This window comes from Aegilops tauschii, chromosome 7 (genome assembly GCF_002575655.3).
Source record: "Aegilops tauschii subsp. strangulata cultivar AL8/78 chromosome 7, Aet v6.0, whole genome shotgun sequence".
NCBI classification, from domain to species: Eukaryota; Viridiplantae; Streptophyta; class Magnoliopsida; order Poales; family Poaceae; genus Aegilops; species Aegilops tauschii.
The window spans coordinates 272029076-272173254 of NC_053041.3; the positions used below are offsets into that span (position 1 = coordinate 272029076).

Below are 144179 nucleotides of genomic sequence, written 5' to 3' on the forward strand. Positions count from 1 at the left end.
CAAGTGGGTTGTCCGCCGGCAACTCTTTGCCTAGTGCTCCAGGATCCATCAATGAACTGACAAACAAAAAGCAATCGAAAGGAAACCACAATCGCAATGAAAACGGGAAAAGAATAGGATGTGAGAATCGGTCGGTGCTTCGCAAAAAGAAGATTCTTGGAATGAAAATGTAGCAGCATAACTGATTCGCCCACCTTTCCTTCGTCGGTACAGAAGAAAAATGGCAGAAGTGAGTAGCCTGGAGTGAGGTTTTCTTCAAGAAAGAAGAAGAAAGGGCTTGAACGAGCGTTCCAGTGAAATGATGGTTGCTTCGTCCAGTCCAACTTGGAGGTCACCTTACCACTGCTGGTAAAGGTGTGGGTTTTGTGATATGACGGTGCATGACGGCCACACCGGGGTGACAGGTGAGTCTCGACTGTAGCACCTCGCTGTGATTTGGTGGATGGCACGCGGGCCCGGATGCTTTGAAATGTCCCGCATGTAGATAGAGCGGCTAGTCATATAGGAGTGCTCAATATTGTGCACCGCGACCAAGGCGGAGAGGAAAACGAGAGAACTACGTAATTAATGCATGAGTTTAATTAGGGTAGTTTTGTAAAGTACGAGATACATTCCCCCAATCGCAAAATGCCTTGGTTCATGAGATTTGAGATTTGAGCCCTATAAACCGGAAGGGAGGGAGTACTGCACACGGTGTAGTCTAGTCACTTGTTGAAATCTCTAGAAAGGCTAATACTCCTTTCCGGTTTACAGGGCTATACTACTCCCTCCGTCTAGGTGTGTAAGTCATCTTACGAAAACCAAATAGTCCCAAAACACTTAGGCGCGGTGCATTAACTTCTACCTTGTTTCTTGTTTCTTGACATATCAACCAATAAGAGATGAGAGGTGTGCATGCTTTTAATGACTTGCAATGGCTAGTTGATTGCATGCAATGCTATTAATTAGCAAATAAACATTGGTGACCCCAGGAGGAAACGGTGCTAAGTGCGTGGACCTATGCAGAATGAGTATCAACCAATGGATAATGGAGTTTAATTGTTAAACAATAGCAATTTTGTCTCATGCAAGAGCCTAGCTAGTACTCCAAGGAACCGCACCACGCGAGCGTTCGCAACTACCACATTCGGGTTGCGCTTGGCTCTTCGCCTCTTCGAGAAGACAAACAATGATGTTACTCCTACTTCTACAGTATCGAATCCACTGCTGCATGTCCCTCCACCTCGTGCGGGAGGGATAGCGTGTAGCGAAAGCTTCTACTTACTGCTCCTGCCTTTGCGTCTATGACAGGTGGGCCCAACAGGTGGTTGGCCCTCCTGTCATGCAGCCAAAGGCAGGTGCAGTTAAGGCACCGGAGCTCAGTCCGAGAGGGAGAGGGCGTTGTAGTAATCAAATTTCTCGGTCTTGTACGAGTTGACGCGACACATCAAAGCACTGCACTCGATATAAGTCTTTTACACATTTCAAATGGGCTACTTCGTATGTAGGAGTAGACATATTCTGCTTCGTATGTAGTCACTTGTTGCAATCTCTAAAAAGACTTATATTTGGAAACGGAGGGAGTACAACGCATGCATGCCGTGACTTTCCTTTTGATACTTGCATGTGTTGATTTGATGCACCTTGCCAAATTTTGACTATAAATTTAACTAACCAAATTTTCATGCATGTCACAAAAAATTACGGGGTTGTTTGGATTGTGACTATGTTTGTCTTATGTTGCCACATTATTTTTCCCACACTTGCCTAACCTGAGTTGCTCAAATTGTTAGACAAACTTTGGCTTGCCTAAGGGAATCTTGCCACAATTTTTGTGTCTATGACATGTGGGGTTCACTGCTAATAAAAAAAATCTTGTCTTAGGTGTGGCTTATAAAAAAGACTTATATTTAGGAACGGAGGGAGTAGAAAATATAAATAATAATGCATGTTGGGGCAACCCACATTTCCGCTAATTTTAGCCGTGGGCTTGTTCACAATTTTTATGAGGGGGTGGTTGTTCATTTAATGGAGGGACTTGTAGTACCAGACTTGAACGATACAAAGTGCGACCTGGCACACCATAACACCACTTGGAACAAGCGGGTAGCTATCTCAAAAAACAATCAACAACTAAAAAAACCCGCGACCTGGCATGTAGTAGTACACAATTTTAAACGATTGTTTTGATGGAGTGAAAAAGGAAAACTACCCCACTACGTATATATAGGCCGGAGCCTCCGCGCTTGCTTTCTAGGGTTGCTCTATTCACACACTCTCATCCTCTCCAGGTCTAAACAAGATAGGGGTAGTAACACTGTCTTTCTCCCTTCAAAAAACACTGGCTTTCTATCCTCACCGTTGGTTACAGATCCGGGCGTATCCCCCTCCGCCGGTGAAGGGGAGGAGGGGCAGTGTTTAGGCCGTCGTCGACAGCGAGGGAGGAGACCCACTGCCGGCCGCACTGTTATCTCTGGCCGAGCGCCGGCGCGGGAGGTCCTCCGATCCCTTCGTCGTTGCCTGTGGGCGGATCCGGCCTCCCGCCGCCCACCTATCCACATCCCGACGACCTTCAGGTATATCTTCGTTCGAAACCGCCTTAGCTCTACTTCCCCAGCTCGCTACGTCGCTGCATGTGCATCATTTTCTACCTCTTAGCCCCTCTCGATCGGATGGTCCAACGTCACATATTTTTTTCTTCTATTGTTAGAGGTAAAGCTACTTCATGGAGTCGAATCTTGTACTCCCTCCTTCCGAAAATACTTGTCATTGAAATGGATGTATCTAGATGTATTTTAGTTCTAGACACATCCATTTTGATGACAAGTAATTCCGGACGGAGGGAGTACTTGGTTCAAACAAGAAATAAAGTGGGGGTGGGGGAATTTAGTATGTACATCAGACTTGGTACAAACAGGAAGGAAAGGGGGTAAAAGTAGTACAGACTGGTCATCCAACCGGTCTCTTGGTCGAAAAGGGAAATATAGGGGTAACACTGTACACAGTGGTATGACCAGGACTAGATTTGCTATCCACACATAGGAGTAGGTGGCTAGAGTGAAAAAAATGGGACCAACCCAGATATGTTTCTTGGATGTTTGTTTCTCGGGGCAACAAACTATGAATCACCACTTTATGCCCCTGTTTACGTACATGGTGCTGGACTGCTGGTGCACCCACTGTCCCACGCTCTTATACCAAATATTTAGGCTCCGTTTGGAATAAAGGGGCAGAAAACATAGGTCTTGATGAAAATAGAGGAATAGGAAAGGAATGTAGGTATAAAACTATGGAACAACGAACCGGAGGAAACTCTCAAGAGAATGTGTTCGGATGGACTACGAAATGTACAGATTTATTTTTTTAGAGTAGCATGCTTGGCAGTATGAGATGCTATTTGTTTATTCAGCTGCACAGTGGCTACTCTTGTCCTCACCTCACGTACCACACATAGGTTGATTTTTTTATTCCGGCAACACAGCACAGCAACCTGTCTAACGCATGGCAGCGAGCGCCTGCCTCGGGCTTCCGCCCAAAAAATGAGCAGCGCGTGGATGTTTCTAATCCTATGGAATCAGTACTACCAGACCAGCTTTCCTACGAAACACTATTCACCTTTCCCGTGTTCCGAATGGTTGGAAGGGAAAGAATACCGTAGGAATTGTGTTCCTACGAAAATCCTGCACCACACCTGTGAACCGAACACAGCCTTAGCTGTTCTTAATCTCATGTCCCTGGTAAAAATGAAGCCATGCCACTATTATAAGCCATGACAAGTTTAGCTAAATGTTTTTGCCTATAATTGTTTGAGACTCTGACTGTTTCCTCTGTGCCTTTTTGTGCAAACAGGGATATCCAATTCACCTGGTTGCTGTTGTGACCTTTTGGTGCACTGCACAAAACTCTTCTTAAAAGAAGTGACTTTTGTGTTGTTTAACTGGAATGTCAGAATGGAACAGTTGGTTCATTTTGGTGGAACTGCACAAAGGGAGATCTGTGTTCCAATCCTCATCATCCATATTGGCGCCATAACATTCCTTTAGGTAAGAATGATATTTAATGCATGTGTTCATCTCTATTTTCCGACTACCATGAGAAAATAATGTTGTTTTTTACTAGTACACTTGTACTCCCTCACTGACAAAACCAATTCTGAATTAGAAGGCCAATCATGTACTTGGTTTCACCAACTGGTGAGGAGAAAGAGAAACAGAGCATGAAGAGGAGGAGGAAGAAGAATAAACAGTGCCAAGGCGATCTTGCTGAAGCCAAAGGCCTCAGTCGAGGCCATTCAAGGGCTCCGGCAACGACTACCTTACATGTGAGACGATCCTCCAGGGAGCCCTTCCACTTCTGCCGTCTCACTTAATTAATTAGGAGTACTTAAGTACCACTAATTTATTACTGCCTAATTTTCCTGTTGGAGTTAAACAAATCTTTAGTAGGACCCTATGTTGAATCATGTATGTGTGTATGTTTGTCTATGGAGGTGAATCATGTGGTGGAGCAGGGAGGGAATATTATTAGTGTCATGACATAATAGTGATATTGTTTTGCATGTCAATTTATTGCCATTGGTTCAATGAGGCAATGTTTTGCGTATTGTCCATCATGAATTTGACGCTACTGTTTGAGTAATATGCTAATGTCTTCCTATCCTTTCTCACTAAGCTAATGAAGGTTTCACCTTGTTCCTACTTGTGCAAACAGGGATCATGTTGTGCCAATCATACATTTTAGTGGAACTACACAAGGCAATACAATGAACTGTATCCCAGCCAGTGCTTTAACTCTGCTGGAAGTTCTTGATAATCTTTCGATATAATCTCAGCACTGGTAAACAAGAGTGGTTTCAACCATACATTGAAGTGCACAAAAATATATACTATTGTGTGATTCCAGTGAGTGCTTTATCATCTCTTATGGGACTACATGAATAAGCTTTTTTTCTCAGGTTGGTACGGGCCTAAGGCCTTCATCCATATTAGTTTGTTGTCATCTCTATTTGTATCGTGCTACTGTCATGAGAAACTCCTTTATCTTTGCACGTTAAAGTTTTGCAACCTATGATAAATGGCAATGCTTTGAGTGTTGAGTTGAGCTAATTGGCACTGATTAAATAAACTAATACCTCTCTTTAAGCAAGACTACTATGTTGCTAACTTTACCCATTAAGATAATGAGGGTGCTTCTATTTGTTAGTGTATGTTTCATCAACTAGTCCCACTATTACAATAATCTCACTCTCTCAATATATGTGCCAACAGGGATGCTCGATTTTGGTGGAACTGCACAAAAACTTTGGGTGCTTCATTGCCTCGACAGCTTCCGTCCTTTCCTATCAGTCGCTAATATCCGCTTGCTTTCTTCCTTTGCTGTCAGTCGCTTGGCTTATCTCGGCTTCCAGTCAAAGGAAATAGTAATTGATATGCTACCTCACACAGGTTGGTACTGGTCTTTATCCTGATTATTGTGCCTATCATATGTATTGGTAATTTGGTATTGTGCTACTGTTTGCCGATTTCATAAAGGAGTAATTTGGAGTCTGAACTCGCAGGCAAATCATTACATCGGGTGATTTCAGTAGAACTGCAAAAATGATCAGATGGACAGGTACTTATGCTGCTGCTATGTACTCCAAAGTTCACTCAGACAAGCATCGATGTTGACAAGAAGTGTCTATATTCATTCGAGTATCCACCGGCGTCAACCAATTGTCAAACTCCAAGTATTAGGAGAGTGAACGCCAAAAATATTGCTTGGTGCATAGCCCAGAAAAACGCAGTCCAGTTTTTGGTCCCAACTTGTGCCTTTTGGTTATCGACACATATGGTAGCGAACTATATGGCATGGAGTCTAAAGATTCCATACAAGTTGGTTGACGCGTATATTCATCTGGCACTTAATCAGTCTGCACGCCAAGGATGCTAAATTTCAGTTGAACTGCACAAAAAATTTGGGTGGTTCATTTTCTCAACCGCCTCCTTTCTCGTCTGCAATGTAGAATTTTGGCGAGATACAGGACCAAGATGAGCCAGTAAACTAGTTGGATGAAAGTAGTGGCCAAGTTGCTCAAACCTCCCTCGGCACGAGGCCACTATTTGAGGATAAACCTACAAGCAAAGTTCAGATTGTCTGTGCTGCCTCTTATGTACTCGAAAGTTTACTCGTACAAGAACTAATTTTAGCAAGAAGTACCTCCGATTGAACACCATTTACCAGTCTGTACCCTAGGTAATTAAAGTTCGTCCATGGATCATATTGGCTGTGATCTCAATCATTTGGATGCATAAACATACTGAACATGTGTATATCTGAATCTTTTTGTGAATTATGTATGAATATTGTCGTGTGATCTATCAATCATTTGGATGCATAGATATGCTGAGCTTGTGTATATGTGAATCTTTTGAGTTGTTGATAGTGAATGTTGGCTATGAATATGAACGTGTCCTGTGAACCTGAGTTTGATATGAATGTTTACCTTTTCTGTTGTATTTGTGTGTGAACTTGTTAGTATGCCTACTTTGGGTATAAAACGCAGGTCTCTTATAAAAGTAATGCTGTGTCCAATTTATGTTTTCCCTTCTAACCACATTATATATATTTATATTATTACTATTATCGTATATTTTATAGAGACTTATATATACATTATAAAACATCCCACATGTTATTAACTTATAAAAGTAAATGTTTAACGGAAGTTGGCAAGGAAAATCCTGGTTGTTTTTGACTCACAGGCAAGGAAAATCCTGGTGACTGCGTACAAAAGCTTGCGAAGATTTTAAGGACCAATTTAATAATAACGCGCTCATTTTTATTTTGAGCAATAACTCGCTAATTTCTTAATTATATATATATAATGTGCCTCTCCGGTTTATTCTTTGATATTAATTGCTCCTTCTAACACAACATTATATATATAACGAGCCCACCTAATACGTGTATTTCAAGGAAGTGCAAATGGACTGGGATTTCTTAGAAAATATAAATGGGCCTGATTGACGCGAAATTATTTGTCCACCCAGCCCAGCAAATGGACTGTACATTCTAGAAAACATGGGTTAAATATATGCCACATTTTTGCAGGCTGACATGTGGGCCAATAGGTCGAAGCCTACGCAGGGCGTTGTCAACTTGGTCAAAAAATGATTGTGTCATCCACAGCCATTGGATTTATATCCAATGGCCGGCATGCACCTTCAATCTCTCGTCTTCTTCCTCCAGCATCGCCGGGACCGCCTGGTCCGGCCTCCGGCGGCTAGCGGCTCTGCTTAGCACGCATCGCTGCGAAGCGCTACCCCACCGCCGGCCAGGCTATCCCTCCACCCCTCGACACCTCCTGTTATTCTCCACAGACTACAGCCCCACGCCGCAACAGAACTAGTTATAACCCTTCTCCTCCTCTCAATCTGCGACTCCAGTGCCGCGTTTTCCCATCTCCGAGTCGTTCCCGTCCGGGGCCTCGCCGTCGTCCACCACCTCGCTGCGTTCGGTGCGGCGTGGTCAACAAACGAGAGTCATCGGAAGAGGACTATACGTGGAGAGCCTGACGGCTGGGACCCACGAGGTCCATGGTCGCACGCAAGGAAAGTTCCTCCTTATTAAGCTGAAAAAAAAAGTTTCCTCCACCTGACAGCTGGGACCCACCGGCTGTATCTTCGCACGGAAGGAAGTGCCTCCTTGTTTTGTGAAAAAATTATTCATCCCGTTGACAGCTGGGACCCGTCAGATTTGGTGACTGACTTGTGGGCCTACTAAGCGGACGTGTATGCACGGCTTTGTCAACTTAATCAACAAATGATTCTAGCAGCTGGACCGTTGGATGTTAATCCAACAGCCGTGCTCCTTCTTCAACCTCTGTTCTTGCTCCTGTCTCCCGTGGGCGGCACCGTGGCTGTGCTGCCGCGCACCCGAACCAGTGAAGTTTCCCACTCCTCTCCATCTACGACTCCACTGCCCCGTCTTCCCCATCTCCGGGTCATTCCAGTCTGGGTGCGCTCGGCACGGTGTGGTCAACGTGGTCAACAACCGAGAGTCATCAGAAGATGACTGTACGTGAGAGGCTGACAGTGGGGACGCACCACGCCCATGGACGCATGCATGCAACGGAACGTGGCAAGGTCAACGTGGTCAAGGAATGACTTCCATTGGAAGTATACTGTACGTGGAGAGTCTCAGCTGGGTCCACGGCCGCAGCAAGTAAGTGCCTCCTTATTACGCGGAAAATAATGATTCCTCCAACTGACAGCAGGGACCCACTGGACGGGCCACCGTATTTTGCGAGAAAAACGTTTGCCCCCTGACTGCTGGGACCCACCTGACGGGCCACCGTATTTCGCGAAAAAACGTTCCCCCCACTGTCAGCTCGGACCCACTGGAAGTGCCTCCTTATTACGCACAAAAAAATGAATACTCCCCCGGCTAGCTGGGACCCACCTTGGTGGGAGGCTGACTTGTGGGCCTACTAAGTTGACGGGGAGGAAGGGCTTTGTCAACTTAGTCAATATGAACGATTGTAGCTCCAGTGACCGTACGATGTCCATCCAACGGCCGTAGTGCTTCTTCAACCTCTGGTCTTCTTGCTCCAGCCGCCCAAAGCAGCACCGGTCGTGCCGCATGCTCCTGCCTCCCGTGGCCGGCTGTGCTGCCGCGGAGGCCTCACCGCCCCCTACTATTCCCACCGCTGGCCAGGCCCTGCGGCGACGGCAGCCTCACACCGTAGCCGAACCAGTGAACCCTCGTACTCCTCACCGCGCGGGCTTCCACTGCCGCGTCTTCCCCGGCTCCGCGTCGTCCCCTTCCTAGGCCTCGCTGTCATCCACCGCCGTGGTGCTCTCCGCGCGGCATGGTCAACGTGGTCAAGGAACGACTTCCATCGAAAGAGTACTGTACGTGAAGAGGCTGACAACTGGGTCCACGGCCACAGCCCAGTTTTTTTTTGTGATTTTCCAAGTAAGTCGCTTTGTCAAGCCTGTTGGGCTACAAATCTTTCAAGACGAGGAGAGCTTTCATTCGGCTGGCCGAGAAAATGGCCCATCAGTAATGAGAAATGGGTTGTACATTTTTAAAACACATCAAACCAGCAATTAGTTTCAAATATCTTTTTTTTTCATTTCGTGATTTTAAATTACATTAATTTTTATGCGTGGAGAATTTGTTGGATTTTATATTGATATACATTTATTTTTAAAATCAGTTTGAATGTGAGTCGAAATTTCGGGATTAAAAACGGTTTGGACCGCACCGAAATATGCAAAATTTCGTATAATTTTTTAACCGTGGCCACAATATGGGCTGTAATGCTAACAAAAAGGATATGGGCTCCAAAAAACCCTTAATAATTAGCAAATGGGCTTTAAATTATTAGAAATAATGGCAGATGGGTTGTATGCTGTTTTCCACAGATTTGAGGTTTTCCTAAAAAAATGGTTGACGCACAAGCAGTGACTGTTGGATGGCCATCCAACGGCCGTCATGCTTCTTCAATCTCTGCTCTTCCTGCTCCAGCCGCTCAAACAAGCGCCGGCAGGACTGCCTGCTCCCTCCTCCCCGTGGCCGGCTCTGCTGCCGCGTAGGCCTCACCGCCCCACCGTACTCCCATCGCTGGCCTAGCCATCCCTCTACTCACCCACACCTGCTGTTATTCTCCGGCGACTGCAGACGAATCAGTAAACCCTCGTACAGTCGTACTCCCCTCCGCGTGGGAAACAACTGCCGAGTCTTCCCTGCCTCCGTGTCGTTCCCTTCCTAGGCCTCGTCGTCGTCCACCACCCTAGTGCTCTCGGCGCGGCCTGGTCAACGTGGTCAACGACCGACATGCATCTGAAGTGGACTGTACGTGGAGAGACCGACAGTTGGGTCCATGGCCGCACGCAAGGAAATGCCTCCTTATTACGCGCAAAATAATGATTCCTCCACCTGACATCAGGGACCCACCGAAAGGGCCTCTGTATTTTGCGAAAAAAACGTTATCGCCGCTGACAGCTCGGACCCACCAGCTATATCTTCGCACGCAAGGAAGTGCCTCCTTATTACGCACAAAAAATGAATACTCCCCCTGTTAGCTGGGACCCAGTATAGTGGCAGGCTGACTTGTGGGCCTACTAAGTTGACGGGGACGGAGGGCTTTGTCAACTTAGTCAATATGCACGATTCTAGCTCCAGTGACCGTACGATGTCCATCCAACGGCCGTAGTGCTTCTTCAACCTCTGGTCTTCTTGCTCCAGCCGCCCAAACCAGCGCCGGTCGTGCCTCGTGCTCCTGCCTCCCGTGGCCGGCTGCGATGCGGCGGAGGCCGCACCGCTTCCTACTACTCCCACCGCTGGCCAGGCCATCCCTCTACTCACCCACACCCCCTGTTATTCTGGGGCAACGACAGCCTCACACCGCAGCGAACCAGTGAACCCTCGTACTCCTCTCGCGTGGGCATCCACTGCCGCGTCTTCCCCGGCTCCGCGGCGTCCCCTTCCTAGGCCTCGCCGTCGTCCACCGCCCTGGTGCTCTTGGCGCGGCGTGGTCAACGTGGTCAAGGAACGGCTTCCATCGGACGTGGACTGTACGTGGAGAGTCTGACAGCTGGGTCCACGGCCGCAGCAAGGAAGTGCCTCCTTATTACGTGCAAAATAATTATTCCTCCATCTGACAGCGGGGACCCACCGGATAGGCCACTGTATTTCGCGAAAAAACGTTTGCCCCTGACTGCTCGGACCCATCAGCTACATCTTCGCATGCAAGGAAGTGCGTCCGGGCAAAAAAAAACCGATTCGCCCCCCTGACTGCTGGGACCCACCAGCTACATCTTCGCAGGCAAGGAAGTGCCTGACAGTCGGGACCCACCTGGTCGAAGCGTACGTAGCGTTGTCATTCTGGTCGCGAACGTGTACGTACATATATACTGGTGGATGTAGAGGCGCGCACGTGTCGTAGTAGAGGCGCGTACGTGTCATAGTAGAGGCGCGCACGTAGCATGTACACGTACGTACAACGGCTAGGGTGCAAGAAAGAAAATACGGCCACGTATGTGTACATACGGGCGGGGTCTCGAACGCCTACTCGCTCATACGTACGGCCAGTGCTCGTGTACATGGCTGGGTCGGAACGGAGAAACAGCGTCGTCGTCGTGTTCACGGGGAGGCAACGGAATGCGTCGTGTTCATGGGGAGGCAACGGAATGCGTTGTGTTCATCGGGAGGCAACGAAACGCGTGGGAGCCAACCGGCTGGGTCGGAACGGAATGCGTGGTCGTGTTCATCGAGAGGGCTTGGACAGAACAGGCAATGGAAACGAGGCATGGCGTACCGCACAACGGAGGAAACGGACCTCCTACGTTCGGAACGGGGTCCTGTTGATCGGGAGGGGTCTGGCGTACCGCAAAACGGAGGAAACGGACCTCCTACGGTCGAAACGGGGGTCCTATTGATCGGGAGGGGTGTGGCGTCCCGCAAAACGGACGAAACGGACCTCCTACGGTCGAAACGGGGGTCCTGTTGATCGGGAGGGGTGTGGCGTACCGCAAAATGGACGAAACGGACCTCCTACGGTCGAAACGGGGGTCTTGTTCATCGGGAGGGGTGTGGCGTACCGCAAAACGGGACTCCACGGGATACCGTTCATCTCCACCGTCGACCTCCTCCAGCCTCCACGGGCTCCTGTTCATCCAGCCTCCACCGCGCGCTACTCCACCGGCTACTGTTCAACCACCCCTCCACGGGCACCCCTCCACCATCTACTGTTCATCCAGCCCTCCACACCACGGGGTCCTGTTCAACCACCCCTCCACGGGCACCCCTCCACCGTCTACTGTTCATCCAGCCCTCCACCACACCATGGGGTCCTGTTCATCCAGAGGCAACGCCACCGCTCACTGTTCATCCAACCCCCCCCCCCCCCCCCGCAACGCTCACTGTTCATCCTAGTGGCAGCATCGATCGGCTTCAGTTAGCAGTAGTAGCGAAGGAATCGCTCGATCGGGTTCAGTTAACAGCCATCGATCGATCGCTCGGGTTCAGTAACGCGTAGCCTGCAGTGCAATCGCTCGGGTTCAGTTAGAGCCCAACGCCTCGCTCGGGTTCAGTTAGAGCCAACGCCTCGCACACACGCGCGTACGTGTACGAGAGAAACGCGCATCACTCGGCCCCCGACCTCCCACCGTAACCGGGAACTCCCCGAAATTTTCCTCGCCCTCGCTTCTACCACGGTTTTTTCCGTCATGGACGGCCCAAAGAATGTCATGCAGCTGCGTCTCCGGCCCGCCCAGGACGAAAATCCCATTTTCTGTCATGATTTTTTGTCATAGAATTGGGAGCCCACCACATCTATGATGATACCGGGTTTTGTCACAATTATCATCATAGAAGTGTCATATGTATGACAAAAAAAATTCATTCGGCCCAAAATGTCACAGATGTGTCTTTTTTTGTAGTGCTCTAAGCGAAAACGGAAATAGCTTCAATTTAACAATATCATTATCCACATCTTTCTTCTTTTGCATATCACACAAATCAACAAAGTTGTTTAGATGGGTAGCGGCATCTTCACCAGGAAGGCCAGAAAATTGATCTTTCATGACAAGATTCAACAAAGCAGCATTAATTTCACAAGATTCAGCATCGGTAATAGGAGCAATCGGAGTGCTAATAAAATCATTGTTGTTGGTATTGGAAAAGTCACACAATTTAGTATTGTCTTGAGCCATCGTGACAAACAATCAATCCAACACACAAGCATAGAATAAGCAAGCGAAAAGAGACGAACGAAAAAAGGGCGCGAATAAAATGGCAAAGGTGAAGTGGGGGGGGAGGAAAACGAGAGGCAAATGACAAATAATGTAATGCGAGGGATAAGAGTTTGTGATGAGTACTTGGTATGTCTTGACTTCGCGTAGATCTCCCCGGCAACGGCGCCAGAAATCCACAGGTTGGCAGGAGATCAAATCTTGACTTGACTTGGCGTAAACCTCCCCGGCAACGGCGCCAGAAATCCTTCTTGCTACCTCTTGAGCATGCGTTGGTTTTCCCTTGAAGAGGAAAGGGTGATGCAGCAAAGTAGCGTAAGTATTTCCCTCAGTTTTTGAGAACCAAGGTATCAATCCAGTAGGAGACTACACGCAAATCGCCTAGTACCTGCACAAACAATCAAGAACCTTGCAACCAACGCGATAAAGGGGTTGTCAATCCCTTCACGACCACTTGCAAAAGTGAGATCTGATAAAGATAATAAGATAAATATTTCTGGTATTTTTGTTGTATAGATTGGAAAATAAAGATTGCAAAATAAACGTGATAGAAATAGCTAGTTGACGGGAAACTAATATGATGTAAAATAGACCCCGGGGCCATAGGTTTCACTAGTGGCTTCTCTCAAGATAGCATATATTACGGTGGGTGAACAAATTACTGCTGAGCAATTGATAGAAAAGTGCATAGTTATGATGATATCTAAGGCAATGATCATGAATATAGGCATCACGTCTGATACGTCTCCGCCGTATCTATAAATTTTGATTGTTCCATGCCAATATTCTACAACTTTCATATACTTTTGGCAAATTTTTATACTATTTTTGGGACTAACATATTGATCCAGTGCCCAGTGCCAGTTCCTGTTTGTTGCATGTTTTATGTTTCGCAGAAACCCCATATCAAACGGAATCCAAACGGGATAAAAACGGACGGAGAATATTTTTGGAATATTTGGAGAATATGGGAAGAAGAATCAATGCGAGACGGTGCCCGAGGGGGGCCCGAGGCAGGGGGCGTGCCTGCCCCCCTCGTGGGCCCCCCGTAAGGCAGTTGCTGCTCTCCTTTGGCCGCAAGAAAGCTAATTTTTGGAAAAAAGCTCGGCGAAGGTTTCAATCCAATCGGAGTTATGGATCTCCATATATATACGAAACGGTGAAAGGGCAGAATACTAGAACGCAGAAACAGAGAGAGACAGAGAGACAGATCCAATCTCGGAGGGGCTCTCGCCCCTCCCATGCCATGGAGGCCAAGGACCAGAGGGGAAACCCTTCTCCCATCTAGGGAGGACGTCAAGGAAGAAGAAGAAGAAGAAGAAGAAGGGGGCCCCTCTCCCCCTCTCTTCTGGTGGTGCCGGAACGCTGCCGTGGCCACCATCATCATCACCGCGATCTTCACCAACACCTCTGCCATCTTCACCAACATATCCACCACCTTCCCCCCTCTATCTACAGCGGTCCACTCTCCCGCTACCGGTGTACCCTCTACTTGAACATGGTGCTTTATGCTTCATATTATTATCCAATGATGTGTTGCCATCCTATGATGTCTGAGTAGATTTTCGTTGTCCTATTGGTGGTTCATGAATTGTTATGATTGATTTAATTTGCTTGTGGTTATGTTGTTGTACTTTGGTGCCCATCATATGAGCGCGCGCGTGGATCACACCATAGGGTTAGTTCTATGTTGATGGAACTATGTATTGGAGGGCAAGAGTGACAGAAGCTTCTACCTAGCATAGAAATTGATGCATACGGGATTGAAGGGGGACCAATATATCTTAATGCTATGGTTGGGTTTTACCTTAATGAACGTTAGTAGTTGCGGATGCTTGCTAATAGTTCCAATCATAAGTGCACAGAATTCCAAGTCAGGGATGACATGCTACCAGTGGCCTCTCCCACATAAAACTTGCTATCGGTCTAGTAAAGTAGTCAATTGCTTAGGGACAATTTCGCAACTCCTACCACCACTTTTCCACACTCGCTATATTTACTTTATTGTGTCTTTATCTAAACAGCCCCTACTTTTTATTTTCGTCCTCTTTATATTCTTGCAAACCTATCCAAAAACACCTACAAAGTACTTCTAGTTTCATACTTGTTCTAGGTAAAGCGAACGTCAAGCGTGCGTAGAGTTGTATCGGTGGTCGATAGAACTTGAGGGAATATGTGTTCTACCTTTAGCTCCTCGTTGGGTTCGACACTCTTACTTATCGAAAGAGGCTACAATTGATCCCCTATACTTGTGGGTTATCAAGACCTTTTTCTGGCGCCGTTGCCGGGGAGCAATAGCGTGGGGTGAATATTCTCGTGTGTGCTTGTTTGCTTTATCACTAAGTAATTTTTATTTGCTGTTCTTAGTTGTTTTCTATCTTTATTTATGGGTAGGAAATGCAAAATACCAAAAAAATTAGTTGTACCGACTAAACCAATGGTTGAAGAACCACTCAAAATCTATCACACTCCTGAAGCTTATTACTTGGATCATCTTCGATCCCTATGTGCTCGTGCTGAAACCCCAACTAGCTTAGTTGAGGGCAAATCCTTAGATGAGCATGCTTGTTATGTGCGACACCGTATATCTGAAAAAGGGAAACGTTTACTGGATCAAATTCATCGTTTGCAATGCTATGCTTGGAATTTATGTGAAATATATGATGTTACTTGTTGTTCTGAAAACCCTAAGAAACACCTTCCCTACCAATGTGAGTTTATTGATAATGGAATCGTATCTTCGTATGCTAAGGGTGTTTATAATTACTATGATGTTCAACAAATTGAAGAATTTGTTGCTTTTAAGGGTGCTTATGAAATTGCTTCTTTGATTGAAACGTATGATGCTACTCTTTACAAATCTGAAAATCTTGCCATACTTGAATATTGTTATGATAATTATGCTTCTAATGCCTATGTTAAACCATATATTGAGGAATTCTGCGCTGTCCAAGAAGAGACTAACATTTTGCATGAGTCTATGGAAGAAGAAATTAATGACATTGTGAGCTCATTGGATGAAAAAGATGAGGAAGAGAGCGAAGAACAAAAGGAGGAAGAGCGGATTAGCTACCCGTGCCCACCTTCTAATGAGAGTAACTCTTCAACTCATACATTGTTTAATTTCCCTTCGTGCTTACCGAAGGATGATTGCTACGATGATTGTTATGATCCCGTTGATTCTTTTGAAATATCCCTTTTTGATGATGCTTGCTATGCTTGTGGCCAAGATGCCAATATGAATTATGCTTATGGAGATGAACTTGCTATAGTTCCTTATGTTAAACATGAAATTGTTGCTATTGCACCCACACATGATAGTCCTATTATCTTTTTGAATTCTCCAAACTACACTATATCGGAGAAGTTTGTGCTTATTAAGGATTATATTGATGGGTTGCGTTTTACTATTACACATGATGATTTTGATAGATATAATATGCATGTGCTTGCTGCTCCTACTTGCAATTATTATGAGAGAGGAACTACATCTCCACCTCTCTATGTTTCCAATATGATAGAATTGCAAGAAACTGCTTATACTATGCATTGGCCTTTACTAGGTGTACATGAATTGTTCTTTTATGACATGCCGATGCATAGGAAGAGAGTTATACTTCGTCATTGTTTGATATATTTTGCTTTGTGCTCACTACTAAATGCCAAATCATTGCTAATTAAAATTGGCTTTGATATACCTTGGGGTCCGGGTGGATCCATTACTTGAGCACTATATGCCTAGCTTAATGGCTTTAAAGAAAGCGCTGCCAGGGAGACAACCTGGAAGTTTTAGAGAGTCATTTATTTTTATTGTGTGATTTTATATAGTTTAAAAACAAAAAATAAAGAGGGGAACCTAAAACTTTTCAAAAAGAAAAGTGAAAGTGGGATAGACGAGCATTGTGAAAGTGGGGGACGTCCTTGAACTTTGTTCATGCCCATGGAAACTTTGTGAATCTTAATTACAGAAACTTTTCAACAAAAATAATTATCCCCTTGTACAATTCCATTGTATTATAAAAAATAATGTGCCAAGGTTTGCCTTTAGGATGTTTACAATGCTTGTTGGTTTGTGCGGTGCAGGACAGAAACTTTGGCTGTAGTGCGCGATTTTTAATTTTTTACTGCAACGTCAAACGGTTCTGATTCTTTTTGCAGTATCTTCACATAATTTTTTATTTATTTTTCCTAATTTTTGCAGAATTTTTAAAGTATCAGAAGTATGGTGAATGTTCAGATTATTACAGACTGTTCTGTTTTAGACAGATTCTGTTTTGGATGCATAGTTTGCTTGTTTTGATGAAACTATCAATTTCTATCAGTGGATTAAGCCATGAAAAAGTTATATTACAGTAGCTAAAATGAAAAAACAAAATATGAATTGGTTTGCAACAATACTTAGAGTAGTGATTTGCTTTATTATACTAACGGATCTTACCGAGTTTTCTGTTGAAGTTTTATGTGGATGAAGTGTTCGATGATCGAGAAGGTCTCGATGTGAGGAGAATAAGGAGAGGCAAGAGCTCAAGCTTGGGGATGCCCAAGGCACCCCAAGTAAATATTCAAGGAGACTCAAGCGTCTAAGCTTGGGGATGCCCCGGAAGGCATCCCATCTTTCTTCAACAAGTATCGGTATGTTTTCGGATTTGTTTCGTTCATGCGATATGTGCAAATCTTGGAGCGTCTTTTGCATTTAGTTTTCACTTTTATTTTATGCACCATGCTAGTATGAGATAGTCCTTGGTTTATTTATAGAATGCTCTATGCACTTCACTTATATCTTTTGAGTATGGCTTTATAGAATGCTTCATGTGCTTCACTTATATCGTTTGAAGTTTGGATTGCCTGTTTCTCTTTACATAGAAAACCGCCATCTGTAGAATGCTCTTTTGCTTCACTTATATTTTTTAGAGCGTGGGCATATCTTTTGTAGAAAGAATTAAACTCTCTTGCTTCACTTATATCTATTTAGAGAGATGACAGGAACTGGTCATTCACATGGTTAGTCATAAAATCCTACATAAAACTTGTAGATCACTGAATATGATATGTTTGATTCCTTGCAATAGTTTTGCGATATAAAGATGGTGATATTAGAGTCATGCTAGTGGGTAGTTCTGGATTAGTATAAATACTTGTGTTGAGGTTTGTGATTCCCGTAGCATGCACGTATGGTGAACCGTTGTGTAACGAAGTCGGAGCATGAGGTATTTATTGATTGTCTTCCTTATGAGTGGCGGTCGGGGACGAGCGATGGTCTTTTCCTACCAATCTATCCCCCTAGGGGCATGCGTAGTAGTACTTTGCTTCGAGGGCTAATAAAAAATTTCAATAAGTATATGAGTTCTTTATGACTAATGTGAGTCCATGGATTATACGCACTCTCACCTTCCATCATTGCTAGCCTCTTCGGTATCGTGCATTGCCCTTTCTCACCTCGAGAGTTGGTGCAAACTTCGCCGGTGCATCCAAACCCTGTGATACGATACGCTCTATCACACGTAAGCCTCATTATATCTTCCTCAAAACAGCCACCATACCTACGTATCATGGCATTTCCATAGCCATTCCGAGATATATTGCCATGCAACTTCCATCATCATCATCATATACATGACTTGAGCATTTATTGTCATATTGTTTTGCATGATCGTAAGATAGCTAGCATGATGTTTTCATGGCTTGTCCGTTTTTTGATGTCATTGCTACGCTAGATCATTGCACATCCAGGTACACCGCCGGAGGCATTCATATAGAGTCATATCTTTGTTCTAGATATCGAGTTGTAATATTGAGTTGTAAGTAAATAAAAGTGTGATGATCATCATTATTAGAGCATTGCCCCAGTGAGGAAAGGATGATGGAGACTATGATTCCCCCACAAGTCGGGATGAGACTCCGGACGGAAAAAATATATAAAAAAATAAAAAAAGAGAAAGGCCAAAAAAAAGAGAAGGTCCAAAAAACAAAAAAACAAAAAAAGAGAGAAAAAGAGAAAAGGGGCAATGTTACTATCCTTTTACCACAGTTGTGCTTCAGAGTAGCACCATGTTCTTCATATAGAGAGTCTCTTGAGTTATCACTTTCATATACTAGTGGGAATTTTCATTATAGAACTTGGCTTGTATATTCCAATGATGAGCTTCCTCAAATGTTGTAGGTCTTCATGAGCAAGCAAGTTGGATGCACATCCACTTAGTTTCAGTTTGAGCTTTCATACACTTATAACTCTAGTGCATCCGTTGCATGGCAATCCCTACTCCTCACATTGACATCAATTGATGGGCATCTCCATAGCCCGTTGATTAGCCGCGTCGATGTGAGACTTTCTCCTTTTTGTCTTCTCCACATAACCCACACCATCATATTCTATTCCACATATAGTGCTATGTCCATGGCTTGCGCTCATGTATTGCGTGAGGGTTGAAAAAGCTGAAGCGCGTTAAAAAGTATGAACCAATTGCTCGGCTTGTCATCGGGGTTGTGCATGATTTGAATATTTTGTGTGGTGAAGATGGAGCATAGCCAGACTATATGATTTTGTAGGGATAACTTTCTTTGGCCATGTTATTTTGAAAAGACATGATTGCTTTATTAGTAGGCTTGAAGTATTATTGTTTTTATGTCAAATGATAGACTATTGCTTTGAATCACTCGTGTCTTAATATTCATGCCATGATTAGATACATGATCAAGATTATGCTAGGTAGCATTCCACATCAAAAATTATTTTCATTTACCTACTTGAGGACGAGCAGGAATTAAGCTTGGGGATGCTGATACGTCTCCGTCGTATCTATAATTTTTTATTGTTCCATGCCAATATTCTACAACTTTCACATACTTTTGGCAACTTTTTATACTATTTTTGGGACTAACATATTGATCCAGTGCCCAGTGCCAGTTCCTGTTTGTTGCATGTTTTATGTTTCGCAGAAACCCCATATCAAACGGAATCCAAACGGGATAAAAATGGATGGAGAATATTTTTGGAATATTTGGAGAATATGGGAAGAAGAATCAACGCGAGACGGTGCCCGAGGGGGGCACGAGGCAGGGGGCGCGCCTGCCCCCCTCGTGGCCCCCCGTAAGGTGGTTGCTGCTCTCCTTTGGCTGCAAGAAAGCTAATTTTCAGGAAAAAAAATCTCGGCGAAGGTTTCAATCCAATCGGAGTTACGGATCTCCATATATATACGGAACGGTGAAAGGGCAGAATACCAGAACGCGGAAACAGAGAGAGACAGAGAGACAGATCCAATCTCGGAGGGGCTCTCTTCCTCCCATGCCATGGAGGCAAAGGACCAGAGGGGAAACCCTTCTCCCATCTAGGGAGGAGGTCAAGGAAGAAGAATAAGAAGGGGGACCCTCCCCCCCTCACTTCCGGTGGCGCCAGAACGATGTCGTGGCCACCATCATCATCACCGCGATCTTCACCAACACCTCCGCCATCTTCACCAACATCTCCATCACCTTCCCCCCTCTATCTACAGCGGTCCACTCTCCCGCAACCCGCTGTACCCTCTACTTGAACATGGTGCTTTATGCTTCATATTATTATCCAATGATGTGTTGCCATCCTATGATGTCTGAGTAGATTTTCGTTGTCCTATCGATGGTAGATGAATTGCTATGATTGATTTAATTTGCTTGTGGTTATGTTGCTGTCCTTTGGTGCCCATCATATGAGCGCGCGCGTGGATCACACCATAGGGTTAGTTGTATGTTGATAGGACTATGTATTGGAGGGCAAGAGTGACAGAAGCTTCTACCTAGCATAGAAATTGATGCATACGGGATTGAAGGGGGACCAATGTATCTTAATGCTATGGTTGGGTTTTACCTTAATGAACGTTAGTAGTTGCGGATGCTTGCTAATAGTTCCAATCATAAGTGCATAGAATTCCAAGTCAGGGATGACATGCTACCAGTGGCCTCTCCCACATAAAACTTGCTATCGGTCTAGTAAAGTAGTCAATTGCTTAGGGACAATTTCGCAACTCCTACCACCACTTTTCCACACTCGCTATATTTACTTTATTGTGTCTTTATTTAAACAGCCCCTACTTTTTATTTTCGTCCTCTTTATATTCTTGCAAACCTATCCAAAAACACCTACAAAGTACTTCTACTTTCATACTTGTTCTAGTTAAAGCGAACGTCAAGCGTGCGTAGAGTTGTATCGGTGGTCGATAGAACTTGAGGGAATATTTGATCTACCTTTAGCTCCTCATTGGGTTCGACACTCTTACTTATCGAAAGAGGCTACCATTGATCCCCTATACTTGTGGGTTATCAACGTCCGTGTCAAGTAGACCGAAACGATTCTGCATCTACTACTATTACTCCACACATCGACCGCTATCCAGCATGCATCTAGAGTATTAAGTTCATAAGAACAGAGTAACGCATTAGGCAAGATGACATGATGTGGAGGGATAAACTCAAGCAATATGATATAAACCCCATCTTTTTATCCTCGATGGCAATAATACAATACGTGTCGTTTCCCTTTCTGTCACTGGGATCGAGCACCGCAAGATTGAACCCAAAGCTAAGCACTTCTCCCATTGCAAGAAAGATCAATCTAGTAGGCCAAACTAAACCGATGATTCGAAGAGACTTGCAAAGATATCAAATCATGCGTATAAGAATTCAGAGAAGAACCAAATAATATTCATAGATAATCAAGTTCATAAACCCACAATTCATCAGATCTCGGCAAACACACTGCAAAAGAGTATTACATCAAATAGATCTCCAAGAACATCGAGGAGAACGTTGTATTGAGATCCAAAGAGAGGGAAGAAGCCATCTAGCTAATAACTATGGACCCGAAGGTCTGTGGTAAACTACTCACACATCACCGGAGAGGCTATGGTGTTGATGTAGAAGCCCTCCGTGATCGAATCCCCCTCCGGCAGATCACCGGAAAAGGCCCCAAGATGGGATCTCACGGGTACAGAAGGTTGCGACGGTGGAGAAGTCGTTTCATGGCTCCCCTGGATGTTTTCAGGGTATAAGAGTATATATAGGCAAAAGAAGTAGGTCGGTGGAGCTACGAGGGGCCCACGAGGGTGGGGGCGCGCCTACCCCCCTGGGCGCGCCCTCCTGCCTCGTGGCTCCCTTGTTGCTTCCTTGACTTCCACTCCAAGTCTCCTGGATTGCGTTTGTTCCAAAAAAGATCCTCGCGAAGGTTTTGTTCCGTTTGGATTCCGTTTGATATTCCTTTTCCGCGAAACACTGAAATAGGCAAAAAACAGCAATTTGCACTAGGCCTTCGGTTAATAGGTTAGTCCCAAAAACAATATAAAGGAGCATAATAAAGCCCATTAAACATCCAAAAGAGATAATATAATAGCATGGAACAATCAAAAATTATAGATACGTTGGAGACGTATCAGGAACTAGTCTCCACGGCGAGCGGCGATGAGCTCTTTCTTGTCCTCAAGATGCTGCTTGAGAGCATCCACGGATTCCTCCACCAGCCTTCTGCGCTCGATGCGCAGCATGGCATTCTCGTCCATAAGTTTCTCGATGATGACGCCGGTTCTCTTCAACAAGGCAGTGGTCTGCTCCTGCTGCTCCGCACTTTCGACGATCTTCGCCCTCAGCAGGTCGCGCTTGGCCTGGAGCTTCGCATTGCTCTCATTTAGTTGCCGGATAACGCTGGTAGACTATTCAAATGAGGCTTTCAGGTTATCCTGCAACCTCGCCCACCTGGAGATCTGATCCATCTGCCTAAGGACGAGGGCACGCATGCGCCTGTAAGAGTCCTCGCCTACCCGCGAGACATTTTCCCAGGCTGCCGCAGCGCGGGAGGACATCTCTGCTGCATTCGCGGCTCGGCGGGACATCTCTTCTGCTTCCGCGGCGTGGCCGGACCAGTCTGCTGCATCGACGGCGCAGTGGGACCTCCGTGATGCTTCGGAGGCGCGGCGGGACCTCTCTGCTGCTACGGCCGCGCGGCAGGACATGTTGGCTGCTTTCACGGCGAGGCGGGACATCTCTCGTGCTTACGCTTCCAGGCTCGCCTCTCCCTGGTGGCAATCTCTCGACCCAGAACTCACGCTGGCCATGGCAGACGCAAGGGAACGATGATGAATGACTTTGTTTGTTTTTGTGGATGGGGAGTTGAGGAGGAATGTGCAGTCATCTTGGAGTAGTACTATTTATAACCGAGTAGTAATACGCTCCTAAGTGGGAAACCGTTTAGGTTTTGATCGGTGTGAACAGGTTTGCAATTTGGAATGTGACGGGACGCGGCCTCCCTGTTCTTCTAAAAAAATTGTGACGGGACGCATGCTCAATGTAACATCCCAAATTTTCAATTTGGAATGTTATACATAGATCATTCATTGCATAGCATATTTTATTGCATTTTGACAAATCCTCGTTAAATCCTAAGCAACTCAAGGACCCTCGGAGAGAGTTGGGGATTTTCTCGATTTTTCATATTTGATTTTTATCAAATAATAAAACGAGGATTTTGGTTTTAATTATTTTCTCTCCGGAAAAATATTTCATTTAAAAATAAATGAGAGGAGAAAATATGACTTCTCCAAAACAATTGAAATACTGGAGGAAAAATATTAAAATCATATATTGGATTTTATCCGGATTTTATTTGCACTTTTAATTGCATTAAAAAAATTCACGTTTTCAAAACTGCATTTTTGTGTCAAAACAATGTTCACCCTGTTCTAATAATTATAACTAGACGGGGAAAATTTGTTTTATATTTTTTGGATTTTTATTTATTTTTCTATGAATTCTTTTCGGCAGAATGTTTAAAAAAAAACGTGCCGCGCCCGACCGGGCCGAGGCCCAGCCGAGCGGCCGGCCCAGCCGCGCGTCTCCTCCGCGAGCACGCCAGCGCCACCGTGCCCGTGTCCGGCTCGGACTCCGCCGGAGCCCCGCCGCCTTGCCCCCTCCTCCAAGCAGGCCGCCCCCCTCCTTATATACCACCGCCGCCCCACCCTTCACCGCGACCCCGCCGGAGCCCGTACCCGCCGCCGCCGCCGGAGCTCGAGGAGCCGCCGCCCCGCTCGCCGAACCCCGCCGTCGTTCGCCGCCCCTCGCCGCCCCAAGCCCCGCCCGAGCCCCGCCGCCCCTCGCCGAGCCCCCGCCGGAGCCCACCGACCCCGCCAGAGTTCCGTTCCGACGAGGTACCGACTCACCGTTGTTTGCCGGTTTTTAAAAAAAAAACCGTTCGTTTTAAAAAAAAAACCTAGACCGGTTTATTTCTTTGGTTTTATTATTTAGTGAACGTTCCCCGACCCGTTCGTTTTAACGAACGTGTTCGTCGGATTTTCTCTGTTAACGAACGTCCGTTCTTTAACCGTTCGTCAGTTTTTCTTTTTCGTCAGATTTTTCCGCGATTTCTCAGATCTCGATTTCTGATCGGATCTTCGTTTCTGTTTAACTTTTCGCTCGTTTATCGGAATCAGGCGATTCAAGCGCCTAGAGTTTCGTCTCGAAATTCTCTTTCAGTTTAACCTACTCAAACAAGTTTTTGCTACTGTAAAATTTGACCTAGATCCAGAATAGTAAACGAAGCTTTTTTTCGCCGTTTGATTTTTGTTGCTTCTTTCGAGTTGATTCTTTTTGCAAACCAGAGTTCTTAAGTTGAACTTTCTGGTTCAATCTTTCATTCGAGTTTTACCTGTGCATTAGATGAGTTCTTATTGTTTGCTTGTTTGTTGCGATAGAGTACCCGGAGTGCGCCGCTTGTTACTTCGAATCGCTAGGTTTCGCGGATCATCAGCAAGGCAAGTAACACTTTGATCATAACTTTCCATACCCAGTTTTTATTGCATTAGATCAATCCTCAAACATTGCATGATTAGGATCTAATTAAATTGTGGGTATTGGGATGTAGTTGAGGTAGTACCTATTACCTGTTTTATTATCAAACCCTTGGGAGTTACTTCTACGTTGCTATTATATTGCCATGCTATGCTCGTAGACGTGGATTGGGTTTGAGTGATATTCATGACAGATGTGAGATTGTTAATAATGGTTTACTTAAGGTGGCAACTAAAACTCACATCTGGGTGGATTTGAGGTACCTGGGTATTCCAGGATTGCCTGTTTTTCTTTTGGACCGCCACCCAGGTTCAAAGGGATCATGAGATTATTCATGCTAGAAAATTCCGTGTGCAGCCACAAGCTATTATGGGCTCTAGCATAGTTGACTAAGTTGTGTGAACTCTTACAGTGGTAGACTAGCAGATGTAGGGGAAAGTAGGTGTAACTGTCTACCCATACGTAAGGTGCAAACACTTCTGAAAGACTGTGTCTCGGTCATCCGTTACTCAAACGTCATGTAGTGCGAGTAATCCAACGGAGGAGATCGAGTCTTGTGGGGAAAAGTGCGCAAACCTCTGCAGAGTGTACAAACTAATCATGGTTAGCCGTGTCCCCGGTTATGGACAACTTGAGTATCTAGTACTTGGATTATCATGTGAATCTCATCATGTCACTTTTAATTAATTTTGTTGGGTTAATGATGATACTTAATTGGGATTGAGATGCTATCAACCATCTCAATGTTTCACAACCACCATGATAGTTAAATAAAATTTATTCCTTTGCAGTAGGGAAAAATTGGCTTTTCGCAAAAACTTTAACCGTAGAGCTTTCCACCAGCCATATATGCATGTAGAATAGCCTTATCATGTTCATTATTCTCTATGTGTTATTTTGCCAGCATATTCCATGTGCTGACCCGTTTTCGGGCTGCAACGTTTCATGTTGCAGACTTTTCAGATGACGAGTAAGGTGCTTTAGGTCGTGGTCTTATACTCAGTGATGCCGCTGGAGTTGATGGACTCACTTATCTTCCAAGTCTTCCGCTGTTACCATTTTAGATGGCCTTAAGCCATATTTATCATACTTATTCTCTTTGGAGATATTCGATGTAATAAGTGTGTGATTGCTACTCTATTATAAATCCTCCATTTGTACTGTGCGTGTCAGCATTACTGATCCAGGGATGACACTGGTGCACAGCAGCACAGACCATTTGAGGTCTGGTCGCTACAAAGGTGGTATCAGAGCACACGCTGACTGTAGGACACGACCACTAAGCTTAAGCCCTAGAAAGCTTCTCTCTTCTCATTTCTGACCCCTCTCCACTTTCTACTCTTTTAGGAATGGCGGATACAAGGAGCAAGTTCATGCAACCAGATGAAGACACGCCTTTTGGACGACACTTGAAGGAAGTCACTAAGTACTTGAACATAGGAATACCAAGCATCACCGGAACCTACAACGCCACATTACCCGAAGAGGAGAGCTGGAAGATTCAAGTTCACATTCCAGGAAGGACGTTTGTGCCAGTTACTAAACCCATAAGATTGGTTTTCGAAGCACCAACCTGGAGCTTAGGGAAGAGCATGGCAGCCCACATCGCTATGGGACGCATTGGAGAAGTCTACCACAGGGAGCTTAAGGATACTATTTATCAGATTTGTGGACGCCGAGACGAGCAATGGGAGATGATCAGAACCAAGAAGGATGGATCAATTGCAGCTTTCATCCAGGAGCAAAACCAACACATTCGTCGCCAGGAGAACCAGATGTGCTCAGACAAGGAAGAACTGAAGAAGGCATTGACGAAGATCAAGGAGCTGGAGGAAGAACTCAAGGCTACACGCGAGGATTATATGGAGGAAATCGTCGCACTAGTAGGGAAGAATGACGACCTGGAGAAGAAGATTGGAGTATTCATGGGAAATCCAGTGCCAAAGCAAAAGATGACGAATGCACTTGCCCGGATAACTACATCATCATCGATGACATCGACTCGGAACCAAGTGAAGATGACTTTGTTGATGAAGCTGGAGCAGACATCATGGAGTCTTCAACTGATTAGAATTTCTAGTAGACCACCGTATCAGTAGTAGTTTTCCCCCATTTAATAGTATAGTTCAAGCACTTGTAACGCTAGTTAGATCGATTGTATGCCTTGTTTGAATTGATTGAGTGATATTGATTGTTTTTGTCTCATGAGCATATGGGTAGTGTTTTCTCTCTAGACCTCATTCTATTCTTAACTCTCATCTTTTCTAACCCATCAGATGCCTCCGAGACGCGATACCGGATTTGTTTTCCCACCGGAGATCACCTAGTTGATTCAGCAACAGAATGCCCTGATGCAAGTGTTAGTGCAGAACCAAGGCAACAACAACAACAACCCACCGCCACCACCACCTGTTGATCACTTGGCCCGTTTCTTGAGGCTAAACTCGCCGGTGTTTTCCAGTAGCACCGAGCCGATTGTTGCAGATGATTGGATCCGCAAAGTTGGAAGGGAGTTGACCACTGCAGGATGCACAGATGCGGAAAGAGTGCGTTTTGTCGCACATCAGCTTGATGGACCCGCAACATCATGGTGGGAGAATTACACAGCCACACACCCTATTGACACTGTCACATGGGACCAGTTTTAGCAAGCTTTTCGTACAGCTCATGTTTCAGCAGGAGCTATGGCCATGAAGAAGCGTGAGTTTCGCAACCTACGCCAAGGAGGACGCACCGTAGGCCAGTATGTGGAGGATTTCAGTAAGTTAGCACGTTATGCACCAGATGATGTTGCTACAGATGCAGCCAAGCAGGAGAAGTTTTTGGAAGGACTAAATGATGAACTGAGTATGCAGTTGATGGTAGCAACTTTCAACAACTACCAGGAGTTGGTAGATAGAGCTCTCATGATTGAAGGGAAGCAGCAGCAGATTGAAAACCGTAAGAGAAAGTATGGACAAGGGAAGTATAATTTTGGAGCTCAGCAGAAGCCGCGATTTGCCCCAAAACCGGGAGGACAGTTTCAGCATACCCATGGAGGAGGTAGTTCGCACAACCATAATGGCTCCATGAATGGTAATGGGAATGGAGGAAGCAACGGACAAAACCGCACCAACCCATCTACCCCAGCCAAGAGGGACCTGAGCCAAGTCACTTGCTTTAAGTGCCAGAAGACTGGACATTATGCCAATGAATGTCCTGAAGCCCATAATGGAAATGGCAATGGAAGCTCTAGGAAGAAGCCGAACCCGTTCAACAAAGTACATGTGAACCACGTGAGCGTGGAGGAGGTTGAAGCACAGCCTGATGTAGTAATAGGTAAGTTTTTGGTTAAGTCATTTACTGCAATCGTTCTTTTTCGATACTGGTGCATCGCATTCATACATATCAAGGGGATTTGTGGATAAGTTTAAGTTGCCCACCAAAGTTCTCAGAACACCTATGTTAGTAACCTCGCCAGGAGCAGAGTATATGGCAAGCCAAGGATGTTTTCAGATGCCATTGGCCATTGGTAGGCATGTTTTCCCCTCAGACCTAATAATTTTGGAGTCGCAAGGTTTGGATGTGATTTTGGGAATGGATTGGCTATCGATGTATGGAGGAAACATCGATTGTGCCAGTAAGTCGATTTTGCTTACCACCCCAGAAGGGAAAAGGATCAAGTATGTATCCCGGCATATGCCGAAGAGGACTCAAGTGAATTCCTTAATAGGAGTTGTACAGGAGGAAGTACCAGTGGTGAAGGATTACCCGGATGTATTTCCAGAGGAGTTGCCAGGCATGCCCCCAGATAGAGACATTGAGTTCTTGATTGAACTTTTGCCAAGCACAGGGCCAATATCTAAGAGACCGTACAGGATGCCCGCAAAAGATTTGGAGGAAATTAAAAAGCAGATCAAGGAGTTACTGGATAAAGGCTATATTCGCCCAAGTTCGTCACCTTGGGGATCACCAGTACTTCTAGTGGAGAAGAAAGATGGATCTTGAGGATGGTTGTTGATTATCGTGGATTGAATGAAGTGACCATCAAGAACAAGTACCCACTGCCGATGATCAATGATTTGTTTGACCGCCTACAAGGAGCTAAAGTATTTTCCAAGATCGATCTACGATCAGGATACCATCAGTTAAAGATTCGAGAGCAGGATATACCTAAGACGACTTTTACCACCAGATATGGACTGTATGAGTATACCGTTATGTCATTCGGACTGACTAACGCACCTGCCTATTTCATGAACCTGATGAACAAAGTGTTTATGGAGTTTTTGGATAAGTTCGTCGTGGTGTTCATTGACGACATTCTAGTCTTTTCCAAGAATGAGGAAGAGCATGAGGAGCATTTGCGATTGGTACTTGAGAAGCTCAGAGAACACCAGTTATATGCCAAGTTCAGCAAATGTGAATTTTGGCTGAAGGAAGTTGGATTCCTCGGACATGTTATCTCTGGAGAAGGAATAGCAGTAGACCCTGCCAAAGTTGACACAGTGACAAGTTGGGAATCACCCACGTCAGTTGGAGAGATCCAGAGTTTTCTTGGACTTGCAGGATACTACCGGAGGTTCATCGAGAATTTCTCGAAGATTGCTAAGCCTATGACTGAGCTATTGAAGAAGGACACCAAATTCAATTGGACTTAGGAATGTGAAGCTAGTTTCCAAGAGTTGAAGAAACGATTGGTTACGTCACCAGTGTTGATTCTGCCAGATCAACGCAAGGATTATGAAGTTTATTGCGACGCTTCTCGTCAAGGACTTGGAGCAGTGCTTATGCAGGAAGGAAGAGTTGTGTCATATGCTTCACGACAACTTAAACCCCATGAGAAGAATTATGCTACGCATGATTTGGAGTTAGCAGCCGTGGTGCATGCGTTGAAAACATGGAGACATTTTCTCATCGGAAACCATTGTGAGGTGTACACGGATCACAAGAGTTTGAAGTATATTTTCATGCAGAAGGAGTTAAATCTCAGACAGAGGAGATGGTTGGAGCTTATTAAGGACTACGATATGAGATTGCATTATCACCCAGGAAAGGCTAACGTAGTAGCAGACGCGTTGAGCCGCAAGAGTCATGTCAACACCCTCATGACAGGAGAGTTACCTCAGGAGTTAGCAGAGGACCTTCGCGAGCTATGTTTGGAGATAGTCCCAAGAGGCTATCTAGCGACACTGGAGATTTAGTCTACCTTGATGGAAAGGATCAGAGAAGCTCAGAAGACAGACAAGGAGATTGACGATATAAAGGAGAAGATGAGCAAAGGAAAAGCCAAGGGATTTCGTGAGGATGAGCACGATACCTTATGGTTTGAGGACCGCGTTTATGTGCCAAATGATCCGGAGATCAGGAAGTTGATTTTGCAAGAGGCCCATGATTCACCGTATTCGATTCACCCAGGAAATACTAAGATGTATTTGGATCTGAAAAATACTTTCTGGTGGACCGGAATGAAGAAGGATATTGCGGAGTATGTAGCAGTTTGTGATGTGTGTCAGAGAGTGAAGGCAGAGCATCAGAAGCCAGCAGGATTGCTACAACCATTGCCGATACCCGAATGGAAGTGGGATAAAATAGGCATGGATTTTATCATGGGATTGCCCAGGACTCGTTCAGGCTATGACTCAATATGGGTTGTAGTCGACCGTTTGACGGAAGTGGCTCATTTCATTCCAGTGAAGACCACTTACACCAGTGCTAAGTTGGCAAAAATATACATGACCAGGATTGTGTGTTTGCATGGAGTGCCGAGGACCATTGTATCAGACAGAGGAACCCAGTTTACCTCGAAGTTTTGGAAGCAGTTACATGAAACATTGGGAACCAGGCTAGAATTTAGTACAGCCTTTCACCCACAGACAGATGGACAGACCGAGAGAGTCAATCAGATTTTGGAGGACATGTTGAGAGCTTGTGCACTAGATTATGGATCTAGTTGGGACGACGATTTGCCATATGCAGAGTTTTCTTACAACAACAGTTATCAAACCAGTTTGAAGATGGCCCCTTTCGAAGCTTTGTACGGAAGAAGGTGTAGAACACCGTTGTTATGGGACGAAGTTGGAGACCGTCAGTTGTTTGGACCAGATTTGATTAAGGAGTCTGAACAGAAAGTGAGGCTGATTCGCGAAAGGCTCAAGGTAGCCCAGTCCAGGCAGAAGAGTTATGCGGATTCTAAACGCAAGGAGACAGTTCATGAAGTCGGAGACAGAGTGTATCTTCGAGTATCACCACTTCGAGGAGTGAAGCGCTTTGGAGTTAAGGGAAAGTTAGCGCCCCGTTTTATCGGACCATACAGAGTTTTGGAGCGTATGGGAGAAGTTGCTTACAAGCTGGAATTGCCTGAAGGATTGTCAGGAGTTCATGATGTATTCCACGTTTCACAGTTGAAGAAGTGCCACGCAGAGATGGCTGAGATACCACTGAGAGATACTGTGCCGCTGGAAGCGATTCAGCTGGAAAGTGATTTGACCTATGAGGAGAAACCAGTCAAGATTCTTGAGTATGCCAGCCGAGTCACCCGCAGTAAGGTTATCAAGTTTTGCAAAGTCCAGTGGAGCCACCACACGGAAGATGAAGCCACCTGGGAGCGAGAGGAAGATCTACGGAAGGACCACTCCCACCTGTTTTCTAGCCAACCCGAATCTCGAGGGCGAGATTCATCTTAAGGGGGGTAGGTTTGTAACATCCCAAATTTTCAATTTGGAATGTTATACATAGATCATTCATTGCATAGCATATTTTATTGCATTTTGACAAATCCTCGTTAAATCCTAAGCAACTCAAGGACCCTCGGAGAGAGTTGGGGATTTTCTCGATTTTTCATATTTGATTTTTATCAAATAATAAAACGAGGATTTTGGTTTTAATTATTTTCTCTCCAGAAAAATATTTCATTTAAAAATAAATGAGAGGAGAAAATATGACTTCTCCAAAACAATTGAAATACTGGAGGAAAAATATTAAAATCATATATTGGATTTTATCCGGATTTTATTTGCACTTTAAATTGCATTAAAAAAATTCACGTTTTCAAAACTGCATTTTTGTGTCAAAAAATGTTCACCCTGTTCTAATTATTTTAACTAGACGGGGAAAATTTGTTTTATATTTTTTGGATTTTTATTTATTTTTCTATGAATTCGTGCGGAATGTTTTAAAAAAAAACGCGCCGCGCCCGACCGGGCCGAGGCCCAGCCGAGCAGCCGGCCCAGCCGCGTCTCCTCCGCGAGCACGCCAGCGCCGCCGCGCCCGTGTCCGGCTCGGACTGAGCCTCGCCACCTTGCCCCCTCCTCCAAGCAGGCCGCCCTCCCTCCTTATATACCGCCGCCGCCCCCCCCCCCCCCCTCACCCCGACCCCGCCGCCGCCGCCGAAGCTCGAGGAGCCGCCGCCCCGCTCACCGAACCCCGCCGCCGTTCGCCGCCCCTCGCCGAGCCCCCCGGAGCCCGCCGACCCCGCCGGAGTTCCGTTCCGACGAGGTACCGACTCACCGTTGTTTGCCTGTTTTTTTTAAAAAAACCGTTCGTTTTTAAAAAAATACCTAGACCGGTTTATTTCTTCGGTTTTATTATTTAGTGAACATTCCCCGACCCGTTCGTTTTAACAAACGTGTTCATCAGATTTTCTCTGTTAACGAACGTCCGTTCTTTAACCGTTCGTTAGTTATTCTTTTTCGTCAGATTTTTCCGCGATTTCTCAGATCTCGATTTCTGATCGGATCTTCGTTTCTGTTTAACTTTTCGCTCGTTTATCGGAATCAGGCGATTCAAGCGCCTAGAGTTTCGTCTCGAAATTCTCTTTCCGTTTAACCTACTCAAACAAGTTTTTGCTACTGTAAAATTTGACCTAGATCCAGAATAGTAAATGAAGCTTGTTTTTTCGCCGTTTGATTTTTGTTGCTTCTTTCGAGTTGATTCTTTTTGCAAACCGGAGTTCTTAAGTTGAACTTTCTGGTTGGATCTTTCATTCGAGTTTTACCTGTGCATTAGATGAGTTCTTATTGTTTGCTTGTTTGTTGCGATAGAGTACCCGGAGTGCGCCGCTTGTTACTTCGAATCGCTAGGTTTCGGGGATCATCAGCAAGGCAAGTAACACTTTGATCATACCTTTCCATACCCAGTTTTTATTGCATTAGACCAATCCTCAAACATTGCATGATTAGGATCTAATTAAATTGTGGGTATTGGGATGTAGTTGAGGTAGTACCTATTACCTGTTTTATTATCAAACCCTTGGGAGTTACTTCTACGTTGCTATTATATTGCCATGCTATGCTCGTAGACGTGGATTGGGTTTGAGTGATATTCATGACAGATGTGAGATTGTTAATAATGGTTTACTTAAGGTGGCAACTAAAACTCACATCTGGGTGGATTGAGGTACCTGGGTATTCCAGGATTGCCTGTTTTTCTTTTGGACCACCACCCAGGTTCAAAGGGATCATGAGATTATTCATGCTAGAAACTTCCGTGTGCAGCCACAAGCTATTATGGGCTCTAGCATAGTTGACTAAGTTGTGTGAACTCTTACAGTCGTAGACTAGCAGATGTAGGGGAAAGTAGGTGTAACTGTCTACCCATACGTAAGGTGCAAACACTTCTGAAAGACTGTGTCTCGGTCATCCGTTACTCAAACGTCATGTAGTGCGAGTAATCCAACGGAGGAGATCGAGTCTTGTGGGGAAAAGTGCGCAAACCTCTGCAGAGTGTACAAACTAATCATGGTTAGCCGTGTCCCCGGTTATGGACAACTTGAGTATCTAATACTTGGATTATCATGTGAATCTCATCATGTCACTTTTAATTAATTTTGTTGGGTTAATGATGATACTTAATTGGGATTGAGATGCTATCAACCATCTCAATGTTTCACAACCACCATGATAGTTAAATAAAATTTATTCCTTTGCAGTAGGGAAAAATTGGCTTTTCGCAAAAACTTTAACCGTAGAGCTTTCCACCAGCCATATATGCATGTAGAATAGCCTTATCATGTTCATTATTCTCTATGTGTTATTTTGCCAGCATATTCCATGTGCTGACCCGTTTTCGGGCTGCAACGTTTCATGTTGCAGACTTTTCAGATGACGAGTAAGGTGCTTTAGGTCGTGGTCTTATACTCAGTGATGCCGCTGGAGTTGATGGACTCACTTATCTTCCAAGTCTTCCGCTGTTACCGTTTTAGATGGCCTTAAGCCATATTTATCATACTTATTCTCTTTGGAGATATTCGATGTAATAAGTGTGTGATTGCTACTCTGTTATAAATCCTCCATTTGTACTGTGCGTGTCAGCATTACTGATCCAGGGATGACACTGGTGCACAGCAGCACAGACCATTTGAGGTCTGGTCGCTACACTCAAAATTTACTGACGGTTATAAGTGCGGCACTATTCCCGGAAGGCGTAATGTGGGCACGTACGCCTTCTCGGCCGCGTACGTGGCGTTTGCACCATAGGGTGCATCGCAATAGGCAATGTCAGCACATGTCTTGTTCCAACAACCGTGTGCGCTCGTTATTACCATCGCGCACGCTTCTTTTAATTAGAATGTGTGTGCCCGTCTAGCGCAGACACGTTGATCTATCTAACTGTTTCAGTTTGTTGTGGCTAATCGCAAACAGTTCATCCATGTGAAGTGTATGCCATCAATCGCAGACACTTTGATTTGGCTAACCCGTTTCTGTTCTGTTGCCTAAGTGCAAATAGTTAATCCTTCTGAAGCGTATGCCCTCAATCACATACACCTTGATCTGGCTGACCGTTTCTTTTGTGTTGCCTAACAGTTCATCCGAGTGAACCGTATGCTCTATATCGCACACGCCTTCATCATGCTGCCCGTTTCTTTTGTTTTGCATCATCGCAAACAGTTCATTGGACTGAACCGTATGCCCTGGATCGCACACGCAACTAAAATCTGAACCGTGTTTGATGGCTCTGCCATCGCAAACGTTTTGCACCTTTTTTGACAGTTCTTTTACACCACAGTTTGCGATTATTACATCGCACACAGTTTCGTCAAAGGGTCTCTGATCGTAGTGTCGCGTTAGCAGCATCCTGCAGTAGTGTTGCTTGCATATGCTAGCCATCATAACATCACCTTATATGAAATGGATGTGAAAAGTGCATTCCTCAATGGTAAGCTTAAGGAAGAGTATATGTTGCTCAACCCCCAGGTTTTGAAGACCCAAAGCATCCTGACAAAGTCTTCAGACTCAATAAGGCCCTCTATGGCCTCAAGCAGGCCCCTCGGGCGTGGTATGATACTTTGAAGGAATTCCTCATGAAGAAAGGCTTCAAACCCGGTTCACTTGACCCAACTCTTTTCACCAAAGCCTATGATGATGAATTATTTGTGTGCCAAACATATGTTGATGATATCATCTTTGGCTGTACTGACCAACGTTACACTGACGAATTTGGTTATATGATGAGGGAGGAATATGAAATGTCTATGATGGGAGAATTGAAATTCTTCTTAGGTCTTCAAATTCGTCAACAGCGCAATGACATCTTCATATCTCAGGAGAAATACCTCAAGGATGTATTGAGGAAATTCGGCATGCAAGATTGCAAAGGCGTCAAAATCCCTATGCCCACAAATGGCCATCTATACACTGATGAAAATGGTATAGACTTCGATTAAAAGGTATACCGCTCCATGATTGGCTCTTTATTGTATCTATGTGCATCTAGGCCAGACATTATGCTTAGTGTTTGCATGTGTGCCCGATTTAAAGCTACACCGAAGGAATCACACCATAAGGCTGTGAAGCATATTCTTCGATATCTAGCTCACACACCAACACTTGGATTATGGTATCCCAAGGGCTCGGCTTTTGATCTCATTGGATATTCAGACTCAGACTATGCTGGTGATCGTGTGGACCGCAAGTCAACATCAGGCACATGCCATTTCCTCGGACGTTCCTTGGTATGTTGGTCCTCGAAGAAACAGAACTGCATATCACTTTCTAATGCTGAAACTGAGTACATTGCCGCTGGTTCGTGCTGTGCCCAATTGCTATGGATGAAGCAAACTCTCAAGGACTACGGCATCAACGTGAAGAATGTGCCTCTCTACTGTGATAATGAGAGTGCCATCAAGATTCCTCATAACCCAGTTCAGCACTCGAAGACAAAGCACATTCAGGTTCCTCATCATTTTCCTCATGATCATGTGTTGAAGGGCGACATCTCTCTCGAGCATGTGAAGACTGAAGAACAGCTAGCCGATATTGTAGCGATCCGACCTCAGTGGTCAAATCTCTGTGCATAAGTGTCATCCCTAGATCGGTAATGCTAACACACACAGTACTTGAAGGATTTATAACAGAGTGTAATCACAGACTTATTACATCGAATGTCTCAAAAGAGAACTTATTACAATAATATGGCTTATGTCCATCTAAGTAAGATAACTGCGGAAGCATCGAAGGGTAAATGAGTCCATCAACTCCAACGGCATAGCTGAGTGCACGACAACGACCTAGCGCACCTTACTCTTTGTCTGAAAAGTCTGCAACATAATACATTGCAGACCGAAACGGGTCAGCACATGGAATATGCTGGCAATATAACATAGTAGAGCAACGAACAAGATAACAACTATAATCACATGCATATATGGCTGGTGGAGGCTCTACGGTTAACAAGTTTTTGCGAAAAGCCAATTTTTCCCTACAACAAAGGAATATATTTTGTTTAACTATCATGGTAGTTGTTAAACATTGAGAATGGTAACCCCATCTCAATCCCAATTAAACAGTATTAATAACCCAACAAATTAATTTACAGTGATGAGATCAACATGATAATTCAAGAACCAGATACTCAAGATGTCCATAACCGGGGACACGGCTAACCATGATTAGTTTGTACACTCTGCAGAGGTTTGCGCACTTTTCCCCACAAGACTCAATCTCCTCTGTTGGATTTCTCGCACTACATGATGTTTGAGAAACGAATGACGGAGACACAGTCTTTCAGAAGCACTAACTCTTTCGACGGGTAAACCGTACCACCTACATCCCCTACATCTGCTAGTTTAGCACTAAAAGAGGTCACACGACATACTCAACTATGCCAGACCCCATAATGGCTTGTGGCTGCACACGGAAGTTTCTAGCATGAATAATCTTATGATCCCTTTGAGCCTGGGTGGCGAACCATAGGATGATCACACGGATGCCCCGGGATCTCCTTGGACAACACTGGATTCCCCAGGTGCCCACCAACAATCAACCCAGATGTGTATTAAAGTAGCCACCTTAATAAACCCTTAATTTATAAATAATCTCACAGCGGTCATGAATTACTCATCCAAACCACGTCTACGAGCATAGCATAGCAGTATAAGCATAACGTAGAAGTAACTCCCAGGGTTTGATAATAAAGGACAATAGGTTCTACCTCATCAGCTACTCCCAAAACCCACATGTTAAATAGATCCTACTCATGCAATGTTTGGGGTTGAAACTAATGCATAAAAAATTGGGTAATAAGGGTATGATCAAAGTGTTACTTGCCTTGCTGACGATCTGCAAACCCTAGGGACTCGTAGTAGCACGCTTCGCACTCCGGAAATTCTATCGCAAACAAACAATAACATACATAAGCACTCAAGCATATATGCAAGGGTAAAACTCAAATAAAGAGATCCAAACTGAAAGTTCAACTGAAGTGCTTCGATTTGCAAAAAGAATCAATCAAATCGGAGCTACGAAACTCAAACTACGGTCAAAAGAAGTTCGAATTCAAATCTGCTTGAAACCAAATTTTAAATTATCAAAACCTTGTTCAAGTTGATTAACTGGAAAAAGAGGGGTTCGAGACAAAGATTTTGGCGTTGGTTTCACTGGATTTGGACAAACGGTTAAAAAGTTGCGAGGGTTTGAAGATCAGGGGCTAATCTGCAATAAAAATAATCACGGATAGGTCCCTGGCCGAAAATAAAATAAAAAGAGAAAGACTACGGCGCAAACGTCCGCTAACAGAGGCAAACAAGCGAAATCATTCATTATAAGAACCAAACGAACGAACGTTCGTAGAATAAAACTAACCGAAGAAAACCGAGAAAAATCCGATCTAGAAAAAAACCGATATAGGGTTTACCAAAAAACCGAACGTTTTTATACCGTTTAACCGAAAGAGACCGGCGGCGAGATCCGGCGGGCGGGGCGGCGTGATCCGGCGAGGCGGGGCGGCGTGCGGCGGCGTGGGCGACGGCAGCGCGGCGCTGGGCGGTGGTGGCTAGTGGCAGCGGCGGCGATGCTAGGCAGCGACGGCGGAGCGGCGACGGCAACGGCGGCGGCGCGGCGCTGGCGGCGGGCTGCGGCTTGGGTTATAAAGGGGGGCGGCGGCTGCTTGGGGGAGGGGGCACGGCCTCGGGAGGCGTGTCCCCCGCGGACACGGCGGCGGCGACGCTCGGGAGTCCGGTCCCGAGCCGGAGCGGGAGGCGGCGGCGCGCTGGGCTTCGGCCCGCTCGGCTGGGCCGTTGGCCCAGTCGGGCGACGCGTTTTTTTATAAAATAAATTCAACCGAATAAAATCCTAATAAAGAAATAAAAAAATCTAAAAATGCGAAAAACAATCGCCGTCTAAATAAAATATTTAGAACAAAGTGAACATTTTTCTGGCCTAAAAATGCAATATAGAAAAATGCATATTTTTTTCTAATTCAAATGAAATCTCGAATAAAATTCAAATAAAATATTTATTTGATTTTAACATTTTTCCTCCAATATTTCTTTTAGTTTGGAGAAGTCATTCTATCTCCTCTCTTTTATTTTTATGTAGGAAATATTTCGGAGAGAAAAATATTAAAACCAAAATGATCCTCTTTTCAAAATTGAGAAAAATTCAAATATGAAAATAATGAAATCCCCAACTCTCTCTGTGGGTCCTTGAGTTGCTTAGGATTTTCTACGATCGCAAACGAAATGCAAATAAAACATGATATGCATATGATGACCTATGTATAACATTCCAAATTGAAAATTTGGGATGTTACAGATATCTTCACAAAGCCCTTGGATGAGAAAAGATCTAGCAAGTTGCGGTGTGAGCTAAATATCTTAGAACCTTTGAATGTTCTTTGAAAAGGACACACGTCCTAACACTTATGCAAAATTGATGACTTAGCTGTGCAACACACGAAGTAACGTTTTTTCTTCAATCAATGAAGACTAACCCTCTAAGTGTGAAGAAATTAACGAATAATTTGATTCTCAGAGCCCTACGACAATTGTACGCGGCGTCTGAAATCATCATTCTTATACGGTGGGTCACGCCACCAACAAAAGTTGAAATTCTTCAATTTGAGTTCTTCTTCTGTTTTTGAATTTCCTCAGTTCTTCAATTTCTTCAACTTTGCACTGTCCCCACTCTTTCCGTCGTTGTTCTTCATTGACTATATATATTTGAGTTTCTAGTCCTCTACAACATTCACTTATTGCTAATTCTTCAAGTTGTCTTTTCTACTAAGTGAATGTGACCGGACCCTTCCCCCTCTATGCTAAACTCAACCCCATCTGTTCACAAGTTCTTCATGTGCGTTCTATTTTAAACCCGTTCAAAATCTTCACTGTATCCTTGTCAGCTGAAGAATTTGCGAACGAAACGTTAAAATATTCTTATCTGAATTTTCGGCTTTTGCCACTCAAACCGTTCCACATCCCATGATAGGATTTATCTATTCACCCACGATCTCACACGATCGCCACCGCTCTGTATGTGGGTGACACATGTCGCTAGGATGAGAAGAGTCAGGGGCATGTTCGTCCATTTTCCTCGGGCGAGCAGTTTTTCACCTCGGCTATATATACCCCTCACCCTCCTCAGACTGCATTTACCCCGCTCGACCTCACTCCCCTCGCTCGAGCTCTCAAGACCTAGCGCAACCGCTACTTCCATCGTCACCGGTGAGGAAGAGCTTCACTGTCTCGACCTCATCGCCGTCGTACTCGCGCCGGCCACGGATATTTTCACTCCGCCGCCGCTGTAGCTGTCTTCCTCTGCCAAGTTAGGGCATGGAAGATCTGGACTAGCGAACTTCCAATCTACAACTCCCAGTTCGTCGTATTCTTCGTCAAGGGTAATTAAAAGTTACTTTTACTGCCCTTGTTGATTCTGATGATTTCCGCAAAAACTTCAAAAGGTGTTTATTCTTCAACTTCCACACTCTAAACACCTCACACAAGCATCTGTTCTTGATTTGTTTCTTCAAGATTCCTCAATTGTGTGGATTTTCAATCTATACAACTCTGGAACCTAAGTGAAAGAACGCTTAGTGAAATTCCTCAAGACACCACTGGTCAAATTCCTCAAACTTGTTCATTTTGCAAAAACTTCTGAGAACGCATATGACCTCTCCAAATTCTTCGCACCTATACTCTGTTCACAGGTACACATGTCCACTGCTGAATCTCTAGGTTCTCATTAACTTAACTCATTTGCAGTGTTCCTCGAAGAAAAATTGCATACCTCTTCAGAGGACTCAATTGTTCATAATCCTCAGCTGAAGAAAATGGCAGATGGCAAGTGTAAGTGCATCTAGTGCCCCTTAGTGATTTTGGTGTATTGAAGACTTATAGGTTAAGGGACTGATGCATTTGTGAGTGTACACAGTGAAAGGATCGATATAGTTGACTAGAGGGGGAGTCAATAGGCAACTAACAATTTTTTAGCTTTTCTTTACCAATATAAACTTTGCATCAAAGTAGGTTGTCTAGATATGCAATTAGGTGAGCAACCTATATGATGCAACAACAACAAGCACACAAGCAAGCAAAGGATATAACACAAATAAGCTTGCACAAGTAAAGGCACGAGATAACCAAGAGTGGAGCCGGTGAAGACGAGGATGTGTTACCAAAGTTCCTTCCTTTTGAGGGGAAGTACGTCTCCGTTGGAGCGGTGTGGAGGCACAATGCTCCCCAAGAAGCCACTAGGGCCACCGTATTCTCCTCACGCCCTCACACAATGCGAGATGCCGTGATTCCACTATTGGTGCCCTTGGAGGCGGCGACCGAACCTTTACAAACAAGGTTGGGGCAATCTCCACAACTTAATTGGAGGCTCCCAACGACACCATAAAGCTTCACCACAATGGAATATGGCTCCGCGGTGACCTCAACCGTCTAGGGTGCTCAAACACCCAAGAGTAACAAGATCCGCAAGGGATTAGTGGGGGGAATCAAATTTCTCTTGGTGGAAGTGTAGATCGGGGCCTTCTCAACCAATCCCTAGAAAATCAACAAGTTTGACTGGCTAGGGAGAGAAACCGGGCGAAAATGGAGCTTGGAGCAACAATGGAGCTTGGGGATGGAAGAGATAGTCAACTCGGAGAAGAAGACACACCTTATATAGTGGAAGAACAAATCCAACCGTTATCCACCAACTCAGCCTGCGAAGCACGGTACTACCGCATCGGGGACACGGTACTACCGCAAGGGCACATGGTACTACCGCAAGGCACTGCGGTAGTACCGCCCATGCAGCAGAATCTAAACTAGCCCTCAAGTGAAGGGGCAGAGGGCGGTAGAACTACTGGCGCGGTACTACCGCAAGGCAAGGATAGACTAGATTTGGGAAGGCACGGATATATGAAAATACATCCGTGGCAACTTCCCCTGAGTTGGGATCTATGCAAAAATCCGACACGGTAGTACTGCAAGCCAGGAGCGGTACTACCGCGCGGGGCGCGGATGTAAAAAATTACATTCGCCCCTACTGCCGCGCATGCTGCTAAGCCTGACCAGACCGCACGGTACTACCGCGCCCCTGGCGCGGTACTACCGTGTAGGGCGCGGATGTAAAAAATTACATCCGCCCCTACTACCGCAAAAGCAGCAGCGCCTCGCCTGAGGCCACAGTACTACCGCACCAAGGGTGCGGTACTACCGTGGGCACTTGCGGTACTACCATGCCAGAGGCCGGTACTACCGCAAGGGCCTGCGGTACTACTGCTCCGAGGAGCAGTACTACCGCATGCCCCAATTTAGCAACACGCCATTTTGCATAGACAAGGAAAGACGGAGGATGCTCCAAAGAGCCAAAGGAAAGATGGTGCAAAAGGAGTAGACGTGTACGTGATGATTCCACCCAAACCTTTCCAAAGCGGACCCCCTCTTAATAGTACGGCTTTCCTACGACTCAAATCCACCGAAAAGAAACGTAGAGAAACGCCGTCTTCAATAGTCTTCGAGGGGAACCAAATCGTCTTGTGCCTAGTCATGGTATGTCTGAAATACTCAATGCACACGATTGGTCCGCAAAAGCATTGTCATCAATCACCAAACAACTAAGGGATAAATATGCCCTAACAATCTCCCCCTTTTTGGTGGATTGATGACAATACGGGATTTGCACAAAGGGAGATAACATAGAACATGAGCAAACCCCACATCTCTAAAATATAGACGGGCTCCCCCTAGATGTGTGCTATCTAGAGAAGTGCTTTGGACTGCACGGCACACAAACTAGGATCAACACTCCCCCTATATTTTATAGACAAGGCATATCTTGCAACATTAAAGCTAACACTAGGCAAGATAATAACTAAGAGCATAAAGTACAGATCATAAGCTGGCATAGGCTCAACAAGGTAAGCTAGAGTGCATATGTCTTTATGATAGAAAGGTCTCACAAGCACACGCCAAACCAAAGCAAACGAATTTCAACGGCACGAAAGCAAAGCAACAAGACGAAACACATGACACATGACTCGCAAATCCTACACTCTCTCCCCCTTTGGCATCGAGACACCAAAAAGGCAGAGAGGACACCTACGGCACAAGTGGTGGCTCAAGCTAAAGTGATCACTCGTCACGCTCCTCGTCAGACTCGGCAGCGGGGATAGGCTCCTCCTCAGACTCCGTGCACTAAAACCCCTACTTTGCCATCCATTCGGCCTCTGGAGTGATGTGCTTCTTGGATCCGCTGGAAATGTCCTCTCCAAAAGTCCTCAAGATCCTCTTGTCACAGCGGCGACTCTCCTTGGAGGCAACGTGAGTCCGGTACTGCCCCTTTGCTTGCATGCAGAACAAGGCCTTCATCTTGGCCTTCAGCTTCTTAGCCCATGAGGGCTCAGAAGAGGGAGGAGCATACCCAGCAGAGCTGTCCTCATCTGCCTCCTCCTCCTCAATCTCCTCCTCATCAACATCCATCCTAGCAGCCTCAGCCTCAGCACGAGTAGTAGTGTTGGCCCACTGGGTCTTGACACGGAGCTTGATGGGCTCATGACGAGTCCAGTCAGGAGCAAGAAACTCATCATCGGGATACAGCTTCTCCCAAGTCTTCGAGATCAACAGAAACAGGTAAGGTCCATAGATGGGTACCTTACGGTTGAACACCGCAAACCGAAGCTCGCACCACATGATATGTGAGATATCAAGTGGTTGCGTCTGAGAATGGCGCGCCTCCTCACAAATGAGCATCATATCTACAAGATAGGCATGCACCTTGTCCTTGTCACCAATGCGCGGAAAGAGGGAGTTGCGGAAGATGCGATACATGATGTCAAGGAAGGAGTTCAGCACCCACGCCTTCTTGCCACTGGGAAGCAACTTCTCAACATAGTAGGGCTGAAGCTTGTTCTTGTTGGCTGACTCAGAATTGGCATGAGGGCGAACACCAACGGGCGTGTTGACCCCCTCATCAGGAACCTGAAGCAAATCCATGAAGTCCTTCCATGTAGCAGACATCCGCTGTCCATTGGTCATCCAGGTCATCTTTCGTTCCTCATCAGTATGAAAGTGGACCGAGGCAAAGAACTGGGCCACAATCTCAGGATCAAAGTCTAGGTGGAAAGAGATCACATCCTCAATGCCAAACTGCTCCACCAGATCCAAAGCCTCACCAAAGTAGGCACGATGCTTATCCTGCCGCATATGGTTCATGTCAATCCAGTGCACATCCACATCGATGTTCTGCTTGGCCTCGATCACATCCAGATAAATGAGATTCTGCTGCTTGGTCTAGAACAGGTCATTCCCTCTGAAGTTGGCACGAGGATTCACATAGGGGTTGATCTTCCTTCGAGTGACAAACTCAGCAAGGGGTATCTCATCCATGCCCATGGAGGGATCCTTGTTCTTGGTGGTGGTGGTCTTGGTCCTGCATTGGGGGGCATTGGAGCCTTCTGGAGCGTCATCTTGGTTGCGCAAACGCTTGGAGCTCGTGTCACAGCTGGGATTGGAACGGTGTGCATGGGCACCGGAGCCACCACCTATGACACAAACAACACAAAACACGCAAGAGAAATGAGCAGGATCAATGCAAAGACCGCAGCAAAACAGGTGAAACAAGAAGAACTAGCATTGCGTAATTGCCACGGGGGAGATTTGACACCAACGGTAGTGCCGCATGGGATGCGCGGAACTAAAATTTTAGTACCGCTCCTAGTCACGGTAGTACCGCGCCAGGGTGGCACGGTAGTACCGTGCCTTGGAGCGGAAGTAAAATTTTAGTGTCGCGCCGCGCGCGGTAGTACCGCTCCTGAGGAGCGGAAGTACCATACGAGCAGTAGTACTGCACAAGTGGTGCGGTAGTACCGCACGGGGCCAGATCCGAATCACCAACGGATCTGAGCACAACCGTGACAACGGAGCGGTACTACGGTTGATCAAATCTACCACGGGGCAACATACCAAGTACCATCTCTACGCATTGCTACTCTCCTACATCCTACTCTTGCAAAGATTTGGCCTAAAATCTCAAGAACAACATGCATCTCCCCAAAAACCTAGAAATGAAAGAACGAACCAAAGAGAGAGGGGCTTGGGGAGAAACCTTGTTCCATGGCAAGAGGAAGTGGTGGGGAACGATCCCACCGGTCGGAATCCGAGGAGAGCGGCCGGAGACGGAGATCCGGCGAGGGTCTCCGGCACCGTTCTTGGGCAGGAGAGAGAGAGTGACGGCATGGCGAAAAGGAGTTGAATGGGTATGGGGGAGTTGGAACTCCCCCTGCCGCTCTTAACCCCCACGCGCTCTTGACTGCGCGGTAGTACCGCGTGTCATCGTGGTAGTACCGCCTGGGTGGAAGTACCGCACCGAGGGCAGTAGTACCGCTCCCCCGGCGGCAGTAAAAAAATACTGCCATGCTGGGTGCGGTAGTACCGTGCGCAGCTCCCGCGATAGTACCGTGGTAGGCCACGGTAGTACCGTAGAACCAAGAAAATGCATGTTTTGAAAGCAGAGAAGAAAAGGGCCTTGCAAAGCAACCTTCCAGCGAACGGACACACCAAAGAGCTAACCCACGAGACAACACACTCAAGCAAGGCACAAAGAAAGGGAAGCAAGAGGAAATAAGGACTAAACACGCAACGCAACCTCTCCAAAGAGAGGGCGGTGGCCGGAGCCACCTATGTATGGCACCGCAAAGAATTATCCTTGGGCCCATGACCAAAACTCGTCTTTGAAGCACAAGTACCATCAACAATGGCTAATGTGAAAGAGTTGATCAATTTATGCATAATGGGGGGAGGGAGAGTTCATTGAGAGAACAACACTCCCCCTATGTCCATGCCTACACCTAAACAAGATAACAAGTTGAGTATGGTGGGGTGTGCAAGGGTTCAAGCAACATTGCTCGAATCAATGATATTTAGCTCATGCCTTAACTCGCGAAATCTTGCTTCATCCAAGGGCTTCGTGGAAATATCTGCAAGGTTATCATGAGTGTTGACGTAGTTGAGCTTGATCTCCCCTCGCCTAATGTGATCCCGGATGAAGTGATACCGAATCTCAATATGCTTCATCTTGAAGTGTTGCACCGGGTTGTGAGAAATCTTGATGGCACTTTCATTGTCACACCAAAGAGGCACTTTGTCACAAATGACACCGTAATCCTTTAAAGTTTGCCTCATCCATAGAAGTTGTGCACAACAACTACCGGCCACCACATACTCCGCCGGTGGACGAGAGAGACACACAACTTTGCTTCTTAGAAGACCAACTTACCAAAGAGCAACCAAGGAATTGGCACCCTCCGGAAGTGGACTTCCTATCCACTTATTCTCCCGCCCAATCCGAGTCCGAATATCCTGCAAGCTTGAAGTTTGCTCCTCTTGGGTACCATAAGCCAAAGTTTGGGGTATGAGCCAAATATCAAAAGATTCGCTTGACCGCCACAAAGTGGCTTTCCTTAGGTGCGGCTTGAAACCGTGCACAAATTCCCACACTCAACATGATATTCGGTCTAGATGCACAAAGGTAAAGCAAGGAGCCAATGATGGAGCGATATACCTTTTGATCCACCGCTTTACCATTGGGATCTATGTCAAGTTGGCATTTGACGGGCATTGGAGTGGAATCCGGCTTGACATCACTTAGCTTGAATCTCTTGAGCATGTCTTGAGTATATTTGGCTTGGTTGATGAATGTTCCTTCTCTTCTTTGCTTGACTTCGAACCCGAGAAAGAACTTCAACTCTCCCATCGAAGACATCTTGAACTTTGAGGTCATGAGAGCGGAAAATTCCTCATTGAAGGCTTTGTTAGGGGAACCAAAGATAATATCATCAACATATAGTTGGCACACAAACAACTCCCCTTTGACCTTCTTAGTAAAAAGAGTGGGGTCGATTTTCCCAACTTCAAATCCACGATCTTGCAACAACTCGGTAAGGTGGTCATACCACGCACGTGGGGCTTGTTTAAGGCCATAGAGTGCCTTATCGAGTTGATACACATGATCGGGGAAGTAGGGATCCTCGAACCAGGGGGGTTGTTTGACATACACCAACTCATTAATAGGACCATTAAGAAAAGCACTCTTCACATCCATTTGTTGCAACTTAAAGTTATGATGAGAAGCATAAGCAATCAACAAACGAATGGATTCAAGGCGAGCAACGGGAGCAAAGGTTTCACCGTAGTCGATACCCTCGACTTGGGAGTAGCCTTGTGCTACCAATCTTGCCTTGTTGCGAACGATGGTCCCATGAGCATCTTGTTTGTTCTTGAATATCCACTTGGTTCCAATGACATTGTGGTTCCCCGTTGGTCTTGGCACCATTCTCCACACTTTTTTGTACTCGAAGTTGTTGAGTTCTTCATGCATGGCATTGAGCCAATCCGGATCTTCGAGCGCCTCATAGACCTTTTGGGGTTCAACACAAGAGACAAACGCGTGATGTTCACAGTAGTTTGCCAATTGTCTACGAGTGCTTACCCCCTTTTGAATGCTTCCAAGCACATTCTTCATGAGATGACCCTTGGTAGAGAGCTTGGATGCAATCTTGGCGGCACGACGCTCCAATTCCTCCTCGGGGGTGAGTTGAGGAGCGGTCACTTGATCATCTTGAGCGTCGTCTTGAGCTTCTTCTTGATCTTGAGATTGCTCTTGATCTTGAACTTGCTCAGAGAAGAGAACTTGACCTTGGGCATCACTTGGTGATTCGACATCGTATTGAAATTGATCTTTCCCTTGGTCTTGTTCATGATGTTGAGGGCCTTCACTTTGTTCTTCGGAAGCGTGTGGGCCTTGGGTTGGTGATGGCTCCACTTGAGTGGAGCATTGTCCTTCTCCTTCGGCCACAAGGGGGTCCTCAATGGGTAGGATAAAGCCAACTCCCATTCTTCTTATGGCTTGGGGAGGAATTTCATCACCTACATCACAAGTGGCACTTTGCTCCACTTGGGAGCCGTTATTCTCATCAAACTCCATGTTACATGTCTCCTCAATATGTCCCGTGGTTTATTGAGGACACGGTAAGCATGAGAGTTTGTAGCATAACCAACAAATATGCCCTCTTGAGCTCTAGCCTCAAATTTAGACAAACGAACACCTTTCTTGAGAATGAAACACTTACACCCGAAAGTACTTGAGGTTGGGCTTGTTACCGGTGAGTATCTCATATGGAGTCTTGTTCAAGCCTTTGCGGAGATAAAGCCGATTTGATGCATGACACGCGGTGTTGATGGCTTCGGCCCAAAAGTTGTATGGAGACTTGAACTCCGCCATCATGGTCCTTGCCGCATCCATCAATGTCCGGTTCTTCCTCTCCGCTACACCATTTTGTTGAGGGGTGTATGGTGCGGAATATTGATGCTTGATCCCCTCATCACTAAGAAACTCATCCAAGGTGTAGTTATTGAACTCGGTGCTGTTGTCACTTCTTATTGTCAAGATCTTTGCATTGTGTTGACGTTGGGCTTCATTTGCAAAGTCAATGACGGTTTGTTGGGTCTCGCTCTTCCTCTTGAAGAAATATACCCAAGTGTATCTTGAATAATCATCCACAATCATCAAGCAATACTTTCTACCCCCAAGGCTATCAAAGGATGGAGGCCCAAAGAGATCCAAGTGAAGGATCTCCAAAGGCCTCTTCGAGAAAATGATAGTCGTGGGAGGGTGAGCCTTTTCATGTAGCTTTCCTTCGATACAAGCACTGCAAGCACGATCTTTAGCAAAACTAACATTTGTTAGTCCACGGACATGGCCCCCCTTGAGAAGACTTTGCAAAGATCTCATATTGACATGGGCTAAATGGCGATGCCAAAGCCATCCCACGTCAACTTTAGCCATTAGGCATGTCGCGGTCTTAGTGGGTCGCTCCGAAAAGTTAATCACATAGAGACCATTCTTGACATGCCCAACAAAGGCTACTTTAAGAGTCTTGCTCCACAATAGGGCCACGGTATCAACATCAAAGAAAGTGGCAAAGCCCATGAGTGCAAGTTGACGAACGAAAAGTAAATTGTATGCAAGGGACTCAACAAGCATGACCTTCTCGATCGTGAGATCATGAGAAATGACAACCTTGCCAAGTCCCAATACCTTAGCGGATGAGGCATCACCCCACTTGACATTGGTGGGCATAGATGGAATCTTGTGAACGTCCACCACCAAGTCCTTGCTTCCGGTCATATGATTAGTGGCTCCACTATCGAGCAACCATGATCCCCCACCAGAAGCAAACACCTACAAGAAATCAATGCTTGGTTTTAGGTACCCATTTTGTAATGGGTCCTTTGATGTTAGTAACAAGGGTCTTAGGAACCCAAATAGACCATTCAATGTACTCATAAGAAGAACCAACAAATTTGGCATAAACATGTCCATCACTAGCACGACATAACACATAAGATGGGTTAAAGTCGCCGGCTTTGTTAGGAGGGGTAGCATTGCCCTTCTTAGCATCACTACCCTTCACATTGTTCTTCTTCTTCTTCTTCTTAGAAGCACCCTCTCCCTCCTTCACAAAAGTTTGCTTGAGAGGGGGAGGGCGTTTGGCCTTGTCATCCTTCTTCTTGTTCTTGGACTTGGGTGTGAACCCAATTCCTTCCTTGGCCACAACTTCCTTTTGATTGCTCAAAAGTTCGTTGAGGTTCTTCTCACCTTGTATGCACGACACAAGGCCTTTCTCAAGTTGCTTCTTCAACTTTGCATTCTCCTCAACAAGATGCACATGCTCACAACATGGGTTAGTAGCATTTGCATTATCAATTAAGACCATATGAGGAAAGGTGGCTTTCTCCTTGGTTAGCTTTACTTGGAGTTGATCATGAGACTCTTTGAGGCTAGCATGAGCACCCTTCAAGACCTTGTGAACCTTGTCAAGTAAATCAAACTCCTCTTTGAGTCTAGCAAGATCAACCCCAAGCTTGGCCTTCTCGAAGTTTAGCACACGAGATACAACAAGAGCATGATCAATATCTTTCTTTAATTTAGCGTGGTCATCGTTGTATGACTCCTCAAGAGCCAAACGAAGACCTCGCTCTTCCTCAAGAGCATTGGAAAGATCCAAAATCTCATCGGCATAGTCATGAATATGCCCCTCCATCTTAGAGATGGTATCTTCGTGAGCCTCGATCATGTCATTGGCTTCACCAAGTTGTTCCAAGAGAGCAACGAAGTGCTTCTTGGATTTACCCTTGAGCTTACTCATAAAAGACTCAAATTCATTCTCCTCCACATTAGACCCCTCATGTTCATCAATGCAATCCCTCAAAGAAGGATTATTAATGATGGTAGTTTTGATGTTGGGGGTTACCTTGTTGGTGGCTTTAGCCATGAGGCACTTGGCGGTGATGTTCTCATTGGGTGAATCGAAGAGAGACACCCGTGGAGTTGTCGCAATGGCAATGGAGGCCACGGCAACCGACTCACCGTCTTCATCATCATCCTCATTGTACTCTTCTTGTGCTACCAACCCCATGGGAGGAGTCTTCTTGGTGAAGTTGCTCTTGTTGGGGAAAGACTTGGCCTTGTCCTTTCGGATGAGCTTGCCACCACTGTCTTCCCTCTTCTCATAAGGACATTCCGCAACAAAGTGGCTCACATTGCCACAATTATAGCAAGTCCTCACTCATTTCTTGACCTTCGCGCCACTTGAGTTGTTCTTGTTGAAGTTGGGCCTTGTGTTCTTCTTGCTCCAAAATTGCCTTGAAGCAAGAGCCATGTGTTCATGATAAGCATACTTTGTATCTTCGGGATTCCTCTCCTCTTCTTCCTCTTCCTCCTCTTCTTCCACAATAACCTTGGCCTTCAAGGCAAGGTTGGGCTTCTTTGCTATTTGAGAGCGTAACACCGCATTGTCGGCGGTCTTGTCCAAGATGCTCATAGCCACAAACTCATCCAACACTTCACTTGAGGACAAGGTGTGGAAGTCCGGCCTTTGACGAATGACGGAGGACATGGCCTTGTGGTAAGGCATCATGGCCTTGAGGAATTTGCACTTGATCCAATTGTCATCCGTATCCTTGCTCCCATGATCTCGGAGTGAGACCGCGGGAGTAGTTAATCTCCCATAAAGTTCACGAGGTTCTTCATCTTCTTTCATTGCAAACTCATCGGCTTCATCTTGCACCACTTCATAGTTGGAGCGTTGAATGCTTGCGCTTCCCCTGTAGAGGGACAAAACATGGTGCCATGCATCCTTGGCCATGGTGAATGGCCGGAGGTGAGCAAGATCTTCGGGTGGAATTGCATCTTGGATGATGAAGAGAGCATTCTCATTGAATTGATTGTCCGCGGCTTCTCTAGGGGTGAAGTTGCTTCGGTCATGCGGATAAAAACCTTCTTCAATAATTCTCCAAAGGTTAGTATTAACATGGTTCAACTGATGCTTAAAACGATAAACCCAAGAATCAAAGTCCTCATTTTTCACAATCTTAGGGGGAGGACCGGCATGATTCAAATGAGTGGAAGGAATCGGTCCACCATAAGTAAGTGGAGGTTCCACATTGGCAAAGATGTCGTTGCCATTTTTACCACTAGAAGGAGCCTTTTCACTAGTAGCTTCCCCCTTGTCGGAGTTTGCATCCGTCACCTTGTTAGTGGGATCACCCACTTTCATCGGTGCGGTAGATAGTTTAAGCCCTTCTAAGAATTTATTAAACATGCTTTCAACCTCGGTCGTCATGGAGGTTTTCAATGTGTCCAAAGCCACATTGAATTCCTCACGAGAGACCGCGGTTCCCCCATCGGCTGTAGACGAGATTGGATTCACACCGGAGTGCTCCTCACCACCGTCTACGGTGTCAACCATACTCTTCGGACGGTAAAGTCCTTAATAAAGAGACGAGGCTCTGATACCAATTGAAAGGATCAATATAGTTAACTAGAGGGGGGTGAATAGGCAACTAATTTTTTTTAGATTTTTCTTTACCAATTTAACCTTTGCATCAAAGTAGGTTGTCTAGATATGCAACTAGGTGAGCGACCTATATGATGCAACAACAACAAGCACACAAGCAAGCAAAGGATATAACACAAATAAGCTTGGACAAGTAAAGGCACGAGATAACCAAGAGTGGAGCCAGTGAAGACGAGGATGTGTTACCGAAGTTCCTTCCTTTTGAGGGGAAGTACGTCTCCGTTGAAGCGGCGTGGAGGCACAATGCTCCCCAAGAAGCCACTAGGGCCACCGTATTCTCCTCACGCCCTCACACAATGCGAGATGCCGTGATTCCACTATTGGTGCCCTTGGAGGCGGTGACCGGACCTTTACAAACAAGGTTGGGGCAATCTCCACAACTTAATTGGAGGCTCCCAACGACACCACAAAGCTTCACCACAATGGAATATGGCTCCGCGGTGACCTCAACCGTCTAGGGTACTCAAACACCCAAGAGTAACAAGATCCGCAAGGGATTAGTGGGGGAAATCAAATTTCTCTTGGTGGAAGTGTAGATCGGGGCCTTCTCAACCAATCCCTAGAAAATCAACAAGTTTGATTGGCTAGGGAGAGAGATCGGGCGAAAATGGAGCTTGGGGATGGAAGATGTAGTCAACTTGGAGAAGAATACACCCCTTATATAGTGGAAGAACAAATCCAACTGTTATCCACCAACTCAGCCTGCGAAGCACGGTACTACCGCAAGGGCACATGGTACTACCGCAAGGCACTGCGGTAGTACCGCCCATGCAGCAGAATCTAAACTAGCCCTGAAGCGAAGGGGCAGAGGGCGGTAGAACCGCTGGCGCGGTACTACCGCAAGGCAGGGATAGACTAGATTTTGGAAGGCACGGATATATAAAAATACATCCGTGGCAACTTCCGCTGAGTTGGGATCTATGCAAAAATCCGACACGGTAGTACTGCAAGCCAGGAGCGGTACTACCGCACGGGGCGCGGATGTAAAAAATTACATTCGCCCCTACTGCCGCGCATGCTGCTGAGCCTGACCAAACCGCACGGTACTATCGCGCCCCTGGCGTGGTACTACCGCATAGGGCGCGGATGTAAAAAATTACATCCACTCCTACTACCGCAAAAGCAGCAGCGCCTGGCCTGAGGCCACAGTACTACCGCACCAAGGGTGCGGTACTACCATGGGCACTTGCGGTACTACCACGCCAGAGGCCGGTACTACCGCAAGGTCCTGCGGTACTACTGCTCCGAGGAGCAGTACTACCGCATGCCCCAGTTCAGCAACACGCCATTTTGCATAGACAAGGAAAGACGGAGGACGCTCCAAAGAGCCAAAGGAAAGATTGTGCAAAAGGATTAGACGTGTACGTGATGATTCCACCCAAACCTTTCCAAAGCGGACCCCCTCTTAATAGTACGACATTCCTACGACTCAAATCCACCGAAAAGAAACGTAGAGAAACGCCGTCTTCAATAGTCTTCGAGGGGCACCAAATCGTCTTGTGCCTAGTCATGATATGTCTGAAATACTCAATGCACACGATTAGTCCGCAAAAGCATTGTCATCAATCACCAAAACAACTAAGGGATAAATATGCCCTTACACACAGGTCTATAAGTCTATGAGGAGTTTGATATTTACAGAGAAAGTCGACCCCTAAAAATGAATGTCTTCAACTGAAGACTTTGGATTTCTGAAGACTTTGAAAGTGAAGAAATTGGTGTGACCGTGAAGACTTGATATTCATGCGAGGAATATGAAGCGTGAAGACTTTTGTCTTCGTAGTTTCATTTTCCCTTTCTTGAGTCATGGGAAACACCGTACTGTTAAAGGGGGTCGAGGAAAAACTAAGGAAAAGTTTCCAAGTGATGCTCATCTCAAAATCCTACACCTACCAATCCTTTCGAGTGAAGCCATTGGAAATCTCATGCAGTTCAGTCAATTTCTTCAGTGACAGAGACGAAGTTCTTCTAGTCTCTAAGGAAATTGTTCTGACTGAGAAGTTAGGAATTCGCCAGTGCGGATTGCCTACAAGTGAGGAACATGATAGCCCTGAGGAATTTGATACTCAATTTCCGACCGTTGTTGTGCTATGCGCCAGCTGTCCCAAAATATATTCCCACCTAACGGTCATATCATTGAAGGGCATTTATGTGTTATCATGTCGGGCTGCTCCCTAGGCTATAAATAGCCGCCCCCTACAACCACTAGCTGGTTGGCTGCTCCGAGAGAAACTGACACCTGTCATTGAGAGCATCCCATCCTCCGAGGACTTTGAGCAAAAATCATCAAGTGAGGAAAACCCAAACCCAAACACCTACAAACCCAAAGTGATGGAGCATCACTGAAGAGATTTTTCCTATGTGGATCCGACGCTTGTTACCTTTGAAGACTGTGCATCTTCTAGACGGTTAGGCGTCATGGTCTAGAGCATCCAAGAGGAAATTGTGGATCGCCGAGTGACCGAGTTTGTGAAGGTTGGAAGTCACCTGAAGACTTACCACGAGTGATTGGGCTAGGTCTGTGTGACCTTAGCTCAAGGAGAATACGGTGAGGATTGTGTGTCCTCAGGTTTAAATACCTAGCCGCTCCAACTAGACGTACAACTGTCACAGTAGTTGGAATTGGTCTATCAAATCACTGTCTTCACCGAGCCAACTAGTTTTATTTCCTCAACCCTTCCATTTCCTCATTATTGTGTTGTGTACTTGATTGTTACTGTTTGAAGACTTTGACTGAAGACTTTCTCAATTTCTCAGTTCAATTTCTTCAGTCAGTTTGTCTTCAGCCTGCTTATCCTATGCTTACGCTTTCTGTACTCTGTGTTTGTTTTCATTTCATCAAGATGACTGTGCTTATGTTATGTTATGTCTGCATCTGAGTACTTATTTCGCTGCAAGTAGTTCTTCGCTTAGGAATTTCCTCACTCTGAAATTCCTCAGTGAACAATTCATAAAAATCGCCTATTCACCCCCCTCTAGTCGACTTAACGCGCTTTCAATTGGTATCAGAGCAAGGTACTCCCTGGTTTTGTGTGATTTTGGTTTAACCGCCTGAAGTTTTAGTTATGTCGACTGCAGGTATGATCAAGGTCTCTGCTGGGTGTCCTACCTTCGATAGGACGGACTACCCCTACTGGAAGAATAAGATGCGAATGCATCTTGAGGCAATTGATAACGATCTCTGGTATGTTGTCGGTGTACAAAAGAAGGGGCCTTTTCTGTACCCCTTTACTTGTGCACGGGCAGTTGTAGCCACACCTGCGGCCACGCTTGGCGGGGCAGAGGAAGGAAAAGAACAAGACTACCAGAGCAGCGCTCGAGCCAGAAGCACGAAGAGCAATGGGACGGGATGGGCTTTCCCCGGCAAGAGCCTTGCCGGGGCGGCCTACGTAGCCCGGCAAGAGCCTTGCCGGGGCAACTTGACCAACACCAACAAGGCCACCACCCTTGAGCCTAAGAGTTCCGACACCATCGACAACATTGGAACCAAGGCTCGGGAGGCGCGTGCATGGTGGCATGCAGATCTTTGTGAAGACCAAAGGCTTGCACGACTATATGAGAACCAGAAGACGAAGACCCCCGGCAAGACCCTTGCCGGGGACGCCCACGAGGCCCCGGAAAGACCCTTGCCGGGGACATCTGCAGGGCCACAACCAGGCCCACACCTACCAAGGTTTCGCTGCCCCGGCCCGCCAACTAGGCGAGCGCCTGCGTGGCAGCATGGAGCTTCTAGGCCAATTAGCCAAGCACCTGTGTGGTGGCGTGCAGATCTTCGTGAAGACCCTGCCACCGCACCAGCTCAGCAGCAGCCAACCAGCGTGGCGCTGCATGCCTCGTCAGCTTGGACGCGCGTCGGAGCGAGGCGAGGTGGCGACGGACGGGACGAGCTTCTTCATCGTCCCCGATAAAGCAAGAGGGCACGACGGCAGCGCATTAAATGCATTTGTCCTACGGTGCCAGGCGATAGACTTGTACACTGTACATAGTTTCCACCTCATGTGTGCCACTGTGGCGACCCCTTTGACATATAAAAGGAGGCCCGAGGCGTACTAAGGAAGGATTCAGACTTTTTGGACTGGGCATGCACTGCAGCTAGTTCAAGAACCCAAGAACACCAAATCAGGACTAGGGTATTACGCGTAGTTCGCGGCCCGAACCTGGGTAAATTCCCCCGCGTTGATCTTCTAGACCCGCTCTTTGCGCAGCTCCGCGCCCCGCCAACCGTAGTAGGGATTCCCTGTGATCCCATAGGTGTCGTCTCCCCCGACATCTTTGGCGCGCCAGGTAGGGGGGCGCAAGCTATGAAATCCGGTTTTGAAGTCAACTCATCGGCTCCTTCGTCGCGATGGCTCGAGAGAAGAAGGCGACCTCGATCAACCACGCTCTCGTGCCATCAGCTAGGCGACGTGGTGCTGTCCGCAGCCGCAACAACCCTCCGCGTGACGACAAAAAAGCTAAGTCACGCAAAACCTTGAGCAATTTCTTCTTTCTATAAGGTTATTCTCCTCGAAAAATCCTGTCCCTTGTATGGAAAACCTGTACGCAATGGAACCCTTCCGCTATTAGCAACGCCCTTGTTCTGTTTCGAGTCCGCTCAACAGTTCAAGCGGCCGCGCTGAGAACGGCAAGGTGGCTTGCCCGGTAGCAAGCGCCCCCCGGCAGGCTGCTAAGGATCCGTCCTTCAAAGCACCATAGCATGGGTTTACGCGCCGGCAAACCTATCCAACTAGGCGTAGGGTGTGTACATACAAGGAAAGATCGAACAGGAAGATAGCATGCTTCATTTCAAAGTACTGCAGAGTTATATTACATCAACAGTTGTTGCGGTTCTAACTTAAGATAAAATTGTCTCGGTCATGAACTCGCAGCGGCAATGAGAAATGGGGTGCCTAGTCCCGGCGCTGGCCCTCCACCCTCTTGACTCCGTCGACGCAGCTGGTGATGGGCTCGATACGCTCTTCGAGCGCCGTGAGGTCTGCATCCTCCGGCAAGCTCTCCAGTGCATTGGCGAAGTCGACGTTGGGGGTTCCAGAACGCCACCTTGGTGAGCACCTTGGTCAGGGCGCCCCGGCAGAGCTTCCGGGCCTCGTTGGCCAGATAAGCTACTGGATTGGAGCGGAGCTGTTCCAGAGCATCGAGGATGCGCTCGAAGAACAAGGTCAGCCTGGCGTTGGGGCTTACATTCACCTCCTCGGAGAACCTGACGGCTAGCTGGGTGGTGAGCTTCCCCGCGACGACGACGAGGCGGCCGATCCAGAGATTTACGCTCTTCACGTAGTCCTCGTGCGCGGTGGCGTCATCGCTCCGCAGCTGCCTCTCGACCTCCAGGGCCTTGGTCAGGGTCTCCTCACGAGCCCTGACCTGCGAAAGCGTCCCCTCCAAGCCGTCCAGTTTCAGCTTCAGATCGCTAACGGAGTCGTTGGCCTTGGAGAGCAGCTTGGCCTTGTTGGAGATGGCAACCTGCGAATCCGCCAGAGTGCGGTTGGCCGTGTCCCTCTCCTCCGTCAGCTCCAAGATCTCCTTTTCCAGCCCATCCCGCTCCAGCTCCAGCTTCTCCACCTTGCCGGCGTAATCCAGGGCCAGAGCATCAAGTGCGTCCTTGTGCTTCTGCTCCAGCTCCTGGGTCCGCTGCACGACGATCTTTCGGATTTCCTCGTCCTTGCCGTGGAGAGTGGCGGCAAGCGCCTGCTCGCGGGCAACGAGGTCTTCTTCCTGGCTGTTCAACAGAGTTTGCTGCTACAGCCGGGCAGCCTCGTCCTTGGCGGCCTGATCGTTCGCCGCCTCCTGGGCCTTCTTGATATCGGCCTGCTTTAGGATGAGCTCTCGCTTACGCTCATCCAGCTCACCCTGGGCAGTCCTCAGCTGCTCCCGGGCCTCGCCAAACCAGACCTACGTCAGAGCAGCGTGCTCCTCAAAATCTGCCTCCGCCTTGTCCACCGCCGCCATCCTGGATTTCACTTTGTCTTGGCGGGCACGGTGGAGTGCCTGGAGCTTCTGGAAGTTGGCGCTCATGGCTCGGAGAAGCTGCTCCTCTTGGGAACCATTGCCTCCGGCGCTCGGTTCATCAACAACCTGGAGCCCAGTGGTGGCGAGCGCCTCGTCATCAAACACCTCCCCTTGGCTGGCGCTCTGGTGCTCGCCGTCCCTGGGAGGCGGACGAATAGGTCGTCGCCCACCTTCAGGTACTGGCCTGGGGCGGGAGCTGCAGGGGAGGAAGGTTGGTCGTTGGCCACCTCCTCCTCGGTGGGCTCATTGGCGGCCTCCTCGGCAGCGGCCTTGCCGGACTCCCCGGCAGGCCCCTTGCCGGCCTCCCCGGCAGCGGCCTTGCCGGTCTCCCCAGCAAGCCCCTTGGCGGCCTCCTCGGCGGCAGACTTGGCAGATTCGCCTGCTGCGATCTTGGTGGCCTCGGCTTCGGCATCCTTGGCGACCTCCTCGGTGACGGTGTCAATATCCTCCTGGTCCATCGAGGGAGGGTCTGGAAACAAGAAAGGAGAATGAAACAAGGCCAAGGTCAAGGTTCAGAACAAAGCAAAGAGAAAGCATCGCGTGGCAAAGACAGGGACGGGAGGCAGGCCGCTTACCCATGCGAAGTTGAGAAGAAGTGTTTCCCTCCCCGCCAACGTTCGTGGCCGGGATGGAGCCGCCAGCACCCAAGCCCGCCTCCTCTTCCTCTGTGCACGTGGGCTCAGCGGTAGATGCCCTTGCCAGGGACGCCCCTCCAGGTGGCGTGGTTGATGGGGGCGGTGTGTTGGGGTGGCTCCTCCTGATGTCGTTCTCCTCCTGCAAACCCGGCAAGGTCAGCACCAAGGATTCATGCCCCAACGCCCATCAATGAGGAGTGAGTAATGAACTCACGCTGGGGGCTGAAGCGGGGGCTACGTCGAGGGCTATTGTTCGGGTTGATCTCCGCCACCACCGGTGTGCGCGGAGTGCTCGCTGGGGGCTTGTCGCCCGTTGAAGCCTTGGCCCTCTTCGCCGCCCTCTGGGCCAGCGTCTCCGTGTCCCTGAGAAAGCAAGATCAAGTTAGGGAAGGATAATGTGAGCGATGGGGAACCCGAAGATGATAAAGGGCAAGGTGCTTACTCGTCCTCCTCCTCTGGCCTCCTCTTCCTCTTCGGGCTGAAGGACCCGAGGTCGAAATCGGCCTCCGGGGTGCCAACCGAAGGAGAAGGAGAAGGGGATGGGGTCCTGTGCCGCTTGGAAGAGGAAGAGGCGGTAGCCGCTGCCTTCTTCTTCGCTGCCGCGACCCTCGTCTAGCGCACGGGCTGCGCCTGGGCCTGTTGCCGCTACGTGGTCCTGCCGGGCCGGACCGGCTCGCCAAGCTAGCCCGCCGCAGGACACGTTTCCTCCCTGGGGCTGAGGAGTCATCCGCCTCGGTCTCCTCTTCGGCCGACTCCTCGGCCACGTCTTCAACAAGGGGGCGCCGGCACCGCTGGCCTCCCCGGCAGACCCCGCCCATTCGGCGAGCTCTTTCTCTTCCGCGGCCGTGTCGGCCTCGTCCTCCATGGTGCCGACGCTGCCGGCCTCCTTGGCGAGTGCTGCCTCCTCCGCCCTGGCGGCAATGTATGCCAGCTCTTCCCGAGTGGTGTCGTGGACGAGCACTGGCTCGTCACTGATAACCCACAAGTATAGGGGATTGCGACAGTTTTCGAGGGTAGAATATTCAACCCAGATTTATTGATTCGACACAAGGGGAGCCAAAGAATATTCTCAAGTATTAGCAGTTGAGTTGTCAATTCAACCACACCTGGATAACTTAATATCTGCAGCAAAGTATTTAGTAGCAAAGTAGAATGAAAGTGACGGTAACGGTGGCAAAGGTAACAGTAGCAGTTTTGTAGTAATTGTAACAGTGGCAACGGAAAAGTAACTAAGCAGAGATCAATATGTGAAAAGCTCATAGGCATTGGATCAGTGATGGATAATTATGTCGGATGCGATTCCTCATGCAACAGTTATAACCTAGGGTGACACAGAACTAGCTCCAGTTCCTCAATGTAATGTAGGCATGTATTCCGAATATAGTCATACGTGCTTACGGAAAAGAACTTGCATCACATCTTTTGTCCTACCCTCCCGTGGCAGCGAGGTCCTATTGGAAACTAAGGGATATTAAGGCCTCCTTTTAATAGAGTACCGGACCAAAGCATTAACACTTAGTGAATACATGAACTCCTCAAACTACGGTCATCACCGGGAGTGGTCCCGATTATTGTCACTTCGGGGTTACCGGATCATAACACATAGTAGGTGACTATTGACTTGCAAGATAGGATCAAGAACTCACATATATTCATGAAAACATAATAGGTTCAGATCTGAAATCATGGCACTCGGACCCTAGTGACAAGCATTAAGCATAGCAAAGTCATAGCAATATCAATCTCAGAACATAGTGGATACTAGGGATCAAACCCTAACAAAACTAACTCAATTACATGGTAAATCTCATCCAACCCATCACCGTCCAGCAAGCCTACGATAGAATTACTCACTCACGGCGGTGAGCATCATGAAATTGGTGATGGAGGAAGGTTGATGATGACGACAACGACGGATTCCCCTATCCGGAGCCCCGAATGGACTCCAGATCAGCCCTCCCAAGAGAGATTAGGGCTTGGCGGCGGCTCCGTATCGTAAAATGCGATGAATCCTTCTCTCTGATTTTTTTCTCCCCGAACGTGAATATATAGAGTTGGATGATACGTCTCCAACGTATCTATAATTTTTGATTGTTCCATGCTATTATATATTCTGTTTTGGATGTTTAATGGACTTATTTATACACTTTCATATTATTTTTGGGACTAACCGATTAACCCAAGGCCCAGTGCAAATTGTTGTTTTTTTGCCTATTTCAGTGTTTCGCAGAAAAAGAATATCAAACGGAGTCCAAACGGAATGAAACCTTCGGGAGCGTGATTTTTGGAACAAACGTGATCAAGAGGACTTGGAGTGGACGTCAAGAAATGAACGAGGAGGCCACGAGGCAGGGGGCGCGCCTACCCCCCTGGGCGCGCCCTCCACCCTCGTGGGCCCCTTGTGGCTCCACCGACCTACTTCTTCCTCCTATATATACCTACGTACCCCGAAACCATCGAGGAGCACCACGAAACCCTATTTCCACCACCGCAACCTTCTGTACCCGTGAGATCCCATCTTGGGGCCTTCTCCGGCGCTCCGCCGGAGGGGGAATCGATCACGGAGGGCTTCTACATCAACACCCATAGCCTCTCCGATGATGTGTGAGTAGTTTACCACAGACCTTCGGGTCCATAGTTATTAGCTAGATGGCTTCTTCTCTCTCCTTGGATCTCAATACAAAGTTCTCCTCGATCTTCTTGGAGATCTATTCGATGTAACTCTTTTTGCGGTGCGTTTGTCAAGATCCGATGAATTGTGGGTTTATGATCAAGATTATCTATGAACAATATTTGAATCTTCTCTGAATTCTTTTATGTATGATTGGTTATCTTTGCAAGTCTCTTTGAATTATCAGTTTGGTTTGGCCTACTAGATTGATCTTTCTTGCAATGGGAGAAGTGCTTAGCTTTGGGTTCAATCTTGCGTTGCTCGATCCTAGTGATAGTAGGGGAAACGACACGTATTGTATTGTTGCCATCGAGGATAAAAAGATGGGGTTTATATCATATTGCTTGAGTTTATCCCTCTACATCATGTCATCTTACCTAATGCGTTACTCTGTTCGTATGAACTTAATACTCTAGATGCATGCTGGATAGCGGTCGATGTGTGGAGTAATAGTAGTAGATGCAGGCAGGAGTCGGTCTACTTGTCACGGACGTGATGCCTATATACATGATCATGCCTAGATATTCTCATAATTATGCACTTTTCTATCAATTGCTCGACAGTAATTTGTTCACCCACCGTAATACTTATGCTATCTTGAGAGAAGCCACTAGTGAAACCTATGGCCCCCGGGTCTATTTTCCATCATATAAGTTTCCAATCTATTTTTACTTTGCAATCTTTACTTTCAATCTTTATCATAAAAATACCAAAAATATTATCATCTCTATCAGATCTCACGTTTGCAAGTGGTCGTGAAGGGATTGACAACCCCTTTATCACGTTGGTTGCAAGGTTCTTATTTGTTTGTGTAGGTATGAGGGACTTGCGTGTGGCCTCCTACTGGATTGATACCTTGGTTCTCAAAAACTGAGGGAAATACTTACGCTACTTTGCTGCATCACCCTTTCCTCTTCAAGGGAAAACCAACGCATGCTCAAGAGATAGCAAGAAGGATTTCTGGCGCCGTTGCCGGGGAGTCTACGCACAAGTCAAGACATACCAAGTACCCATCACAAACTCTTATCCCCCGCATTACATTATTTGCCATTTGCCTCTCGTTTTCCTCTCCCCCACTTCACCTTTGCCGTTTTATTCGCCCTCTTTTTCCGTTCGCCTCTTTTTCGCTTGCTTCTTGTTTGCTTGTGTGTTGGATTGCTTGCTTGTCATGACGGCTCAAGATAATACTAAATTGTGTGACTTTGCCAATACCAACAACAATGATGTTCTTAGCACTCCGATTGCTCCTCTTACCGACGCTGAATCTTGTGAAATCAATGCTGCTTTGCTGAATCTTGTTATGAAAGATCAATTCGCCGGCCTTCCTAGTGAAGATGTCGCTACCCATCTAAATAGCTTTGTTGATTTGTGTGATATGCAAAAGAAGAAAGATGTGGACAATGATATTGTCAAACTGAAGTCATTCCCGTTTTCGCTTAGAGATCGTGCTAAAACTTGGTTTTCGCCTTTGCCTAAAAATTAGTATTGATTCTTGGAATAAGTGCAAAGATGCTTTTATCTCTTAATATTTTCCTCCCGCTAAGATCATCTCTCTTAGAAACGATATTATGAATTTTAAGCAACTTTATCATGAACATGTTGCACAAGCTTGGGAGAGGATGAAATTAATGATACGTAATTGCCCTACACATGGTTTGAACTTATGGATGATTATACAAAAAAATTATGCCGGATTGAATTTTGCTTCTAGAAATCTTTTAGATTCGGCCGCGGGAGGTATTTTTATGGAGATCACTTTAGCAGAAGCTACTAAACTCCTAGATAATATTATGGTTAATTATTCTCAATGGCACACTGAAAGATCTACTAGTAAAAAGGTTCATGCGATAGAGGAGATTAATGTTTTGAATGGAAAGATGGATGAACTTATGAAATTCTTTGCTAATAAGAGTGTTTCTTCCAACCCCAATGATATGGCTTTGTCTACTTTGATTGAGAATAATAACGAATCTATGGATGTGAATTTTGTTGGTAGGAACAATTTTGGTAACAACGCTTATAGAGGAAACTTTAATCCTAGGCCGTATCCTAGTAATTCCTCTAATAATTATGGTAATTACTACAACAACTCTTATGGAAATTTTAATAAGATGCCCTCTGATTTTGAGACTAGTGTTAAAGAATTTATGATTTCTCAAAAGAATTTCAATGCTTTGCTTGAAGAAAAATTGCCTAAGATTGATGAGTTGGCTAGGAACATGGATAGAATTTCTCTTGATGTTGATTCTTTGAAACTTAGATCTATTCTACCTAAGCATGATATCGATCAGTCTCTCAAAGCCATGATAATTTTCATTGATGAGTGCAAAGAAAGAACCGCTAGGATGCGTGCTAAGAAGATTGCTTTGTAAAAGCGTGTTCTTCTAGTTTTCATTATAATAAGGATGAAGATCTAAAATTAATTGATGTGTCCCCTATTAAATCTTTTTTTTTGCAATATGAATCTTGATAATGATGGGACTGGAGATGAGTCAACTTTAGTTAAAAGGCGTCCCAATGATTCAGAGTTTTTAGATCTTCATGCAAAATTTGGTAAAAGTGAGATGGAAGAGGTCAAAACTTTAGATAGCAATGAACCCACTATTTTGGATTTTAAGGAATTTAATTATGATAATTGTTCTTTAATATATTGTATTTCCTTGTTGCAATCCGTGCTAAATTCTCCGCATGCTTATAGTCAAAATAAAGCTTTTACTAAACATATCGTTGATGCTTTAATGCAATCTTATGAAGAAAAGTTTGAATTGGAAGTTTCTATCCCTAGAAACCCTTATGATGAGTGGGAACCTACTATTAAAATTAAAATTAAAGATCATGAATGCTATGCTTTGTGTGATTTGGGTGCTAGTGTATCCACAACTCCAAAAACTTTGTGTGATTTGCTAGGTTTCCGTGAATTTGATGATTGTTCCTTAAACTTGCACCTTGCGGATTCCACCATTAAGAAACCTATGGGAAAAATTAATGATGTTCTTATTGTTGCAAATAGGAATTATGTGCCCATAGATTTCATTATTCTTGATATAGATTGCAATCCTTCATGTCCTATTATTCTTGGTAGACCTTTCCTTAGAACGATTGGTGCAATTATTGATATGAAAGAAGGGAATATTAGATTCCAATTTCCGTTAAGGAAAGGCATGGAACACTTTCCTAGAAAGAAAATAAAATTACCTTATGAATCTATTATGAGAGCCACTTATGGATTGCATGTCAAAGATGACAATACCTAGATCTATCCTTGTCTTTATGCCTAGCTAGGGGCGTTAAACGATAGCGCTTGTTGGGAGGCAACCCAATTTTATTTTTGTTTTTTGCTTTTTGGTTCTGTTTAGTAATAAATAATCCATCTAGCTTCTGTTTAGATGTGGTTTTGTGTTTTAATTAGTGTTTGTGCCAAGTAGAACCTTTGGGAGACTTGGGGAAAGTCTTTGCGATCTTGTTGTAAAAAACAGAAACTTTAGCGCTCACGAGATTAGCTACAACTTTTTACTGGAGAGTGCTATTTAGTTGATTATTTTTGAAGATGATTAATAGATAAATGACTCACGTCCAGAAATTTAATTTAGAATTTTTGGAGTTCGAGAAGTTTGCGTTTGATACAGATTACTACAGACTGTTCTGTTTTTGACAGATTCTGTTTTTCGTGTGTTGTTTGCTTATTTTGATGAATCTATGGCTAGTAATGGAGTTTATGAACCATATAGAAGTTGGAATACAGTAGGTTTAACACCAATATAAATAAAGAATGAGTTAATTACAGTTCCTTGAAGTGGTGTTTTCTTTTATTTCGCTAACGGAGCTCATGAGATTTTCTGTTAAGTTTTGTGTTGTGAAGTTTTCAAGTTTTGGGTAAAGATTTGATGGATTATGGAACAAGGAGTGGCAAGAGCCTAAGCTTGGGGATGCACAAGGCACCCCAAGGTAAAAACCAAGGACAACCAAAAGCCTAAGCTTGGGGATGCCCCGGAAGGCATCCCCTCTTTTGTCTTCGTCCATCGGTAACTTTACTTGGAGCTATATTTTTATTCACCACATGATATGTGTTCTGCTTGGAGCGTCTTGTATGATTTGAGTCTTTGTTTTCTAGTTCACCACAATCATCCTTGCTGTACACACCCTTTTGAGAGAGACACACATTAATCGGAATTTATTAGAATACTCTATGTGCTTCACTTATATCTTTTGAGCTAGACAATTTTGCTCTAGAGCTTCACTTATATCTTTTAGAGCACGGTGGTGGTTTTATTTTATATAAATTATTGATATCTCATGCTTCACTTATATTATTTTGAGAGTCTTTTAGAACAGCATGGTAATTTTCTTTGGTTACAAAATTGATCCTAATATGATAAGCATCCTAGATGGATATAATAAGAACTTCCATATAAGTGCATTGAATACTAGGAGAAGTTTGATACTTGATGATTGTTTTGAGATATGGAGATAGTGATATTAAAGTTGTGCTAGTTCAGTAGTTGTGAATTTGAGAAATACTTGTGTTGAAGTTTGCAAGTCCCGTAGCATGCACGTATGGTAAACGTTGTGTAACAAATTTGAAACATGAGGTGTTCTTTGACTGTCATCCTTATGAGTGGCGGTCGGGGACGAGCGATGGTCTTTTCCTACCAATCTATCCCCCTAGGAGCATGTGCGTAATGCTTGGTTTTTGACTTGTAGATTTTTGCAATAAGTATATGAGTTCTTTATGACTAATATTGAGTCCATGGATTATACGCACTCTCACCCTTCCATCATTGCTAGCCTCTTCGGTACCGTGCATTGACCTTTCTCACCTTGAGAGTTGGTGCAAACTTCGCCGGTGCATCCAAACCCCGTGATACGATACGCTCTATCACACATAAACCTCCTTATATCTTCCTCAAAACAGCCACCATACCTACCTATTATTGCATTTCCATAGCCATTCCGAGATATATTGCCATGCAACTTTCCACCATTCTGTTTATTATGACACGTTTCATCATTGTCATATTACCTTGCATGATCATGTAGTTGACATCGTATTTGTGGCAAATCCACCATGCATATTATTTCGTACATGTCACTCTTGATTCATTGCCCATCCCGGTACACCGCCGGAGGCATTCATATAGAGTCATATTTTGTTCTAAGTATCGAGTTGTAATCATTGAGTTGTAAATAAATAGAAGTGTGATGATCATCATTAATAGGACATTGTCCCCAAAAAAAGAGAAAGGCCAAATAAAAAAAAGAAAAGCCCAAAAAAAGGGGGGGAAAGAAAAAAGAAAAAAGTGACAATGCTACTATCCTTTTTTCCACACTTGTGCTTCAAAGTAGCACCATGATCTTTATGATAGAGAGTCTCTTGTTTTGTCACTTTCATATACTAGTGGGAATTTTTCATTATAGAACTTGGCTTGTATATTCCAACAATGGGCTTCCTAAAATGCCCTAGGTCTTCGTGAGCAAGCAAGTTGGATGCACACCCACTTAGTTTATTTTTTTGAGCTTTCATACATTTATAGCTCTAGTGCATCCGTTGCATGGCAATCCCTACTCCTTGCATTGACATCAATTGATGGGCATCTCCCTACCCCTTGATTAGCCGCGTCAATGTGAGACTTCCTCTTTTTTGTCTTCTCCACACAACCCCCATCATTATATTCTATTCCACCCATAGTGCTATATCCATGGCTCATGCTCATGTATTGCGTGAAAGTTGAAAAAGTTTGAGATTACTAAAATCTGAAACAATTGCTTGGCTTGTCATCGGGGTTGTGCAAGACGAGAGCATTCTTGTGTGACAAAAATGAAGCATGGCCAAACTCTACGATTTTGTAGGGATATGCTTTCTTTGGCTATGTTATTTTGATAAGACATAATTGCTTGGTTAGTATGCTTGAAGTAATATTATTTTTATGTCAATATTAAACTTGTATCCTGAATCTTTCGGATATGAACATTCATGCCACAATAAATAAAATTACATTGAGAAATATGCTAAGTAGCATTCCACATCAAAAATTCTGTTTTTATCATTTACCTACTCGAGGGCGAGCAGGAATTAAGCTTGGGGATGCTTGATACGTCTCCAACGTATCTATAATTTTTTATTGTTCCATGCTATTATATATTCTGTTTTGGATGTTTAATGGGCTTATTTATACACTTTCATATTATTTTTGGGACTAACCTATTAACCCAAGGCCCAGTGCAAATTGTTGTTTTTTTGCCTATTTCAGTGTTTCGCAGAAAAAGAATATCAAACGGAGTCCAAAAGGAATGAAACCTTCGGAAGCATGATTTTTGGAACAAACGTGATCCAGAGGACTTGGAGTGGACGTCAAGAAACAAACGAGGAGGTCACGAGGCAGGGGACGCGCCTACCCCCCCTGGCACGCCTCCACCCTCATGGGCCCCTCGTGGCTCCACCGACCTACTTCTTCCTCCTATATATACCTACGTACCCCGAAATCATTGAGGAGCACCACGAAACCCTATTTCCACCGCCGCAACCTTCTGTATCCATGAGATCCCATCTTTGGGCCTTTTCCGGTGCTCCGCCGAAGGGGGAATCGATCACGGAGGGCTTCTACATCAACACCATAGCCTCTCCGATGATGTGTGAGTAGTTTACCACAGACCTTCGGGTCCATAGTTATTAGCTAGATGGCTTCTTCTCTCTCCTTGGATCTCAATACAAAGTTCTCCTCGATCTTCTTGGAGATCTATTTGATGTAACTCTTTTTGCGGTGTGTTTGTCGAGATCCGATGAATTGTGGGTTTATGATCAAGATTATCTATGAACAATATTTGAATCTTCTCTGAATTCTTTTATGTATGATTGTTATCTTTACAAGTCTCTTCGAATTATCAGTTTGGTTTGGCCTACTAGATTGATCTTTCTTGCAATGGGAGAAGTGCTTAGCTTTGGGTTCAATCTTGCATTGCTCGATCCCAGTGACAGTAGGGGAAACGACACGTATTGTATTGTTGCCATCGAGGATAAAAAGATGGGGTTTATATCATATTGCTTGAGTTTATCCCTCTACATCATGTCATCTTACCAAATGCGTTACTCTGTTCTTATGAACTTAATACTCTAGATGCATGCTGGATAGCGGTCGATGTGTGGAGTAATAGTAGTAGATGCAGGCAGGGGTCGGTCTACTTGTCACGGACGTGATGCCTATATACATGATCATGCCTATATATTCTCATAATTATGCACTTTTCTATCAATTGCTCGACAGTAATTTGTTCACCCACCGTAATACTTATGCTATCTTGAGAGAAGCCACTAGTGAAACCTATGGCCCCCGGGTCTATTTTCCATCATATAAGTTTTCAATCTATTTTTACTTTGCAATCTTTACTTTCGATCTTTATCATAAAAATACCAAAAATATTATCATCTCTATCATATCTCACTTTTGCAAGTGGCCGTGAAGGGATTGACAACCCCTTTATCACGTTGGTTGCAAGGTTCTTATTTTTTTGTGTAGGTACGAGGGACTTGCGTGTGGCCTCCTACTGGATTGATACCTTGGTTCTCAAAAACTGAGGGAAATACTTACGCTACTTTGTTGCATCACCCTTTCCTCTTCTAGGGAAAACCAACGCATGCTCAAGAGGTAGGAGATACTGAGTAGGATATAATCCACCATGAACATAAATATTGTGGAGGCTATGTTGATTTTGTTTCAACTACATGCGTGAACATGTGCCAAGTCGAGCCACTTGAATAATTCAAAGGAGGATACCACCCTATCATACCACATCACAACCATTTTAATAGCATGTTGGCACGCAAGGTAAACCATTATAAACTCCTAGCTAATTAAGCATGGCATAAGCAACTATAATCTCTAATTGTCATTGCAAACATGTTTAACTCATAATAGGCTGAATCAGGGACAATGAACTAATCATATTTAAAAAAACAAGATAGGTCAAGTTCATACTAGCTTTTCTCATCTCAATCAGTCCATCATATATCGTCATTATTGCCTTTCACTTGCACGACCGAACGGTGTGGATAATAATAATAGTGCACGTGCATTGGACTAAGCTGGAATCTGCAAGCATTCAATACAAGGGAGAAGACAAGGTAATATGGGCTCTTGGTTAAATCAACAATAATGCATATAAGGGCCACTTCGACATTTTCACTATGGTCTTCTCTTCTCGACCCCCAAAGAACAAGAAAAGAAATAAAACTATTTACACGGGAAAGCTCCCAACAAGTAAAAGAAGAACAAGAAATCTTTTTGGGCTTTCTTTTAATTACTACTACAACAGGAGTAAACTAACTAAAAGCTACAACTAATTTTTTTGTTTTTTCTTAAGGTTTTTCAAACACACAAGAAGAAAGCGAGAAAAAGGAAAATAAACTAGCATGGATAGTACAATGAAAAAGTATGAGCACCGACAACTAGCATGAGTGTGTGAACATGAATGTAATGTCGGTGAGAAATACGTACTCCCCCAAGCTTAGGCTTTTGGCCTAAGTTGGTCTATGCCCACAGATCAAAGCTACTCTCTCCGGTGTACTGAGGAGGATCCTCGGGGTGCCACTGGTTGGCGATCTCCTCCGGATCCCACTGATAAACAGACTGACGATGAGGATCAAGTGGTGGCTCCAGCTCAGGCTCTGGAGCTGGTGTCAGGCTCCGGTAGGCATGAATGGCCTCCGGCAGAACAAGGTACATGCCTGAAGATATGTTGAACAAAGAAGGAGCAGGCAAGGTAATAGTCTCAAAGTAATTTTTATCAAATATAAGTCTATATTTAAGCATCTTTTTCTTATTCTTAACAATAAAATCATGTGCTACCATACTCTTATAGTCTAGAAAAATAGGAGGCAGCAACTTTTCCTCTTTCTCATAGTGTCTAATAGGTATCTCAAAATATTTAGCAAGACGCGAAGCAAAGGTACCTCCAAAGATGGGACCCTTCGTATGGTTCAGATTTAACCACTTAGCAACAATAGCGCCTAAACTAAAAGTGGTATCAGGAAACAAAGCATGGCGCGGAATAACGATATCAGGGGCACTACCACAGTTCTCGCGACCAATTAAGCATCTACTAGCAAATATTGCAAAGTAACGTAGAACAGGAAAGTGTATGCTAGTAATTCTTTCATCAGAAACCTTCCTCGTCTCCCCTACAGCGATCATATCAATAAACCCTTCCACATCGTTACGATGTGGTTCCTCTATGCTGCCCTCGAAGGGCAACTTCCAAACCCCACAAAAGTCATAAAGTGACATCTCCTTATACTCAACATATAAATAAAAATCCACCGAAGGTGGTGATCTCCTAGCATGGAAATGAAAATTTTGCACAAAAATATTAGTGAGTAGGAGATACTGATCGAGCTGGTCGTGGAGGAAGTCGGTGAGGCCTGCATTCTCAGCCAAATAATAAAAATCATCATGAATCCCGGCTGCTCTCAAGAACTCATCACAAGGCCATTCACACGGCCGAACCTCAGCGGTGCGAGGGAGAATATATTTGGGCTTCTTATCCTCTTCACTTTGCTTATCCTTCGAGCTTCAACTTGAAGAGCCCCTCAATAATCTCTTCATCATTTTCTGAAAATTTCTGAAATTTTTAGTAACTCAAAATAAAAGTGAACCAAACTCAACAATAGTTGATAGCAACTACTCCCGCAAGTGCCTAGAGACTATATCATGCATTAGAACTACTTTGGACCATATAAATTTGACATGCAAGCTCAAGAACAGGGTCACCTAAGCAGCAAAAATTTGCAATGAATAAAGCACTAGAACAAAAACTAATTGGACCATTGGGGGAGTCACATACCGAAGAACAATCCCCCAAAGCAGTTTTGTGAGTGGAGCTTTGAGCAAGGAGATCGAAAATGGCAGCAAGATGAGCTAGAACTCGTGCTTGAGCTGGTTGGTGATTTTTTCTGGAGGAAGAAGGAGTGTGTGGGTGCTGGAATAAGTGGAGGGGGCCACTAGGGGCCCACGAGGCAGGGGCGCGCCCAGGGGGGGTGGGCGCGCCCTGGACCCTCGTGGCTAGGTGTTGGCTCCCCCTGGTGTGTTCTTAGTGCCAATAATTCTTAAATATTCTAGGAAAAATCATATTTCATTTTTGGGACATTTGGAGAACTTTTATTTTCGGGGTATTTTTTATTGCACGGATAATTCAGAAAACAGACAGAAAATACTATTTTTGTTTTATTTAATCTAAATAACAGAAAGTAAAAGGAGGGTACAGAAGGTTGTGCTTTCTAACTTCATCCATCTCATGCTCATCAAAAGGAATCGACTAACAAGGTTGATCAAGTCTTGTTAACAAACTCATTCCGAATCGCATGAAATCGGAGAATTTTCTAATAGCACCGGGTTACCTCAACGGGGATATGCACGTCCCCAATAATAAGAATATCATATTTCTTCTTGATAGTAGGAAGAGGAAACTCAAAACCTCCAATATTAATCGTTGGAATTTTTCTAATAGAATTGATACTGTGGACTTGAGGTTGTTTCCTCGGAAAGTGTACCGTATGCTCATTACCATTAACATGAAATGACATTGCCTTTGTTGCAATCAATAACAGCCCCTGCGGTATTCAAAAAGGGTCTACCAAGAATAATAGACATACTATCATCCTCGGGAATATCAAGAATAACAAAGTCCGTTAAAATAGTAACGTTTGCAACCACAACAGGCACATCCTCACAAATACCGACTGGTATAGAAGTTGATTTATCGGCCATTTGCAAAGATGTTTCAGTAGGTGTCAACTTATTCAAATCAAGTCTACGATATAAAGAGAGAGGCATAACACTAACACCGGCTCCAAGATCACATTAAGCAGTTTTAACATAGTTTCTTTTAATGGATCATGGTATAGTTGGTACTCCTGGATCTCCAAGTTTCTTTGGTATTCCACCCTTAAAAGTATAATTAGCAAGCATGGTGGAAATTTCAGCTTCCGGTATCATTCTTTTATTTGTAACAATTTCTTTCATATACTTAGCATAAGGATTCATTTTAAGCATATCAGTCAAACGCATACGCAAAAAGATAGGTCTAATCATTTCAGCAAAGCGCTCAAAATCCTCATCATCCTTTTTCTTGTATGGTTTAGGAGGAAAGGGCATGGGTTTCTGAACCCATGGTTCTCTTTCTTTACCATGCTTCCTAGCAATGAAGTCTCTCTTATCATAACGTTGATTCTTTGATTGTGGGTTATCAAGATCAACAGCAGGTTCAATTTCTACATCATTGTTATTGCTAGGTTGAGCATCAACATGAACACTATCATTAACATTATCACTAGGTTCATGTTCATAACCAGATTGTGTTTCAGCATTAGAAATAGAAATATCATTGGGATTCTCAGGTGTGTCAACAACAGGTTCACTAGGAGCATGCAAAGTCCTATCATTTTTCTTTCTCTTCCTCTTAGAAGGACTAGGTGCATCAACATTAGTTCTCTGAGAATCTTACTCAATTCTCTTAGGATGGCCCTCAGGATACAAAGGTTCCTGAGTCATTTTACCTCCTCTAGTCACAACTCTAATAGCATTATCATTTTTCTTATTATTTAATACATTGAGCAAATCATTCTGAGCTTTAAGCACTTGTTCTACTTGAGTGGTAACCATAGAAGCATGTTTACTAATGAGTTTAAGTTCACCTTTAACTCTAGACATATAATCACTCAAGTGCTCAATCATATAAGCATTACGTTTCATTTGTCTACCAACATAAGCATTGAAGTTTTCTTGTTTAACAATAAAATTATCGAACTCATCTAAGCATTGGCTAGAAGACTTATAATGAGGAATATCACCTTCATCAAATCTATATAGAGAACTTACCTTTACTACCTGTGTCGGGTTATCAAGACCATGTATTTCTTCAATAGGTGGTAAATTCTTAACATCTTCAGCTTTAATACCCTTTTCTTTCATAGATTTCTTTGCCTCTTGCATATCTTCAGGACTGAGAAATAGAATACCCCTTTTCTTCGGAGTTGGCTTAGGAGTTGGTTCAGGAAGTGTCCAATTATTTTCATTACTCAACATATTATTCAATAGCAATTCAGCTTGATCAATAGTTCTTTCCCTGAAAACACAACCAGCACAACTACCCAGGTGGTCTCTGGAAGCATCGGTTAGTCCATTATAAAAGATATCAAGTATTTCATTTTTCTTGAGAGGATGATCAGGCAAAGCATTAAGTAATTGGAGAAGCCTCCCCCAAGCTTGTGGGAGACTCTCTTCTTCAATTTGCACAAAATTATATATTTCCCTTAAGGCAGCTTGTTTCTTATGAGCGGGGAAATATTTAGCAGAGAAGTAATAAATCATATCCTGGGGACTATGCACACAACCAGGATCAAGAGAATTAAACCATGTTTTAGCATCGCCCTTTAATGAGAACGGAAATAGCTTAAGGATATAGTAGTAGCGAGTTTTCTCATCATTAGTGAATAGGGTGGCTATATCATTTAATTTAGTAAGATGTGCCACAACAGTTTCAGATTCATAGCCATAAAAAGGATCAGATTCAACCAAAGTAATTATCTTAGGGTCGACAGAGAAATCATAATCCTTATCGGAAATACAGATAAGTGAAGTAGCAAAAGCAGGGTCATATTTCATTCTAGCATTCAAGGATTTTTCTTTCAGCTTAGCTAATAATTTCTTAAGATCGTATCTATCATTGCAAGCAAGAAAATCTCTATCAGTTTCTTCATCCATAACATAACCCTCAGGCACAACAGGCAATTCATATCTAGGGGGAGAATCCTCATCATCACTTTCATCAGTTTCAATAATTTCATTCTCTCTAGCCCTAGCAAGTTGTTCATCAAGAAATTCACCTAGTGGCACAGTAGTATCAAGCATTGAAGTAGTTTCATCATAAGTATCATGCATAGCAGAAGTGGCATCATCAATAACATGCGACATATCAGAATTAATAGCAGAAGCAGGTTTAGGTGTCGCTAGCTTACTCAAAACAGAAGGTGAATCAAGTGCAGAGCTAGATGGAAATTCCTTACCTCCCCTCGTAGTTGAGGGACAAATTTTGGTTTTCTCGTCTTTCAAGTTCCTCATAGTGATCAGCAGATATAAATCCCAAGTGACTCAAAGAATAGAGCTATGCTCTCCGGCAATGGTGCCAGAAAATAGTCTTGATAACCCACAAGTATAGGGGATAGCAATAGTTTCCGAGGGTAGAGTATTCAACCCAAACTTATTGATTCGACACAAGGGGAGCCAAAGAATATTCTCAAGTATTAGCAGTTGAGTTGTCAATTCAACCACACCTGGATAACTTAATATCTGCAGCAAAGTATTTAGTAGAAAAGTAGTATGAAGTGACGGTAACGGTGGCAAAGGTAGCAGTAGCAGTTTTGTAGTAATTGTAACAGTGGCAACGGAAAAGTAACTAAGCAGAGATCAATATGTGAAAAGCTCGTAGGCATTGGATCATTGATGGATAATTATGTCGGATGCGATTCCTCATGCAACAGTTATAACCTAGGGTGACACAGAACTAGCTCCAGTTAATCAATGTAATGTAGGCATGTATTCCGAATATAGTCATATGTGCTTATGGAAAAGAACTTGCATGACATCTTTTATCCTACCCTCCCGTGGCAGCGGGGTCCTATTGGAAACTAAGGGATATTAAGGCCTCCTTTTAATAGAGTACCGGACCAAAGCATTAACACTTAGTGAATACATGAACTCCTCAAACTACGGTCATCACCGGGAGTGGTCCCGATTATTGTCACTTCGGGGTTACCGGATCATAACACATAGTAGGTGACTATTGACTTGCAAGATAGGATCAAGAACTCACATATATTCATTGAAACATAATAGGTTCAGATCTGAAATCATGGCACTTGGGCCCTAGTGACAAGCATTAAGCATAGCAAAGTCATAGCAACATCAATCTCAGAACATAGTGGATACTAGGGATCAAACCCTAACAAAACTAACTCGATTACATGGTAAATCTCATCCAAACCATCACCGTCCAGCAAGCCTACGATGGAATTACTCACTCACAGCGGTGAGCATCGTGAAATTGGTGATGGAGGAAGGTTAATGATGACGACGGCGACGGATTCCCCTCTTTGGAGCCCCGAACGGATTCCAGATCAGCCCTCCCAAGAGAGATTAGGGCTTGGCGGCGGCTCCGTATCGTAAAACGCGATGAATCCTTCTCTCTGATTTTTTTTCTCCCCGAACATGAATATATAGAGTTGGAGTTGAGGTCGGTGGAGCACCAGGGGGCCCACGAGGCAGGGGGGCGCGCCCAGGGGGAAACACTGAAATAGGCAAAAAACAGCAATTTGGGCTGGGCCTCCGGTTAATAGGTTAGTCCCAAAAATAATATAAAAGTGTATAATAAAACCCATTAAACATCCAAAACAAAATATAATATAGCATGGAACAATAAAAAATTATAGATACGTTGGAGACGTATCACTAAACACTCATGAGTTCCAGCTTGCTGAGAAGAGAGATCTCTATGGACCGAGCTATGGCAGATCACGCGCTCTGAAGGCCAAGGCAGTGTCTGAATCTGAAGGTGAAGATTCTGGTAGCAGCCTTGGTGATCCTAAAGAACTGAGCCAGGAGCTAGCAATGCTCGTGAGCAAATTCGAGAAGTTCTCAAGGCGTGGTCGCTTTGGAAAATCATCAAGAAGTGATGACGTAAGATCTGATTCCTCATCCCGTGACTACAAGAAGAGACTGTGCCACAAATGCAAGAAACCCAGTCACTACATTCAAGATTGTCCTCAGTGGGAAAAGGAATCAAATAAGAAGAAATACAAGGATTACAGTTCTGATGACTCAAAGAAGAAGAAGAAATCTTCAGAGTCTTCATCATCAAAATCCTCGAAGTCTTCATCTCACAAGAAGAGCAGCTCCAAGAAGGCTCGGGCATTTAATAGCAAGGAAATGGACTCTGAAGCTGAATCTGGGGAACATGAGGAAGAGGAGGCATCTAAGGAGTCAGAATCTGGTGTGGCGAGCCTAGCCCTCGCTACTGCGTTCGTCAGCAAGTCCATCTTCAACTTTGAGGAAAATGGCCTCCACAACAAGGCTGATGATGACGATGATGACTACACTCCCACCTATTGCTTCATGGCAAAGAGTGCCAAGGTACTCAAATACCCCTCCTCTGAATCAAGTGAGGATGAATCTGATGAAAACCTTAAGCCTAGCTACTCTAAACTTGCTAAGATTGCTGTGAAACAACAAAAGGCTTTTAAAAAGGTTCAAAACATGCTAGACAAGAGTGATGATATGTTGGGTGCAGAAATGGATCGCACCAAAACTTTGACTGGAAATCTTCAGAGACTTCAGTCCAAGTTTGACAAGAAGCTTTCTTATGAATTTCTTCAAATAAAGCAAGATCTTGAGAAGCTTAGGGAGAGTTATGAAGATCTTCAAAAGGAGCGTGATTCATTACTTGCTCAACAAATCAATGCTGCTCAGGAAGAATTTATTCCTCCATGTTTGAAGTGCATTTAACGTGAATCTGCTAATTCTTCACCTGAAAGTTCAAATGCTTCTACTGCTACAAATTCTTCACCTGTCTCTGCTATCACTAATTCCTCATCTGAGGATGTTGCTAGTATCAATGACAATGCAGGGATGAAGGAATTGTATACGACAGTCATGTACAAAAGCCTCAAAGGGCATCAGGCTCTTTGTGATGTGCTTAAAAAGCAGATCCTCAACAGGAACCCTAGGAAAGAGGGTATTGCCTTTGAGAGGAAACTCAATGCTGATGGAACATACTGGAAGCCTGAGCAGTATCCCAAAACCTCATGGGTTGCTGCAAAGGGACCTCCAGTAGATCCATCTACTCTATCTGGCTTTACATGTGAATCTCCTCATTCTTCTGATGAGTCATTTGACTCCAACTATAAGCTGTTCAAAAATTAGAATGGTGAAGTATTTGCTAGATATGTTGGCACTAACTGCAGGAACGGTTCCCCTATGAAGAAAATCTGGGTTCCCAAAAGGTGCCTTGAAATTCTTCAGGTGAATGTCATCATGACACCACCTGTGAAGAATAGGAACCCCAGATCAAATTCTTCATATGGACCAAATTCTTCATATGGATCCAAGTCCTCATACGAACCAAATTCCTCGCGTGGATCAAAATCCTGAAAAGGATCAAAGTCCTCATATGAACATCATCGTGCTAACACTTCTGTTTCGCAGGGAAGATCTAAGGGCTATGAATATGTGCATTATTCTTCAAACCATTATGTTCATAAGTCCTCGGAGAATTTATCTGCTTATTCATATGCTTACCCTAACTCCTCTTATGTGAAACGAAGTGGACTGGCTTCTATGCCACCTTTCTCTTATGGAGCCCGCAGAATGATGAACTCTTTGCCACCCCTTCAGATGTGGGTGGTGAAGAAAAAGAACTAATCTCTTATGCAGGGTCAGGTCTCCAGACGAACTTAAACGTCTGAAGATTTTGCTGCAGACCTGAATATGCTTGAAAGGACGCAAGCTAATCATGAAGAAATGAATTTTCATTTCTCATGTCCTCATACTGCTTTATCTGTTCTGTTGCTTGATGAAATTGGTTTGATGAAATTAATGTCATATTCTTCACTGATGAAGTATATGAGTTCGTAAGTTGCACTAATTCATCTGCAGGATGATCAACCCAAAGCCACTGAGTGGGTCCTCGATAGTGGATGTACAAATCACATGACTGGTGACAAGAGCTTATTGATGGACGCTCCCTTATCTCCATCATATCTGAAGCATATCACCTACGCTAACAAAGGCAAAAGCAAGGTATTGGGTCTAGGTAAGGTTGCGATCTCAAAGGATCGACACATGGACAAAAGTCATGCTTGTCGAGTCCTTATGATTCAACCTCATGTCAGTCTCAATGCTTTGTGATCTTGACATGGTTGTTATCTTTGGCAAGTATCGTTGTGTTGTGATCATGGAAGCTGACAATTCCAAAGTCTTCGAAGGCTTTAGGAGAGGAGATCTGTATATTGTTGATTTATCTATAGGACCACAGCCTGCTATATGTCTACTTGCAAAAGCTTCAGAAGGCTGGCTATGGCATCGACGACTCGGTCATGCTGGCATGAGGAACTTGCACACGCTCACGAAGAAGAAGCACGTCATTGGCATTGAGAATGTCAAATTCCTCAAGGATCATTTGTGCGGAGCCGGTGAAGCTGGAAAGATGACCAAGGCCAAGCATCCCGCGAAGACTATCATGACTACCACTCGACCATTTGAATTACTTCACATGGATCTCTTTGGTCCTAACCATTATTCTGCATTCACCAATGAAGCATCTCTATATGGTTTTGTTATTGTTGATGATTACTCTTGTTACACATGGGTGCATATTGTCACTTACAAACGTGAAGTGCAGGAAGTCTTCAAACGATTTTCCTTGAGGGCTTCAACCAACTTTGGTGTGAAGATCAAGCACATCAGAAGTGACAATGGAACTGAGTTCAAGAATACTGGTCTTGATGACTATCTTGATGAACTTGGTATTACTCATGAGTTATCTGCTCCTTATACTCCTCAGCAGAATGGCGTCGTGGAGCGCAAGAACAGGACTCTTGTAGAGATGGCTTGCACTATGCTTGATGAATACAAGACGCCTCGTTATTTCTGGATTGAGGCAATTGATACTGCGTGCCACATCATCAACATGGTATATCTTCACAAATTATTCAAGAAGACTGCATATGAACTCCTCACTGACAAGAAACCCAATGTGAGTTATTTCAAAGTCTTTGATGCTAAATGCTGGATTAGAGATCCTCATCACAATTCAAAATTTGCACCGAACGCACATGAAGGTTTTATGCTTGGTTAAGGAAAGGACTCGCACACGTACAGAGTCTTCAACAACGTTCACCACAAGGTTGTTGAAACTGTAGATGTGCGGTTCGATGAAACTTATGGCTCGCAAAGAGAGCACCTATCTCCTGTGCTAGATGAAAAGTCACCTGAGGAAACCATCAAGTTCAAGTCTACTGAGGATGTCATTCCTACCGAAGAATCTTCTGAAGAAGTCATTCCAGATCGTGAAGAACATCATGATGGTGCACCTGAAGAAAATGGCTCTGAAGAAAATGTTGATCAAATTCCTCGTCGCCAACCTGCTCATCCTCGCGTTGCAAATGAAGTGCAGATTGAGAAAATCATCAGCGACATCAACGCACCAGGTCCTCTCACACGCTCAAAAGCTTCACATTTGTATAACTTTTGTGGGCACTTTGCTTTCGTCTCTATCACAGAGCCCACTAAGGTAGATGAAGCATTTATGGAGCCTGAGTGGATTCAAGCTATGCAAGAGGAATTACATCAGTTCGAGCTCAACAATGTCTGGGAACTTGTCAAGCGACCAGACCCTCGCAAGCACAATATCATCGGCACAAAGTGGATCTACCGCAACATGCAAGATGAAAATGGCCTTATGGTGAGGAATAAGGCACGGCTTGTAGCTCAAGGCTACACACAGGTTGAAGGAATTGATTTCGATGAAACTTTTGCACCTGTTGCTAGACTTGAGGCTATTCGCATATTACTTGCTTATGCTAACCATCATGACATCATCTTATATCAAATGGATGTGAAAAGTGCATTCCTCAATGGTAAGCTTGAGGAAGAAGTATATGTTGCTCAACCCCCAGGTTTTGAAGATCCAAAGCATCCTGACCAAGTCTACAGACTCAATAAGGCCCTCTATGGCCTCAAGCAGGCCCCTCGGGCGTGGTATGATACTTTGAAGGAATTCCTCATGAAGAAAGGCTTCAAACCCGGTTCACTTGACCCAACTCTTTTCACCAAAACTTATGATGGTGAATTATTTGTGTGCCAAATATATGTTGATGATATTATCTTTGGCTGTACTGACCAATGTTACACTGACGAATTTGGTTATATGATGAGGGAGGAATATGAAATGTCTATGATGGGAGAATTGAAATTCTTCTTAGGTCTTCAAATTCGTCAACAGCGCAACGACATCTTCATATCTCAGGAGAAATACCTCAAGGATGTATTGAGGAAATTCGGCATGCAAGATTGCAAAGGCGTCAAAATCCCTATGCCCACAAATGGCCATCTATGCACTGATGAAAATGGTATAGACTTCGATCAAAAGGTGTACCGCTCCATGATTGGATCTTTATTGTATCTACGTGCATCTAGGCCAGACATTATGCTTAGTGTTTGCATGTGTGCCCGATTTCAAGCTACACCGAAGGAATCACACCATAAGGCTGTGAAGCATATCCTTCGATATCTAGCTCACATACCAACACTTGGATTATGGTATCCCAAGGGCTCGGTTTTTGATCTCATTGGATATTCTGACTCTGACTATGCTGGTGATCGTGTGGACCACAAGTCAACATCAGGCACATGCCATTTCCTCGGACGATCCTTGGTCTGTTGGTCCTCGAAGAAAAAGAACTGTGTATCACTTTCTACTGCTGAAGTTGAGTACATTGCTGCTGGTTCGTGTTGTGCTCAATTGCTATGGATGAAGCAAACCCTCAAGGACTACGGCATCAACATGAAGAATGTGCTTCTCTACTGTGACAATGAGAGTGCCATCAAGATTGCTCATAACCCAGTTCAGCACTCAAAGACAAAGCACATTCAGATTCGTCATCATTTTCTTTGTGATCATGTGTTGAAGGGCGACATCTCCATCGAGCACGTGAAGACTGAAGAACAACTAGCCAATATCTTCACAAAGCCCTTGGATGAGAAGAGATTTAGCAAGTTGCGGTGTGAGCTAAATATCTTAGAATCTTTGAATGTTCTTTGAAAAGGACACATATCCTAACACTTATGCTAAATTGATGACTTAGATGTGCAACACACGAAGTAACGTTTTTCTTCAATCAATGAAGACTAACAATCTAAGTGTGAAGAAATTAACGAAGAATTTGATTCTCAGAGCCCTACGACAATTGTACGCGGCGTCTAAAATCATCGTTCTTATACGGTGGGTCACGCCACCACCAAAAGTTGAAAAATCTTCAATTTGAGTTTTTTTTCATTTTGAAATTCCTCAGTTGTTCAATTTCTTCAACTTTGCATTATCTTCACTGTTTCCGTCGTTGTTCTTCATTGACTATATATATATATATATATATGATTTTATGTCCTCTACAGCATTCACTTATTGCTATTTCTTCAAGTTGCTTTTTCTGCTAAGTGAATGTGATCGGACCCTTCCCCCTCTATGCTAAACTCAACCCAGTCTGTTCACAAATTCTTCATGTGTGTTCTATTTGGAACCCGTTCAAAATCTTCACTGTGTCCTTGTCAGCTGAAGAATTTGTGAACGAAACATTAAAATTTTCTTATTTGAATTTTTTGGCTTTTGCCGCTCAAACCATTCCACATTCCACGATATGATTATCTTATTAACCCACGATCTCACACGATCTCCACCTCTCTGTACGTGGGTGACAAATGTCACAAGGATGAGAAGGGTCGGGGGCACGTTCATCCATATTCCTCGGGCGAGCGGTTTTTCACCTCGACTATATATACCCCTCACCCTCCTCATATTGTTTTTACTCCGCTCGACCTCACTCCCTCGCTCGAGCTCTCAAAACCTAGCACCACCACTACTTCCATCGTCGTCGGTGAGGAAGAGCTTCACTGCCTCGACCTCATCGCCGTCGTACTCGCGCCGGCTGCGAAAATCTTCACTCCGTCGCCGTTGTAGCCGTCTTCCTCTGCCAAGTTAGGGCGTGGAAGATCTGGACAGACGAACTTCTTAATCTACACCTCTTAGTTCATTGTGTTCTTTGTCAAGGGTAATTAAAAGTTACTTTTACTGCCCTTGTTGATTCTGATGATTTCCATAAAATCTTCAAAACGTGTTTATTCTTCAATCTTCACACTCTAAACACCTCACACAAACATCTGTTCTTGATCTGTTTCTCTAAGCAACATTTTTCTTCAAGATTCCTTAGTTGTGTGGATTTTCAATCTACACAACTCGGGAACCTAAGTCAAAGAACTCTTAGTGAAATTCTTCAAGACACATCTGGTCAAATTCCTCAAACTTGTTCTTTTTGCAAAAACTTCTGAGAACACATATGACTTCTCCAAATTCTTCGCACATATACTCTGTTCATAGGTACACATGTCCGTTGCTGAATCACTAGGTTCTCATCAAGTTAACTCATTTGCAGCATTCCTCGAAGAAAAGTTGCATACCTCGTCACAGAACTCAATCGTTCAAAATCCTCAGCTGAAGAAAATGGCTGACGGCAAGAAACCTCAGAAGGGAGGCAAGAAATTGGAAGTCAACAATGCTTTTGAAATACCTGAAGATGTCTATGTAGGGTACTGCACACCTCCTCGTGAAACAAAGAATGAGCGCAAAGTGCGCATTCAGAGGATAGAGAGGAGATGGGCCAGAGAAAGAGGGAGTACAGATATGTGACTCCCAAGTACATGAAGAAATTCGCGGTACACCCTCCATGCCCAAGACCTCCATTGGCACCAGGCCAAGTTGCTGATCCCTCTAGCATCAGAAGAAGTGAGGATTTCCCCAAGGAATGGGCCAAGCATCAAGCTAAACTGGCCAAAATGGCAAAAGAGGCAGTGAAGAAATTCAATGAAGACTCTGTTGCTGCCACTGCTGAGGCCTCTGCTAGCAAGCCTAATAAGGCCATGCCCAAGAAGCCCGTACACAAGCCCAGTGCCTCTGCTTCAATGCCCTCACGGCCAAGCACCTCAGCAAATGCCCTCACGGCCCAGTTCTGCAAAGCCCTCACAACAAATTCCTCATGCTGCTCCAGCTCCTCCAAAGCCCTCAGCTCCTCCGGCAAAGTCCTCAGCACCTGTGCATCTCGCCTCGTGTCAAAGGACCACAAGCAAATCAATTGCCTCGGGAGCCTCCGCAAGTTCTTCAGCTCCTCCACATTCCTCAACAGGCCCACTCTGATGAAAACCAAGGCCACTGCTGGACGAGGCTCTAGACCAAGTCCTCACAAGAAGCAGGTTGCCTTTCATGTACCGTCTAGTGATGACGAAGCGGATGATGAAGAACTCGCCGAAATCATCAGAGATAGACAACAAAGGGCTGCTAGAGCCAAAGGAAGTGAAGTTCCTCTCCTGCTAGATCCCAAGCTGATCCTTGAGTACATTGATCTCTGGCACAAGGACCCCAACACACCTGTGCCTGACTTCAAGCTCACTCCTGGCCAAAGTCACATGCCGACCGCCTTCATTGGCGAAGAAAAATGGAAGTTTGAGAAGGCCAGGCAGCTAAAGAAAGCTCAATACAAGAAAGAGCGCTTTCTGAAGAAGAATGTTGTCAACATGACAACTGATGAACTTGTTGCTATACAAACTGAGATCAAAGGCCTCAATGATGAATTCAACGTCTTCCGCACCAATTGGCTTGGAGCCAAAGTAAGATTTGTGAAATTGGCGGAGAAATTCACTTCAAATGTTGCTGCATCATCGCAACACAAATCTCCTCAGGGTGAAGCATCAGCTCAGCCCACTGAAGAACATGCCAGCACCGCTGATGAAAAATCAGGCTGCTAATGAAACTGAAAGTACCAGGGCTGATGAAGCTATTCCAGCCGCTGATGACATTGCCAGGGCAACCACTAGTGTTGCGCCTGAAGAACAAGCCAGGCCAGCCGAAGCATCTGTCGTTGTGGCTGAAGAAACTGAACCAACCAGAGCAATTGCATCAGTTGTGCCTGGAGAAAATGAACCAATTTCCTCTGCTCCTCCTGCACCAACGCCAAGTCCCATTCTTCCTTCTGCATCAGAAGCGAACAAAACCAAGGCCGTGGAGCGAGCAACAGTGAAGAAAAGGAAAGCATCTGCTTCACCAGAGTCTTCAGCACCGAAGAAGATGAAGACATTGACAAGCTCTTTTGAGAATCCCATCGATGCTATTCCTGTCTCAAGTATGCCATCATAGGAAATCATTCCTTTTGGTGAAGATTATGAGATCCCAAGTGGATCTGATGAAGATGTTCCTTCTGCTACTTCTTTAGAGCAGTTGGACGAAGAAATTGAAGTAGATAATATCCCTTCAACCCTAGTTGTCTCATCGCCCATGCCTCAGTTCACAGCTGAAGAGGTAGGCGTTGAAGAACTGAATGAAGAAGATGAAGACGTGGACATTGGGAGCACCACACCTGTGCTGAATGATGACTATTGGGAAAGTCATCGCCCCAACTCTCCCATGTTCACGCCACTGCAACAAATTCCTCAGTCCCCAGTTCAAACAGAAGAAGTTCAAATGGGCTCTGACGAACCTCAAGCCACTTCTTCCATTCCTGAAGAAATTTCAGCCACTAGTGCTGATGTTAATGTTGCCGAAGAGTTGAAGACCCAGGCTGCTACTGATGCAGAAAATGAAATTCCTCATCCTATGGTTCCTGAGATTGTGATTCCTGAAGCTGTGAAGGCATTGACTGATACTCCTCAGCCCAAGCCGAAGAATCCCTTCTCCAAGAAGCAAAAATTCAAGGCTGATGACTTCTTTCATGAGCATGTGTTCTTCACTGAATACAACCCATATGACTATGCTCGTCTTCGAAGGAAGCGCTTCTGGACAGCCAGCCAAGCCAACTTCTACTCTTCACTGCTTTTTGATAAGGACAAGATCTTTGACCATGAGCATATTCCTCATGTCGACATGGAATCGCTGCCTTGCTTCTCACCAGTCCTCAGTGTTCTTCATGATGCTCGGCTGCTAAACTTCTGCACCGATATCGTTGACTGGAATGAAGAACTAATTATTCAGTTCTATGCCACACTACACATCACCGGCAATGCTGAAGATGTGAATTCATGGGTGCTGCATTGGATGACAGAGAACATGCACTATAAAGCACCGGCCTCTGAATTGCTTCATGCCCTGCCTGTCAGTCCTCCCCTTGAAGGTGCGCAGCTCATCTACCATGAACCTGAGCTGTCAGACCATTACATGCAAGTATTGATGAAACCGCTGAAGCCTGGTCAAGCCCCAAGAACCAAATTCCTCGTGAAGGAATTGTTGTATGTGCCACGGACTGTCTATCGCATTCTGACCAAGACACTGAGTCCAATCAAAGGCCACGACTCGAATGAAGAAGATGTCGTTGGCATCATGAAGAATCTGCTTTTCAACATCATGCATGGAGTTCCTGTCAACTACCATGATTTCGTCATGAGGACTCTGGCCAATGTTGCATTGTCACCTTTTGAATTGAAGCCTTACGCTCCCTGGATTATGAGATTCCTCAGATCAAGATCTTCAATCAATTACAAGGCTGACACACTCAACCATGGCAGCTACTTGCCCCCCATTGAAGTCCTCAAGCCGACATTTTCCTCAGCTGATGAGAAGGGCAAGGCGACTGCTGTTATTGATGAAGGCATTCGTCCATTGGATGGTCAGTTCCGCAAAGCTGCATCTTACTCCACCAATGATGACTCTGCCACTCATGACTCTGCCGCAAATGCTTCAAAGAAAAATCCTCAAGGCACAGCTCCAAGGGTGATGACTGATCGTGAGCTTCTCCTCAGTCTTCATCAGAAGGTCGATCGCAACCACAAATGGGTCAAGCGTCAGTTTGGTTCAATTCTTCACAACATGCCTGCTACACACAATTTAGTGTAGAAGAACCATTACTACCTCCATGAAGTATTCGATCGCACCTGGGTTGTTCTGTCTCATCTTTATGGTGAAGAAGATCTTAAACAGATGGGCTTCAAGCAGGACTTTGACTGGTCTCAGCCACCGTCGAAGAAATTCAAGAAAAGTCAAAGTTCCTTCCTTGATGGCCAGCTCCTATTCTTCATCGCACAACACTGATGAGCATGAAGATTTGGACGACACTGCGGCAGGCCCTACTTCAACAACCGACCCCAACAACGCTGGCGCTCCTCCATCATCTTCGTGATATTCTTCAGGGGCGTTAGTCCTCATTTTTCGTCCCTTTTGGTCATTTGATGACAAAGGGGGAGAAATTTGAGTTAGTCTTCAAACGGGTCTCTCTATATGGGCGTTTTTTTTACTAAGTTACAACTCTCCTTCTTTTGAAGATTTTGTTGGATCGAGTTGTAAACTTAAACCAAATGGTGGTCTGATACTCTTGCTATGTTTTCTGCATGCTATTTCCTCATATATGTTAATGCACGCATGCTAAATTACATCAGTCACCATATTTCATCATGCATTTCAAATTCTTCATACCATATGTTAAATGCGTGTATGAATTACAAGATATAGGGGGAGATCTCCATGATTCTACTCATTCAAATGTGCATTTCTTCAAAAGCAAATTCCTCACTATGCACATCTTCAGGGGGAGTTCTTCTATATCTTGCAATCAAATTCCTCAATATTAATATTTACACTTCATATGTTTATCCCCGTTGAAAACATAACCTATATTGTCATCAATCACCAAAAAGGGGGGAGATTGTAAGTGCATCTAGTGCCCCTTAGTGATTTTGGTGTATTGAAGACTTATAGGTTAAGGGACTAATGTGTTTGTGAGTGTACACAGGTCTATAAGTCTATGAGGAGTTTGATATTTACTGAGAAAGTCGACCCCTAAAAATGAATGTCTTCAACTGAAGACTTTGGCTTTCTGAAGACTTTGAAAGTGAAGAAATTGGTGTGACCGTGAAGACTTGATATTCGTGCGAGGAACATGAAGCGTGAATACTTTTGTTTTCGTAGTTTAATTTTCTCTTTCTTGAGTCATAGGAAACACCGTACTGTTAAAGGGGGTCGAGGAAAAACTAAGGAAAAGTTTCCAAGTGATGCTCATCTCAAAATCCTACACCTACCAATCCTTTCGAGTGAAGCCGTTGGAAATCTCATGCAGTTCAGTCAATTTCTTCAGTGACAGAGACGAAGTTCTTCTGGTCTTTGAGGAATTTGTTCTGACTGTGGAGTTAGGAATTCGCTAGTGCGGATTGCCTACAAGTGAGGAACATGATAGCCCTGAGGATTTTGATACTCAAATTTCCGACCGTTGTTGTGCTATGCACTAGCTGTCCCAAAATATCTTCCCACCTAACGGTCATATCATTGAAGGGCATTTATGTCTTATCATGTCGGGATGCTCCCTAGGCTATAAGTAGCCGCCCCCCTACAACCACTAGCTGGTTGGCTTCTCCGAGAGAAACTGACACCTGTCATTGAGAGCATCCCATCCTCCGAGGACTTTGAGCGAAAATCATCAAGTGAGGAAAACCCAAACCCAAACACCTACAAACCCAAAGTGATTGAGCATCACTGAAGAGATTGTTCCTGTGTGGCTCCGACGCTTGTTACCTTTGAAGACTGTGCATCTTCCAGACGGTTAGGCGTCATGGTCTAGAGCATCCAAGAGGAAATTGTGGATCGCCGAGTGATCGAGTTTGTGAAGGTTTGGAAGTCACCTGAAGACTTACCACGAGTGATTGGGCGAGGTCTGTGTGACCTTAGCTCAAGGAGATACAGTGAGGATTGTGTGTCCTCAGGTTTAAATACCTAGCCGCTCCAACCAGACGTACGACTGTCACAGCAGTTGGAACTGGTCTACCAAATCACTTTCTCACCGAGCTAACTGGTTCTATTTCCTCAACCCTTTCATTTCCTCATTCTGTGTTGTTGTACCTGATCGTTACTATTTGAAGACTTTGACTGAAGACTTTCTCAATTTCCTCAGTTCAATTTTTTTAGTCAGTTTGTCTTCAGCCTGCTTATCCTGTGTTTACGCTTCGTGTACTCTTTGCTTGTCTTCATTTCATCATGTTGACTGTGCTACTGCTTTGTTATGCTTATTCCTGAGTACTTCTTCCGCTGCTAATTGTTCGTGACTTAGGAATTTCCTCACCCTGATATTCCTCAGTGACGAATTTGTAAAAATCGCCTATTCACCCCCTCAAGTCGATATAACGCACTTTTACCTGCCAGAACTGGGATCCACCTGAGTGCTGGCAGCCGGCAAGGGGCTGGCCGCGAAGGTATTTGGATCGGATGATGTCCAACCAGAGGCCGCCCTCCCCGTTGGCTATCCGCCATACCAGCGGGTCAAGAGGGTGATGTTCATGCGTCTAGATGATAGGATCCCAAGGCCTCCCTGGTCCTTGGGTTTGCACATATCTGACGAGCTGGCCATATGGTATTTCTGCTTATCCCCCTCGCACGGCCCAGAAGAACCTGGACTAGTATTTGGCTATTTCCTGATGCAGCATATCATGCAAGCTATAGAAGCTCATCAAGAACCAAAGGAGGCTGGAGAGGCAGGAGTTGATGAGAATCACCCGGGCTGCCTTAGACAGCCACCTACCCCTCCATGGTTCAACCCGGTGCTGCATGTGGGTTACTGCCGGGCGGAGGTCCGCCACTGTCAGCCTAATATCGCTAATGGGAATCCCCAAATAATTGGTGGGGAAGGAGCCCAGCTTACAATTTAGCCGGTTGGCCATATCTTGGCACTCCACCTGGGAGTAGCCAAGGATCATCACCTTGCTCTTGTCGAAGTTGATCGTGAGGCCCGACATCTGCTGAAAGTAGAGGAGGGGGAATTTGAGGTTGGCGATGTCGGAATCCGAGCCCTCGATCATGATGATGGTGTCATTCGCAAATTGTAGGAGGGAAACCCCTCCCCCTCCCACAAGATGGGGCACCACCCCTCAGATATGTCCAGCAGCCTTGGCCTTATCTAGAGTAGCAGCCAGGGTGTTGATACGTCTCCAATGTATCTATAATTTATGAAGTATTCATGCTGTTATTTTATCATTCTTGGATGTTTTACAATCATTTTATAACAACTTTATATCATTTTTTGGGACTAACCTATTGACCCAGTGCCCAATGCTAGTTGTTGTTTTTTGCTTGTTTTTTACATCACAAGAAATCAATATCAAACGGAGTCCAAACACCACGAAACTTTTTGGAGATTTTTTATGGACCAGAACACCCAGGATGGGCCAGAGAAGCACCTGGGGGTGCCCCGAGGGGGGCACAACCCACCAGGGCGCCTGGGGGCCCAGGCATGCCCAGGTGGGTTGTGCCCACCTCGGTGGCCTTCCGCATCCCTTCTTTACCCTATAAATTCACAAATATTCCAAAAACCCTCGAGGTTAACCTAGATCAGAAGTTCCGCCACAGCAAGGCTCTATAGCCACCGAAAACCAATCTAGACCCTGTTCCGGCACCCTGCCAGAGGGGAGAATCATCTCCGGTGGCCATCTTCATCATCTCGGCGGCCACCACGATGAGGAGGGAGTAGTCCACCCTCGGGGCTGAGGGTTTGTACCAGTAGCTATGTGTTTAATCTCTCTCTCTCTCTCGTGTTCTTCAGATGTCACGATCTTGATGTATCGTGGGCTTTGTTAATATAGTCGGATCATATGGTGTTTTCCTCTCTCTATCTTGTTGTGATGAATTGAGTTTTTCCCTTTGAGATTTCGTTTTATCGGATTGAATACTTATATGGATTTGAGAACACTTGATATATGTCTTGCAATTGAATACTCGTGGTGACAATGGGGTATCGTATTGATTCACTTGATATATGTTTTGGCACTCAACTCACGGATTCCCGAGGTGACATTGGGGTAATCTATGCATAGGGGTTGATGCACGTTCTTGTCTTTGTTTCTCCCGTAGAAATCTTGGGGCACTCTTTGAAGTTCTTTGTGTTGGATTGAGTATTATGAATATGAATTTGCTTTGGTGTTATTTTAGTACGAACTCTAGTATAGATCGAACGGAAAGAATGGCTTTGTGTTATTTTAGTACGAACTCTTGAATAGATCGAACGGAAAGGATAGCTTTGAGGTGGTTTTGTACCCTGCAAACAATTTATTCTTATGTTCTCCGCTAGATAGGAACTTTGGAGTGATTCTTCATCGCACTTTGAGGGGTGGTTATATGATCCAATTATATTAGCACTATTGAGAGATTGCACTAGTGAAAGTACGGGCCCTAGGCCTCATTTTCAAGCATTGCAATACTCTTTTTGTGCTTGTTTACTATTTGCTACCTTGCTGTTTTTATTTATTCAGATTATAAAAATACATTTCTACCATCAATATTACACTTTTATCACCATCTCTTCGCCGAACTAGTGCACCTATACAATTTGCCATTGTATTGGGTGTGTTGGGGACACAAGAGATTTCTTGTATTTGGTTGCAGGGTTGCTAGAGAGAAACCATCTTCATCCTATACCTCCCATGAATTGATAAACCTTAGATCATCCACTTGAGGGAAAATTGCTACTATCCTACAAAACTCTATGCTTGGAGGCCCAACATAAGTCTACAAGAATAAAGTTGCGTAGTAGACATCAAGCTCTTTTCTGGCGCCGTTGCCGGGGAGGTGAGTGCTTGAAGGTATATCTTTAGATCTTGCAATTGAATATCTTAGTTTCTTGTTTTGTGACTAGTTTGGTTTATAAAAGAAAACTACATAAAAAATGGAATTGAGATTGCATCATATTATTGATCATCTTTATAATATCTTTCTTGAAATTGATGGTTCGGAAAATTGTGCTCAATTGTTAGCATAAGAAGTCAATAAAATGTTTGGCACAAAATATTTAAATGATGAGCATGATTGCAATGTTGTTAGTATGAATTCTTTGAATATCCATGATGCTAATGATATGCAAAGCTACAAGCTTGGGGATGCTATATTTGATGAAGATGGTATTTTTACTCCCCCAAGTTTTGATGAGAAAATTTATTATCATGAAAGCATGCCTCCTATTTATGATGATTATATTGATGAAAGTGGATTTGGAGAGGTCGTGACTTTATTTAATGATGAATCCACTCTTTTGGAGGAGGTTGCAATTGATTATGAAAACAACGTTCCTATATATGATGATTATGGTGATGACATGTATACTATATTGAATAATTATAAACATGAAACTTGTCATCATGATTTTAATTTCCAATCACATGATAGTTATTTCTTTGAGTTTGCTCCCACAATTATTGATGAGAATAAATTTGCTTATGTGGAGAGTGATAAATTTCCTATGCTTTTGTGTCATGAAAAGAATGCTTTATGTGATGGTTATATTGTTGAATTTCTTCATGATGCTACTGAAAATTATTATGAGGGAGGATCATATGCTTTTACATATTGCAATAATATCAAGTTTCTTCTCTATGTGTTGTAAGTTTTGAAGTTATGCTTGTTTTGCCTTCCTATGCTAGTTGATTCTTGTTCCCATAAGTTGTTTGCTCACAAAATCCCTATGCATAGGAAGTGGGTTAGACTTAAATGTGCTAGTCATATGCTTCATGATGCTCTCTTTATGTTTCAATTCTTATCTTTTATGCGAGCATCATTGAAATCATCATGCCTAGCTAAAAGGCATTAAAGAAAAACGCTTGTTGGGAGACAACCCAACACTTTTACCTAATGTTTTTGTGTGTTCACATGATTATGCTACTGTATTGATCATGTTTTATTGCTTTTGTTTCAATAAAATGCCAAGTAAAGCCTTTGGGATCATGTTGGGTGATAGTTGATTTGATCTTGCTGAAAAGCAGAAACTTTTGCACTCACGAAAATAATTCTTATTTTTAACAGAAGGGTGATTTTGAGTTGATTCTTTTTCAAGAAGTTTAATATGCAAATTTCTCACGTGTTCATATTTTTTTCATAATTTTTGGAGTAGCATAAGTATGGTTTGAGTACAGATTACTACAGACTGTTCTGTTTTTGACAGATTCTGTTTTCAATGCATAGTTTGCTTGTTTTCTAGTTTCTATGGCTTATATTGCTCAATATAAATTGTGTAAATGATATGATACAGTAGGCATTGTGTGAGAACAATTATGAATCTTGTATTTGACAGTACCAAAAGTGAAATGGTTTGCTCTTTATCATACTAACCTATCTCATAAAGTTCCGTTAAGTTTTGTGTGATTGAAGTTTTCAAGTTTTGGGTGAGATGTCAATATGAGGAGAATAAGGAGTGACAAGTCCCTAAGCTTGGGGATGCCCAAGGCACACCAAGGTGATATTCAAGGAAGATCCAAGCAACTAAGCTTGGGGATGCACGGAAGGCATCCCCTCTTTCGTCTCCAACATTATCGGTAACCTCACTTGGAGCTATGTTTTCATTCGTCACATGATATGTGTTTTGCTTGGAGCATCATTTTATTTTGTTAGGATTTGCTTGCTATTATTTATAATAATGTTTTGCATCTTTTATTTCAATAAAAATGTCAAGTGTAGCCTTTGCCATGCTTATCTTGCAAGTATATGAGTTGCTGTTTCAAAATAGAAAGTTTATCGATGTTGCAAAAATTCCCTAGAGAAGCCAGAATGTGATAAAATGTTGAAACTTTTTATAAAATAAGCTCTGATAAATTTTCTACAGGGTGGTAAATTTTCCTAATCTTTCGAGTTTAAGAAGTATCGATACTCTTGCATTCTTTACAGACTGTACTGTTTTGGCAGATTGCTGTTATGTTTGCATTGTTTGCATATGTTTGCTTGTTTAATGATTCTATTTGAGGATAGAAGTATTAAATATGAAGAGGCATTTAGTATGCAATGTTGAATAATAATTCTAGCGACTTGCTACAGTAGATAATGATAAGGTTTTTGTTGGGGAACGTAGTAATTTCAAAAAAAAATCCTACGCACACGCAAGATCATGGTGATGCATAGCAACAAGAGGGGAGAGTGTTGTCACGTACCCTTGTAGACCGAAAGCGGAAGCGTTAGCACAACGCGGTTGATGTAGTCGTACGTCTTCATGATCCGACCGATCAAGTACCGAACGCACGGCACCTCCGAGTTCAGCACACGTTCAGCCCGATGACGTCCCTCGAACTCCGATCCAGCCGAGTGTTGAGGAAGATTTTTATCAGCACGACGGCGTGGTGACGATGATGATGTTCTACCGACGCAGGGCTTCGCCTAAGCACCGCTACAGTATTTATGGAGGTGGACTATGGTGGAGGGGGGCACCGCACACGGCTAAAAGATCAAACGATCAATTGTTGTGTCTCTAGGGTGCCCCCTGCCCCCGTATATAAAGGAGCAAGGGGGGAGGTGCGGCCGGCCAGGAGGGGCGCGCCAGGTGGAGTCCTACTCCCACCGGGAGTAGGACTCCCTCCCTTTTCCTAGTTGGATTAGGAGTGGAGGGGGAAAGAGGAGGGAGAGAGGAAGGAAAGGGGGGCGCCGCCCCCCTCTCCTTGTCCTATTCGGACTAGGGGGAGGGGCGCGCGGCCCTGCCCTGGCCGCCTCTCCTCTTCTCCACAAAGGCCCACTATGGCCCATTAAGCCCCCGGGGGGTTCCGGTAACCCCTCGGTACTCCGGTAAAATCCCGATTTCACCCGGAACACTTCCGATATCCAAATATAGGCTTCCACTCCTCTTTCCCCCCGGCCCCCGCGTCGCTCCCACAGGGGCGACTCGGGCGGCGATAACCTAGCCCGCCGCCAGCCTCCCCTCCCCCCTTTTCCTCTCCCTCGCCACCACCGGAGGGGGTCGCCGGAGCGCCGCGCGTCCGCCCGGGGAGGGTGGTGGCGAGGATCTGTTCTGCCCTGTCGCGTGCAGGGGGATTTGGAGCCGAGGCGGCGGCCTCGGGTGGTGGAGCGACGGCGACCTCAGCCAGCGGCCGTCGCTGGTGCTGGCCGTCCTCCTTGGCCGCGCGGGTGGCAAGGCGGCGGCGGGTGGTGGCTGTGGGGCGCGGTGGCCGCGGGGGCGCCCGTCCCGGATCTGACGCCTCTGTCTCCAACCTTTCGGCCCCTGTCAGATCTGGTCTCCGGTTGGCCCAGGCTGCCGGCGCCGCGTCTGTGCTAGGGGTGGGGAAGACGTGGAGCCCGGAGAAATCCATGGCTGGCTCTGCCGGCCACGACGACGGCGACGCCTGAGGGCGCCGTCTCCTACTTGTAGGCGCCGTCAAGGTTATCCCTTTCCCCCTCTGCCTCGTTCCCCTGCTCGTATGCCGGGGTGAAAACCCAAATCCCTTTGGATTCGGCGGCAGCGACGCTCGCGGCGCCGTCACCCCCATGGTGGTGCCGCCTTCGGTGAGTTTGGGGCGGTGGTGAGTCCGATCTGGTTGGTGGGCGTTTGGCGGCGACATGGTTGGAGCAGGTGGGAGTTTGGCAGCTTCGTCTCCATGTCCAGTGGCTCCACTCCATTGTTGCTCTGTCTTCGGCAGCCCCACCGTGCTTTTGCTTCTCCTTGAGTGTTGGTTCCCCCCCAGTGCCATGTTGCCCTTCGTTGAGCTCGGCGACGCGGTTTGGTGGTGCTCTGGTATGGCATTTCGTGTGGCCATGGCGTCGGGTGTACACCTTTGCTCTTGGGAGAGCGTTCTCATCGTCCGACGGATCGGCGCCTCGTGCCAGGCGAGGGGCTAGGGAGCCCCTTTCAGAGATGTAGGAGGTTGTCGCCGATTCGGCCGGAGCCCATGGAGCTGCCATTGTCACTCCCGCTTGCTAGCTGGGTCTCCTCAAGGTCAGATGATGTCTCGGTGGGGTGGATCGCACTCGGTGGAGGGCTTCAACGTCTCCAAGCTGGTCTTGTTCTTTAGACTCTGCATCTTTGCTTGTAGATGGTAGGAAGCCTATTAGCTGTTAGCACAGCACTCTTGTACCCTTTTAGCTGTTTTCTGTTTTTCGTTTCTGTTCTTGGTGCTTGTTGTAGTCCTGGCCGGTTGATGGCTTTGTTAATTCAAAGCCGGGCTCGTCCTGAGCCTTCGTTCTAAAAAAATATATCAATCTTCATGTCTCGACCATTTCGAGACTCCTCGTCATGTCCGTGATCACATCCGGGACTCCGAACAACCTTCGGTACATCAAAACATATAAACTCGTAATATAACTGTCATCGAAACGTTAAGCGTGCGGACCCTACGGGTTCGAGAACTATGTAGACATGACCGAGACACGTCTCCGGTCAATAACCAATAGTGGAACCTGGATGCTCATATTGGCTCCCACATATTCTACGCAGATCTTTATCGGTCAGGCCGCATAACAACATACGTTGTTCCCTTTGTCATCGGTATGTTACTTGCCCGAGATTCAATCGTCGGTATCTCAATACCTAGTTCAATCTCGTTACCGGCAAGTCTCTTTACTCGTTCCGTAATACATCATCCCACAACTAACTCATTAGTTGCAATGCTTGCAAGGCTTAAGTGATGTGCATTACCGAGAGGGCCCAGAGATACCTCTCTGACAATCGGAGTGACAAATCCTAATCTCGAAATACGCCAACCCAACAAGTACCTTCGGAGACACCTGTAGAGCACCTTTATAATCACCCAGTTACGTTGTGACGTTTGGTAGCACACAAAGTGTTCCTCCGGTAAACGGGAGTTGCATAATCTCATAGTCATAGGAACATGTATAAGTCATGAAGAAAGCAATAGCAACATACTAAACGATCGAGTGCTAAGCTAACAGAATGGGTCAAGTCAATCACATCATTCTCCTAATGATGTGATCCCATTAATCAAATGACAACTCATGTCTATGGCTAGGAAACATAACCATCTTTGATCAACGAGTTAGTCAAGTAGAGGCATACTAGTGACACTCTGTTTGTCTATGTATTCACACAAGTATTATGTTTCCGGTTAATACAATTCTAGCATGAATAATAAACATTTATCGTGATATAAGGAAAGAAATAATAACTTTATTATTGCCTCTAGGGCATATTTCCTTCAGTCTCCCACTTGCACTAGAGTCAATAATCCAGTTCACACCGCCATGTGATTTAACATCAATAGTTCACATCACCATGTGATCAACACCCATAGTTCACATCGTCATGTGACCAACACCCAAAGGGTTTACTAGAGTCAATAATCTGGTTCACATCGCTATGTGATTAACACCCAAAGAGTACTAAGGTGTGATCATGTTTTGCTTGTGAGATAAGTTTAGTCAACGGGTCCGCCACATTCAGATCCGTATGTATTTTGCAAATTTCTATGTCAACAATGCTCTGCACGGAGCTACTCTAGCTAATTGCTCCCACTTTCAATATGTATCCAGATTGAGACTTAGAGTCATCTGGATCAGTGTCAAAATTTGCATCGACGTAACCCTTTACGACGAACCTTTTTCACCTCCATAATCGAGACATATACTTATTCCACTAAGGATAATTTTGACCGCTGTCCAGTGATCTACTCCTAGATCACTATTGTACTCCCTTGCCAAAATCAGTGTAGGGTATACAATAGATCTGGTACACAGCATGGCATACTTTATAGAACCTATGGCTGAGGCATAGGGAATGACTTTCATTCTCTTTCTATCTTCTGCCGTGGTCGGGCTTTGAATCCTACTCAATTTCACACCTTGTAACACAGGCAAGAACTCTTTCTTTGACTGTTCCATTTTGAATTACTTCAAAATCTTGTCAAGGTATGTACTCATTGAAAAAACTTATCAAGCGTCTTGATCTATCTCTATAGATCTTGATGCTCAATATCTAAGCAGCTTTACCAAGGTCTTTCTTTGAAAAACTCCTTTCAAACACTCCTTTATGCTTTGCAGAATAATTCTACATTATTTCCGATCAACAATATGTCATTCACATATACTTATCAGAAATGATGTAGTGCTCCCACTCACTTTCTTGTAAATATAGGCTTCACCGCAAGTCTGTATAAAACTATATGCTTTGATCCCACTATCAAAGCGTTTATTCCAACTCCGAGAGGCTTGCACCAGTCCATAAAAGGATCGCTGGAGCTTGCACACTTTGTTAGCTCCCTTTGGATCGACAAAACCTTCTAGTTGCATCATATACAACTCTTCTTTAATAAATCCATTAAGGATTGTAGTTTTGTTATCCATTTGCCAGATTTCATAAAATGCGGCAATCGCTAACATGATTCGGACAGACTTTAAGCATCGATACGAGTGAGAAAATCTCATCATAGTCAACACCTTGAACTTTGTAAAAAAACCTTTTTTTCGACAAGTCTAGCTTTGTAGATAGCAACACTACTATCAGCGTCCGTCTTCCTCTTGAAGATCCATTTATTTTCTAATGCTTGCCGATCATCGGGCAAGTCAACCAAAGTCCATACTTTGTTCTCATACATGGATCCTATCTCAGATTTCATGGCCTCAAACCATTTCGCGGAATCTGGGCTCATCATCGCTTCCTCATAGTTCGCAGGTTCGTCATGGTCTAGTAACATGACTTCCAGAACAGGATTACCTTACCACTCTGGTGCGGATCTTACTCTGGTTGACCTACGAGGTTTGGTAGAAACTTGATCTGAAGTTTCATGATCATCATCATTAACTTCCTCACTAATTCATGTAGGCATCACTGGAACTGATTTCAGTGATGAGCTACTTTTCAATTCGAGAGAAGGTACAATTACCTCATCAAGTTCTACTTTCCTCCCACTCACTTCTTTCGAGAGAAACTCCTTCTCTAGAAAGGATCCAAATTTAGCAACAAATGTCTTGCCTTCGGATCTGTGATAGAAGGTGTACCCAATATTTTCTTTTTGGGTATCCTATGAAGACGCACTTCTCCGATTTGGGTTCAAGCTTATCATGTTGAAACTTTTTCACATAAGCATCGCAACCCCAAACTTTAAGAAACGACAACTTTGGTTTCTTGCCAAACCACAGTTCATATGGTGTCATCTCAACGGATTTAGATGGTGCCCTATTTAATGTGAATGCAGCTGTCTCTAACGCATAACCCCAAAACGATAGTGGTAAATCGGTAAGAGACATCATAGTTTGCACCATATCTAATAAAGTACGGTTACGATGTTCGGACACACCATTACGCTGTGGTGTTCCAGGTGGCGTGAGTTGTGAAACTATTCCGCATTGTTTCAAATGAGGACCAAACTCGTAACTCAAATATTCTCCTCCATGATCAGATCGTAGAAACTTTATTTTCTTGTTACGATGATTTTCCACTTCACTCTGAAATTATATGAACTTTTCAAATGTTTCAGACTTATGTTTCATCAAGTAGATATACCCATATCTGCTCAAATTATCTGTGAAGTTTAGAAAATAACGATACTCGCCGTGAGCCTCAACACTCATCGGATCGCATACATCAGTATGTATTATTTCCAATAAGTCAGTTGCTCGCTCCATTGTTCCGGAGAACGGAGTCTTAGTCATCTTTCCCATAAGGCATGGTTCGCAAGCATCAAGTGATTCATAATCAAGTGATTCCAAAATCCCATCAGCATGGAGTTTCTTCATGCGCTTTACACCAATATGACCTAAACGGCAGTGCCACAAATAAGTTGCACTATCATTATTAACTTTGCATCTTTTGGCTTCAATATTATGAATATGTGTATCACCATGATCGAGATCCAACAAACTATTTTCATTGGGTGTATGACCATAGAAGGTTTTATTCATGTAAACAGAACAACAATTATTCTCTAACTTAAATGAATAACCGTACTGCAATAAACATGATCAAATCATATTCATGCTCAACGCAAGCACCAAATAACACTTATTTAGGTTCAACACTAATCCCGAAAGTATAGGGAGTGTGCGATGATGATCATATCAATCTTGGAACTACTTCCAACACACATCGTCACCTCGCCCTTAACTAGTTTCTGTTCATTCTACAACTCCCGTTTCGAGTTACTAATCTTAGCAACTGAACTAGCATCAAATACTGAGGGGTTGCTATAAACACTAGTAAGGCACACATCAATAACATGTATATCAAATATACCTTTGTTCACTTTGCCATCCTTCTTATCCGCCAAATACTTGGGGCAGTTTCGCTTCCAGTGACCAGTCCCTTTGCAGCAGAAGCACTTAGTCGCAGGCTTAGGTCCAGACTTGGGCTTCTTCACTTGAGCAGCAACTTGCTTGCCGTTCTTCTTGAAGTTCCCCTTCTTCCCTTTGCCCTTTTCTTGAAACTAGTGGTCTTGTCAACCATCAACACTTGATGCTTTTCTTGATTTCTACCTTCGTCGATTTCAGCATCACGAAGAGCATGGAAATCGTTTCCGTTATCCCTTGCATATTATAGTTCATCACAAAGTTCAAGTAACTTGGTGATAGTGACTAGAGAACTCTGTCAATCACTATCTTATCTGGAAGATTAACTCCCACTTGATTCAAGTGATTGTAGTACTCAGACATTCTGAGCACATGCTCACTAGCTGAGCTATTCTCCTCCATCTTGTAGGCAAAGTACTTGTCAAAGGTCTCATACCTTTCGACACGGGCATGAGTATGAAATACCAATTTCAACTCTTGGAACATCTTATATGATCCGTGGCGTTCAAAGCATTTTTGAAGTCCCGGTTCTAAGCCGTAAAGCATGGTGCACTAAACTATCAAGTAGTCATCATACCGAGCTTTTGTCAAAACATTCATAACGTCTGCATCTGCTCCGGCAATTGGTCTGTCACCTAGCGATGCATTAAGGACATAATTCTTCTGTGCAGCAATGAGGATAATCCTCAGATCACGGATCCAATCCGCATCATTGCTACTAACATCTTTCAACATAGTTTTCTCTAGGAACATATCAAAAATAAAATAGGGGAGCTAAACGCGAGCTATTGATCTACAACATAGATATGCTAATACTACCAGGACTAAGTTCATGATAAATTAAAGTTCAACTAATCATATTACTTAAAGAACTCCCACTTAGATAGACATCCCTCTAATCCTCTAAGTGATCACGTGATCCAAATCAACTAAACCATGTCCGATCATCATGTGAGATGGAGTAGTTTCAATGGTGAACATCACTATGTTGATCATATCTACTATATGATTCACGCTCGACCTTTCGGTCTCAGTGTTCCGAGGCCATATCTGTTATATGCTAGGCTCGTCAAGTTTAACCTGAGTATTCCGCGTGTGCAACTGTTTTGCACCCATTGTATTTGAACGTAGAGCCTATCACACCCGATCATCACGTGGTGTCTCAGCACGAAGAACTTCCGCAACGGTGCATACTCAAGGAGAACACTTATACTTTGATAATTTAGTGAGGGGTCATCTTATAATGCTACTGTCAATCAAAGCAAGATAAGATGCATAAAAGATAAACATCACATGCAATCAATATAAGTGATATGATATGGCCATCATCATCTTGTGCTTGTGATCTCCATCTCCAAAGCACCGTCATGATCACCATCGTCACCGGCGCGACACCTTGATCTTCATCGTAGCATCGTTGTCGTCTCGCCAATCTTATGCTTCTACGACTATCGCTACCGCTTAGTGATAAAGTAAAGCATTACAGGGTGATTGCATTGCATACAATAAAGCGACAACCATATGGCTCCTGCCAGTTGCCGATAACTCGGTTACAAAACATGATCATCTCATACAATAAAATTTAGCATCATGTCTTGACCATATCACATCACAACATGCCCGGCAAAAACAAGTTAGACGTCCTCTACTTTGTTGTTGCAAATTTTACGTGGCTGCTACTGGGCTTAGCAAGAACCGTTCTTACCTACGCAAGGACCGGGCGTAGCCACACTCGGTTCAACTAAAGTTGGAGAAACTGACACCCGCCAGCCACCTGTGTGCAAAGCACGTCGGTAGAACCAGTCTCGCGTAAGCGTACGCGTAATGTCGGTCCGGGCCGCTTCATCCAACAATACCGCCGAACCAAAGTATGACATGCTGGTAAGCAGTATGACTTATATCGCCCACAACTCACTTGTGTTCTACTCGTGCATATAACATCAACGCATAAAACCTGGCTCTGATACCACTGTTGGGGAACGTAGTAATTTCAAAAAAATTCCTACGCACACGCAAGATCATGGTGATGCATAGCAACGAGAGGGGAGAGTATTGTCCACGTACCCTCGTAGACCAAAAGCGGAAGCGTTAGCACAACGCGGTTGATGTGGTCGTACGTCTTCATGATCCGACCGATCAAGTACCGAACGCACGGCACCTCCGAGTTCAGCACACGTTCAGCCCGATGACGTCCCTCGAACTCCGATCCAGCCGAGTGTTGAGGGAGAGTTTTGTCAGCACGACGGCGTGGTGACGATGATGATGTTCTACCGACGCAGGGCTTCGCCTAAGCACCGCTACAGTATTTATCGAGGTGGACTATGGTGGAGGGGGGGCACCGCACACGGCTAAAAGATCAAACGATCAATTGTTGTGTCTCTGGGGTGCCCCCTGCCCCCGTATATAAAGGAGCAAGGGGGGAGGTGCGGCCGGCCAGGAGGGGCGCGCCAGGTGGAGTCCTAGTCCCACCGGGAGTAGGACTCCCTCCCTTTTCCTAGTTGGATTAGGAGTGGAGGGGGAAAGAGGAGGGAGAGAGGAAGGAAAGGGGGGCGCCCCCCCTCTCCTTGTCCTATTCGGACTAGGGGGGAGGGGCACGCGGCCCTGCCCTGGTCGCCTCTCCTCTTCTCCACAAAGGCCCACTGTGGCCCATTAAGCCCCCGGGGGGTTCCGGTAACCCCTCGGTACTCCGGTAAAATCGCGATTTCACCCGGAACACTTCTGATATCCAAATATAGGCTTCCAATATATCAATCTTCATGTCTCGACCATTTCGAGACTCCTCGTCATGTCCGTGATCACATCCGGGACTCCGAACAACCTTCGGTACATCAAAACATATAAACTCATAATATAACTGTCATCGAAACGTTAAGCGTGCGGACCCTACGGGTTCGAGAACTATGTAGACATGACCGAGACACGTCTCCGGTCCATAACCAATAGCGGAACCTGGATGCTCATATTGGCTCCCACATATTCTACGAAGATCTTTATCGGTTAGGCCGCATAACAACATACGTTGTTCCCTTTGTCATCGGTATGTTACTTGCCCGAGATTCGATCGTCGGTATCTCAATACCTAGTTCAATCTCGTTACCGGCAAGTCTCTTTACTCGTTCCGTAATACATCATCCCACAACTAACTCATTAGTTGCAATGCTTGCAAGGCTTAAGTGATGTGCATTACCGAGAGGGCCCATAGATCTCTCTGACAATCGGAGTGACAAATCCTAATCTCGAAATACGCCAACCCAACAAGTACCTTCAGAGACACCTGTAGAGCACCTTTATAATCACCCAGTTACGTTGTGACGTTTGGTAGCACACAAAGTGTTCCTCCGGCAAACAGGAGTTGCATAATCTCATAGTCATAGGAACATGTATAAGTCATGAAGAAAGCAATAGCAACATACTAAACGATCGAGTGCTAAGCTAACGGAATGGGTCAAGTCAATCACATCATTCTCCTAATGATGTGATCCCATTAATCAAATGACAACTCATGTCTATGGCTAGGAAACATAACCATCTTTGATCAACGAGTTAGTCAAGTAGAGGCATACTAGTGACACTCTGTTTGTCTATGTATTCACACAAGTATTATGTTTCAAGTTAATACAATTCTAGCATGAATAATAAACATTTATCATGATATAAGGAAATAAATAATAACTTTATTATTGCCTCTAGGGCATATTTCCTTCAGTTTTTGCATTGGTTTATACTAACTTATCTCACGAGTTCTTGTTGAGTTTTGTGTGGATGAAGCTTTTTGTGATTTAGGAAAACCGTGATATAAAAGGAATTAAGGAGACACAAAAGCTCAAGCTTGGGGATTCCCAAGGCACCCCAAGATAATATTTCAAGAAGTCTCAAGCATCTAAGCTTGGGGATGCCCCGGTAGGCATCCCACCTTTCTTCTTCAACAATTAACGGTTAGTATCGATTGAGCCTAAGTTTTTGCTTCTTCACATGATGTGTGTTATTCTTAGAATGTCATTTTATTTTGTTTTGCTTGCTGTTTTTAATAAAGTACTTAGATCTGAAAGTTTTTAAATAAAATAGAGTACTCAAATAGTTGCCAGTGAGGCTAGGTAAGCGGCACGCACATCCCGTCAACGAAGCTCTTTTCTGTGGAATTGCTCTAGTGCTTCACTTATATCTTTTTGAGCATGGTGTGCTTTAGTATTTTTGAAGAAATTATCTCTTGTTTCACTTAAATTAATTTGAGAGAAAGAAATATTATGCTCATGATCTTCACTTATATCTTTTTGGAGTAGCTTCTCATTTACTCTTGTGCTTCACTTATATCCTATGAGTAAATTGTTGAATGAATTGAATATCATGAAGTTGAAATTATATCATGCCTAGTGGTAGCTTCACATTGGGTTTAGAAAGTGAAACCTTTTGAAGCTTGACAATCACAATATTGGTCATACAAGCAATTCATGAATAATTAGTAGAAGGAAGAGGACTTTCACATGCAAATATACTATCCTAGAAATCTTTTGTGATTGTGAGCCCCCATCAAAATATTATATGCCAAAATTGTTGACGTTGGACAAGGAAGACAACGTAACGATTTATGTTTGTTCATATTCACATAGAAGTTATATTGTCATAGATCCTTCAACATGTGGTGCTTGCCCCCCATCTTTGCTAGCCAAAAATTCCGCACCAAGTAGAGATACTACTTGTGCATCCAAAACCCCTTAAACCCAAATCTTATTTTCAAGAGTCCACCATACCTACCTAGGGATTGAATAAGATCCTTCAAGTAAGTTGTCATCGGTGCAATAAGGCAATAAAAATTGCTTCTAAAAGTGTTAGATCATTTAGTGTAAGAGAAAATTGAGCGTTGTACGAACTTGTGATGGCAAAGAATAAAAGCGACAGACTGCATACTAAAGGTTGCTATCATAAGGGGCAATATAACGTGACGTTCTTTTGCACTAAGGGGATGAGCATACAAACAAATAAGCGCATGGCAACCTGTGCTTCCCTCTGCGAAGGGCCTATCTTTTACTTTTCAGTATTTACTTTCATGCAAAGAGTCAAAGTATTTCTCTCTATTCCTTTTTATTTTTCTCTTTTGGCAAGCATCATGTGGTGAGGAAAGATCTAGGCACATATATCCAGTTGGATATGGGTAGCATGAGTTATTATTGTTGACATCACCCTTGAGGTGAATGCGTTGGGAGGCAAAACAATAAGCCCCTATCTTTCTATGTGTCTGGTTGAAACGTTTTGCTCATGTGTATGCGGTGAGTGTTAGCAATCATAGAAGACTATATGATGGTTGAGTATGTGGAGCTCTTAAACTCTGTTGAATAAGTTGAATTGCAATTGCTTGGTGACCGACAACATAGGTTGTTGAGTTTCAAGAGAATTCATTGTTTGAACCTTAACATGTGAATTGGTTGCTACTTTAACATTAGAAATTTTATGAGAAAGAATTATTGTCATGATGCTAGGAAAAGTGATTGAAATTGTCATTGATCAAACTTATGCACTTTGCTAGCATTCACACTTCATAAATTATTTCTTTTATCATTTACCTACTCGAGGACGAGTAGGAATTAAGCTTGGGGATGCTGATACATCTCCAACGTATCTATAATTTATGAAGTATTCATGCTGTTATTTTATCATTCTTGGATGTTTTACAATCATTTTGTAGCAACTTTATATCATTTTTTGGGACTAACCTATTGACTCATTACCCAGTGCCAGTTGCTGTTTTTTGCTTGTTTTTACATCGCAAGAAATTAATATCAAACGGAGTCCAAACACCGCGAATTTTTTAGAGATTTTTTATGGACCAGAACACCCAGGATGGGCCAGAGAAGCACCTGGGGGGTGCCCCGAGTGGGGCACAACCCACCAGGGCGCGCCTGGGGGCCCAGGGGCGCCCAGGTGGGTTGTGCCCACCTCAGTGGCCTCCCGCCCCCCTCTTTACCCTATAAATTCACAAATATTCCGAAAACCCTCGGGGTTAACATAGATCAGAAGTTCCACCACCGCAAGGCTCTGTATCCACTAAAAACCAATCTAGACCCCATTCCGGCACCCTGCCGGAGGGGGGAATCATCTCCGGTGGCCATCTTCATCATCCCGGCGGCCACCACGATGAGGAGGGAGTAGTCCACCCTCGGGGCTGAGGGTTTGTACCAGTAGCTATGTGTTTAATCTCTCTCTCTCTCGTGTTCTTGAGATGTCATGACCTTGATGTATCGCGGGCTTTGTTAATATAGTCGGATCATATGGTGTTTTCCTCTCTCTATCTTATTGTGATGAATTGAGTTTTTCCCTTTGAGATTTCATTTATAGGATTGAATACTTATATGGATTTGAGAACACTTGATATATGTCTTGCAATTGAATACTCGTGGTGACAATGGGGTATCGTATTGATTCACTTGATATATGTTTTGGCACTCAACTCGCAGATTCCGAGGTGAAATTGGGGTAATCTATGCATAGGGGTTGATGCACGTTCTTGTCTTTGTTTCTCCCGTAGAAATCTTGGGGCACTCTTTGAAGTTCTTTGTGTTGGATTGAGTATTATGAATATGAATTTGCTTTGGTGTTATTTTAGTACGAACTCTAGTATAGATCGAACAGAAAGAATAGCTTTGTGTTATTTTAGTATGGACTCTTGAATAGATCGAACGGAAAGAATATCTTTGAGGTGGTTTTGTACCCTACAAACAATTTATTCTTATGTTCTCCGCTAGATAGGAACTTTGGAGTGATTCTTCATCGCACTTTGAGGGGTGGTTATATGATCCAATTATATTAGCACCGTTGAGAGATTGCACTAGTGAAAGTACGGACCCTAGGTCTCATTTTCAAGCATTGCAATACCGTTTGTGTGCCCATTTACTATTTGCTACCTTACTGTTTTTATTTATTCAGATTATAAAAATACATTTCTACCATCAATATTACACTTTTATCACCATCTCTTCGCCGACCTAGTGCACCTATACAATTTGCCATTGTATTGGGTGTGTTGGGGACACAAGAGATTTCTTGTATTTGGTTGGAGGGTTGCTTGAGAGAGACCATCTTCATCCTACACCTCCCATGGATTGATAAACCTTAGGTCATCCACTTGAGGGAAAATTGCTACTGTCCTACAAAACACTGTGCTTGGAGGTCCAACACGAGTCTACAAGAATAAAGTTGCGTAGTAGACACCAGGTGTCGACCACCATATTGAATAGGAACGAAGAGAAGGGATCGCCCTGGCGGACCCCACAGAGGGTGGGGAAGTAGGGTCCGATCTCGTCGTTGATGTTTACCGCAGTCCGCCCGCATGAGACTAGCTGCATGACTCGGGTGACCCAGTGATCGTCGAAGCCCTTGCGGAGGAGGACTTCGCGAAGGAAGGACCACCGAACCGTGTCATAAGCTTTATGGAAGTCAAGCTTTAGGAAAACCGATCGCTGGCGCTTGGAGCGGACTTCATGCAGTACTTCGTGGAACACCAACACCCCATCGAGATGAACCGGCCTTGGATGAAGGCGGATTGGTTGGGGTGGGTCACTGATTTAGTGAACAGGGTCACGGCGTACCCCTTCGCCAAGATTCAAAAGATCACGTTGATCACCGTGATTGGGCGGAACTGGCGAATATCCGAAGCACCCGGGACCTTAGGGATTAGGGTAATAATCCCATAGTTGAGGCGGCCCAGGTCCATGGACCCCACATAGAACTCATTAAATAACGCCATAACCTCGGGCTTGATAACTTGCCAGAAGGTTTGGAAGAACTTCACTGGGAGGCCATCCGGTCCCGGAGCTGAGGACGGGTTCATGCCCTTAATCACGACGAGGACTTCCTCCACCCCGAAGGGGGGCATAAGGGCATTATTATCCGTGGCCAAGACCAGCTGGCAGACCGACCAAGTGTCCAAGGCCAGCGAGGCGCCACCCCGAGGGGTGGCGGAAAATAGGGCTTTGTAGAAGCTGTCAACGTGAGCGCGAATCTCCGGGGGACGAAGGAGGATGGTGTCCCCGTCCCAGAGGCAGTGGATGGAGTTGCAATGTCTCCTACCGTTGGAAATTGCCTGGAAGTAAGCGGTGTTAGCATCACACCGTTGGGTGCCCCATTGGCGCCAATATGCCTCCTCGTCCGTGTATATGACCGATAACTGGTCCTCGAGCTCATAGCGCAGCATCCATTCATCTGAGGATAGCCCGACAGTGACTGCCCGGGCGTCTAGGATCTGAATGGAGGATAGCAGAGCGGATTTCCGCTCCCTAAGGTCACAACCAAGATTGGCCCCCCAACCCTACATAAACTGCCAGTTTAGCACAAAATTGTATCCATTTTTACGACAAGTATTACCGGACGGAGGGAGTATTAGTTATCCATTTTCCTTTACTAGATGTGATTGTAATTCACCCACCACCAAAAATGCCTCGGTCATCCAAGAAGTCTCTGTTATTTGGGTGAATACGTCGATGTAGTAGAATAGGTACCTCCGGCTCCGATCCCCATCATGGTGGCGCTGGTTCAGACGTTGGGTTGTACAGGGAGTCCTCGACTACGATGGTTCTGCCTCGGTTCACGGTGGTGTTAGTGCTATTGCCAACAAGACCTTGCAACAATGCCTTTTTTGCTTAGACGTGACCTTTGCCTTCTTCTCCAGATTGGCGGTTTGTGTTTCGAATTATCGTCGATAACATGTCATGGCAATATCTAGTTACTTTATAGTCACAGTTATAACAACTCGCTTGCTCTGGCGAAATAAAGAGCAAGGCTCACGACGTGCCGTCTACTTGGACTGGTCAGAGAAACAACATGTTTCTTTGAGCCTATTTGTATGTAATATTTATTTTTATTACGGAGGATGTTGTTATATGGGGGCTTTGCTGGAGTCCGGGCTACAACCATGTAGGATTTCGGCACCCCCGCCACTAAAGTCCCCCTTCCGGTCTCATTTTCGTCCAATCCATCCCTTCTCTCCCCTTGCTTTGCATTCGCACCCTCCTCCTCCGACGCCGCCGCTGTACCTCTCCGGCGGGCTCACGGTCATTCTCGGACCTTCGCAATTAGCACCGACGTGTCCGCTCGCCTTTTACGATGTCATCGTCAACTCGGGACCCGCCCGTAGGCAGGTACACTCCAGCCCCCTGTCGACGTCGTCCATGGAGGTCACCACGCTCGGTAGGTGTTCGGTCAAATGGCATTGAGCTTCTTTTTGAAAGCTATGTCATTTTTTGCGAGTACGAAGGATGGACGGGGTACTCGACCATGGAGGATGAGTTGTCGTGAGATGCGTGGTTGGCCGTACCCGCGGATTATGTAGGCAGGACCAGAGAGGGGCCATTTTCGCTGCGCGTGCATGATTAGTTTCACGTGTGAAAGTACATTGCGCCCTATAACATGCACATCATCCATGGCGACAATGTGAGGTCGTTATTGTATCGATGGTACACCATCCAGACAAAACGTTACTAAGTTTTGTGGCGGGTTAATATGCTGGAGGCAAGGTGGCCACTACACGCGGCAGTCGAAGAGATCGTAAGTTTTGCCTCTGCTCTACACATTGTGTAGCTTGTACGCTCTACCGTGATGTACCACAGAATAGAGGGACAGACCATTTAGGTACATACACTATTGGATGAAGCTGAAGGGGTAGTATGTGTGGGACGATTGATCCGTTCATGAAAACTTGTTGAACAAATGATTAATCTCGTTGAGTTGAACCAGTGTTGTACTAGACTTTTTTGTATGCTATGTATGAATTGATTTGTGCTATTTTCTATCCGAACTTTGATGAAATCCATCGTGTTTGCATGAGTTTAGTCCCATTAGTCGAAACCCGTCTTGAAATGTATGCGGACAACGTTGGCTTGCCGCTTCTCGCATTCGTGTCCGCGGACAGATGCCGGAGCAAATTTAGGGCTCAACATTTAAGATGCCCTAATACAGTAGGTTAAAGGACAGTTGCTGAACGTAAGAGCAACTTCAACGCGCCGACCCAAATTGTTCGTGCGTGTCCGTTTGCATCCAAAACAGATGAAAACACTATGCCTCACCTTCACTCTTATGCTAAGAACAAGCAAGTTACTCTTGCTCAAGCTACTAATTTGGATATGGATAGTTTCTATGATATGTTCTATCTCCCTATGTCTTCTATTGCTGTCCAACAGAGCAATGTTTTAAGAGAGTTGGTTAATAACAGAGCTAGATTTCAATCTGCTGACATATGGCAATTCTACTGGGGTGGCACAAAGTACTCCAATAAAAGGATTTATCTGAAATATATTGGTAATCCACCTGATGCTCCCAAGCCTTTTCAATGGACCTGGAAATCTTGCTCCCTCCCTAAACAATTTTTTTTTTCTGGTTGCTACTATAAGACAGACTCAACACGAGAGATCTCCTTATGAGGAAAAGTTTCCACATTGAGAGCAGCAGATGTGTCCTATGTGATGATGACCCAATGAGCAATTCATCCACTTATTTTTCAGATGTGACTTTAGCCACAATTTCTAGTTATCTATTCGATTTCAATGGAACACTGATCTTAATCTGATGGAGATGCTTGTGGAAGGAAAGAAGAATAACAACATATGTTGCTTCAATGAATGCCTAATTGCAGGATGCTGGAGTATTTGGAAACATAGAAATGGCATCATATTTGACCACCAGATCATGAATATCAATCAATGTATTGCTAGCTTCAAGGAGCACTGTGACATGATCATAAAAAAAGTTAGGCCTAGGTTGAAAGAGGGGATGCAATCCTGGCTAGACTATTTGTGGACTTCCTTGGTTTGAACTCATTGTAAATCCATGAAACTACCCATTATATTATTAGAAAATGAGTTACAGTGGGTGCCTTCCTCACTGTGTGTTGCTAAAAAAACAGATGAAAACATCGGCCCAACGTGCTGACCCAAACCTAAAAGTCGTCCGTTCCCTATCTGTCTGGATGCATTTGCGACCCATATTTGCGTCTGATTTGCGTCCACGCGGACACGAGACGGACACGCCTCTGCCCCCTCACTCCCTCGCCGACGACAACAAACCTAGCGAGCTCGCCATGGGTTTCTTTAACAAGGGCAAGGGCAAGCTCGACCCGGCGCCGGCTTGTCCTGCGGCCGGGTCCCGCCTCCGCCGCCAGAGGGCGCGTATGCGTTGGTGCCGCATGCGGCAAGGTGTCGCCCGCCATGGGACTGACTCTACATCCCCATGCACCGCGCGCAGTACCACTGGTACTACAGCCAGCCGCTGCCGTGGCCGGATGAACCTCCCCCTTGGGTGGCACCTTGACCCTCACCGCATCCCAGTGTCGGCGGTGCGCACACGGAGGAGGTGCGCAAGCGTTGCGCCCTCCTATTGCCGGAGGCCCGGAGCAACAACGCAACCCGACGTACGTGGCAGACTCCCCCAATTGGGAGGTGGCGCCGGAGGAGTAGTAGGCGGCCTACCAGTCCGCATTGGAGGCGGCACTCCAGTGCGCCCTCGAGGAGAGCTAACTCGAGGAGGACGCGCGCTGGGATGACTTGGAGGAGGCCCTCGCGCTGTCGGCGGTGGGGGACTGCGTCTACCCACTGCCGCTACATGAGCCCAAGCCTAAGCCCGAGCACACGCCCACGCCCACACCGCCCACGGAGCTCGAGCTGGAGATGTACGCGTGGACCGGCATCCTCCGCGAGCGGGTGAACGCGCCGGCCATCGCGTGTTGGGCGCGACGCCGGAGCAAGAGAAGCCCTACATGGAGCCCTGGCAACAGCTCCACCTGTCGGAGGAGCACGACGACGACGAGCACCAGATGCATGCCGAGCGCGAGGAGGAGCGCATGAGGAGGAAGTGCGCCGGGAGCAGCAGCAGCAGCAGGAGCGCGCGCACGCCATGCAGCAATTCCTCCGGGCCAGCCTTCGTCGACCTCACCGGCGATGACTGCAACAATGATGACGCCTAAGGCAGCGTGCTGGGTGGCTGGGAAACATATTTTCTTTATTTTTTATTTTTATTAATGTTTAAGTGGACTTTGATTATGTTAAATTTAGATGCATTTTTTTGAAATTATTTTTTAAGTGGACGATCTTTTTAAGTGGACGATCTGGCCAACCCAAAGAAAAAGATGGACAATCCGATCCACTCAGCCGATCAAAATGAATAAAAAAGAACAAAATTCACGTCCGTTTGGTCGGCGCGTTGGAGTAGCTCCCAAATACGTTTCCTGTGTGGCAAAGCGGACTTCAATCTTGGTAAGGAGTGTGGGAGGCGACTACCCGCGGTACCCCCATTCAGCGATCTCCGTTTGCATCTCCGATCGTCTCGCCGGCGTCAGCGAGAATGCAGGGCGGATCCAGCGGCATCGTCTACGGCGGCCTCAAGTACCAGGCAAGCAACATCACCTTCTCGAAGCTTCTAGAGCACTCTCCCGTAGCGCCCCTCTTCCGTCTCCTCCTCACCTTCTTTTTCCCCTCTTCCAGGCGCGGTGCATCACCGACGTGCGCGCGGACGCCGGTTCCACCACCTTCCTCGCCGGAACCCTCAGCCTCAAGGAGGAGAACGAGGTACGTTTCTTGCGGGGGACTCTGCCCTGCACTGTGGCAATTGGAGCAGTGATCTCTTCTTTGGGTGGTTGAGAATGGTGCGTGATTGGATCTCGAATTCCTCGTGTCCAAGAATAGGTGCACCTGATCCGGCTGCTGCCGGGGGAGAACGAGCTCGTGTGCGACGGGCTGTTCTACCATCCCAACGAGATCTGGGACCTCAAGTCCTGCCCCTTCGACCACAGGCTATTCTCCACGGTCTACACCTCTGGTAGAAATGCTCCACTCTTTTCCGAATTCCCCTCTTCTTTTTTTTCTGATGCATTGAGCATTTTGAGATGCAATTCTAAAGCGTTTCCATGTGTTACAATGTGAATGACAGGTGAGGGTTATGGCGCGTCCGTTTGGAAGATCCCGGAGCTGTATGGGCAGTCCAACTCACCGCAGCTTGAGCAGCTCTTCATGCTCGATGACCACACGGACAAAATAAGATGGTGCACTCTTGTTTGCCTTGAAGTTCTGTGCTTACTCTAGAGCTACTTAATCTTTTTGCCATACAGGGTGTGTTTGTGCTTGTTGTCTTCTTGAGTTTTAGACTAGATGTAAACAGAGTCCAGTCGGAGAATGCGTTTGTTGTTTAATGTGTCTGTGCTGGTGGGTATTTGCAAAGTTCAAATTGGCAAATTATAATGCTCTGGCTGTGGCCGTGGCAATGCTTACATGCAGCATGCACTGATATGAGAGGGTTTTAGTAAGACGGGTACACTACACTGAACATATCAATTTGGCAGAATATAGCTCACTCGTATCACAACACACAATAGATGATTTTTTTTTAATTACACAATTATTCTGAGTTACTGTTTTTAAAAAAAAAATCTGATCTCCGTCATGGTTTTGTAAGTTTCCCATGTTATCCATATAATATTGGTTAGCTTTGCATATCTTGATATTTTGTGGAGGATCTGTAGTGAGACAATATCTCTCATGCATATGATCTTTATTAGCTAGTTTGTTTTTGCAGTGTTCTCTGGTGGCCACTGGGGAAGCATGATAAGCTAATTAGCATCGATGACAGAAACATTTTTCTCTGGAACATAGATCCATCAAATAAATCAGCCAAGGTGTGTCGATCATCCTTTTGTTTAACATACATTACAAATTCTTTTCATTATTTATATGCCTAATATGAGTATATAAAATCTGAAACATCAATATCTCTATTAGCATCAGTTTAGTACTTCATCATGGTCCTAATTTGAGTACCGAAATTGCAGGTGATATCACAGGGATCTGCTGACATGCTTCCCAATTTACGTGGTGGAGCTTGGGATCCACACAATCACAACGCAGTTGCTACAATAACTGATTCGTCACTCCACTTCTGGGATCTCCGTTCTATGAAGTTAGTACTTTGACAATCCCACATCAGATTATCTGAGTTTTATACTTATGTTTGGATTTTCAAATGCTGTACTTACATCTATGTGCATGAACTAATTGTTCTTAGGAGATCAAATGCAATTGAACATGCTCATATCCGGGATGTGGATTATAACCCCAAGAAGCAAAACATAATTGTGAGTTTGGTGCATCTTGTTCTTCGGATAAAAACTATTTTATTTCTTCTATCAGAAGAACAGCAGGTTTATGAGTTGCCTTTTTTGTGTGGTAACCCTGAAAATGGCTATTTTTTTATTAGTTTCTTTTTCTCCGTTACCTTTCATACCTTCTTTGGATTGGAGGATTTTCACAGGATTCTCACGGGATATCAATCCTCAGGATTGTTTCCTATGGAACGCATTTGGATCGTAGGATTGGGTCATTAAAATTCCTTAGGTTTTGGTTGCCAAGGTGCTGATTCCAGAGGAATTTACACATGAGGTCCGACCTCTTGAAAAATTCCATAGGATTGGCTATGTCATGGCAACCAATTCCTTCATTTTTCCTATTCCTTTGTTTTACAAATCCTGTGATCCAAAGAATTTGCAGAGTTACTTTTTCTTGCACTTGTGTAAGTAACATAGTTAATATTTAATCTGGATTTGCCACTACTTCTTACTTAGTTATTGTTTGATCAAATTCTTTGTGTTGATGTGTTTGGCAGCAGGTTTGAAATTTATCATTATCTTTTATAATAGGGTTAATTTAGTCCATTGGAACCTCAAATCTTATTTTGTAAATTTTTGCTGAGTCGGACTCTAGTATCCATGTCGGAGTAACAGTTTGCAAATTTCTTTCATTCAGCTTCGTTTGTTTATGCTGCTTGAGGTTCCCTTTTGCGGTGCAGGCAACAGCAGAGGACGAATTCGGAATTCGCTTGTGGGATCTCAGAATGCTTAAGCATCCTCTGAAGGATCTCCCTGGACATTCACATTGGTATGTTGGTGTATCTTATAGTAAACTCAAATGAAAATCCGTTTTTTCTGTATTTAGTTGATGAAATGTTCTAAACCTGCACCATTTGTTCTATGCATATTTGATGTGAATGTGTGCTCCTTGATGCTTGAAATCCTTCATATGAGTGCATTTTCGTCCCATGTCAACATTGTTGTTACTTTTTATTGGTCTGGTGTCATAGCACTTTACCACCTATATGGGATGATGCCAGTCCTCTGGATGATGCTGTCAACTCACCAATTTAATATATATGGTTACTAATTTGCTTTTGTGATTTCTTACTCCAGCGATCAAGTTAATTGACCTCGATATAATGATTTTTGCAGGACATGGGCTGTTCGGCACAATCCTGAGTATGATGAGCTGATTCTGGTCTCTCTCTCCCCCTCCCCCTCCCGCCCTCGCTCTCTCGCGCGCGTGTAGTAATATATATATATATATATATATAATTTAAATTGTAACTGACTATTGAAACTTCTGTATAGAGTGCTGGAACGGATTCAGCTGTCAATTTATGGTTGGCTAAAGTTGGCACTGATGACTCTGGACCCGAAAGGTTTCTGTTACTCACAGATTTGATTAATTTGTTTGAGGTTGTAATTTTGATGCCCCCAATCTTATTTTCGCAGCCCTTCTGGTTCGCCCACTAGGCAAGAAGAACCATTACTGCACTCGTATACTGACTACGAAGATAGCATCTATGGTACCGTTGAACCTCCCGACTTGTATGTACATTGAAATTTTGACAAAGAATCACAGAGCTGACTGAAATTGTAGGAATTGCATGGAGCTCCCATGATCCATCGTTGTTTGCTTCTTTGTCTTATGATGGAAGGGTGAGTACCTGCAACCTTTTTGTTATTTATTGTAAATGTTGATTTGTGCTTTCTAATGTTACATTTTGTCTTAACTGTTGAGAAATCCTCTGATGGTCAGGTTGTTTTAGAATCTGTCAAGCCCCACCTGCAGAGAAAATGAAGCTTGTTGGTCTATTTTCTCCACTTCATGTGTATGTATATGAAATACTTGTCTTAGCTCTCACTATACCTGTTCTTTAAGATTTCCGATGGTATCTCTTGTTCTAATAAAATGTTCTTTTCTCCCACAGGCAGGCTTGTTTGTTGTGCATATAATTGGTGTTGTAGAGCTTCGTTCTTGCCATTGTGTGTTCGGCTATAAGGGGCTGATGCGATGATTTGGTTCTAGTAACCCTGGTGCAATAGCAAGCCATTCATATCTCAATAATCACGGCGACGGAAGTCCAGGATGGTTGCTGGAGAAAAAAATGATGTAGTCACAGTTGAAAAGAATATAGCGCAGCTGAGATTTCAACAGTTCTCCTATATCTTCAAATTTTGTCACTAGTTTTTCATTTTGGATTTCTGGGGAAACTGTGGATATCGGTAGTGGTAGTTAATTGCTGCTTCTGGGCTTGTTAGAATTCTGATATCCGATGAGCCTGGTTGGCATGATGTGATGAAGTATAACTGAGCTGAAGTTTGTACTAGTGTTGTGATTTACAATATCTATGGATTTTTCTGTTTACCGGTCAATTCTTAATATTCTTGTAGGATGCTTTTCTACAACAGATTGCAATATTCCATCTGTATCTTACAAAATGGCTTAGTCTAGGTCTAGTATATTTGTGTCTTGAGAGTTTTTCGCCTGAGTTGAATTGTACTCCAAATACTCTCTCCATTCCTAAATATAAGTCTTTTTTAGAGGTTTCACTATAGAGACTACATTCAGATGTATATAGACGCCTTTTAGAACATAGTTTCACTCATTTTGCTTCGTATACAGTCTATTGTGGAATCTCTAAAAGGACTTATATTTATATTTAGGAGTTGGAGGGAGTAGATGCTAATAGTGCTGCGGCTTGCAAGTCAACTGAAGACTAATCTCTGATTTCCTATTACTAATTCTAATTAATGTGAAACTTGTGGCTCCAATTGTGCGCATGAACAACCTACCACCCGGGAAGGATCGCATGCTTATGTCTTTGCAACAACAAAACTGATGTGCAAACGACGATTCCCGGCGGATATGTGCACGACACTTCACTTAGTGAGGACGTATGTAGTTACACCCACAGACGTCGAGAGAACCATGTCGAAGGAACTCGGCAAAGTGACTCTGCTACTACATATATCGAACCAATTACTAGTCACGCCAATTCAATTATTAGATACTTTTGTTTTTTTAGTAACGATTCTAATATTCATAAGAATACGATGTTGCCTAAATTGGGTATATTTGTGTTGCTTAATAAAGGGTCCAACATGAAGAAGAAGGATGACCATTGAAGCATGATCAAGTATGGAGACGATGGCGCGTGCAGGAGGAACAAAAACGAAGTTTCCAGTGGAGTTTTCAACAGTTTGAAGTCACCATGATGACATACAAGGACATAGGTGAAATATACAAAATATCTTTCATAAATTTCGTCCATAGCTTATTATAGGTGCTTCGCCATCTTATTTTTGTGTCAGCCACGTAATTTCCAAATAATACTTCGTAAGCTATTTCTAGAGTCCGCATTTTAGGGAAAACGACTCAGAAGGTGTTTTAGTCCCACCTTGTAAGGGTGGACGAAATTGCCTCTCTTTTTCCCTATATAAATACCGCCCTTAAGACACCCGTTAGACTTGGTTTTTGTGTAGATTGAAGTTCACCATAGCTACAACTCGCGTCTTTCGTTTGTGTTCAACGACCAGACCAAGATGTCACAAAACGCCACTTGATTAGTAAAGCTTTCCTCTTAAATTCGCAATATTCAGAATGCAATCTCATTTTCTTACATGTTCTTCATTTCTAGGTAGGAAATAGACCCTTGTAGTTAGGTTGATCGTGCTCTGGCTAATAACCTCTCAGAGTTGGTTTAGCGATTGCTATGGCGCGACGTCTTGGCACGTTCGTAATCGGATCGTCAAAGTCGACTTTCACCGAAAGCGATAGCTACCTGTTGGGGAACGTAGCATGCAATTTCAAAAAAATTCCTACGATCACATAAGATCTATCTAGGAGATGCATAGTAACGAGAGGGGGAGAGTGTGTCCACGTACCCTCGTAAACCGAAAGCGGAAGCGTTAGCTTAACGCGGTTGATGTAGTCGAACGTCTTCTCGATTCAACCAATCAAGCACTGAACGTACGTCACCTCCGAGTTCTGCACACATTCAGCTCGATGACGTCCCTCGAACTCTTGATCCAGCAAAGTGTCAAGGGAGAGTTTCGTCAGCACGACGGTGTGGTGACGGTGATGGTGATGTGATCCGCGCAGGGCTTCGCCTAAGCACTACGGCAATATGACCAGAGGAGTGAACGGTGGAGGGGGGCACCGCACACGGCTAAGAACAATTGATGTGCCTTAGAGGTGCCCCCGCCCCCGTATATAAAGGAGGGAGAGGGGAGGAGGCCGACCTAGAGGCGCGCCAAGTGGGGGGAGTCCCACTTGGACTCCTAGTCCAATTCGCCCCCCTTCCTTTTATCGGAGGGGGAAAGGGGGAAGGAGAGGGAGAAGGAGAAGGAAAGGGGGGCCGCGCCCCCTCCCCTAGTCCAATTCGGACTCCCCATAGGAGGGCGCGCGCCACCCCCTTGTGGGCTGCCTTGCCTCCCTCCTATGGCCCATATGGCCCATATCTTCCCCCGGGGGTTCTGGTAACCCCCTAGTACTCCGATACGTACCCGATACATTCCGAAACACTTTTGGTGCCCGAATACTATCATCCAATATATCAATCTTTACCTCTTGACCATTTCGAGACTCCTCGCCATGTCCGTGATCTCATCCGGGACTCCGAACAATCTTCGGTCACAAAAACACATAACTCATAATATAGATCGTCATCGAACGTTAAGCGTGCGGACCCTACGGGTTCGAGAACTATGTAGACATGACCGAGACATATCTCCGGTCAATAACCAACATCGGAACCTGGATGCTCATATTGGTTCCTACATATTCTACGAAGATCTTTATCGGTCAAACCGCAATGACAACATACGTCATTCCCTTTGTCATCGGTATGTTACTTACCCGAGATTCGATCATCGGTATCTTCATACCTAGTTTAATCTCATTACCGGCAAGTCTCTTTACTCGTTCCGTAATACATCATCCCGCAACTAACTCATTAGTTACATTGCTTGCAAGGCTTATCATGATGTGTATTACCGAGAGGGCCCAGAGATACCTCTCCGATACTCGGAGTGACAAATCCTAATCTCGATCTATGCCAACCCAACAAACACCCTCGGAGATACCTGTAGAGCATCTTTATGATCACCCAGTTACGTTGTGACGTTTGATAGCACATGATACGTCCATTTTGCATCATGCTTTTATATAGATATTTATTGCATTATGGGCTGTTATTACACATTATGTCACAATACTTATGCCTATTTTCTCTTATTTTACAAGGTTTACATGAAAAGGGAGAATGCTGGCAGCTGGAATTCTGGGCTGAAAAAGGAGCAAATATTAGAGACCTATTCTGCACAACTCCAAAAGTCCTGAAACTCCACGGAAGTCATTTTTGGAATTAATAAAAAATACTGGCGAAAGAATCCACCAGAGGGGGCCCACACCCTGGCCACGAGGGTGGGGGGCGCGCCCTACCCCCCTAGGCGCGCCCCCTACCACGTGGGCTCCCTGGCAGGCCTCCGGTGCCCATCTTCTGCTATATGAAGTCATTTACCCTGGAAAAAAAATCAGAAGCAAGCTTTTGGGAAGAAACTCCGCCGCCACCAGGCAGAACCTTGGCGGAACCAATCTAGGGCTCCGGCAGAGCTGTTCTGCCGGGGAAACTTCCCTCCGGGAGGGGGAAATCATCGCCATCGTCATCACCAACGATCCTCTCATCGGGAGGGGGTCAATCTCCATCAACATCTTCACCAGCACCATCTCCTCTCAAACCCTAGTTCATCTCTTGTATCCAATCTTTGTTCCAAAGCCTCAGATTGGTACCTGTGGGTTGCTAGTAGTGTTGATTACTCCTTGTAGTTGATGTTAGTTGGTTTATTTGGTGGAAGATCATATGCTCATCCATTATGCATATTAATACCCCTCTGATTATGAACATGAATATGATTTGTGAGTAGTTACGTTTGTTCCTGAGGACATGAGAGAAGTCTTGCTATTAGTAGTCATGTGAATTTGGTATTCGTTCGATATATTGATGAGATGTATGTTGTCTTTCCTCTAGTGGTGTTATGTGAACGTCGACTACATGACACTTCACCATTATTTGGGCCTAGAGGAAGGCATTGGGAAGTAATAAGTAGATGATGGGTTGCTAGAATGAAAAAAGCTTAAACCCTAGTTTATGAGTTGCTTCGTAAGGGGCTGATTTGGATCCATATGTTTCAGGCTATGGTTTGGTTTACCTTAATACTTCTTTTGTGGTTGCGGATGCTTGCAATAGGGGTTAATCATAAGTGGAATTTTTGTCCAAAAAGGACAGCACCCAAGCATCGGTCCACCCACATACCAAATTATCAAAGTAACGAACGCGAATCATATGAGCGTGATGAAAACTAGCTTGACGATAATTCCTATGTGTCCTCGGGAGCGCTTTTCTCTATATAAGAGCTTGTCTGGGCTTGTCCTTTGCTACAAAAAGGATCGGGCCATCTTGCTGCACTTTATTTACACTTGTTACTTGTTACCCGTTACAAATTACCTTATCACAAAACTATCCGTTACCGATAGTTTCAGTGCTTGCAGAGAATACCTTGCTGAAAACCGCTTATCATTTCCTTCTGCTCCTCGTTGGGTTCGACACTCTTACTTATCGAAAGGACTACGATAGATCCCCTATACTTGTGGGTCATCAAGACTCTTTTCTGGCGCCGTTGCCGGGGAGTGAAGCGCCTTTGGTAGGTGGAATTTGGTAAGGAAAAATTTATATAGTGTGCTGAAATTTACTGTCACTTGTTACTATGGAAAACAATCCTTTGAGGGGTTTGTTCGGGGTATCTTCACCCCGTCCGGAACCACAATTAGCTACCCCTCAACCTACTGAACCTACTGAAAATGTTTACTTTGAAATTCCTTCGGGTATGATAGAGAAACTGCTAGCTAATCCTTTTGCAGGAGATGGAACATTGCATCCCAATTTACACTTAATCTATGTGGATGAAGTTTGTGGATTATTTAAGCTTGCAGGTATGCCCGATGATGTTATCAAGAAGAAGGTCTTCCCTTTATCTTTGAAGGGAGAGGCATTGACATGGTATAGGCTATGTGATGATATGGGATCATGGAACTACAAACGACTGAAATTGGAATTTCATCAGAAGTTTTATCCTATGCATCTTGTTCATCGTGATCGTAATTATATATATAATTTTTGGCCTCGCGAAGGATAAAGCATCGCTCAAGCTTGGGGGAGGCTTAAGTCAATGTTATATTCATGCCCCAATCATGAGCTCTCAAGAGAAATGATTATTCAAAAATTTTATGCTCGGCTTTCTCTCAATAATCGCTCCATGCTCGATACTTCTTGTACTGGCTCTTTTATGATGAAGACTATTGAATTAAAATGGGATTTATTGGAAAGAATTAAACGCAACTCTGAAGATTGGGACCTCGACGAAGGTAAAGAGTCAGGTATAACACCTAATTTTGATTGTGTTAAATCTTTTATGGATACCGATGCTTTCCGTGAATTTAGCACTAAATATGGACTTGACTCGGAGATAGTAGCTTCTTTATGTGAATATTTTGCTACTCATGTTGATCTCCCTAAGGAGAAGTGGTTTACATATAATCCTCCCATTGAAGTGAAAGTAGCAGCACCTATTAAAGTTGAAGAAAAGACTATCACTTATGATGATCCTATTGTTCCTACTGCTTATGTTGAGAAACCACCTTTCCCTGTTAGAATAAAGGATCATGCTAAAGCTTCAACTGTAGTCAACAAAAGTAATATTAGGACACACAAACCTCTTGAGCAAGTTAAAGTTGAACCTAATATTGCTATGGTTAAAGATCTCTTGGCTGATAATATCGATGGGCATGTTATTTACTTCTGTGATGAGACTGCTAGAATTGCTAAACCTGGTACTAAAGATAATCATAGACCTGTGGTAGGCATGCCTGTTATTTCGGTTAAAATAGGAGATCATTGTTATCATGGCTTGTGTGATATGGGTGCTAGTGCTAGTGCAATACCTCATTCTTTATACAAAGAAATTATGCATGATATTGCACCTGCTGAGATAGAAGAAATTGATGTTACAATTAAGCTTGCCAATAGAGATACTATTTCACCGATTGGGATTGTTAGAGATGTTGAAGTCTTGTGTGGGAAGGTTAAATATCCTGCTGATTTTCTTTTTCTTGGTTCCCCACAAGATAGCTTGTGTCCCATTATATTTGGTAGACCCTTCTTGAACACTGTTAATGCTATAATAGACTGCGAAAAGGATACTGTTACTATTGGTTTGGGTGATATGTCTCATGACTTCAATTTTGCTAAATTTCGTAGACAACCCCGTGATGAGGAATTGCCTAGTAAAGATGAAATTATTGGTCTTGCTTCTATTGCCGTGCCTCCTAGTGATCCTTTAGAACAATATTTGCTAGACCATGAAAATGATATGTTCATGAATGAAAGAAGGGAAATAGATGAAGTATTCTTTAAACAGGGACCTATTCTGAAACACAACTTGCCTCTTGAAATCCTAGGGGATCCTCCTCCACCCAAGGGTGATCCCGTGTTTGAGCTTAAACCATTACCTGATACTCTTAAATATGCTTATCTTGATGAAAAGAAGATATATCCTGTTATTATTAGTGCTAACCTTTTAGAGCATGAAGAAGAGAAATTAATGAAAACTCTGAAGAAGCACCGTGCTACTATTGGATATACACTTGATGATCTTAAGGGCATTAGTCCCACTCTATGTCAACACAAAATAAATTTGGAGAAAGACGCCAAACCAGTTATTGATCACCAACGACGGCTAAATCCTAAGATGAAAGAAGTGGTAAGAAAGGAAATATTAAAGCTCCTTGAAGCAGGTATAATTTATCCCGTTGTTGATAGTCAGTGGGTAAGTCCTGTCCATTGTGTCCCTAAGAAGGGAGGTATTACTGTCGTTCCTAATGATAAAGATGAATTGATTCCGCAAAGAATTATTACAGGTTATAGGATGGTAATTGATTTCCGCAAATTAAATAAAGCTACTAAAAAGATCATTACCCTTTGCTTTTCATTGATCAAATGCTAGAAAGATTATCCAAACACACACATTTTTGCTTTCTAGATGGTTACTCTGGTTTCTCTCAAATACCCGTGTCAGCTGATGATCAAGCAAAGACCACTTTTACTTGCCCTTTCGGTACCTTTGCTTATAGACGTATGCCTTTTGGTTTATGTAATGCACCTGCTACCTTTCAAAGATGCATGATGGCCATATTCTCTGACTTTTGTGAAAATATTTGTGAGGTTTTCATGGATGATTTCTCTGTTTATGGATCCTCCTTTGATGATTGCTTGAGCAACCTTGATCGAGTTTTGCAGAGATGTGAAGAAACTAACCTTGTCTTGAATTGGGAGAAGTGCCACTTTATGGTTAATGAAGGTATTGTCTTGGGGCATAAAATCTCTGAAAAAGGTATTGAAGTTGACAAAGCTAAAGTTGATGCTATTGAAAAGATGCCGTGTCCCAAGGACATTAAAGGTATAAGAAGCTTCCTTGGTCATGCCGGTTTTTATAGGGGGTTCATTAAGGACTTCTCAAAAATCTCCCGGCCTTTGACTAACCTATTACAAAAAGATATACCTTTTGTCTTTGATGATGATTGTGTAGAAGCATTTGAAATACTTAAGAAAGCATTAATTACTGCACCTATTGTTCAGCCACCTGATTGGAATTTACCCTTTGAAATTATGTGTGATGCTAGTGATTATGCTGTAGGTGCTGTTCTAGGGCAAAGAGTTGACAAGAAATTAAATGTAATTCAATATGCTAGTAAAACTCTAGACAATGTCCAGAGAAATTATGCTACTACTGAAAAAGAATTTTTAGCGGTTGTATTTGCTTGTGATAAGTTCAGACCTTATATTGTTGATTCTAAAGTAACTATTCACACTGATCATGCTGCTATTAAATATCTTATGGAAAAGAAAGATGCTAAGCCTAGACTTATTAGATGGGTTCTCTTGCTACAAGAATTTGATTTGCATATTATTGATAGAAAGGGAGCTGAGAACCCCGTTGCAGACAACTTGTCTAGATTAGAGAATGTTCTTGATGACCCACTACCTATTGATGATAGCTTTCCTGATGAACAATTAGCTGTCATAAATGCTTCTCGCACTGCTCCATGGTATGCTGATTATGCTAATTACATTGTTGCTAAATTTATACCACCTAGTTTCACATACCAGCAAAAGAAAAAGTTTTTCTATGATTTAAGGCATTACTTCTGGGATGACCCACACCTTTATAAAGAAGGAGTAGATGGTGTTATTAGACGTTGTATACCTGAGCATGAACAGGAACAGATCCTACAGAAGTGTCACTCCAAAGCTTATGGAGGACACCACGCTGGAGATAGAACTGCACATAAGGTATTGCAATCCGGTTTTTATTGGCCTACTCTCTTCAAGGATGCCCGTAAGTTTGTCTTATCTTGTGATGAATGTCAAAGAATTGGCAACATTAGTAGACGTCAAGAAATGCCTATGAATTATTCACTCGTTATTGAACCATTCGATGTTTGGGGCTTTGATTATATGGGACCGTTTCCTTCCTCTAATGGGTATACACATATTTTAGTTGCTGTTGATTATGTTACTAAGTGGGTAGAAGCTATTCCAACTAGTAGTGTTGATCATAACACCTCTATTAAGATGCTTAAAGAAGTTATTTTTCCGAGGTTTGGAGTCCCTAGATATTTAATGACTGATGGTGGTTCACATTTTATTCATGGTGCCTTCCGTAAAATGCTTGCTAAGTATGATGTTAATCATAGAATTGCATCCCCTTATCACCCACAGTCTAGTAGTAGAATTGAGTAATAGAGAGCTCAAGTTAATTTTGCAAAAGACTGTTAATAGATCTAGAAAGAATTGGTCCAAGAAACTAGATGATGCGTTATGGGCCTATAGAACTGCATATAAAAATCCTATGGGTATGTCTCCGTATAAAATGGTTTATGGGAAAGCATGTCACTTACCTCTCGAACTAGAACATAAGGCATATTGGGCCATTAAAGAGCTCAACTATGATTTCAAACTTGCCGGTGAGAAGAGGTTATTTGACATTAGCTCACTTGATGAATGGTGAACCCAGGCTTATGAGAATGCCAAACTGTTTAAAGAAAAAGTTAAAAGATGGCATGACAAAAGAATACAAAAGCGTGAGTTTAATGTAGGTGATTATCTGTTGCTATTCAACTCTCGTTTAAGATTCTTTGCAGGAAAACTTCTCTCTAAATGGGAAGGTCCTTACATTATCGAGGAGGTCTATCGTTCCGGTGCCATAAAAATCAACAACTTCGAAGGCACAAATCCAAAGGTGGTGAACGGTCAAAGAATCAAACATTACATCTCAGGTAATCCTATAAATGTTGAAACTAATGTTATTGAAACAGTAACCCCGGAGGAATACATAAGGGACACTTTCCAGAACGTTTCAGACTCCGAAAAGGAATAGGTATGTGGTACGGTAAGTAAACCGACTCCAAAACAGTTCTAATGGCAATTTTTCTCCGTTTTGGAATATTTAAGAAAATAGGAAAATAAGAAGTAGTCCGGGAAGGTCACGAGGCTTCCACGAGGGTGGAGGGCGCCCCCCCTGCCTCGTGGGTACCTCGTGTGCTCTCCGGACTCCGTTTTCTTGCACAATACTTCTTTTGGTCGGTAAAAAATCATTATATAATCTCCCGAAGGTTTTGACCACCGTATCACGCAATTATCCTCTGCTATTCTTTCAAGCTGTTTTCTATCAGGGTTGTCAAGGCCAGGCATCATGTCGTCCCCCTCCTCCAACAATGGTGACAACGATGCTTGGCTAATGAAGATAGAGCTGAAGAGGGAAGAACCCATGGAGATCAACAAGGATGAAGGGATCAAGAAGGCCACGGAGGACCAAGTTCCGGCAGCAGAAGACAACCTTCAACTTGACCACAATCTTCTTACCCCAACTGAGATCGAAGCTTTCAAGATGATTGAGTTAGCTCGTATACAAAATAAGTATCTCACACGTGAAAATATTTTGTTGAAGGAGCATATCATCGCACTCAAGGGCATTATCCGCAAATTGGAGGACCTCCTACGCTCGATGTGCGACTATCCATCATCAACAACTCCATCTCCTTCACCGGCAAAGGAGACATAATCACATGGGTATGGGCACTCCCCTTGGCAATTGCCAAGCTTCGGGGAGGTGCCCCGGTATCGTATCACCATCACACTCCTATCTTTACCTTTTTCTTAGTTCGATCCTTTTGGTAATATCTTGATCTAGTAGAATAAAGTTTTAGTATGATCTAGTTTTGAGTTTTGCTTTATGATCCTTCTATGTAATCGAGTCCGTGAGATATATATAATAAAGATTGGTGTTGAGTCAAGGGCTTGATTACCTTGCTATGATCTTGAGGGAATTAAAGAAAAGAGAAAGAATAAAAAGAAATAAAAGAGATCATATTGATCCTATTGAGAGTAATGACTTCACATAGAAAGAGTATGATGAGTAAAAGTTGTTGAGAGTTGACAAACCCAGTTTTGGTCATTGTTGCAATTAATAGGAAGTAATAAAGAAAGAGAGGTTTTCACATATAAATATACTATCTTGGACATCTTTTATAATTGTGAGCACTCATTAAAGTATGACATGCTAAAGAGTTGATGTTGGACAAGGAAGACAACGTAATGGGTTATGTTTTCTTATATCCGAAATAAAGTATATTGTCATGGATCATCCAACATGTTGAGCTTGCCTTTCCCCCTCATGCTAGCCAAATTCTTTGCACCAAGTAGAGATACTACTTGTGCTTCCGAATATCCTTAAACTTGTTTTTCCATGAGAGTCCACCATACCTACCTATGGATTGAGTAAGATCCTTCAAGTAAGTTGTCATCGGTGCATTGAATAAAAATTGCTCTCTAAATATGTATAATTTATTAGTGTGGAGAAAATAAGCCTTATACGATCTTGTGATGTGGAAGAAATAAAAGCGACGGACTGCATAATAAAGGTCCATATCACAAGTGGCAATATAAAGTGACGTTCTTTTGCATTAAGATTTCGTGCATCCAACCATGAAAGCGCATGACAACCTCTGCTTCCCTCTGCGAAGGGCCTATCTTTTACTTTTGTCTTATTCCTTATGAAAGAGTCATGGTGATCTTCACCTTTCCTTTTTACATTTTATCCTGCAGGAAATGGGTCTGGGCTGAACCTCACCGTATATCCTACGATTGGCAACAGCTGCCTTGTACCAGGGAAAAAATACTTATACCATTCTAAGGTTCAAACAAGGTTTTGATCGTCATCTCTCTACTATAGGTAAGTCACTCAGATTTACCATCCCATATAGCAAGGCGAATAATAAGAGTAAGTCGGTATGGTGATCAATCCATCCCGCACCCAGATCATTACCCTGTATAAAGTTTAGTGAATCTCGCATTCTAACACTCGGTCATCCTCACAAGCATTGCAGAATTTCTCTTGTCGACGAACCAAGTTCAGATAAATCCATGGATCCTGCAAGCCAAACAAACATCTATCGTTCCTTCACAACTCTCAGGTTTTGCGTTACTCCTATAAGATCGTCTGTCGATAAAAATCGTATCTTCTTCCAGGGTTTTTTTCCTTCAGCAAGAGTGTGCTTGCTTCTTGGTAGGTCCTGGGGCCTGTGGGTTATGGCCCATCTCATCACTTGTAATCCTTGAACTCATTATCGGGGCAACTGATCTTACTCCAACATCCAGCTTCCCAGCATTCTTAATTCCATCCAATTGTACTATCCTTCTTCCTTCTATTGGTTCCAAACTAAGATGTGATTACTCAGACTCATCATGGAGTCACAATTGCTCCATATTACCAACATTCTACCTCCTTTATATCCAATAGTACTTCATCTCTTCATACTCCTGGGGTATCCCACATATCGAGATAAAACTCATACTTATTTTGTCCGAAATCCACTCCGTGGAATATCATTATCTTTTCCAGGGGTCAAGGGTCCTCACAGGGTACTACCACCCTTAAAATGCTCCAATTATTCCATAGGCCATATTTCTCATATCCTCTAAAATGGTCAAAATCCTTCTTCATTTAGTAACAACTCATAAAATCCAAATCAGTACCCACGATACTAACTTTATTGATTCTCAATTATTACAATCTCCTGCATTTCCATTACATGCCTCGACTCAACACCTCAATATTAAAGAAATGTTCTCACTACTACTACCATACTTCTCACAGACTCAACTATTTATCACAAGTCTCCTTCTCTTTGGGACAATCTCTGGCAAAGTGCCCTGCTTCATTACAACAGAAACATATTACTTCTGACAAGTCTCGTGGTTTCCTGGTGACTACATAGCCTCCTTGGGTCCTCGGCTCCCTTTTTGGGCAACTGCTGAAGTAGTGCCCTGACTTCTTGCACCTGGAATCCAATCTACTTCTTTTCCTGGACTTTTCCGTTCCAATCAGGGCTTCTATTTCCTGTGGGTCATACTCTACTTCTTCTGTCGGGAATTTTACTAGATCCCCATTCATACAATTCTGGGAGATGTGTCCTTCTTCTCCACATGCATAGCATGACTTAGTGCAGGGTTTAATTGGGTCTTATTTGGGTGTGTCCTCCACCTCTTCCTTCATCACAGGTTCTTCTAAAATTTCCATATGGGCTCCTTTCATTGCTTCTTTCTTCTGCTGGATGTTTCTTTGAACCACGGGGTAAATGTGACACTGTGCAGGGTAGTGGGTAGTCCCTTCACACAAGAAACAAGTAACCTGCCTAGTTGGGCATTCTTCAGTTGAGTGACTTTCTTCACAATGAGGGCATTCATCCTTCTATTCTTCATGGTTGTGTCCTATTTCTCCATAGATCTTGCATGCACAAGGCTTCTTCATACTATTTCCATAAGGCCTCAACTTATGGGACACAAGACGAGATCATTGCAGAGTCGACTTAAATTCTTTCCAAGTGGTTACTCCTTGCCATCCATTGATGGTTTGGTACATCCTCCACCAAGTAGCAGCACCTCTTTCAAAGCACTGAAGAGCATGCTGGGTCATATCCTTTCCGACTATAGGGTTATTCTTCATGTGATCCTCCATGTTCTGAATCCATCGGTCCGTCTCCAATTGACTCATCGGTCCAGAAAATATAAGCTCATCTCCATTCGTCCTCTATTGGGTCCATGGGTTTGGGGTGGGATAAGAGAGATAGAGAGGGATACACACAATGCAAACAATGGTTTTGAAGAGACAGGTTTTTATTGTGGCTGTCGGAAAAACAACAAACAAATGACAGCTCACAAACGTCGCACCTAACGTAAGTGTATGACAGGGGTTTGGTCTTCTAAAGGTCGATAAATCTTCAAAGTCACCAAAGTCTTCAAGTCGTGTTCATGTCTCCAATGGCTTCTTCCGACCGTGCTTATCTTTCTCAAGTCCTTTTTGCCAGCTCATCTCTGTTGTCGCAAAGTCTTTCATGACATCCTTTAATATTCTGGAGTTGCATTCCAAACTTCTGGGTTTTCAACATCCTTGGCATGAACCATATTCCTACTGTCCTTCAGTCCCTGACGAATCTTTGTTGTCTCAAGGTTCTGCTCCTCCAGCTTGGCTACTTTCAGCTTCTGGGTCCCGAGTTCTTCATGAAATGCTTCCTTGTCAAATATGGCTTCCTGCGGGTCCATCTTAACTTCTGCTCTAGATCCTGGTGATACACCAGCTAAGGTTAAAACTTCATCTCTTGCTGATAGGTGCTCCATCAGCCTTCTTGTCATCCAATCCTTCTGAAGAAATGCATGCTTAACTCAGCACGGTGACAATAGCATAAGCGGGCGATAACATCATGGATAGCCGTGTTTCTGCTCTTGTCATTTCCATGAGCTATCATTCCAGAGTTGACATCTCCTGCCTTAGGGTTTTCTTGACCAAACTTTGAGTCCTAATGCTCCATGTTCCGGTCTTTCTCCGATACACCTTGATCTCGGGTATTGACAGCTTCCATAGTCTGCCAAGTTCCATAAGGGTAGCCTTCCTAGGTCATACAAATCTGGAAATTCTTCATAGCCTCCAATTCTCCTAGTCTTCCGAGTCTCAACCGTTGTAGTTCCCATTATTATAATGCACGGTAAAATCCTCTTCATTCCGAAGTGGTCTTAGTTGTCCGATATCTTGTACTTCTTGGAGTGGTCTCATTAGTCGAATCTTCGGGGTCAAGAGGGAAAAGGGGTATGGTCTCACTAAAAGGGAATATTTGAATAAGCTCAGAAGAGAAGAGATGTAAAAGATCTTTTGAAAAAGAACTTTGAAGAGAAAATCTTTCCTATGGGCTTGCCAATTTCTAGGGGTCACGTCCTACAGTCAACATGTGCTCTGATACCATCTTGTAGCGACCCGACCTCAGACGGTCAAGTCTCTGTGCTTAAGTGTCATCCCTGGATCGGTATGCTAACACACACAGTACCCGACGATTTATAACAGAGGTAAATCACATGTATAAAGTAACGTAAATACTATTACCTCAATCCAAATAGCGGAAGTAACAACAAGGTTGTGGATTCCCATCAACACCAACGGCAAAGTTGAGTGTAGAAACTGTAACCCTAACGTATCACTTACTCATCGCAAGATTCCTGCAACATGAGACGTTGCAGCCACAAAGGGTCAGTACATTGAATGTACTGGCAAATTCACACTATAGGATAAATGATGAATAATAGCTATCACTACATGCATATTTGGCTGGTGGAAAGCTCTATGGTTAACATGTTTTTGCGAAAAGCCAATTTTTCCCTACCGCAGAGGAATATATTTTTATTTAACTACAAATTTGTTGAAAAACATTGAGAATGGTAAATCCCCATCTCAATCCCAATTAAAAGTAATCATTAACAACCCAACAAATTAATTATAGAGTGATGAGATCCATATGATAATCCAAGAACCAGATACTCAAGATGTCCATAACCGGGGACACGGCTAATCATGATTAGTTTGTACACTCTGCAGAGGTTTGCGCACTTTTCCCCACAAGACTCGATTGCCTCCGTTGGATTTCTTGCACTACATGGTGTTTGAGAAACGGATGACCGAGACACAATCTTTCAGGAGCATTTACTCTCTACTCCGGGCGGACCGGTACACCTACAATCCCCCTACATCTGCTAGTCCACCTCTTCGAGAGCTCACGCAACTTACTCAACTATGCCAGAGCCCATAATGGCTTGTGGCTGCACACGGAAGTTTCTAGCATGAATAATCTTATGATCCCTTTGAGCCTGGGTGGCGGACCGTAGGATGATCACACGGTATATCCCCGGGATCTCCTAGGACAACACTGGTATATCCCCAGGTGTCCGGGCAAGTCCACTGGTATATCCCCAGGGTGCCCCTAGCAATCCACCCAGATGTGTATTAAAGTAGCCACCTTAAGTTAAACCTTAGTTAACAATAATCTCTCACATCTTTCATGAATTCTCTCAAACCAATCCATGTCTACAAGCATAGCATAACAGTATAAGCATAACGTAGTAGTAACACCCAAGGTTTAATGCAGGACAATAGGTTCCGGCCTCATCAACTACTTCCCAATACCCACATGTTATCAATTCCTAACCATGCAATGTTTGAGGGTGAAACTAATGCATAAAAACCGGGTAATGAAAAGTATGATCAAAAAGTGTGAACTTGCCTGTACTGTTGATGAAGATGATTCGCACTCATAAGTCCTGATAGTTCTACTCGTCACACTCCGGTCAATCTATCGAGAGCAAGCAATAGTAACCACACATAAGCAATCATGCAAAAGAATCGAAAAGAACGAAGAAGACAATTCGGAAAACATCAAAAACAGGCAAATAACTCTTGCAACATAAAACAATTTCTAACAGTACCAAAATTGGGTGAATTTGGCCTTATCAGAAAATTTAGGCCAAGAGCTTTAATTTGCAAAAAGAATCAACTCAAACGGAGTTATAAAACTCAAGTTACGATCAAAAAAAGATTCAAATTCAAATCTGTTGGAATTCAAATTTTAAACTTTCAAAAACATGTTCAAGTTGGTTAAATGGATAGAGGGGATCGTAACGAAGAAGTGGGCGTTGGTTTCGTTGGATTTGGATAAACGGGTAAAAAGATGTGGTCGTTTGGAACACAGGGACTAATCTATAAAATTAACACTACGGATAGGTCCCTGCCAAAAATTAAAAAAGAAAAGAAAAAAACTAAAAAGCGAACGTTCACTACGGGAAACTAATGAAGGAAAACCGTTCGCTCCAGAACCTAAAACAGCAAACGTTCACTATATAACGAATACCTTATTAAAAAAAATAACAAAACGCGATCTAATCGCGGCCGTCGGATGTGGATCGAACGGACGAGAGCGGGCGGGGAGTTACCGCGGTGGCGGCGGCGAAGTCCAGCGACGCGGGACGGCGGCGGCGGTTCGGCTCCGGTGGCTCCAGGCTTCGGGGGAGGCGGCGAAGAGCACGGGGAGGGGCGGCGTGGAGCGGCAGTTGCGGTGGGGGCGTCGGCGGCGGTCGACGGCGACGAGGGCGGCGGCTGCAGCTTCCGGCGGCGGTGAGATGCGGCGATGGCGGCGCGATGCGAGGAGGAGAGAGAGGCCGGAGGTCGGCGGCTTTTAAGGCGGGGAAGGAGAGGCGGTGCCTTGCGCGAGGGGCCGGGCGGAGACGGAGTCCTGCCCGGACACGGCGTCGCCGGCGAGGCGTACAGGCGGCGGACTCCCGAGCGGGAGCTCGGGGACAAGCGGGCGAGCGGCATGGGCCGGCTGGGCCGTTGCCTGGCGAGCTGGGCCGGCTCGGTCGGTCCGGAGAAGATTAAAAAAAATATTTTACCAGACAAACTTAAAATAATAAAAACCAAATATATAAAAATATTATATAGTCATATAATATATCAAAATTTTCAGAAAAAGATTTTCTACAACATGAACATTTTACTAACGTCAAATAAAATACACAAAAATTCAAATAAAGCAAAGAGTGCTACTGATGCAATAAAACCTCATAAAAATAATTTTAAAAATACCAAAATAATTTCAAATTTATTTCTCTCCAAGTTTCTATTGTAGGGAATCATTTTACCCTAATTTCCATATATTTTATTTTTGGAGAAAAATAATTTGAATAAAATCCAAATAACTCCAATTTGGAAATAATTTCCAAAAGGGCTTTAAATTTGATTTTTGAAACTCCCAACTCATATTTCATATGATTTGAAGAAGTCATTTTATCTTCTCTGATGAAAATCATTGAGTTGCTTAAAGTTTCTAAATTGGAAATAGTTCCAAATGAAATTCAAATATTTTCAAATACCCTTTTCATTTAGTTAAATGGAAGAAGTCATGTCATCTTCTCTCTAGGGTTTGTATTTGAAAAGAATTTGAATTCACGGAGATCAAAATGCAAAAATGAAAGTTTGGAAAGTCCTTTTATTCCCTCTCATTTAACTTTCAAAAGTTTCGAATTTCACTCAATTTCACTCATCACAATCAAGCAAACAATCAAATCTATCTATTTATTATAACATTCCAAAATTTAGAATTTTGGGATGTTACATATGATCTAGTTTTGAGTTTTGCTTTATGATCCCTCTATGTAATCGAGTCCGTGAGCAATATAATAAAGATTAGTGTTGAGTCAAGGGCTTGATTATCTTGCTATGATCTTGAGGGAATAAAAAAAAGAAAGAATAAAAAGAAACAAAGAGATCATATTGATATTATGGAGAGTAACGACTTCACATATAAAGAGTATGATGATTAAAAATTCTTGAGAGTTGACAAACATAGTTTTGGTCATCGTTGCAATTAATAGGAAGTAATAAAGAAAGAGAGGTTTCACATATAAATATACTATCTTGGACATCTTTTATGATTGTGAGCACTCATTAAAATATGATATGCTAAAGAGTTGATGTTGGACAAGGAAGACAATGTAATGGGTTATGTTTTCTTATATCTGAGATAAAGTATATTGTCATGGATCATCCAACATGTTGAGCTTGCCTTTCTCCCTCATGCTAGCCAATTCTTTGCACCAAGTAGAGATACTACTTGTGCTTCCTACCCTTAAACCCAGTTTTGCCATGAGAGTCCATCATACCTACCTATGGATTGAGTAAGATCCTTCAAGTAAGTTGTCATCGGTGCAAGCAATAAAAATTGCTCTCTAAATATGTATGACTTATTAGTGTGGGAGGAAATAAGCTTTATACGATCTTGTGATATGGAAGAAATGAAAGCGACGGACCGCATAATAAAGGGCATATCACAAGTGGCAATATAAAGTGACGTTCTTTCGCATTAAGATTTTGTGCATCCAACCATGAAAGTGCATGTCAACCTCTGCTTCCCTCTGCGAAGGGCCTATCTTTTACTTTTATCTCTTACCCTTATGCAAGAGTCATGGTGATCTTCACCTTTCCTTTTTTACATTTTATCCTTTGGCAAGCACATTGTGTTGGAAAGATCCTGATATATATATCCAATTGGATGTAAGTTAGCATGAACTATTATAGTTGACATTACCCTTGAGGTAAAAGGTTGGGAGGCGACACTATAAGCCCCTATCTTTCTCTGTGTCCGATTAAAACTCCATAACCACAAGTATTGCGTGAGTGTTAGCAATTGTGAAAGACTAAATGATAGTTGAGTATGTGGACTTGCTGCAAAGCTCTTACATAGACTCTTTCTGATGTTATGATAAATTGCAATTGCCTCAATGACTGAGATTATAGTTTGTTAGTTCTCAATGAAGTTTCTGATTCATACTTGACATTGTGGATAGATTGTTACTTTAGCATAAGAAATCATATGACAATATCTATATATATGTTGCTGTTATAAGAATGATCATGATGCCCTCATTTCCGTATTTTATTTTATCGACACCTCTATCTCTAAACATGTGGACATATTTATCGTTATCGGCTTCCGCTTGAGGACAAGCGAGGTCTAAGCTTGGGGGAGTTCATACGTCCATTTTGCATCATGCTTTTATATTGATATTTATTGCATTATGGGCTGTTATTACACATTATGTCACAATACTTATGCCTATTCTCTCTTATTTTACAAGGTTTACATAAAGAGGGAGAATGCCGGCAGCTGGAATTCTCAGCTGGAAAAGGAGCAAATATTAGAGACCTATTCTGCACAGCTCCAAAAGTCCTGAAACTCCACGAAAGTTATTTTTGGAAATAATAAAAAATATTGAGCAAACAAAATACCAGAGGGGGCCCACACCCTGGCCACGAGGGTGGGGGGCGTGCCCTACCCCCTGGGCACGCCCCCTGCCTCGTGGGCCCCCTGGTGGCCCTCCGGTGCCCATCTTCTGCTATATGAAGTCTTTCGTCCGAGAAAAAAATCAGAAGAAAGCTTACGGGACGAAACTCCGCCGCCACGAGGCGGAACCTTGGCGGAACCAATCTAGGGCTCCGGCGGAGCTGTTCTGCCGGGGAAACTTCCCTGCGGGAGGGGGAAATCATCGCCATCGTCATCACCAACGATCCCCTCATCGGAGGAGGGTCAATCTTCATAAACATCTTCACCAGCACCATCTCCTCTAAAACCCTAGTTCATCTCTTGTATCCAATCCTTGCCCCAAAGCCTCAGAGTGGTACTTGTGGGTTGCTAGTAGTGTTGATTACTCCTTGTAGTTGATGCTAGTTGGTTTATCTGGTGGAAGATCATATGTTCAGATCCTATATGCATATTAATACTCCTCTGATTATGAACATGAATATGCTTTGTGAGTAGTTACGTTTGTTCCTGAAGACATGGGAGAAGTCTTGCTATTAGTAGTCATGTGAATTTGGTATTCATTCGATATTTTGATGAGATGTATGTTGTCTCTCCTCTAGTGGTGTCATTTGAACGTTGATTACATGACACTTCACCATTATTTGGGCCTAGAGGAAGACATTGGGAAGTAATAAGTAGATGATGGGTTGCTAGAGTGACAGAAGCTTAAACCCTAGTTTATGAGTTGCTTCGTAAGGGGCTGATTTGGATCCATATGTTTCATGCTATGGTTAGGTTTAACTTAATACTTCTTTGGCAGCTGCGGATGCTTGCAATAGGAGTTAATCATAAGTGGGATGCCTGTCCAAGTAAGGACAGCACCCAAGCACCGGTCCACCCACATATCAAATTATCAAAGTAACGAGCGCAAATCATATGAACGTGATGAAAACTAGCTTGACGATAATTCCCATGTGTCCTCGGGAGCTCTTTTCTCTATATAAGAGTTTGTCCAGGCTTGTCCTTTGCTACAAAAAGGATTGGGCCACCTTGCTGCACTTTATTTACACTTGTCACTTGTTACCTGTTACTAATTACCTTATCACAAAACTATGTGTTACCTATAATTTCAGTGCTTGCAGAGAATACCTTACTAAAAACCGCTTGTCATTTCCTTCCGCTCCTTGTTGGTTTCGACACTCTTACTTATTGAAAGGACTACGATAGATCCCCTATACTTGTGGGTCATCACTAGGCTCTCCAAGTTTAACCTGAGTTGTGACGCCCCCGATTCAATCATACACTAATCATGCACGCAAACGTGTACGATCAAGATCAGGGACTCACGGGAAGATATCACAACACAACTCTAAAAACATAAATAAGTCATACAAGCACGAGCGAGCGGCGGGGTGTGAGCGCGCGAGCGGCGGCCAACCGCGGTGAGCACTGACAAGCACGGACGCGCGCGCGCGGCCAGCAGCTGATCGCGGGCGATTGCGGGAGTGAGCACGACGAGGGGGCAACGCGGTGCTTGGCCGACGCGGGCGCGTGCGTGCGCGACGGCGCGTCGTGCGGTGAGCAGGGGAGGGCGCGCGTCGGGCGGGAACGAGGCAGAGGAGAGTGGAGAGGGGGGTGGCGGCTCACAGGGGGCCAGAGGGTTCGGGGCAACGGGGCTTGGGGAGGAGGACGGAGACGACGGCTATGATGGCGGAGACGACGGCGGGGCAGCTCCAGCGGTGTCGAGGAGGACGGTGAGGCGGCCTCCGGCGAGGGGCGCCGGCGTGGTGGCGACGGGAACCTGCGGCGGCGGCGGTGCAGTTCGTTTCCCCCGATCCAGATCTGGATCGGGCAGGGGGAGTGCGCGACGTGGAGGGAGTGAGTGGGAGTGAGGGGGGTGGGTCGATCTATGGGGGCGCCGGCTGGGCCGGCCTGGCTTGCCCAGTGGCCAGCTGGGCCGAGGCCCAGCAAGGGGGGGGTCTTTGTTTTATTGTGTTGTTCTTCTGTTTTGTATTTTCCTTTTCTTTTATTTAATTTTCCCTTTACTGTTTTAATTACTTTAGAACACCTTAGCACTTTCTAAACATGTGTCTTCTTCACAACAATTACCTATGTAATATTTGGCACTAACCGAACATTTTTGTTTTAATGTTTGAAAACTTTTGTTGTTTGCCATATTTTGAATTTGAATTTTGAACCGGTTTTGAACTAACGAGAGATTAGCATCAGTAACGGAGGTGACATGGCATCATTAGCAGAGTTTTACTGTAGCTTAATTATCCGGGCGTCACAATTCTCCTCCACTACAAGAAATCTCGTCCCGAGATTTAGGAGCGGTTATAAGGGGCAAGGGATCTGGTTACGAAATTCTAATGATTCTTCTCGGTCATAGTTGCTCTTCTCGAAGAGGTCGATCCATTACATTGATGTCTTCTGTCCTCTGCTTCAGTTCATCATGATGAAGTTGTCGTCCTTTCTTCGGGAACTCCATCGTACTGACGAAAGAATGGGGGGGGGGTATCCGGGAGAACGGACCTCTGCAAGGTTGTCTATCTGGTAGATAACATAGGGGGAGGTGGCGGAAAGTAACTCTCAAATTGAAACTTAATAATATATCGAGAGCAAAGTATGAAGGTCGCATGAGAAGTTCCGAGCGGGCATGCAATCGCTCGTTGCCAGAAACGGAGTGTGAAAAGGGGTTCAGAGCAACGAGAATAAGTATTGCGTCTGATACCAGAATAGATCACTAGGAAGGTGGCTCGCGAATTACCTACGAAACCAAGAGCAAGGGATAACTTTGTCAACAAGGTGTATAGGAGAGTCAGGTTTCGATCCTGCGGAACTGTGGGTTATGGGCCCACCATGTGGGTTAAAAGTAGGAAGGGCGGTGACATCTTGCACGATCATATAAGCAAGGCATGTCAGAGGATAGTCTGTCGGTTATGTCGGCAACAACATCGGTACCAAGGGCGAGGGACGAAGAGAACCATTTTCCTGCTCGTTGAACGAGGCGGACCAATAGGCAAAGTTGCGTGTGCGCTATGCTAGGGATGTGTGGCGGATGAACGGGCTATGTATCCGGATTCGTCTCGTCGTTTTGAGCAACTTTTATGTACAAAGTATTTTCATCTAAGCTACGATTTATTTTCTATTAATTTTTAAAGTTTTAAAATCATTTTCTAATTTATTATTATTAAATTAATTCGAAATTAGTATTATTGCATTAGCATGACGTACGCATGACGTCAGCAGTCAACAGAGGTGTTGACTGGTCAAACCGACGTGAGGGTCCCGCCTGTCATTGACTGATTAATTAACTAATAGTTAATTAGGTTAATTAGTGATTAGATTAATCTAATTACGATTAATTAACTTAATTAATTTAGTTAATTAACTAATTAATTACTTAATCAAATTTATTATTATTATTATTATTTTTATTTTTTTATAAAAAATCGTTCTGGGGGGGGCACATGTCATTGGCCCAGAGAGGCCTTGCGGGCGCACAGGTTACGGGCGCGGGTGCAACCGCTGCCCGCCCTGGTAGCGAGGCGAGGCCGTGCCGGCGCAGGTTTCGGGCGCGGGCGCCGACGACCATGGCCAGGAGCTGGCGGAGGCAGGGCGCGCCCGGCGGAGGGCGGCACCGGCGGTCGGCAGCGGCAGACGGAAGCGGCCGGCGACGTGGCAGAGGCCAGGGGAGAGGGACGGGGCACGGGGCGCGAGGGGGAGAAGTGGCGACGGAGGCGGGGCGCTAGTCGGCAGCGGGAGCAGCGGGGCGCGGCCGCAGGCGGGCTAGGCGGCGGCCAGCGAGGGAGAGCAGCGCGGGGCAGGCGCGCCGGGGCAACGGTGGTCGGCGGGGCCGCGTGGCTGCGGAGAGCAGAGGCGGAGGCGGCAGGGGACGCGAGCGCGGTAGCGGCTAGCCGGAGCGGGGGGTGGGTGTGAGCGCGCGAGCGAGCGGCGGCCAACGGCGGTGAGCGCCGACGGGCACGGACGCGCGCACGGCAGCAGCTGATCGCGGGCGACTGCGGGAGTGAGCATGACGAGGGGGCAACGCGGGGCTTAGCCGATGCGGGCGCGTGCGCGCGCGACGGCGCGTCGTGCGGTTAGCAGGGGAGGGCGCGCGTTGGGCGGGAACGAGGCAGAGGAGAGTGGAGAGGGGGGGTGGCGGCTCACAGGGGGCCGTAGGGTTCGGGGCAACGGGGCATGGGGAGGAGGACGGAGACGACGGCGATGATGGCGGAGACGACGGCGGGGCAGCTCCAGCGGTGTCGAGGAGGACGGTGAGGCGGCCTCCGGCGAGGTCCAAACGAGGGGCGCCGGCGTGGTGGCGACGGGAACCGGCGGCGGCGGCGGTGCAGTTCGTTCCCCCCGATCCAGATCTGGAACGGGCAGGGGGAGAGCGCGACGTGGGGGAGTGAGTGGGAGCAAGGGGGTGGGTCGATCTAGGTAACGGTGGGAGTGGGGGGTTATGGGGGCGCTGGCAGGGCCGGCCTGGGTTGCCCAGTGGCCAGCTGGGCCGAGGCCCAGCGGGGGGGGGGGGTCTTCGTTTATTTTGTTGTTCTTCTGTTTTGTATTTTCCTTTTCTTTTATTTAATTTTCCCTTTACTGTTTTAATTACTTTAGAACACCTTAGCACTTTCTAAACATGTGTCTTCTTCACAACAATTACCTATGTAATATTTGGCACTAACCGAACATTTTTGTTTTAATGTTTGAAAACTTTTGTTGTTTGCCATATTTTGAATTTGAATTTTGAACCGGTTTTGAACTAACGAGAGATTAGCATCAGTAACGGAGGTGACTTGGCATCATTAGCAGAGTTTTACTGTAGCTTAATTATCCGGGCGTCACAATTCTCCTCCACTACAAGAAATCTCGTCCCGAGATTTAGGAGCGGTTATAAGGGGCAAGGGATCAGGTTACGAAATTCTAATGATTCTTCTCGGTCATAGTTGCTCTTCTCCAAGAGGTCGATCCATTACATTGATGTCTTCTGTCCTCTGCTTCAGGTCATCATGATGAAGTTGTCGTCCTTTCTTCGGGAACTCCATCGTACTGACAAAAGAATGGGGGGGGGGGGTGTATCCGGGAGAACGGACCTCTGCAAGGTTGTCTATCTGGTAGATAACATCTGGGGAGGTGGCGGAAAGTAACTCTCAAATTGAAACTTAATAATATATTCAGAGCAAAGTATGAAGGTCGCATGAGAAGTTCCGAGCAGGCATGCAATCGCTCGTTGCCAGAAACGGAGTGTGAAAAGGGGTTCAGAGCAACGAGAATAAGTATTGCGTCTGATACCAGAATAGATCACTAGGAAGGTGGCTCGCGAATTACCTACGAAACCAAGAGCAAGGGATAACTTTGTCAACAATGTGTATAGGAGAGTAAGGTTTCGATCCTGCGGAACTGTGGGTTATGGGCCCACCATGTGGGTTAAAAGTAGGGAGGGCGGTGACATCTTGCACGATCATGTAAGCAAGGCATGTCAGAGGATAGTCTGTCGGTTATGTCGGCAACAACATCGGTACCAAGGGCGAGGGACGAAGAGAACCATTTTCCTGCCCGTTGAACGAGGCGGACCAATAGGCAAAGTTGCGTGTTCGCTATGGTAGGGATGTGTGGCGGATGAACGGGCTACGTATCCGGATTCGTCTCGTCGTTTTGAGCAACTTTCATGTACAAAGTATTTTCATCCGAGCTACGATTTATTTTCTATTAATTTTTAAAGTTTTAAAATCATTTTCTAATTTATTATTATTAAATTAATTCAAAATTAGTATTCTTGCATCAGCATGACGTCAGCAGTCAACAGAGGTGTTGACTGGTCAAACTGACGTGAGGGTCCCGCGTGTCATTGACTGATTAATTAACTAACAGTTAGTTAGGTTAATTAGTGATTAGATTAATCTAATTATGATTAATTAACTTAATTAATTAGTTAATTAACTAATTAATTACTTAATTAAATTTATTATTATTATTTTTTTCATTTTATTTTTTTATAAAAAATCGTTCTCGGGGGGGGGGGGAGGGGCACATGTCATTGACCGAGAGAGGCCTTGCGGGCGCACGGGTTACGGGCGCGGGTGCAACCGCCGCCCGCCCTGGTAGCGAGGCGAGGCCGTGCCGGCGCAGGTTTCGGGCGCGGGCGCCGACGACCATGGCCAGGAGCTGGCGGAGGCAGGGCGTGCCTGGCGGAGGGCGGCGCCGGCGGTCGGCAGTGGCGGACGGAAGCGGCCGGCGATGCGGCAGAGGCCAGGGGAGAGGGACGGGGCACGGGGCGCGAGCAGCCGAGGCGCGAGGGGGGAAGATGCGACGGAGGGGGGGCGCTAGTCGGCAGCGGGAGCAGCGGGGCGCGGCCGCAGGCGGGCTAGGCGGCGGCCAGCGAGGGGGAGCACCACGGGGCAGGCGCGCCGGGGCAACGGTGCTCGGCGGGGCCGCGTGGCTGCGGAGAGCGGAGGCGGAGGCGGCAGGGGACGCGAGCGCGGTAGCGGCTAGCTGGAGCTGGGGGTGGGTGTGAGCGCGCGAGCGAGCGGCGGCCAACGTCGGTGAGCGCCGACAGGCACGGACGCGCGCGCGGCCAGCAGCTGATCGCGGGCGACTACGGGAGTGAGCACGACGAGGGGGCAACGCGGGGCTTGGCCGACGCGGGCGCGTGCGCGCGCGACGGCGCGTCGTGCGGTGAGCAGGGGGGCGCGCGTCGGGCGGGAACGAGGCGGAGGAGAGTGGAGAGGGGGGGTGGCGGCTCACAGGGGGCCGTAGGGTTTGGGGCAACGGGGCTTGGGGAGGAGGACGGAGACGACGACGGAGACGACGGCGGGCAGCTCCAGCGGTGTCGAGGAGGACGGTGAGGCGGCCTCCGGCAAGGTGCACGCGAGGGGCGCTGGCGTGGTGGCGACAGGAACCGGCGGCGGCAGCGGTGCAGTTCGTTCCCCCCCGATCCAGATATGGATCGGGCAGGGGGAGAGCGCGACGTGGGGGAGTGAGTGGGAGCGAGGGGGTGGGTCGATCTAGGTCACGGGGGGAGTGGGGGTTATGGGGGCGCCGGCTGGGCCGGCCTGGCTTTCCCAGTGGCCAGCTGGGCCGAGGCCCAGCGGGGGGGGGGGGGTCTTTGTTTTATTTTGTTGTTCTTCTGTTTTGTATTTTCCTTTTCTTTTATTTAATTTTCCCTTTACTGTTTTAATTACTTTAGAACACCTTAGCACTTTCTAAACATGTGTCTTCTTCACAACAATTACCTATGTAATATTTGGCACTAACCGAACATTTTTGTTTTAATGTTTGAAAACTTTTGTTGTTTGCCATATTTTGAATTTGAATTTTGAACCGGTTTTGAACTAACGAGAGATTAGCATCAGTAACGGAGGTGACTTGGCATCATTAGCAGAGTTTTACTGTAGCTTAATTATCCGGGCGTCACAATTCTCCTCCACTACAAGAAATCTCGTCCCGAGATTTAGGAGCGGTTATAAGGGGCAAGGGATCTGGTTACGAAATTCTAATGATTCTTCTCGGTCATAGTTGCTCTTCTCGAAGAGGTCGATCCATTACATTGATGTCTTCTGTCCTCTGCTTCAGGTCATCATGATGAAGTTGTCGTCCTTTCTTCGGGAACTCCATCGTACTGACGAAAGAATGGGGGGAGGATCCGGGAGAACAGACCTCTGCAAGGTTGTCTATCTGGTAGATAACATAGGGGGAGGTGGCGGAAAGTAACTCTCAAATTGAAACTTAATAATATATTCAGAGCAAAGTATGAAGGTCGCATGAGAAGTTCCGAGCGGGCATGCAATCGCTCGTTGCCAGAAACGGAGTGTGAAAAGGGGTTCAGAGCAACAAGAATAAGTATTGCGTCTGATACCAGAATAGATCACTAGGAAGGTGGCTCACGAATTACCTACGAAACCAAGAGCAAGGGGTAACTTTGTCAACAATGTGTATAGGAGAGTCAGGTTTCGATCCTGCGGAACTGTGGGTTATGGGCCCACCATGTGGGTTAAAAGTAGGGAGGGCGGTGACATCTTGCACGATCATGTAAGCAAGGCATGTCAGAGGATAGTCTGCCGGTTATGTCGGCAACAACATCGGTACCAAGGGCGAGGGACGAAGAGAACCATTTTCCTGCTCGTTGAACGAGGCGGGCCAATAGGCAAAGTTCTCGTCCATCGGTGGTTACCGTAATGTCATCAACAAAAGTAACAGGGTCTTACTAACAGAGTGGTACAACGAGGTGTCTACATAAGCAGGGAAATATTACTGCTTATGTAGTATAGATCACAATAAGGTTTAATCAAACCAATGGAAAGGGAAAAGTGATTATCGGGTTTAAACAGAACAATGGGAAGGAAAATGTGTATACACACATATTTCAGGGATATATCCTTCCCAAGGACAAGCGGAGCATGATATCCATGACAGGATAGAAAGTAGAAAATCATTTAGGTAAGGGGGAGGAATCTCATGATATTACCCATACAACGGTGTTAGGATAAATGCTAAAGAAAATTTAGCATTGTGCTTCAAATGCTCTTATTGAAAATCGGATTACCACAGACATGCTTCGAGATTGCATTGACATGGTCTTCAAGCAAAGGTCAGACTTTGGATACAGGAAGGATCCATCAGAGATAAATTATAGAATAAGTCTTACAATTTCCTCTTGGAAGAATGGCTAAACTTGCTAAAAAGGATATTACAATAATAGGTCCTCCGGCCAGGTGTGCTAGGTATGACATCACCTTACCGGGTCATATAAGGACCAATGTTACGACTCTTGGAAAATGTTCCAACCATCATATCTGATCGAGTTTCATATCTGATTGGGGCCAGCATACCTCAGACTCAGGATGCCTGAGAATAAAAGGTGCAACACAAATTGACGAGATGACATAGCAAGATTCTCGGAAAATAAGACTATGGAAGCGAGTTCCGAAACAAGAGTTCATCAGTAAACCAAGGAGAGGATGAGGAGGTGGCTGATGGACTCGGCGACAAATCATCGAGATTTCCAAAGGATGGATTTCCACAATTATGTGAACAAGGAGATAACATTTGCCAGATCAAATGGTATAATCATTTAACCTGAATAGAAGAGAGATCAGAGTCCCAGAGTATAGACGAGGAATAAAAGATCCTAATACCACCCAGTGGTGACGTGGGCCCGTAAGCCACACAGCCATGTTAGTAAAAGTTAAGCAATGACTAGACTCAACTTCGGCCAAGGAGTTGGAAAGGGGTTTCCTACAGGCAGTCGGCTCTGATACCAACTTGTGACGCCCTGATTCAGTCGTACACTAATCATGCACGCAAACGTGTACGATCAAGATTAGAGACTCACGGGAAGATATCACAAAACAACTCTAAAAACATAAATAAGTCATACAAGCATCATAATACAAGCCAGGGGCCTCGAGGGCTCGAATACAAGTGCTCGATCATAGACGAGTTAGCAGAAGCAACAATATCTGAGTACAGACATAAGTAAACAAGTTTGCCTTAAGAAGGCTAGCACAAACTGGGATACAGATCGAAAGAGGCGCAGGCCTCCTGCCTGGGACCCTCCTAAACTACTCCTGACCGTCATCAGCGGCCTCCACGTAGTAGTAGGCACCTCCGGTGTAGTAGGAGTCGTCGTCGACGGTGGCGTCAGGCTCCTGGGCTCCAGCATCTGGTTGCGACAACCAGGAAGAAAAGGAAAGGGGGAAAAAGGGGGGAGAAAAGCAACCGTGAGTACTCATCCAAAGTACTCGCAAGCAAGGATCTACACTACATATGCATGGGTATATGTGTAAAGGGGCTATATCGGTGGACTGAACTGCAGAATGCCAGAATAAGAGGGGGATAGCTAGTCCTGTCGAAGACTACGCTTCTGGCAGCCTCCATCTTGCAGCATGTAGAAGAGAGTAGATGGTAAGTTCACCAAGTATCATCGCATAGCATAATCCTACCCGACGATCCTCTCCTCGTCGACCTGTGAGAGAGCGATCACCGGGTTGTATCTGGCACTTGGAAGGGTGTGTTTTATTAAGTATCCGGTTCTAGTTGTCATAAGGTCAAGGTACAACTCCGGGTCGTCCTTTTACCGAGGGACACGGCTATTCGAATAGATAAACTTCCCTGCAGGGGTGCACCACACTACCCAACACGCTCGATCCCCTTTGGCCGGACACACTTTCCTGGGTCATGCCCGGCCTCGGAAGATCAACACGTCGCAGCCCCACCTAGGCACAACAGAGAGGTCAGCACGCCGGTCTAAATCCTATGCGCGCAGGGGTCTGGGCCCATCGCCCATTGCACACCTGCACGTTGCGTACGCGGCTGGAGAGCAGACCTAGCAACCTCCATTACAAAGGAAGTTGTGTTACGGGGTCCAACCCGGCGCGCGCCGCTCAGTCGCTGACGTCAAGAAGGCTTCGGCTGATACCACGACGTCGAGTGCCCATAACTATTCCCGCGTAGTTGGTTAGTGCGTATAGGCCAGTGGCCAGACTCAGATCAAATACCAAGATCTCGTTAAGCGTGTTAATTGAAGTATCCACGA

The 144179-nt window shown here is 44.7% G+C and overlaps 1 protein-coding gene across 1 annotated transcript; it reads left to right on the top strand.

Moving 5' to 3' along the window:
• Positions 1-110382: 110382 nt before the first annotated feature.
• On the top strand, positions 110383-114715 carry LOC109777285 (WD repeat-containing protein DWA2). Its single transcript, XM_020335934.4, has 14 exons — positions 110383-110615; positions 110708-110791; positions 110909-111041; positions 111153-111264; positions 111795-111894; positions 112048-112175; positions 112281-112350; positions 113061-113149; positions 113497-113542; positions 113656-113726; positions 113800-113873; positions 113948-114006; positions 114107-114179; positions 114279-114715. The coding sequence occupies exons 1-13, from the start codon at positions 110568-110570 to the stop codon at positions 114146-114148; spliced, it is 1056 nt and encodes a 351-aa protein (XP_020191523.1). The 5' UTR covers positions 110383-110567; the 3' UTR covers positions 114149-114179; positions 114279-114715.
• The last annotated feature ends 29464 nt before the right edge of the window (positions 114716-144179 follow it).

Excerpts from the sequence above, each read along its gene's own strand:
- LOC109777285 (XM_020335934.4), top strand. The coding sequence starts at position 110,568 with ATGCAGGGCGGATCCAGCGGCATCGTCTACGGCGGCCTCAAGTACCAG. Across the intron at positions 111,265-111,794 it reads CACACGGACAAAATAAGATG|TGTTCTCTGGTGGCCACTGG; the intron begins GTGCACTCTTGT and ends TTGTTTTTGCAG. Across the intron at positions 112,176-112,280 it reads TGGGATCTCCGTTCTATGAA|GAGATCAAATGCAATTGAAC; the intron begins GTTAGTACTTTG and ends AATTGTTCTTAG.